A 144,179-nucleotide genomic window follows, 5' to 3' on the forward strand; every position below is an offset into this window, starting at 1 on the left:
GAAAGCTACTTTGAGTCATTCTCTCAGGAAGAGTGGATATTGAAAAGTTCTGACTGCAGAATATGATATGGGTAAGTGGGGAAAAGAAGGCAGTTTAACAGTGACTCAGGTGGGATAGGGGAAAAAAATTATAACTGGATATGTATTTTATGAAAACTCAAATGTTAAAGAAAAGATGGTGCAGTATTTGTAGAGCCAGCAGTTCAAGGGTAACTAGGTACTGCTATGTTAATATTAGAGTGCATTAACCTGTAGTTTGTAGTTTAGCACCATGGTTTTTCCAGTAAAAAGTATTTTTATACTAAGTTTCACAGGCTTGTACACTGAAATGTCATCCATATAGCGGAGCAATCAGAATACTACCAGAAAAGAAAAAAATGAGAAAGAGGAAGACTTGGAATAGAAAAGTTTCCATTTTTCTACAGGTTATGCGGAGCAAGAACCAAATATCTTAGTCTTAGCCCTCCTAGTTTCCCACCTTCCTTTCCTCTCAGAACACAAAAAAATGTCTAAATATCTTCTATTTATGGTTTAGTCTCCAAGTTGATTTCATCTTATCAGGGCTAATTAGAAAGGTATACATAGGGGTATGAGAGGAACTACATATGAAATGAAAACAAATATTAACAGAATGCATTATTTTGATCCACTGCCTAAAAACACAGAACACCTTATTACAGATACCCATCTGTTCCAGTCACACTTCCACAGCACTACTTAAGTGGCAGTAGAGAAGAGAAAAGCTATTTTATCTGCTAACATATTACATAATAACAGTATTAAAAATGAGCATCTTCTTTTGTGACAACTTCCTTGAATCTTCACCAGCTGCCTTGCTTTTTCACCATCTCCAAATTCACAAAATGCTTTGGACCACTTTTGATAAGGTTTCTTATATAACTCTGTACATAGTTTACCTCCACTTGTCTGTAAATTCTTTGAGATCTAGCAAATAACCATATTCTTGAGAAAAAGAGAAAGCATGAGATAGAATCATTCCCAAATGGATACACTTTGCTAAGTATTTAAGAAACATACTATGGTAGTTAATTTCATGTGTCACTTTGGCTAGGTTATGTGGTCCAGTTGTCTGGTCAAGCAAGCACAGGCCTGATTGATACTATGAGGGTATTTTGTAGATGGATATGTACCTATATGATACTATGAGGGTATTTTGTAGATGGATATGTACCTATAGTTGGTTGATAGCATCTATGGCTGATTACACCTACAATGAACAAAGAAGATCACCCTGGGCAATGAGGGCATCTCATCATCCAATTAGTTGGAGGTCTTAAAGTCAGAACTGAGGATTTCAGAAGGCAGAAAGAATTTCTTCCTCACTTCAGCCAAACATCTTCCCCTGGGGAATACAACATCACCTTCATTGGAGTTACCAAATTGTGGCCTGCTCCATGGAATTTGGATTTGTCAATCCCTATTGTGAAATTGTGAAATGAGCCAATTCCTATAACAAATCTCTCTCTCTCCATATATATATATATGGAGAGGGAGAGGGAGAGAGGAAGAGGGAGAGAGGGAGAGAGGGAGGGAGGGAGGGAGGGAGAGAGAGAGAGAGAGTTAGAGTTAGTTCTGTTTCTTTGGAGATCATTGACTAACACAGATTTTACCAGGAATCCACACAAAAATGTCCAAAGGTCAAGCCTCTCAGCCACAGCTGCCAACTTTGAAAGGCAGCAATATCAAACAAACTTTGGCATAATTACTACATCTAGTCATCTCCACCCATCCTGCAAACTGATAGATTAATTCTCCCAAATCACCTTTAATAACACAAATCTTTTTCTGTTCCACCATGTAATGGCTTAAGTTGTCCATTACATATTAAGAGGTAATTAAATGCTTCTAAAGCTTGGCTTCCACTTTTTCCCTTTCTATGATATACATCTCTGTACCCTGAAATTTGGTTATCATTCCTGCACCAGTGCTTTGGAAACCTCCCATTCCTCCCACTAGACTATTCCCTTTACTTTCCCAAATCCTATCCCCTACCTAAGACCTACAGTCAGCCTTCACTTAAGACAAAACCACCTCCCTGTCAGATGTCTTCCAAAGAAAGCACTTTCTGTCTGCGCCATAGAATAAAATATTGGCACATAATTTTAAGCTTGTTGGGCTTTATAAAGACCACGTCATACTCAGAACATATACTGAACATTAGGTAAAACATTTAAAAATTAAAAATACCCGTACTCACTCAATAATACAGAGGTCTAATAAGGGACAGCCTTCGGATATTCCCTTAAACTGGCTTCCCTCCTACACTTTTTCCCCCAAGTTCCCTCGTTTACATCGGAGCATGGAAAGAAACGGAGTTTAGAGGTTTCCCTTTACCGGCCCAAATCCCGCGGTGCAGGACAGAAAGTGCAGAGTACGTGCCACAAAGTGCAAAGAAAATACACAAGGGAATCCACCAGCCAGGATCGCTCGCGATAGAGCGGCGACAGAGGCCTCCCGGCCCTGACAGACGGGTCCTTCCGCAGGGGGCGGTACTTCCGAGGGCAGGGGCGCCCGGGGAATGGAGAGGGCAAGAGGATCCGGGTTGTGGAAAGGGGTCGCGAAGCGGAAGCGGAAGCGGAAAGCGGAAACCTGCTTCGGGAAAGGGAAGGGGAAAGTCGCTGCGCACACTTTCTGGGCTGTGCGGCGGAGGCTACACCTTTAGTGTCTTCCGGGACGGTTTAGAATTCTAGACTGTCTCAACGGAGGGGACTTTAGTGCTGCCTCATACGAATTCCCGACGGCGACTCGCCCCGACTGCCTTCTGCTGGGCTTGGGAAAGCAGGTGCTCAACGCCGCGGATCGTAGTTTTGAGGTGAAAGACTCTTTAACTATTGGCGATATGCAGCGGTGATATAGAACTTAGGTTCAGGCTGTAATAGGGCGATGGGAAAAGATGGATAAAACTTGCTTGAGACCGTGGACAAATAACCGAGTTAAAATTTTCAGGAGAATGGGGGAGATTTGATTTCAGCGCACTAGTAAAACTTCAGAATACTTTCAAGAGACTTTGCTAACTAGGTAAGGTTCCCTAGGACCTCTGTAATTGTCTTTCTCTCTACCTATATGTTAAATTGTTTTAGCTAACTAAAGCTTTTCTTGCATCACTTATGTCATGTTGCCAACTTTTAGACGCAAGAATGACCAACTCAAGTTTGATAAGGATTCTTTCATTTTAGAATTCTTCCGAATAGAGCCGCAATAACCTGTTTAAGGGTTCATGAATGTAAAATCAGTGGTTTAATAAATAAGGTTTTAAGAGATAAGAAGAGGTTGAAACAAGCTGATAAGGACTCCGGGAGAACATCTACCTCACCCTCTCCTCCTGTGTCCTTTTTTCAGTTCCAGATCTGAAAGCCTATTATATATCAGCTACTACTCTAGGTCCTGGAGGTATAGAAATAAACGTGGGCAGGAATAAATGAGGACTCCTTCTTTGAAGGCTTAGGACTCTCTTGGAAGAGGAAGCATGGAGGGAAAGTATAATTGTGACATCTGCTGGGGAAGGGAGGAGCATGGCAACGACATGTTACTGATGATTGAGTGGATAATGTAGTTTGGGGCATGGGCAGTGATCAGCATTTTGGTGTTCAAAACTAGCTTGTGAAGAGACATGGAGTTGGGAAACGGATTAAGTTTAGGGAATAATAAACGGGAATATAATAAAAGGGGTAGATGGAGAGTTGGAAGCCCTTGTGTGGAATTTAGTTTTGAAGAAAATCATTTTGGACAGTTACTCTTTGTCACACACTGTTCTAGGCAAAGTGTATGCCCTCTTGGAGCTAAATCTAGCATGTGTGAGGATTACCAAAACAGTAGAGTTGAGAGCAGATATTAAGGGGACTTTATGTAGTTCCAGGTGTCAGAGGAGGTGACTTGGAATTATTTTGGGGAAGAGAAAAGGTAACAGGTAGAGGGATCACATATACAGATGAATGAAGAGAAAATCTGAAGAACTTGAGAAACTGAAGTTCATTTTGGCTGTGAAGGAGGAAGGTATGGGTAGCACGTAATGAAGCTTGAAAGGTAAGTTCTATAGCAGCTAAAATAAAATATTGATAGTCTAAAATATTTCTGACTTTTCATTGTTTACTGCCTGCACTTAGGCTGATTGTTTTCTTATTAAGTATGTGTTTGCGTTCGTTTTTTGGATTTAGTAATTCCAAAATATGTAAAATAGGTAAAGGCTTTCAAGAGGACGTTTGGCTAATTTCTTGTACACTGAGGGGATCTGCACTTCTAAGAAGATATTTTGAATTTATTTGATCACCTTTTGGGAATCTGAAAAAAATTAGGGATAGTAATAACCTTGATTTCTTGTGATCATGGGAGCTCTCTTCCCTCTTTGCAGTGGCTTGGTAGTAAGCTTGCTCAGCTGACTGTAAGTGCTTGTGGAAGGACAGTAAGGCATCCTGCATTATAAGTTTTTAAACATAAGTTTTGCCCTGAAGAAAGGTAATAAAATTGTAAATGCCTCAGAACCTTCCCATTGCCTTGTAATTCTGGAACTAATCCAATATACTGGTCATTTTCTGGGTTACATTTTAACTGCGTATCATACAGAACCTGAATACTGGTTCACTTGTGCTTTCAGATACAGTGGCTAACTTTTGTCATCTCCTCATCATGAACTCTTGTCTAATTTAGTCTCCGAATTGAGTAAAGGAATCGGGATAAAGTATACATAATGGACTATTGAATTTCGAGAATTGGAATCCTAAACTTGGGCTCTGCCTAAGCAGTGCCTTGAGTTTTTCTGCTGCTACTCTGTGGCACAGATGAGGGAATGTGGGGAGAAGAAAGAAAAAAGAATGAAAAGAGGGAAAGTTAATGGAAGGGGTTAGAAGAATGGGGAGGAGAGAGAGAAAAATGGATTTAGTGGAGAAAAAAGGTACATGAAGTATTTATTATAGGATTTCCTTGGAAAAATCTTCACTTCAAAGCTAGAGCAAAGATGTCTAATGAGGCAAAAACATTACTTTTTCATAAATATTTTGACTTTTAATGACTTAAGAGTAAGGGGATATAGATCTGATGGCATCCATACCAGTTGCCCTTGTGTTGTTGAATGTTGGAGGGAGGATCAATGTATCAAGTCAGAAGAGAAAGGTCCCTTACAGTGAGAGCAGAAATGTTGTTTATTGATTTTGTTATCCCACAATAAAATTAAAAATCTTAATTATTTTATAAGCCTTTATTCCTTGTTATTTTCTATTTTAAGTCTTTATTCTTTTTCCTAAACAGTACTGTGGAAAACATAGGCAAATTTATTTTTAAAAAATAACTGTCTAGGTCCTTATCAGATAGAATTCTTTAGTACCTTTCTTCTATACTGAAGTCATGGTCAGTGTGGAGATTAGGATCTCTTCCCATATTTTTCTCCAGTGAGTTGTCTTTCCTTCACCTGCCTTATGCCTGAGGGCAAAACGCACATAGCACCTATTCCAGGCGAAAGCAAATTCCTGGACATACCATGTTTGCCTCCGAATCTCTGTGTAGGCCTCCCAGCTTTATGAACTGAACTGGGAAGTGTCCTTGAGAGTTGTTTTTTTTTTCCCCCAAGACTGGAAGCAGGCCTAAACAACCCTGGAGCCCTATTTTATTTCACCTTCTTAGAATGGGACACTATCCAAGTTGAAGGCAACCCCAGGTTGTTTGTTTTTCCACACTGGCCTTATGACACAGAGAACAGAACAAAGGGAATTCAAAATGGGCATTTCTGGTGGAAGCAGATTAACTATGTTGCCTCCTACCCCAAGCCATAGTACTTTGACTGAATTACTTGTTTTTGGCTTAAAACCATTATCTTCATCTGAAAACTGCACAAAGGTAAGCTCTAATTAATTGTAAAATGGAAAAGTGGGCCTTATTTTCTAGATTTGTTTGGGGAAAGGTAGTGAGACTGTATAATTTAAAAACTGTAGTAGATTAGCACTAACACAATTTTTTGAAAAAAATGATACCTTGACAACACAAAATGATAGCATTTTAAGGGTGTCTACTTCTACAGTAGCTTGACCATAAGAACTACAAAGAAAAGCTGATCTGAGTTGTGTTTTTCTTTGATTTAATGCCACGACAAAGCTAATGTATTGTTTGATTGTTGTGGTACTTCTGCTTAAAATTTTAAAATTTAGAAGGTAAATTGAGTATCAAATAGAGTATCATTATCTGATGCATTGATATAATGTCTTTGGGTGAACTGCTCGTGCCATAGAGAATCCTTAGATTTTATGCTAAAAATTTTACTGGTGGAAAAACAAAACAAAACAAACAACAAAAAAAGAGCAAAGCAAAAAAGGTATTTTTGGGGAAGTTAGGATTATATTTTAAAGTTAATGCACACCTCGAATAGAGTTTAGTAATAGGAGGATTTGCTCAGTTTTCAATTAGATATTTGAATAATTTTTGCTTTACGTGTGCATATATTGTTTCCCTGATAAAACTGAAAACTTTTTGAGAGTAAAGATACTATGTTTCTCCCCCAAAATAGCAATCAGGAGAACCCTTAGTAGGAACTCAATAAATACCCACTGAATTGCCACCAAATTGCTTGTGTGTCTATATACTAGAATCCCATTCTATGAATTTGCTGACCCTAAAAACCTACACACAAGTATAGTGTCCTTAAAGGCCCATATGCGAGAAACTAATCAACCTTTTTTCTTTTTTTTTAATTTCTCACAATAAGGCTAAAATTAGAGCTATGGGTTACCTTAAATAATCTAGTAAAGAATACCACTCTGTTTAAAAAATATTTATCTTAATTGCTAATCTAGCCATTCGTGTATGTTTCTCAAAATTTGCCCTTAAAAAAGCAAAGAAAGCTTTAGAAGTCATTTTGAATGACATATTTTGGTATTTTTTCCTATTGCCCCACAGAGTTTGACCACTGAACTTGAGTTTAGCGATGGTGATGGGTGGTGAAAAAGAATTAGTGATTGGGAATGGTAGAGTTATAAACATGGCTGGGGCTTATGAACATACTTAAACTTCAGAATAAATGCATTCTTGTTCTGAGAATATAGTTGGGGTTATCTTGTTTCAAGCCTCATTGCTTGTCATTTTGCAGTAACTTCTGAGATTGTTAGTTTCGATTTCTTCCACTAGCTAAGAGATCTTGAGGCAACTTCGTATTGACGTTTGGGTGATAACTTAGGAAGACTCCAAAATTCTTGCATTTGTTTTACAACCACCGCATACTTCTTAATTAGGCTTAATAACATTTTATTTTTGAAGCTTTCCCTCCCCCATCCATTTCTCATAGACCTAAATTTTCTACATTTATCACTTTATTTTCCCTTCAGGTTCGTTCTTCATGTTATTTTTCCCCTTCACGTTCATGTTTAATTCCTGAGAGGCCACCTTTTTTTATTCAAATCTTTTATTTCTTTGGAAGTGTGTATATAGATTTCTACTTTTGGGGGCATACATTTGGGATAAATGGTTAGGAATGTGTAGTATCTAAAAATATATTGAAATATCTTAAAATTGATTGAAATGTTTACCAATACAGTTCTCAGTGCTTGAGAGCAGAAGAGTTCCCAACAAAATGATTTGTTTTTGCCCAGGACAGTTTTGCTTTCATTTAAAGAGCTGTTGACCAGAATAGCTCATTCTCTAACCATGGCAGATAATTAATGACCATAATTTCAGAAATGCCTGTTTTCCATAGATAGAAATTTTACTCCACTTTGGGAAAGCAGGGGACTATGTCTTTGAACCAGCCTGGAGTTTGGGAACTGGGGCTCTGCAAGGGAAAGAGATGAAGTAAATGTAGGGAATAATGTTCAGTGACTAACAATATAATAATGTTTGCAGAAAAATCATTTCAAATGAATCATTAGTTTAAAGTTAAATAATTTATTCAAATATGTGGTAGTAATTCTTGACATTTAGAAGTTGACTTTTCTTTAGTTTCACAGTATCCTCTAATTCCTTCCTATTTGCCTAATAATTTAATGTAATACCAGTAAAGTACCTATTAGTACCCTAACTTGGGGGATGGAAACAACCTGTAATATAAAACTTATTTTCACCTTTTCTGTGTCATTAAAACTTTCCATGTTCTAACTGGGTTCTTTTGTTCATTTTAAAATTTTATTTCAAAAGTCTTGCAATATCTTGAGTTAAGTGAAAACCTCCTGGGATATTGCAAAACCATGTTTGATAATCATTCTTTCTAACTTTGCAATACTAACCCAACTTCTTAAAATATGTCTGTTAGTATAACCTCATTCTACTGTGTACTCTTTTTTAGATACTTATTGTTTTTTTGTCAGTAAGAGACAAAAGTCAAGAGAGGTGAGAGTGAGAACAACTCAGGGGAGAGTGTCCTCCCAAGCAGTTCTCATTTCAGTTTTTATTGAGATTTTTCGGGGTGGGGAGACATGCTGGCACTCAAGGCTGTTTGTGGAGGCAGGAGGGGAGGCAGGACGTTTTGACCTTAATAACACAAAGATCAACAGGCAAGTAGACAACAGGTAAGCCTGGCCTTGGGAGTGGAATGGACTACCTGCAAGAACATAGCATAGCAAAGCAAGTCATTTTAGTTTACAATATTTTATCTACAGAATTCCCACATAGCCCCCTTTTTTATTTAAAAATTTATTGCTATTAGAAGGGTTTGTAGCAGATGCTGTGGCAACAAAGGCGATGAGTCTTTCTTCAGTTTTTCATATTGGGGACATGGTGTTGATTATTGATAGTTCTGTTTTTAAGGAACTTTGATGGCAGAATTCAGATCATTTTCTGACTACAGTTGCTGATAAAGCATGGCAGAGTTATTTTGCTTCTTTTTAAAAGTCTTTTTTTGTTGTAGAAGATGAAGCTCTGACTGTAGCTAACTGCAAGCGCTTTTAGAAAAGCATTAGAACAAAACAGTGTAACTTACAAGGAAATTTGGCTGCTTTTGTGACAGATAACACTTTAAAAATAACTAAAATTATAACTAGTAGTACTATATTGTTTGATATTATGCAGATTAGTAACTAAAAAAAGGTTAGAAGTTTTTAATTTTTATAACATTGTTTAAACTTTTTTTTTGCAATTTATAACATATTACATGAAATTCATTATTTTTAGCATTTCATTTTTTTTTTTTGTAAGGTGAATGAACAAATTCTTTATAACTGTTGGGAATAAAAAGACATCTTTTAGGGCTTGACCTTGAGAAAGCAAAATGTTAAAAGTTATTAGGTTTGAAACAGTATTTTTTGTTGTTGTTGTTATTTAACTATAGTTAAGGAAAAGACTTACCTTTTTTAAAAGTGAGAAGACAATATTTTTAAACTACCAAGGACATGATAAAGTTAACATGAAATTCAAGAAGTTATTTTGATAAAACAGATTTTTTACCTTTTACATTGATTGTTTAGAAAAACATTTTTATAACTTTTTACTAAGAAATTATACTTTAATAATTTAAGGAAACTTTTAATAAAAGCACATTTTTAAAAAACATTTCATATTAAAAATTACTAAAATGATTTTGGAAATTGTTTTTAAGCAAACATTTTACAATATACAATTATGGTGAGGAGTAGGATAGGAGAAGCAGGAAGAGAGTGGCTGGGTTGATAGTAAAACAGCAGAAGTATATTTTGTGAATTATTAGGCACATACATACAACATTGAATATTAATTACTGCTTTAGGTGGTGGTTAGAATATTTAATGCTATTTTGTTTTACAAAACCACTTTTTTTTTCTTTAAGTTGTGAGGTTCTATTGTTAAGCAGTTATTACTAGTTTTTACCATCTTTTAACTTTGTCCATAGAAATAATTGTTTTCACAAATCTTTTACAGCTTTCTGTATTTACTTTTTAACTTTGACTACAGAAATAAATTTCCCACTTCACAAACCTTCTGCAATGTTCTGTATCCATGTTTCCCCAAACTTTTTACAGCTCTTTGTATCTATTTTTTAACTTTAACTACACAAATAAATTTCTTACTTCACAAACCTGCAACTTCCTGTATTCATTCAGGCTTCGTCCCACACTTTTAAACAGTCAATTATTTAGAACAAAGCCACTTTCTCTTTCCCTCTAATTAGAAAAACATTCTTTATACCTTTTATACAGCATGCTGTTACCTTTAAAATCAAACTTGCCAGAACAATGCCAAACATTCAAAACACTTTAGTTAATGCATTCTGAAATAGTAATAAACAATCTTTTGGCAGGGATTAATGGGATGTATAGGTGTTACATTGTTCCATTACATGATGCTGAGAATCGTTAGGAATAGGAATTTGTTTTTTTGTGTTGCTCATCCTGCAAAGGCAGAGGAGGCGGAGATAAAGGAGGAGAGGGCTAGGTTGTTTCCATTACCTCTCCGCCACCTTTATAGGCTGGCGGTAGAGGAGCTGATGATTTGGGAGGTGGAGGACTACTAGTAGAGGCATTGGTAGTGCCTTTCCCAGGCATTTTGGTGTCAACAATATGAAGAGGGGCCAGGGCAGTGCGGACAGGAGCCCATGTAGTAAAGGTTTTAGAGGAGACTTTCTGTGCCTGTTTTAAGTCTTGCTTCAGATTGCACCCAATACACTCCCAAACATTAAGGTCTAACGTGCCTTCATCAGGAAACCAAGGATTGTGCTGCACAACATCATGTAACAAAGAATGCAGGGTGTCTTCAAAGACAGAAGCTCCAGTATCCTGCAGCAGCCCTTGTAGGGTTAATACATACTGGTGCTGGGGAACAGTGAGAGACTGACCCATGATGTTGAGTGGCTGAAACTACTGAACCACCACGAAACAAAATCACTTGTACTTACTGCTCAGCTTCCAAATGTCGTGGTCAGGATTGGAATGCCCCATGTTGGGCGCCAATTATGGTTTTCTGCCGCTCCTCACATGGGGCACCAGTTGTGGTTTTCTGTCCAGCAGTAACTACAGTGACGCAATGAATTACTCGAGACAAAAGTCAAGAGGGGTGAGAGTGAGAACAACTCAAGGGAGAGTGTCCTCCCAAGCAGTTCTCATTTCAGTTTTTATTGAGATTTTTGGGGTAGGGAGACGTGCTAGCACTCAAGGCTGTTTGGGGAGGCAGGAGGGGGAGGCAGGACATTCTGACCTTAATAACACAAAGATCAACAGGCAAGTAGACAACAGATAAGCCTGGCCTTGGGAGTGGAATGGACTGCCTACAAGAACATAGCATAGCAAAGCAAGACATTTTAGTTCACAATATTTTATCTACAGAAATCCCACAACTTATAAAGCACCAAGTGTTCTAAGACACTTTGAAAGAAATGTCATTTGAGGACTAAGCAATTAAAAGTGGAATGAAGAGAGATTGAATGTATTGTGACCTTCTTTATAATGCCATGTTTTCTATCTGTTTCTGATACTATTTTATAACCCACATATTAGAGACATTTAAAGCTATAAAACAAGTTTGTGGTGTTCCATTGGGCTAACTGATGATTTATTTCTTCCCTTCCCCACACTTTTCTTCATTAACCATTTATTAAGTACCATTTATTAAGCACAGTACTAGGTTCTAGTGACACAGGCTGTGTATTTCAGAGAACTACTCTCAGGAAGCTCCCTGCCTAGTGAGAAAGACAAATGAAAAAGTAAAATTAAAATGATGCATGAAATATGTTAAAATGGAATAATAACATATTACAAAATACTGGGCCGAGATAAATAAAGGAGTGATTATCTTTGCTAGGAAATCACTTTTAGGAGGTGTATTAGTCAGGGTTCTCTAGGGAAACAGAACCAACAGGAGATATCTGTAAATATGAGATTTATAAAAGTGTTTCACACAACTGTGATGATGCATGAGTCCAGATTCTGTAGGGCAGGATGCGTGCATCCAAATTCCATAAGGCAAGCCATGAGCTGGCAGCTTTGATGAAGGTGTTCAATGAATTCCCCAGGAGACGCTGGCTGGCTGAAGAAGTGAAAGTTCTGTCTCTTCCTTCTTAAAAGCCTCCAACTGATTAGATTAAATCCAACTGATTTATTCTCATTGTGGAAGATAGTCCATTAGTTGATTGTAGACATAATCAGCCACAGATGCAATCAATTGATGATTTACTAAACCAGCTTTCTGGTTTATTAACCAGCCATGAAATGTCCTTATAGTACCAATTAGGCCAGTGTTTCCTTGACCAGACAATACCTGGCGAAGTTGACACGTGAACCCAACCATCACAGTCTACCCCTTGTCAACATGGCAGCTATACACATCACCTTAAACCATACGTGATCTCTAAACAAGACACAGTAACATGTTTTGCCTAACAATACTCAGCTGTCCTGAGTACAACCAGAAATACACTAAATCTCTCCAGAATAGTGTGCAAGTCCTTGGGTTATATTCACTCTTAAACATGATATCCCATAATTTAAATGCTATGAAAAGAAAAACAAAACTTATGTCATATGATAAAGGATAAGAGTGAGAAGAAAACAAAGATATTTGCTTTATGTACAAATACAAACGTAACAAAACAAGGAGGAAATATTCATACCATCACAGTCCTTGTTTCTGTAACTGGTCACATGGTTGTAGTTCATATTTATCACTACCTTCTTCCACTACCCATTCCATATTCCCTTTACCCCCAGCAAGCACTTCAGCTAACCATGGTTCTTTGCCTGGTGGGGAGCCAAACCTTCATTCCTGAAGTTTCTGGGCCATTGGTAGTCTTCCCTGGATTGGGTTGTTGCAGTTTTCCATTTACTTTAATCACAGGGCATGGTAGTACTAAGAGACACCCTAGGGGATCTCCTGTATTCCAGGAAAACACTTCTTGACCTCCATTGTGTAGTTGGAGTCCTATTTCCCCTTGATAGGATCAGTCACCCCAGCCAGTACTGTAATCCCCTTCTTTGCCTGTTGATTCAAAGGTGTGAGAAGCCCAAGGTGACCAGGTGGCAGTCTTAACTTCCAGTTCATTGGTATCATTGCTGTGTCTCCTGGTGGTAGTACTCATCCTTTTGCAACTAAGACTTTGTAGACCAAACAGAGCTTAAGGCTGCAGGGACAGGAAGCAGAAATTTTCCTAGTGGATCACTAGGAGTAATAGTGAGTAGTGCCAGTCCTATTTCCACCCCATGATTCCTGGACCCATGAATTCTGGCTATGGGAGAAACAGCACCATAGAGTGAACTCTGATTCAGAGCATACACAGCCTCCTGGAGGACACTGCCCCAGCCCTGCAAGGTATTATCACCTTGTTGGGACCATAATTCAGTCCGCAAAAGGCCATTGCGGTGTTGTGGTTCTGCCACCCGTGTGCTGCCTGTGCAGAGCTTGCCTCTACCTCTCCATGTACAAACAAACTCCAGCCTCTCCACGCTGCTGCCCCACACTCTCAGGGACACTCTCCAGAAGCAGCTGTCAGAGATCTCAGCATGAGAAACACGAGCAAGGAGCTGCATGGCACAACCAGCTGTTATGCTCCCTGTGATTGGTATTATCATTTTCCAGCAAAGAGGTCTGAGAAGGTGGTCGAGGCCCCACCAGTGTCCCAGATCCCGGGTCTCAGCGATTTGGGAGAATCACACAATGGGAATACATTTGCAACTCGCAGATACTGAATAAATGAAACAGACTCAGAATATGTCAAGCTGGCAAAACAAGGCGGCAGGCCTGATCTGCTGAAACATTTTGGCCCTGGGACCAGGAAAGGCTCCCTGGTCACGTACTCGATGCCAGATTGGTATATCCACCACAGCAAACCACTGACGGTCGACCAGAGAGAAGTCCCTGCTGTCTCTATGCCAGATTACATGGTTTATGAAGAATTTAGCCCCAGTCAGGCCAATGGTAGCTATGAATCCAGAAGAGGACCTTTCAACTTTGACATGAAAACCATTTGGCAACGAGAGGCTGAGGAACTTGAAGAGAAAAAAAGGTGAAACTGCCAGCATTTAACTCGAAGCAGCCAAGCGAGGTGGGAACCCGTATTGGCTCGAAAGATTCGGCAGGAAGTCGATTGTCCTTCCCTCCTGTGCCTGGTCAAAAAAATAGTTCACCCACAAACTTTTCCAAGCTTATTAGTAGTGGTTATAAGGATGAGTGGTGGTTACAGCAGCGGTCCAATTTGGAAAAGAGGACCCCCATAGGCCCCCAGAACGCCGGCCTCATCTCGGTCCACGGAAGACCCTGAAGGCACCCAGATGCAGAGATGCCTGAGGATGCAGAGGTTCCAGAAGGTTCTGAGAAAGCTCCAGGTGCTGCAGCATCTCCATCTGCATTAACACCAGCAAAGCTCAAATAAACCCCAACATTACATGTATTTAGGATAATCTGTAGTGGGTAAATATGACATGACTATGTTACAGCTATATTTATAAGGCTCTTGTTATATTTTATTAATATAGGTTCTCATGAAATAATTTATCATGCGGTGGATTTGACATTCTTGTGGCAGCGATTGTGCAAGTGTTGAGTTGTGTTTTCTTGCATTTCTCTGGGATGTTCAATACATGGTTGATCAAGAAAACTAAGATCTGTGTTCCCCTATGCCTCACTGGCTTGGCAATGTCCCAATACCTTGGAACCAATCACTTCCTCCCTGATGTGTCATCATCTGGCATCTCTTCCTGCTATGTGAATCACTATTTGGTGTATTTCTATTGAAATCGAAGTTTTAGACTCTTACGTAAAGAAACAACACACGGTTTAAGCCTTTTCCATTATGTGCTCCTGTAATCTTTTTAGAAATAATTTTTCTGTTACAAAAGACATTCATTCTAGAATATTGTGATACAGCTTATATTAAGAAGAGTAAGATTTTAATTTATTATGCCTTGAGGTTTTAAATATTCAAAATAAAGATATTAAAGCATTTGCCATCTTTAAAATTTTGCTAATGCTTGTGGCATAAAATGAAATCGAGAATATTAAACATTTATTGTTTTGTATTCTTTAAGCAAAAAAATATTAATACTTAATTTAGTAGTCTTCACAAAAATTTAATAACAGACTGAATTCTCTTATTTTGTAAGTTTCATTACTGTTTAATTAGCATTAGATATAGTTTTATATTTTGTACATTTAATTCACTAATAAAATAATTTTCTGTGGGAATATTTTCAGAAAGCCAAAAAAGGTTATGGATATTTTAGCCTCTTTCCCAGAATAAACCTATCATGTACTTGCTCACGTAAAATTTTAAAATTTTATATTAGTTCTTTAAATGAGATATTTTACTGAGCACATACATTGTTTGATCAAACTGATATTACCATGGGAGAATGTATGCAATGCGAAAAAATATGAGTGGCTGCATATACTGAATAAGTAGAATACAATATTCAAAAAAAAAAAAAAGGCCATTGCACTGTTCTGTCAACACAGCTGCCTCTGGATGATGGGGAACATAGTAAGACCAGAGAATTCAATGATCATGTGCCCATTCCCACACTTCATTTGCTGTGAAGTGGGTTCCTTGCTCAGAAGCAATGCTGTGTGGAATACCATGATGGTGGATAAGGCATTCTGTAAGTCCACGGATGGTAGTTTTGGCAGAAACCTTGTGTGCAGGAAAGGCAAACCCACATCCAGAGTATGTGTCTATTCCAGTAAGAACAAATCACTGCCCCTTCCATGATGGAAGTGGTCCAGTTTAATCAACTTGCCACCAGGTAGCAGGCTGATTGCCTCAGGGAATGGTGCCATACAGGGGACTGAGTGTGTTTCTTGGCTACTGGCAGATAGGGCACTAAGCAGTGGCTGTGGCCAGGTCAGCCTTGGTGAGTGGAAGTCCATGTTGCTGAGCCCATCCATAACCTCGATCCCTACCGCCATGAACACTTTGTTCATGAGCCCATTGGGAAATAACAGGAGTGGCTGGGGAAAGAGGCTGATTGGTATCCACAGAATGGGTCATCTTATCCACTTGATTATTAAAATCTGCTGAAGTGACCCTCGGTGAGCATTCACATGGGACACAAATATCTTCATGATTTTTGCCCCCTTGGAAAGGTCCATCTGCATACCTCTTCCCCAGACTTCTTTGTCACCAATTTTCCAATCATGCTCCTTCCAAGTCCCTGACCATCCAGCCAAACCGTTAGCAACAGCCCATGAATTTGTATACCTCTGGCCAGTTCTCCTTCCAAGCAAAGTGAACAGCCAGGAGCACTGGGTGCTTAAAGTTCTGTCCAATGGGAAGATTTCCCTTCACCACTGTCCTTCAGGGACATCTCAGAAAGGGGCTGCATTGCTGCAGCTGTCCAACTGTAACCAGACCTGAGTTTTCTCTTCCTCAGTCAACTGACTATTAGGAACTCCCCAAGAGGCCATAGCTTTGGGCTGGGAAAGAGAAGGAAATGTGGTAGGAGTGGGGGCCATTGGCTTTTGAGCCACTTCCTCATGTAACTTACTTGTGCCTTCAGGACCCACTCAGGCCCTGTCTCCATTTTATGATGGAGTGCTGCTGTGCACACCCAGCTTTATGGCTTTGTGGGTCAGACAACACCCAGCTCATGATAGGCAACTCAGGTCTTATGGTAACTTGGTGGCCCATGGTTAAGCAATCTGTCTCTACTAAGACCCAATAGCAGGCCAAAAGCTGTTTCTCAAAAGGAGAGTAGTTATCTGCAGAGGATCGTTAAGGCTTTACTCCAAAATCCTAAGAGCCTATGCTGTGATTCTCTTTCAGGAGCCTGCTGAAGGCTTCAAACAGCATCTCTATTTGCCACTGACACTTGCAGCACCATTGGATCAGGTGGATTCATACGTTCCATGTGACAGAGCAGCTTGCACAGCAGCTTGGGCCTGTCACAGAGCCTCCTCTTATTGCTGTCCCCACTCAAAACTAGAAGCTGGGGGATTCTGCCAGTTGCTGAGTATATCTATTCCAATTATGCATTCTGGAACTGGGGAAATAACCACAGAATGGGCCCAAGGACCTCCTAGATCCACTGTGAGATGGACCTAAGCTAAAACTCCAGTGTTTAATGATCCCCAAACTATCTGATCATTTCCTTTTCCCCAATGCACAGTTACCCTGGTGAAAGGTTGTAGGTCCCCTTGGGGAAGGCTGGGAGGAAGATTAACAGTATAACTTTTTGGCAGCCTAACAGGGCCCTTCCCCAAGGGTGCCTGGCCTTCCCCTCATTCAAGGGACTCAGGGTCTATAAACTGTCTCAAGTCTGGGAATTGATTAAGGGGCCATGACTATGTTTTTGTAATTCAAGTTGTACTTTTGTTCACTTGACCTAGAATTCTGCTTATACAGGTAAAACAAGAATTTAGTAGACTGCCCATCAATTTTACTTCTAGGTAGCCCATGATCTATTAGTGCCATAAGTCTGCAAGTTAGATTAGTCTGACTGCTGTTTTGAGTCTGCTGTCCATTATGGTAGTGACACCCACCTTGTCTTTGGTGATTAACTGCTGCCATGTGGCTTTTGCTACTTCAGGATTGAATTATCCCCATTGTGTATAAGGATACCAGCTCAGTGGCAGCAGTTCCCGCAGTAATATCTGACCTACAGAAAAGGGCTCTTCAGGGATGATGATGCTAGTCTCACAAATTTATTCCTCATAGTCCTGGTAAAAGGGGTGTCCTCTGGACATTCCTGGGGTGTGTGAGCAGGTCTTCCATGGTAAATCCACTCTAACATTTTAATCTGTCTAAGCCTTTGGATCAGCTCCTCTACATTATAGCAGGGCAGTTCTGGCATTTCGACCTCAGGTAACATTGGCTCCTTTGGATCTGTGCGTCAGGCAACCACCCAAACTGTTAACACCCTTTCTTTTCTTTTCTTTTTTAATTTTATTTTGAAATAAATTCAAAGTTATAGGAATAGCTGCAAAAACAATACAGCCCCATAGACAGAACTCCAGCATACCCTGAACCCCCTCCCCCAATACTCCGATCTACCAACTTCAACATGCTGTCACACCGCCATTTCTCTTTCCTTCTCTCCCTCCCTCCCTATCATCCATCATCTATTGCTCTATCTTCTGAACATTTGAGAGCAAGGTACACACATCCTTGAAAAAACACTATAATTCACATATACAATTCCCATGAACAAGAACATTCTTTTATGCAATCCCATTAAGTGCAGCTAAGAAGTTCAAGAAATTCAACATTGATACAAACCTTACATTTTATATTTCCTTTTTTTTTTTTTCCCCTTATGTCTCAACTGTGTCCCTTTGATCCTCTTGTCCTCCATCCCCAGATCCCATCCAGGATCATTCTTGGCATTCAATTGACATCTATTTAGACTTTTTTTTTTTTTTTCAATTGTAGAAACATATATACAGCCTAAATCTTCCCATTCCACCCCCTCCCTAGCATTCCATTAGTGGGATGAATCACATTTAGAATGTTGTAATGCTATCACCTTCCCTCCATCCACTACTAGAAATTTCCCTTCACCTCAAACAGCAATCCTACACTCATTTCTTAACTCCCCATTACCCCTTCCCCCACTTCTCATAACACATACTTGACTTTTCATCTCTATGGTCATATTCTCTTATAATTTTTTTGTCAATGGGACACATAAACTATGTTTCTATACTCCTCCATTCCCCCACCTTTATATATTTCTTGTCAAAAATTACATATTTTACATTGAGTCCAAAACCACTGATTTGTCATTAGAGTTTATGTATTTTATGTCATGTAGGAAGTAAATAGTGGAGTTAAAAATCAAAAATTATTGACTTCTATTTGTATTCCATTGTGGTCAGAGAATGTGCTTTGAATATATTCAATTATTTTTTGTTTTGTTTTGTTTTTAATTTATTGAGGCTTTGTTTTATGTCCCAGCACATGGTCTGTTCTGGAGAAAGATCCGTGATCACTAGAGATAAATATGTGTCCTGGTGATTTGGGATGTAAGGTTGTATATATGCCTGTTAAAATTCTCTGTGTCTCTCTCTCCTTTCTTTGTTTCTCTGTTGGTAGGGTTCCCTTTAGAATCTGAAGTAGGGCAGGTCTTTTATTGGCAAAATCTCTCAGCATTTGTTTGTGAAAAATTTAAGCTCTCCCTGAAATTTGAAGGAGAGTTTTGCTGGAGAAAATATTCTTGGTTGGAAATTTTTCTCTCTCAGAATTTTAAATATGTCATGCCACTGCCTTCTCGCCTCCATGGTGGCCGCTGAGTAGTCCCTACTTAGTCTTATTTTGTTTCCTTTGTATGTGGTGAATTGCTTTTCTCCTGCTGTTTTCAGAACTTGCTCCTTCTCTTCAGTATTTGACAGTCTAATCAGAATATGTCTTGGAGTGGCTTTATTTGGATTTATTCTATTTGGAGTTCGCTGGGCATTTATGCTTTGTGTATTTATATTGTGTAGAAGGTTTGGGAAGTTTTCCCCAACAATTTCTTTGAATACTCTTTCTAGATCTTTACCCTTCTCTTCCCCTTCTGGGACACCAATGAGTCTTAAATTTGGACTTTTTATTTTATCTATCGTATCCCTGAGATCCATTTCAATTTTTTCGATTTTTTTCTCCATTCTTTCTTTTGTTATTTCATTTTCTGTTCTGTGGTCCTCTAGGACACTGAGTCATTGTTCAACTTCTTCTAATCTTGTATTATGATTATCCAGAGTCTTTTTAATTTGGCCAACAGTTTCTTTTATTTCCATAAGATCTTCTATTTATTTACTCTTGCAATTTCTTCTTTATGCTTGTCTAGGATCTTCTTTATGTCCTTTATATCCTGTGCCATGTTCTTCTTCATGTCCTTTATATCCTGTGCGATGCTATCATTCTTTGATTGTAGTCCTTTGATTAATTGCGCCAAGTACTGTGTCTCTTCTGATATTTTGATTTGGGTGTTTGGGATTGGGTTCTCTATATCGTCTGGTTTTATCATATGCTTTAAGATTTTCTGTTGTTTTTGGCCTCTTGGCATTTGTTTTGCTTGATGGGGTTCTTTCAAGTTGTAAAAAATACCAATCTCATTTTTCAGATCTGGCGTACACTTTCTCTAACTAACCAGCAGATGACGTTTGCGAGTCACCTATTCACCTCAAGTCAGTTCTCCTCAGCTTTGTCTTTGTGGTGTTTGGGGAAATGATTCTTGTGGTGTTCAATTGGTGAACTCAGTTTGGGTGTGTTGTTGGTGCTGTCCGCCTTGAATGTGGGGCGTGTGTCTGGGTGGCTAGGGAGGCAGGGCAGCTTTAATAATCAAACCTCCCAGGCATTCCCAGAGATTCAAGGCTGTTGCAAGTGTCTAAGCCTTCATTTCAGTTTTGCCCCAGATTTTCTCTGCCGCTGACCCACAAGTCCCCGGCATTGATGCAGCGTCCCTGGGTTTTCTGAGTGGGCCCCCCTTCTCAGCTGTGATCTTCCAGGACCTCTGCTGAGGGAAGGCTGTGCTACACCACAAGCGTGCGCCGTCCCTCAAGGGAAACACCGGGCCGCCGGGCCGTGCAGGGGCGCTCCCAGCCTGATGCAAAGATGGCTGAATGTGGCATCTTAACCACCACCACCCCCCCCCCCCTTTTGCACAGCTCTGCCTTCCCAGCTCCGGGACAACTAGCTGTGTATGCACCCAAAGCCACTGTCCACAGCTGATATTGGGGCTGATATACTCCTCGTCACTCTGGGCTTCCTGGCGTGGCTCTGGGCTGTGGGTACAGCCCTGGGCTGGAGTGTCTCCAGCCCGCTGGTGAGCTGGCTGCAAGCAGCGCAGTTTCTTTCTCCTTTTGGCTCTCCCCTCTGCCCCTCTGGCCCTGAGGGAATCAGCAGCAGTCTATCCTCCACACCAGACACTGAGAGGTTGGCACAGCCTGCTCCTGCCAGCTTCACTGCATGGTTCTCACCGTCATAATTGCAGCCGCTCCTGGGTTTTTTTTTTTTTTTTTTTTTAAATGAGCTAGTCCATCTCCAAACGCCAACCCCTGGTTTCCCCATACCGCAGCGCAGCCGCAGGACTTTCAGCCGGCTTACTCACTCATTTCAGAATGCAGACTCCCAGTTTCACCAGGTGTATGGTCCCGTGGTTTTAGCAGACCTTGTCCAGCTGGTGCATTGCTGAAACTGGTGTTCTGGGTTACTTTCTGGTGTTTATCTAGTATTTTTCATGGAGGTGTTTTTTTGCCATCTCACCTAGCCACCATCTTAGATTCTCTCCGTTAACACCCTTTCTAACCCCTCAAGCTACAGCATTGAATGCAGAATTTCTGTTTAGTGGGCCCATATCAATAAATTCAGTCTGATCCAACTTTATATTCCTTCTATCATTATCCCACACCCTTAATATCCATTCCCACACATATCCCCTGATTTGTGTCTACGTAAATTGGAAAACTCATGCAGTTCTTTTGGGGTATAGCATACTTCCTCATGGGTACCACTTTGTAATTCACCTTTCAGGGCCTATTGGGACTTGAGTCATAGGTCTTGAAGAAAAGAGCAGTTTTGGGGGTGGGGCATGAAAAGAATTAGAAGTAACCTTCAAGCAAATTACCTCAGGGCATTCCCTTGCAGTTTCATCTGGTGAAACAGGATTAATCTCTCCAGACAGGAGTGAGGGCTGTTTCCCCAGGGGAGGTGGATGCAAGTTTAGCAGGCACTGAAGGGTTAATCTCTTTAGGCAGAGGTTGGATGGCGGGCTCCTCTGGGTAGACTGGAGGTCAGGAAGCTGTTTCTTCAAGGCAGGCTGGAGATTGGTTGGCTTTTACCTCAGGGCAGGCTGGAGGTGGGGGTGGGTGGGAGTAGGGAGTCTTCCCTCAGGGTAGACCATTACAGGTATATCTAGCAAAGAGTCACCAGAATCCAGGGTTCCAGTGCCCCACTGCCATCATTATCAATTGATATGTCCCCATCCCAATTTTCAGGGTCTCATTCTTTTCCAATCAGTGCCTTTACTTTAACAGCAGACACCCTGCTGAGGTTGAGATTTTAGTTTACATTGTAAATCTGTTATTCTTACAGTGAGACTCTGGGTCTGGTTTTCAGAAATCTCAAGTCTGTGGCCACAGGAATAAGATTTTCCTTTAGGGTACACATAGAAACATTTGCTTCTTTTATATGGTGTTTAAGTTGTGAATTTGAAGCCTTCGGTGCATTCCTTTCTCTTATATCTGTGTCCAGCATATCTAAGAATGACCAGTCAACATCATTATGCCTCTTAACTCCACAAATCTACATTAAGGTGTCAAAAACACTGTCACCCAGAGCCTTGCCTTTTACAAGAGTATGATTAGGAGAATCAAATGGTGATATTTTGTGTGTCTGCATTGCCAACTCACACCATGAACTGTCAATGCTATCTTGATTATTGGAAATAGAGTCATTAGTGCCTTTGAATCTAATCAGAGTGGAATACCAATTGCAAAAGCCATTTTAAGATTCTGTTTCTCAAGATCCACTCCTGATACCAAGCTGTATTAGGGTTGTCTAGGGAAACAGAACCAACAAGAAATTTCTGTAGATATGAGATTTATAAAACTGTCTCATGCAGCTGTGGAGATGCATGAGTCCAAATTCTGTAGGGCAGGATGCATGCCTCCAAATTCCATAAGGTAGGCCGTGAACTGGCAACTCCTATGAAGGGGTGTTCCAGTTTGCTAATGCTGCCATTATGCAAAATACCAGAAATGGACTGGCTTTTATAAAGGGGGTTTATTTGGTTACAAAGTTATAGTCTTAAGGCCATAAAATGTCCAAGGTAAGGCATCAACAATAGGATACCTTCACTGAAGGATGGCCAATGGCATCCAGAAAACCTCTGTCATCTGAGAAGGCATGTGGCTGGTGTCTGCTTGCTCCCAGGTTGCATTTCAGAATGGCATTCTCCAAGATATCAGCTTTCAGTGGCTGTCTTCAAAATGCCTCTCAGCTGCAGCAAGTAGTGAGCTTCTTCTGTCTGAACTTTTTATGTGGCTCCAGTGATTTAATTCAGACTCACTCTGAGTGGGTGGGCTAACACCTCCATGGAAATTATCCAATCAAGGTCTTGTCCATAGTAGATTGAGTCACATCTCCATGGAAACAATCAATCAGTAGGTTCCAACCTAATCAGCACTAACATGTCTGCTCCCAGAAGAAAGCATCAAAGAACATGGTATTTTGGGGGATGTAATACATCCAAACCAGCACAAGGGATCTGATGAACTCCCCAGGAGAGGCTGGCTGACTAAAGAAGAAGTGAAAGTTCTCTCTCTCTTAAAAGTCTTCAGCTGATTGGATTCAATCCAACTGATTTATTCTCTTATTGCGGAAGGCACTCCCTTAGTTGATCGTGGATGTAATCAGCCACAGATGCAATCTACTGATGATTTCATAAACTAGCTTTCTGGTTTATTAACCAGCCATGAAATGTCCCTGCAGTACCAGTTAGGTCAGAGTTTGCTTGACCAGACAACTGGGCACCATTACCTGGCCAACATGACACATGAACCCAACCATCACAGAAGGAAATGTAGGAATATGATTTTTAAAGATAATGAGGAAAGAAAGGGCATCATAAGGGGAGGTAACAATATAAAATAGCAACCTAAATTTGTGGAAGTCTGTTTGGTGTCTTGGTGTAGATTGTGTGTAGAGATGATACCGTGAGAAATGAGATTGAAGGCTTAAGTAAGAATCAAATAAAAAAAAAAGCTTTGGATTTGATCCTTTTGTCAGCAGAGAGCTATTAAAAAGCTTTTAATTTGGTATTGGATTACAAAAAAAAAAAAACAAAACCGAACAACACAGGATTATAAAAATTACTCCAACTTTAAGGAGGAGTATGAAACTCATTGGTGACCACATGTACAGATGCATGTAATCTGTTTTGGGCTATGTTAGTAGCAGAAAGAATAGCGGATGGGAACGATAAGACAGAAGAAACAATTTTAGAGGTATGTTGCCTGTGGGAAGTGAGGGAAGGGAAGAAGGTTCGTTTGACCTAGATGTTTTCTGGAGTGGATTAGTGCATTGATGATGCTACAAATAGTTTTAAAAGGTAATAAACAAGGAATAATAGGTTTTGGGAAAAGTTTTAGTTCTGGTTTAGACATGATTTTGAGAAGCATGTGGTACATCTGTAAGTGAGTAATAGAGAAAGAACATTTCTGGTAGGCAGCACTTTTTTTGAATTAGGAGTACAGGCATAAGGTCTGAACTGGAGATGAAAATGTGGGGTTTGGTTTCTTACAGGCTTTAGTAAAAACTGTAGGCAGAAGGATAAAAGACTACAGCCAATCAAAAATAAAAGGGCAAATAAATAGAGAAAATGGGCAAAAAGCTTGAATCACAAAAGAGGATGTCCCAATGACAATAAATGTTTGAAAAGAGGGCTTACTTTTATTAGCCATCATAGAAATGTAAGGTGAAACCACAATGGGATACCACCCACTAGAAAACCTAAAATAGAGGGGGAAAAAAAGAAGGACAATAACAATTAATGATAAGGTTGTGGAGCAATTGGAATTCTAACTACCTATGTGAATATAGATTGGTACAACTACTTTGGAAAACTCCTTGGCAGTATCTTATAAAATTGAACGAATGAGCAAATGCATATGTTATGACTGGTTATGTATTGGCTTACTGGCTCTCAGGGAGAAAAAGAGAGAGTTCGATATTCCATAATGGACAATATCAAACTACCAATGGCTTAAATATATAAGAAAATTCTTGAGTGTTTATCAATCAGTATGAGCCACGTTGTAACACACCAAATTAAGAAATCCATTCCTAAGATATGCCCAACAGAAATGTGTACATATTGAAAAAGGACATGTACTAAAATGTTTAGTGTAACTATTCGTAATGCCAAAAAGTGGAACCAACCCAAATGTCTATTAACATTAGATAAATTGGATAAATGGTGGTATATTCATATAATAGAAAACAGCAGTGAGAATAATGGGCTATTCAGAGTCTAATTTCATATAATTTCATTTCTGGATGTCACAAACATAAAATTGAAACCAGACACAAAAGAATATATATCATAATATAACATACTATTTGATTTACATAAAGTTCAAAAGCAGGCAAGCTGATTTTGAGTTTTACCTTTAGTTGAGTTGTAGTGATTGTAAGTTGGTACCAGGAGCTTCCTGAGGTTCAGGTAAGGTTCTTTATCTTCATCTGTGTGTTCTTTGCCTTGAGGCATTCACCTTGTGGGAATTCATTGAGCTATAACTTATGATTTGTATACTTTTCTAAATGAATGCTTTATGTGAGCAAGAAAGTTTCATGGGGTAAAAAGTCAATGGGCAGAGATTAGATTGCATAGAATGTTTATATAAAGTAAGAAGAGAACAGAAGAGTAAGAGAACCTTTGGGGTGGGGGTGGGGGATGGGGAAAACAAAACTGCACACACATTCCTATATCCTTCTGCATTTTCCTTAGAATCCTTTTTTGCCTTTTCTATGAAAAATTGCAAAAGCTAAGAATAAAAGTTCTATTAGAGATTGGGATTGCTTTTTGTAGCATTTCTGCATAGAGACTGTTTCCAGGGGGACTTTTGGACTAAATTTATTCTTAGATTTTAGAAAAGTTAAAGTGTTACAGGAAAAAGAAGTTCTGTGATGAGAAAGACTACCTGGAGGCAGAAGATGGTGATAAATGCAGAATAGCAGTATTTTCTAAACCTTCTAGTGTGTTGGATCCTAATAAATGCACTGTAATTATTTCATTGTCTCTCAGTGATATACTGTTAATTTATGTGGTTTGAGAAAGTGGGAAAAGGAAAGAAAATACTGTCTCCTGAAAATAATGCTTTTGGAAGTGAGGAGGTACTCCCAATTGAACAGGAATTACCATCTTTACAGCCTACTAACGTGTAATAGTAGAAGATTGAGTGTCAGTTCATCTGGACTAAACCTCTCTTTTCCAGAAATGGCAACAGGTCTTCTGAAGACACCATCTCTGTCTGTAAGGACAAAATTGCTACATCAAACTGGAGTGTCACTTTATAATACATCTCATGGTTTCCATGAGGAAGAAGTGAAAAAAAAACTTCAGCAGTTCACTGGTGGATCCATTGACCTTCAGAAGGAAGACAGTGGCATTGGCATCCTTACTCTGAACAATCCAAGCAAAAGGAATGCTTTTTCAGGTACTAGAGGTCTTTCTTTCACTGGTTATAGAATGACACTAGTTTTACTTTAGCCTGCTATCATATGGTTTTTATCCTTGCTCAGATGACAATTCTTGAAAGTTATGGTACTCTTTGTAGAACAACAACAACTAAAATACAAATATACTAAACTCTTATATGAACTAGATGCATTCTTATGAAATGTAATTTTTTTTTTCTTTTTTTTCTTTTTGTTGAAATGTAAGTATTTTAATTTTAAAAAAAGACATGAATGCAGATGATGATAAAGAGGAAACTGTCAAATTAATCATGTATTTGTTTCCAGCTAATGTCACCAGGAGCTGAGGAGAAAGAGCTTTCAACAATTTTAAGAAAGTAAAGAGAAAAGCCTGTAAATTAAAAAAGTTATTTCTACTGGTATAAATTTTTTTCTGTGAATTGAGATAAGACTGTCATTGTTAGTTTTTAACCATGGGATTCTGGTAATCAGTGAAAACACTGCCCTTGCCTATTTGTTGTCTCTTTCCTAACTCTTAGATACTGGTGCATACCTTCTATTTTCTAGGCTAGACTCTTGGCATATAAGAATTTTATGTGTAAGGGACCTAAAGGCTCAGAACATGTGGTGATTTATAATTTTGCCAAAGCTCAAATTTGAATTTGCCATGATCAGCAAGAGCTATTGAGTAGGCTTGCTGACTACCCAGCACTCATATCAAGGTGACTTTGTTAATCTCTTCTTGTCAGTTGTGTACTTCATGGAGGGTAAATGATATACTTTAGTGGCATTTGATATATTAGCTAAAAAAATTCCAATTAATTGTGTGTCTACTGCATACCTATTGACAACAATTCAGTGGACTGTAAACTTTGTAAATTATGTATGGTGGTTCTTTAAACCCAAGATAACTTTCTTTCCACCCAGAAGAACCTAGGACTATTGCTCTGTACCAGTGCTGACCATTGGAAATAAAATGTAAGGCACAAATGTGAGCCACATATGTAATTTTAAATTTTCTAGTAGCCACATTTAAAAAAGTAAGAAAAAGGTGAAATTAAATTTAATAATATATTTTATTTAACTCAATATACCTAAAATATCATTTCAACATGTAATTAATACTATTAAGATATTGTACATTCTTTTTTTTTCATACTCTTTGAAATCTGATTTGTATTTTACACTTACCATACATTTCAGTTTGGACTAGCCACATTTCAGGTGTTCAGTAGCTACTGATTACTATTTGGACAGTACAGTTCAGGGAATAAAAATAAATTTTAATATTAGCTTACAAAAAGTAAAATTAGGGAGCTAGACAGCTAAATAGCTACAAGTAATAGTTTGCAGTAGCAAAACCTATACAAATGGAAACTATTAATTTGCAATACAAGACTAATAAAAGCAGAATTGCTTTGATTTGGGTAATGGGGATTGGTTTGATTTGTTTGGGTTGAGTTGGGAGATAAAGAGTGAGCCTTCTACCTCCCTGCAGCCCCCAAGGCCCTTGTGTGAAAATCACCTAACCAGATATTCAAGGTCCCCTCTAACTCTTAAGGCTTATTTTACCAAGTAAAAAAGATGAATTTAAGGTTGACTACTGGTAGAGAGTTTCCATTAAGGCAGCATTATTTCTTTGGAAGGTCATATATTATGACTGATTGATGGTCCATATTTACCCATAGACTTATTCTTACCTAAATGTGTGCTTTAGGTGGGGGTGGGGAGGTGAGTCCCCTTACTAGACTTCAAATTCTTTGAGATCAGGAACTATTTCTAAAGCTTCTAGGGCATCCTTGGAAAAGATTACTGTTTTAACTAGGCCATAATTTGCAATTAGAAAGGATGTGAGTGCATTAGTCATTTGTGAGTCAAAAACATTACTTTAACATTTATTATGGAACCATCTCACTATGGATTACTTTAGAAAATGGCAAAGAAAATAATAGTTCTTGACATTGTGGGTTTTATATCCCAACGAATTGTACGTAGTTTAATGGGGTATATGTAGTAAGTTTTGACACCTTGGGGTACAGATTCTCTGCCAGTTTTAACCCTTTGCTATAATCTTTATACTGACTTTTAAAGCATTTTCTTAGGTAGCAAAAAAAGTATAATTATGTGGAGAGCATTATGAAGTTTATTAACTTGGCAGATCATCAAAGATAAGCATATCCAAAAGTTACTCATTAGAAGATCTTAAAACAACAGTCCCTGCTGTTTCCGTTTTAAACTCAACCATTATAAAGAAGCTCCGATAGAATTTTAGAATCATATCAAGGTGACAGTCTAATCTAGAAATCATAGAATTGATGGTTGTTAGTCACCTTATTGGCAGTCCCTGAAGCACTTCCATAGTTCCTCAAAGTTCCTCAGGTTCCTCAAAGCATAATTTATCCACCGTGGAACAATGTGATATTTATTCCACCTTTTCTGATCTAACATCCTATTAAACTAGTTCTGATATGAGTTGAGTAAAATTTCTCCTTTGTTCTCTGTACCATATATCCAGTAATATATCATAAGATTTCATGGTCATGTGTTATATCCATAGCTATTACTGAGCTGTTGACTAACATATTTAAGGTCTTTAAAATGCTGTGAAATCAGGTCTCTATAGTTTATCTTCACCCTGAAGAATAATCTTTCTTTACCCCGAATCCCATATTGTCCATTTCAGTTTTCCTATTCCTAGGATATTTATGATGTATTCTCATTTTTCTATCTGATCATGTATTTCTATGATTTCTTAACTAAGATAGATAGAGATATCACTAACAAATTATAAATTTTTCTAAAGCAGGAACTGCCATTTATACCTATTTTGTATACTCCATGGTGCCAGCACAATAGGCATTTGATAGACATTCAGTAAATATTTGTAAAATATGTGACCTAAGAGTCCTTTTTTGACATTTCTTCTTTCCAGTATTTTATGTGTCTTTATGATTTCCCTCTCTCCTCTGGCAGGTGTTATGATGCTACAACTTTTGGAAAAAGTGATTGAATTGGAAAATTGGACAGAAGGGAAAGGCCTCATTGTCCTTGGGGCAGAGAATACTTTCTCCTCAGGATCCGACCTGAATACTGTGAGAGCTCTAGGAACTCCAGAGGCAAGTATTGTATGAATTATGCATTAGATTTTACATGTCTTTCAGACATCTTTGGTGAACAATTTCATATTTTACTTACAGAGTTATTGTGATGACAGCTAATATCTTTCCAAGGATAAGATTTCTTGCTTTTTCTTTTTTTGTAATTATAGAGAATTATAGGGGGAATAACAGAGATGAAGCAAACGATTCTTAAGATTTTACCAATAGGATGTCTACAATGGGGCACTTCTGTAAAAAGATTTGAAATTACTTTTTCTTGTGGCTTAGTAGAGCACTCTCAGTTATTTGGTTTTGTTTTGTTTTTTGTTGGGTGGAGTTCTTTTTCTTTCTCTTTCTCAGTATTGTGCACATGTGTGTTCTCTCTCTCTCTCTTTCTCTAAATAAAATTTTTATTTTAGAATACATTTAGATTTACAGAATAGTTACGAATATAGTGCAGAGAATTCCCTTATACCCCATACACAGTTTCTCCTGTTGTACATTTGTCACAGTTAATGACCCAACATCAGTACATTATTAACTGACCTCTATACTTTATTTGAATTTCACTAGTTTTTCCACTGGTGTCCTTGATCTGTTCCATGGTCTCATCTAGGATACCATGTTGCATTTAGTCACATCTCCTTAGGCTCCTCTGGGCTGTGACAATAGCTCAGACTTCCCTTATTCTTCATGACCTTGACAATTTTGAGGAGTGCTGGTCTGGTATCTTGTAGAATGCCCCTCAGTTGGAATTAGTCTGATGTTTTTCTCAGAATTAGACTGGGGTTATGGGTTTGAGGGAGGAAGACCACAGAGGTGAAATGCCATTCTCATCACATCATATCAAGGGTACATACTATCAATATGACTTAACATTGTTGATGTTGATCTTGATCACCTAGTCAGTGTAATGTTTGTCAGATTGCTTTACTGTAAAGTTAATTTTTCTCCCCTTTCAGTACTCTTTTCTTTGGAAGCAAGTCACAAAGTTTAGTCCACAGTCAATTCTGCTGGAGGGAGGGAGTCTCTGTGTAAACTATTTGACATTCTTCTGTAAGGAAGATTTGTATCTTCTCTCCCATTCATTTATTTATTCAAACGTTTATATCAATATGCACTCATGGATATTTATTTTATACTTTGGGTTATAATCTAGCACTACATTATTTTGTTGCTCAAATTGCTCCGTCTTTGGCCATTGTGAGCCCTTTCAGATCAGTTCCTGTCTCCCTCTGACCCGACCCTATCTTTTTGGTTATTTTTAGTACTACTTTACTTTTTGGCACTTCAAGAGACTCCAGGCTTATCTCCTTTTATTGGAGAATGGTGTTAGAAACCAAGATCTGGATGCTGAGTACTCTCTCTTTTTAAAGTACAAGGATATAGCACATTCCTGAAAGTTAGTTAGTTGAGTTAGTTGAGCCTGTCCAAATTTACAACAGGATGAATCCAGAATTAGAATTTTTGGATTTAAACACAGATCTGCTACTTACTAAATTGGGAAGTTACTCAACTTTGTTCTGGAAGTCAGGTGAAGTAGGAACTTCTTTTGTTGTTGTTTTGGTTCTTCAAATGATTAGGGTGCAATACTGTGAAGGACTGAAAAGGAATGAAAGGAAGATTAGCAATAACCAAAAACCAATCAACCATCATTAAAATCAGCAAGAATTTGAATTCTTTCAGGTGGAAGCCCCTTAGCAACTCATGATAATAAGTTTTAAATGAGATATGTATATAAAGCACCTAGGATAGTTTTGGCCATAGTAGACCAGAACAGTAGGTAACAATTAAAAGATAGGTTTTTTGTTTTTTATTACCCTGATAGAATAGGAATCCTAATCATCTTCCAATATCAGTCCTCTAAGGAAACTGTTTTTCTTAAATTCAGCCTCTCCTCTTCACCCTCCACGTTCCCTAGGCCAACAAAGAAGGAGGGGAGGATATGAGGAAGAAGAAAATTAAATAGTATTTGTGGCCATGTAATTATTGATGCCGGTTAATTATTATATGTAGGTAATATAATTTTAATGGTATTCCATTCTCATACCAATGTAGTGTATTATTTCTACTTATGTAAATATGTGAAGAAAGACCTTTCATTTGGTAAACCAGAGCAGTGGCTTTGATAGGCCTGAACATGAATGTTAGTTTCAACTTTTTCTAGCTTGATTGGGCAAATCACTTCATCTTTCTGACACTTATTTTCCTTACCTAGAAATAAGGATTGTAATATAAACTTTATAGAGCTTTATGAAGTCGAGATAATGTGTAAAGTATGTACTAGCACAGTGTCTGCAATAGGTGGCTATTATATTTATTTCAAAGCTACTGATATTAATAAATAAATATTATCCATGGGGATGATCCGTAATTTGTAGCACCACCATACTTTTATTTGTAATGTATTCCAATGGTTAGAGTATTAGGCTGAAAATCTGAAGATACAGATTGTTGTCAAAGCTCTGCTAATAATTGTGTGAACTGCAAGTTATTTGATTTATACTTTTTCATCTCTAGAATGATTGTATTGCTAGGCATCTTGCTTCAGGAAAGGAACTGTGGACATAAAATGAGACAGTAGATAATTGTGGGTCTGATGTAAGTCAGGTAGGGAAACTTCTCTAAAAAGATGAATGATTATTCATTCTTATTTTCCTCTAGTTAGAAGGTTGCTTCTGTCTCTAGATCATGCAGCTATGATTCTTTTCCTATGTATGCAAATGTAAGAAAAGGAAACATGCTAATTGTTATATACATGCATACATAGACACACACAAATATATACATACATAGTTTTATAATTATAGATATATTTATAACCATATATATTTACATGTATACAATGTTATATGTATATACATGTATATACAAATTTATGTGACTATGCAACTGTGTATATATGTATAGTTTTTATTAAAACTTCAGATAGGGATCAGTAAGTAAAGTTTATTCTTTCTAGTAAAGACTTTCTCCAAATAATCTGCTCTTTACAGTCCCTGCAGTAAATCTTTTGATCAACAGCTAGGAAGTAGGGTAGTGTGGCCCTAGTGCTTTAACTAGTCCTGCAGGTGTCCTTCCTTCCCTTGTTGCTCTGCACATCTGCCATCTCATGAAGGAAATCTGGAATTGTGATTTTGCCTTACACTGGCGATGCTTAGGACCAGAATGGTATTTGAAACACCTTATTTAAGTTAAAGCATTTTCTGGGGTTAGATGTATCCTTATTGTACTTTTATGAAATCTGCCTATCTATAGTATATAAAATACAGCATAAAAATAAGTCATTTGAGTAAAGTTTTCTTTAAAGTATGGGGCAGTCTATGATTACAATATAATTTTAAAAAAAGCAAGAACTAGAAACACTATATGTGAAGTTCCTTATATCTGATACAATTTTCATATAGACTATAATCTTATATGCCTGAAAAATAACTCTAAATATGTGTAAAATGAAAATTTAAAATGGCCTTGGACTTTTGAGGCTCATGCATGTGTCTGAGTTGCAGCTACAACATATAAATGCATTTGCCTCTGATAGCTGAGATATTTGAGACCCTTAACATGACTTTAAGTTATAAAAGTCTTTCTCTGAATGATACTTTTTAACACACTTACTCTTTGTAATTGTAGATGCATCACTAGCATTTCCTTACTTGGTAAATTTGCTTTTCTTTTCTGAGGATGATCAGATAACTGAAATATATGGATTTTATATATAAGGATTGTAAATATACTTTATAGAGTTTTGTGAATTGGATTACATTCTCTTTTAATTATAATAAATTGCTTGAAGGTGCTTATTGTGTTTTTTTAAGAAAAGTTAATTATGTTGATGTTTTTGTCACTGTATTTTTTCAAACTTGTAAAAAACCTTTTATTAATGAAAATTTCCAAATATAAACAAAAGTAGAGAGACTAATAAAGTTAAATCCCCCATGTACCAATAACAGCATCAACAACCATCAATATTTTTTATATTTCTCACTCCATTTTTTTGTTAAAAAGCGTTGCTGGAAACTGGAGTCTATGGTCAACAGTAACATTGTAGTACACCTCCATTAAATGTAACAAAGGCAATATGCCAATGCTAAATGTATATGAGAGGGGGATATAGGGGAGGAATATGGAATTCTTGGTAGTGGTGTTATTTGCTGTCCTTACTAGTATATTGTATTGTATAACATGTTATTTTTCTTTTTATCATTTTTTTCTTATTGCTAAAAAAAAAAAACAATTTTTCTTGTAGTAATCAATATGTTCAAGTGCTGATTGTGGTGATAAATGTACAACTTTATGATGATACCATGAACAACTGATTGTACACTGTGGATAAATGTAGGGTATGTGAATATAACTCTATAAAAATTGTAGGAAAATATATATATATAGGAGTAAAAAAAAAAAAAAAAGCATTGCTGGTTCCTTAAGAAGTTGGTTTCATTTTGGTATCCTTTGTTTAAAGAGCAGGAAAAGAGCTTAAACTGTCCCTGTTGGTAGTTGATTCTGGATAGAGAAGGTAGAGGCCAAGTGATAGACTAGCAAGGATTAATTTTGAAAAGTTATTGTCCAGAGAAAAGAATAAAACAGGAAATAATCTAACAAAAGTATTAACCCAGTTAGAAGATTCAGTTTTGATGCCGCAAATATCTGTAGACTGTAAGAAGTCTTTTTTCAGAGCAGAGAGGTAATCAAAATCCAATTATAAGCTTCAAGAAATAGGGAAATAAAAACCTGCCTACTCTACCATGAATGGCTATAATTCCTCAAAGAAAAGTCAGGCATTTTGGAAACCTTTATACTGTTAATCTAACTTGAAGATAAAACCTCACTTGTTACTTTTCTGTCAGTCTGTAGCCTCTTAGTTCTCTGTCACGTAAATTTCTAAGGTGACTTTAGTGTTTTTGTCTGACTTTCTTTTTGCTAAACTATTGTACACTTCTATTTTAGCCTTATTAGTTTATAGACTATTTTAATTTTCTCTAAACCCTCCCATGTATTTTGAGGAAACTGATAAATCTGTACAACGAGCACTTATTAAAAAAAAAAAAGGAGGCTCATTTATGGTTCCAGGATAAGATATTTTTACAGGCATGACATTTTTCCACTCAGAATAAATGTGGCTTACAGTAAATATGCTAATAGTTCCTTTTGATACTTTGTGCATTGTGCTTCTCATCTTTGTTATACTGGAAGAGCTGGAGTAGGATTGGGTCTTAGGGTATTATTCAAATAGGGTGAAAATATCACCGCCTGCAGCAGCTCTTCACACCTTTTATAATACCTCCCAGCTTCCAGGTTCCATACATCACAGCACCTCTAGCCTTTCACTGGTCCCTTTCCCTCAACTTACTGAATCACTAATAGGGATTTATCTCTTGATTGGCTTTTTTTTCCCTTTGATTTAGTGAGAGGAATGAGCATTTAACCGTCAATGGCTCAGTTGATTTAGGGGACAAGTTTAATAAATTTAATCTTTCTTCTCCCTGGTTCATGGTGGCCAGTACAATTTTATGTCTACTTTGTGATACATGTAGGGCCAAAACATACTCATTGTCTAATTGCCAATGCTCCTACCAATATTAATAATGATGATAGATAACATTTTGTTTATGTCAGACACTGCTCTAAGCTCTTTACATGCCATAATCTAATTATTACTAAGCCCCCAAATGAAATAGGTTCTATGCTCAGCACTATTCATTTTACCATTGAGGAGACTGAGGCACAGAGGTTAAGGAACTTGACCCAGTTCAAACTAGCTAGTAAATGGTAGAGCTCAGATTCAAACCTAGGCAGTTTAGCTCTCGAGTCTGTGCTCATAGCCATTATTTTATACTGCCTCTGAATATTTTTGTGTGACTTTTATCTTTTGAATGAAAACTATAAAAGTATATGGGTTAATACCTGATTCACTTTCATTTTCACCAATTTTAGATACTTTCATCAGAACTCTGAGTAACCTAAATTTAGTTATGGGAATATAGGGCCTATTAAAATTACTTTACTGAGATAATTTGAATATGATCTATATGACAAGTTTTTGGGTTTTTTTGTTTTTTTGTTTTTTTTAATAGTTTTATTCGCATACCATGCACTCCATCCTAAGTGAACAATCAGTAGCCCCTGGGATAATCACACAGATATGCTTTATGACAAGTTTTTAATAGAATATAAATCAGTCTACTTTTAAAGCCTTTCAGCTCTTTGTACTCTTATTAATTTTCTCATCACTTTGTAACATAGAACTGACCTTCCTTTTAAAGTTTTAAATTAGGAAATTTGTACCATCATGGGTTTTACCTTTCCTTGGCTGTATTTGTTTTATAAATCAACAAAGTTCTCCATTTAAAATTCATTTGATTTGGTTAACTTCAACAAGCAACTAGTACATGCAAAACATTGTATTAGCTTTTGAGAGAGATACAAGGAAAACAAAGGCATACTAGCAACCTCACTGAACTTATTGTCTAGGCCTAGCAAATGCCATCTCCCCTTCTCTTCTATAAGCCTTCCAACTACCCCCACCCCAACTGAAATGAATTGTTTCCTCTTTGACACTCTTCTCAATTTGTTCAGGCATTTTTTTTCTTAATATACTTATTTTACTATACTTTAATACTTGTTGCATTTCTGTATCCCTTGTAGGATTAAGGAGTAGGAATTGGTGTGACCACATTTTGCTTAGTATGTTCTCTAGCCTCCAAGTTGCATCCATAATAAATGTGTCTAATAATGAATCCAAACATATACTTCATTCAAGGTAATCTATAAGTGCTGTAGTTGAGGTACAAAAATAAAAATACCATGGAAATAAATAGGAGAAAATGCTTATTGGGGGATGTCTTAGTTTCCTGGGGTGGCTGTAACAAAGTATCACAAATTAGGTGGTTTAAAACAACAGAAAGTTATTGTTTCACAGTTCTGGAGGCCAGAAATCTGAAACCAAGGTGTCAGCAGGGCCATGCTTTCCCTAATGTCTGTAGGGAAGAATCCTCACCATTCTCTCTTCTTCCTTCTGGTGGTGGCTCTTCTGCAGCTTATGTCATTCTCCATCTCATTCACATGGCATTCTTCCCTTTGCCTGTCTGTGTTCAGATTTCCTTTTCTTATAAGAATATCAGTCAGCTAGATTAAGGGAAGGATAACCTCACTTTTACTTGCCTAATTCCATCTGTAACAACCCTACATCCCAATAAGGTCACATTAGGAGGTATTGGGATTAAGGACTTCAGCATACATTTTTGGGGGATGCAGTTCAGTCCATAATAGGTAATTTAGAAAAGCATCATGGAAAAACATTTGATCTGAGTATTCCTGGAAATAGATGGAGACAAGGAGAGACTATTCCAAATAGTGGGAATGATGTGAGCAAAGGTACAGGGACAAGGATAAGTATTGAGTGTTAGAGGAATGGCAAATACATTTTTGTGGCTGAAGGATGCTTGGATGCAGTGTATGGGAGTTGATAAAGCTCAATAGTTTGGGATCAGGTGGTCCATGGTGCCTTGCCAAGGAATTCAGACTTTATTCTATTAGTGATATGAAGTCATCCTATAGGAAGGTTTATCGGGCAGAACCATGCAAGATAGATTAAAGACGAAAAAGAAAATGAATACAAAGGGAGCAGTTAGGAAGCAAGACTGTTGTAATAATCTGGGCATGAGTACAGGTCTGAACCAGGGTAGTGGCAGTGAAAATAGAAAAAGAAGGGATCAATATTAGAAATATTTCAAGGGAAGAATTGAGGAAATTTATGTGGTAACTTATTCAGTGTGGGAGGACTGTGAAAAAGGAAAGGTCAAAGATTATACCAAAATTTTGAGCCTTTCTGACCAGAAGACTTGTTACACTAACTCAGCTCTTAAATTTATACAGTCTTTTACACAGTGTCTATTTACATGTTCATCCTTCTAACCATCCTTTTAGTCAAAAAGAACAGATATTTTTCCATTTTATCAATGAAGGAGTTGAAGTTCACAGTTAGGACTTGCTCATGTTCATGTTATTATTAAGTGGCAATACTTTTTCAAACCCAGCTCCTTTCACTACTAGTTGGATTTTGCTGTTGAGGTACAGAATGTGGAAATACCTAGGAGGTTCTGGGACTCTACATAAAAACAATAATTGAAACAATGGGAATGGATGAGACTTCCAAGGAAGAAATTGTAGATAAAAAAGAAAAAGAGAACCATGAATTGTATTTTGGGGAATACATGCATTTAGGGGATTAATTGAGTAAATAAAACAGCCTAGGAACAAACTGGAAATGAACAATCAAAGAAATAGGAAGAGAATCAGGAGTGTAAAATGTCACTAGAAACCCAGAAGAGAGAGTAGTAAAATGAAAAAATTAATCAAATTACCATGTTATAGAGAGAGAGAGAGGAAGATAAGGAACAAGAAAAAGCCACTTTATTTGACAAAAAGGAGATTGTTAAAAACCTTTGAGGGGAGTACTTTGGGAGAAAGATAGAAGGCCAGATTACACTGGGTTGAAGAAAGTATGTGAGGTAAAAAAAAAAAGAAGAGGCAGTGACTATATCTCAATAAAATTGCAAGAAAAAAAAAAGAGGAAGTGAGTTTAGAATGCTTTTAAGAAATTTATTTAAGAAATGTACAATTTGTGTATATACCAAGATAAAAGCCTCACAGGTACAAAGAATCAAAATTTAACATAATTTCTCCCATCCTTCTTTTATATATTTGCATTCTTAGGGGATTACCATTTAGAATAGGAAGTGGGTGTGTTTTATGACTCTTTCTCCCTTGAGTAGAACCCTATACTATTATGGGGGTGTGACTTTCATACCTGACTTGCATACCTGTTAAAACTTCATGGAAAGGTGAGTTCATGGAGCCCCAAGAGAGCAAGGAGATCAAATATAACAGCATTTGTGTTTCAGACAGCATCAAAAAGTTTTAAATGGAAACCTCATTTAAAAAGTTAGGTATACCCTACGTGGGATCAGACATCCAGGGGACTGAATCTCCCTGGCAACATGGAATATGACTCCCGGGGAGGAATGTAGACCCAGTATCGTGGGATGAAGAACATCTTGACCAAAAGGGGGAAGTGAAAGGAAATGAAATAAGTTTCATCAGTGGCAGAGAGATTCCAAAATGAGCCAAGAGGTCACTCTGGTGGGCACTCTTACGCACAATATAGACAACCCTTTTAGTTTCTAATGAATTGAGGTAGTTGGCAGTAGATACCTGAAACTATCAAACTACAACCCAGAACCCATGAATCTTGAAGACGATTGTATAAAAATGAAGCTTATGAGGGGTGACAATGTGATTGAGAAAGCCATATGGACCACACTCCCCTTTGTCTACTTTATGGATGGATGAGTAGAAAAATGGGGGAAGGAAAAAAACAAACAAACAAAGGCACCCAGTGCTCTTTTTTACTTTAATTGCTCTCTTTCACTTTAATTATTATTCTTGTTATTTTTGTGTGTGTGGTAATGAAGGCGTCAGGGATTGATTTTGGTGATGAATGCACAACTGTGTAATGGTACTGTGAACAATCAAATGTACGATTTGTTTTGTATGACTGCATGGTATGTGAATATATCTCAATAAAATGAATTAAAAAAAAGTTAGGTATACATATAGCATGACTAAGTCCTGAAAATGTTTTCTTTCTTTTTTTAAAAAAATTCTTATATGATAATGTGCATTATACTTTTTTTTTAAATGTTTTTTCTTAAAGGATGGAATAGCCTTATGTATGTTCATGCAAAACACCTTAACAAGATTGATGAGGTAATGTATCTTTCTTTTTAAAATATGTTTTTTAAAACACCAAAAATAGCTGTTCATTATTTCATTATTTGCACCAATTATAATAGCTGATTTTTAAATAATTACTATTCTAATGATGAACTCTTTCTTTGTGTCATGGAGGGTAGTCATATAATTAAATGTAGGTGAAGTGATACACAACTCTTCAAGAAGTAAGAGAAATGGAGATAGAAAGAATTTAAGACCTAGTCCTTTTTCTCTTATAAGCTTATATTACTAGCTATATTAAGGCACAGACATGGGAAAAGTTAAATACTGATAACACTGATATTAGAGCAGAATAAAGATAGTAATTAAGAGATGACATATAGAGAGTACCCAAGATTAAAAATTAATAGAATGTATAATGAAGCAGTGTACATTCAGAGGATAGAAAGAACTATCTATGAACTGGAGAAGGCTTTTAAGACTTCCTTAGGAAAATGGATTCACTTAGCACCATGGTGAAGAGGAAAAGGGAGAAAGTACTACTATCCTATTGCCATTGCATTGGAAGTTACAAACTCTGATACATATGGGCTGATTAGTTAATTAGCTTCCTACTCTCATATTCTGAATGCAGACAAAAAGTATGGATATTATGGAAATTCATATTTATTAACATACCTATTAATTGGACATTATTGTATTTTTGTTGCTCATGATATCTGAGAATCTAGAAAGTAATAGAATAATAATACTGGTATTCTAAAATACTTTTTTTAAATTGTTTTATCTTGTGTTCATTTCTCCCTCACTATAATTGGCTTTTTCTTAAACTTTAAGATATTTAAAAAAAAAATCTTTTCTATTTGGGGGCAATGTTTATTGAGAAATTCTGAATTACTTCAGACCCATAGCTTTGCATTTTGGTTAGAGCCTCCAAAATTCCTTATTTTCAAAACATTTTATATTTACCTTTTAATTTTCACACACTTCTACAAAGTGGGCCTTTGCAAACAGGAAAGAAAAGAGATTTATTTTTACCATAGAACCATTCCTTTTATATAGTATTAGTCTGTGGATCATTTTAGGGAATAAAAAGATTTTTGATAGGAACCTTCATAATACAGTTTTAGAGCTCAGAATTCTCTACATTTCCTTCCTTTGGATGCAGCCCTAATATTCTTGCTCTTAAGATATCAATAAAAATGGACTAAGACTGTCACATTGAATTATTCCTGATGGCCAGTTGCTGAGAAGTTTTAAGAGCTATAAAAAATATAAAAACATGTAATTATTTGGAAGAAAGTTACAATATGGCTATAGTTTTAAAAAGTATATAATGATTCAGAGAGGTATTTTGATAATCTTGCATGGTAGTTGGTATGAGTTATTACACTTATATCTTCAGTATTATTATATTGTTTTTCTCCTCATGGTGCATAGGCTCAAGTTTCCACTATCCTTTGAAGTTTGTTTTTTATTATAAATACAGTGCAATAATTTCAATTTCCATTGCATCTTAAATTCTTTTACAACATTTGTAAATTAATATTGACATAAAAAAATTAACATAACATTTTTTCTTTTTTCTTCAATACACAGACTTCCTTTAATAAGCGTTGCACTGATTCAAGGTCGGGCATTAGGTGGAGGAGCAGAATTTACAACAGCCTGTGATTTCAGGTAGGATGAAAATCACATTACTGCTTGAAAAACTAGTTAATATATTCTCAAGCTTATCTTATTTTTACCAATATTTTGTATATTTCTAAACCAGATAATCAGTTAGTGAGTATTTTTCTTTTCTTAGTCATTGAAGTAGGTAATTTCCGTCAGTCTAGTATACCATTACTTTTTGAACAAAACAAAATTATTTTGAATAAATCAATTTAGAGTCAAAGGAAGGCATCAGTGGTTGTTGTGAGTAGTGATGGGAATTGAGTAGAAAGGGGGTATATGCAAAGTCTACCAAACAGAAGTGGCAAACTGGGATTAAACCAAAAACGCCACAAAGTTACTACAAATCAGTAGAGTGAGGATATGAAATGGATCTCGGAAAACCTCCTTTTATTGGTAAGAGGACAGAAAGAGCAGTCTCTCTCTTGTTTTGTTTCATTTTTTTTTTTTAAGTTGTTTACTTTTCTTTGTATATTTCTTTTGGATATTAAAGTTTCATACATTTCTTTAGCTTCCCTCCCCAGGGGTTGTACTAATATGGTGAGAATAGACATTCTTGGCTTGTTTCCAGTATTAGAGGAAAGCATTGAAAGTATAATGTTGCTGTAGTTTTTTCATAGATATTTTTTATTAGATTAAGGAAGTTTCTATATGATCTTAATTTCTGAATTCTTTTTAATCATGAATGGATACTGAATTCCATCAAATTCCTTTTCTGCATTTATTGAAATAGTCATTTGATTGTCCTCTTTTATCCTGTCAATCTCGTGAATTACACTGACTGATTTTCAACTGGTAAACCAGCCTTGAATTAGTGTAATAAGCCCCTCGTAGACATGATATTTTTTTCCTTTTTGTATAATGCTGGATTCGATTTGCTAAAATTTTAAGAATTTTTACATCTATGTTTATGAGGGATATTGGTCTATTTTTTCCATCTTTGGAATAACCTTTTGCTTCTGGTGTTATATAATAATGTTGGTCTCATAAAATGACTTGGGAGGTGTTCCTTTCTCTGTTTTTGGAATTAGTTTTTCTAAGATTGACTTTATTTCATCCTTAAGTGTCTGATAGAAGTCACCAGTTAAGCTGTCTGGGTCTGGAGTTTCTTTTGTGGGAATGTTTCTACTTACACATTTAATTTCCTTAATTGATATAGGCTTTTCAAGTTTTCTCTTTCTTCTTTAGTTAATTTTGTTAACTTGTGTCCTTCAAAGAATTTTTACCTTTCTTGTAGGTTGTTAAATTTATTAGTATAACATTATTCATAATATTCCCATACCATTTGACAGTCTTCACGATCTGCAATGATATTCTTTCTTGCTTGCTGGTATTGGTAATTATGTTTACCCTCTTTTTCTGTTCAATTTAAGTGGATCTTTTTAAAGCAGCTGCTTCCTCCTCTGTCACAAAGCATTTTCATTAGTGTGGTACCTTTGTTTACAATTCATGAAACAATATTGTTATGCTGTTAGTTTTATTGCACTGTTTACATTGTGTTGTACAGTTTGATGGGTTTGTGTGTGTGTGTGTGTGTGTGTGTGTGTGTGTGTGTGTGGTAACTTATATATAACCTAAAATATCCCTTATTTTCCCTTTTCAAATATACAGATCAGTGGTTTTAATTACATATGCATAGTTGTGCCTTCACACCCATCATCCATTGCCAACCTTTTCCACTACCCCAAACAGAAACTCCCCATTTAATTAAACATCAACTCCCCATTCCCTTTCCCCAGTTTGGCCACTGATAACCTGAATTCTAGTTTCTGAGTTCATGAATATTTTCTAATTATTTCATATAAGTGAGATCATACAGTATTTGCCCCTTTGTGTCTGTGTGTCTGGCTTATGTCACTCAACATGATGTCTTCAAGGTTTATCCATATTGTAGCATGAATCAGAATTTCATTCCTTTTTATGACCAAATAATATTCCATTGTATATATGTATATATGTAGATGTATATGTGTGTGTATATCACAGTTGGTTTTATCCATTCATCTGTTGATGGACACTTAGATTGTTTCCACCTTTTAGCAATTGTGAAAAATGCAGCTATGTACATTGGTGTGCAAAATATTTGTTCAAGTCCCTTGTTTCAGTTCTTTGGAGAAAGTAACTAGAAGTGGGATTGCTGGGTCATATGGTGTTCTGGTTGGGATGTATTGTGTCCCCAAAATGCCGTTATCTTTGATGGCAGTCTTGTTGATGGGAGACTTTTGATTGGATGTTTCTGTGGAGATGTGATCACTTAATTGAGGGCAAGATCTTTCATTGGATAATTTCCATGGAGGTGTGGCCCCGCCCATTCATCATGGGCCTTAATTAGTTTACTGGAGTACTATATAAGCTCAGACAGAAGGAGCGAGCTTGCTACAGCCAAGAGGGACACTTTGAAGAACTCACGGGAGCTGAGAGAGGAGCTTCAGCTTACAGAGACATTTTGGAGACTGCCTTTGAAAGCAGACTTTTGCTCTGGAGAAACTAAGAGAGGACAAACGCCTCAAGAGCAACTAAGAGTGACATTTTTGAGGAGCTGAAGCCTAGAGAGGAGCGTCCTGGGAGAAGGCCATTTTGAAACCAGAACTCTGAAGCAGACGCCAGCCACGTGCCTTCTCAGATAACAGAAGTTTTCTGGACGCCATTGGCCGTCCTCCAGTGAAAGTATCCGATTGTTGATGTGTTACCTTGGACACTTTATGTCCTTAAGACTATAACTGTGTAACAAATAAACCCCCTTTTATAAAAGCCAATCCATTTCTGGTGTTTTGCATTCTAGCAGCCATTAGCAAGCTAGAACATATGGTAATTCTGTACTTTCTGAGGAATTCCCATACTGTTTTCCACAGTGGCTGGACCATTTTACATTCCTACCAGCAATATATGAGGGCTCCTATTTCTCTACTTCCTCTGCAGCACTTGTTATTTCCGTTTTTATTTTTCTTTAGTAATAGACATTCTAGTGTGTATGAGATGGTATCCCATTGTGGTTTTGATTTGCATTTCCCAAATGACTTTGAGCATCTTTTCATGTGTTTATTAGCTATTTGTATATCATCTTTGGAGAAATGTCTATTCAAGTCCTTTTCACATTTTTTAAGCTGGTCATGGGTCTTTTGTTTTTGAGTTGTAGAAGTTCTTTACAAATTCTGGATATTAAACCTTTATCAGATGTACGTTTTCCAAATATTTTCTCCCATTCTGTAGATGGTCCTTTTTACTTTCTTGTCAAAGTCCTTAATGCACAAATTTTAAATTTGTGCATAAATTTTAAATTTTGATGTAGTCCCATTTAATTTTCATTTTGTTGCTCATGCTTTTGTTGTAAAGTCTAAGAAACAGCCACCTGACACAAAGTTCTGAAGATGTTTGCTAAGTTTTCTTCCAGGAGTTTTGTAGTTTTAGTTCTTACATTTAGGTCTGTGATCCATTTTGAGTTAATTTTCGTATATAGTGTGAGGTGTAGGGGTTCGCATTCAGTCTTTTGCAAATGGCTATCCAGTTCTCTCAGCACCATTTGTTGAAGAGACATTATTCTTTCCCCACTACTTGGACCTGGTACCTTTGTCAAAGATCTGTTGGCCAAATGTGTGAGAGGTTATTTCTGAACTCTCAGTTCATTTCCATTGCTCTATATGTCTGCCCTTGTGCCAGTATCATGCTGTTTTGATTACCGTTGTTTTGTAATAAGTTTTAAAATGGGTAAGTGTGAATCCTCCAAATTTCTTCTCCTTTTTGAAGATGGTTTTGGAAATCAGAGCCGCTTACCCTTCCATATGAATTTGATGATTGGTTCTATTTCTGCAAAGAAGTAAAGAACTTGTTTTGATTTCATTGACTTATCTCAATATTTATCCATTTTCTATGTCATTGATTTCTGTTATTTTTATCTTCCTTCTAATTGCTTTGGGTTCAGTTTGCTCTTTTTCTTACCTTCTTTAGATAGATACGTAAATCATTGATTTTAGCCTTCTCTTCTTTCTAATATAAGTAGTTAATAGGATAAATTTCTCTCTGAGCAGTGCTTTAGCTGAATCTCACATGTTTTTATGTGTTTTCATTATCATTCCATTCAAACTAGTTTCAAATTTCCCTCGTAATTTTATTTTTCTTTAACCCATGGGTTAGTTAGAACCATGCAGTTTAATTTCCATATATTTGGGGGGGGGGGCGGTTCCCAAATATCTTTTTTTTTCCTATTTTAATTCTAATATAGTCAGAGACAATTCTCCGTATGATGCCAGTCCCAGCATATCTGTTATCTTGGTGAATGTTTTATGTAGTCCTGAAAAAAAAAATTTGTTCTGCAGTTGCTGGGTGAAGTGTTCTGTGAGTATCAATTAGGTCAAGTTGTTGACAGTGTTACTTAAATATACTATATGTCTATTTATTTGTTGCCTGCTTCTTTTATCAATACTGAAAGAGTTGGAGTCTTCAACTGTGTTTATTCCACTTTGAATTGTTTGTTTTTGTTTCATACATTTTGAGGATCTGTTATTAGTTGGATACATATTTAAAATTGCTAGACTTCTGGATATGTTAAAGCCTGCTTCATTTTAAGATATCCCTCTTTATCCCTAGTAATATTTCTTGTCTTGGTGTCTACTTTGATTTATCCATGTAGCCATTCCAGCTTTCTTATGGTTAATGTTTTTGTGGTTTATCTTTTCCAGCCTTTCATTTTAACCTATCTCTTTATTTTTCAAAGGAGATTCTTGTAGACAGCAATTATTTGCATCTTGCTTTTTATCCAATCTGACAATTTCTGCCTTTTTAATTAGAGTGTTACACCATTTATATTCAATGTTATGATATGATCTGGTTTAAATCTAGAATCTTTGTATTTGTTTTTAAATGTCCCATTTATTATGTGTTCCTTCTTACTTTTTTCCTGCCACATTTTGGATTGAGTACTTTTTATGATTCTATTTTATCTCTGCCATTGACAGTGCCTTTTAGAGAGAGAGACAGAGACAGTGTGTGTGTTTTTCTGCATGTGTGTATATATGTGTTATTTTTTTACTAGTTGGTCTAGGGTTAACAATGTGTATTTTAAACTTATTACAGTCCACCTTCAGATACTATTGTACTACTTCACATATAATGTAAGAACCTTACAGTACACTTCTATTTCCCTTTTCGTATTCTTTGTGCTATTGTAGTCATATATTTTGTTGCTATATAAAGGTCCACAAATTACTGTTATTATTTTTGCTTTGAATAGTTTATCATCTTTTAAAGAAGTAAATGTAAGAATAAAATGACTTTTTATTTATTTACATTTTTACCAGAAAGAATGTTTAAGTCTAAGCATATCTGAATTTTTAACTTCATGAATGAAGATGATTTCACCTAACCAGAAGCTCTGGTTTCAGATATATGTTATCCCGTGTTGGTTGAATAGATTTAGAACTTAAACTCAATTACTTTTAAAATAGCCAGACCAACATTAATTCTTGGATGATATTTTCACATTGAACTTCTAGTTTTTTGAGAATATAATGAAAGCTAGGAACCCTATCTTAGGAAACATCACATAAAATCTCATCCATGTACACATTCTTCTCTAGTGCTCATGGAACTTTCTCCAGAATAGACCATAGGCTGGGACAGAAAACAAGCCTCAATAAATTTAAAAAAATTGAAATTATTCAAAGCACATTCTCTGACCACAGTGGAATACAATTAGAAGTCAACAACCATCTGAGACTTAGAAAATTCACAAATACCTGGAGGTTAAACCACACACTCCTAAACAATCAGTGGTTTAAAGAAGAAATAGCAAGAGAAATTGCTAAATATATAGAAACAAATGAAAATGAGAACACAACATATCAAAACCTATGGGAAGCAGCAAAAGCAGTACGGAGGAGGAAGTTTATAGCACTAAATGCATACATCAAAAAGGAAGAAAGAACTAAAATCACAGAACTAATGGAACAACTGAAGAAGCTAGAAAATGAACAGCAAACTAATCCTAAAGCAAGTAGAAGAAAAGAAATAACAAGGATTAAAGCAGAAATAAATGACAGAGAACAAAACAACAATAGAGAGAATAAAGAACACCAAGAGTTGGTTCTTTGAGAAGATCAACAAGATTGACAAGCCCCTAGCTAGACTGACAAAATCAAAAAGAGGGAAGACCCATATAAACAAAATAATGAATGAGAAAGGTGACATTACTGCAGATCCTGAAGAAATTTAAAAAATTATAAGAGGATACTATGAACAGATGTGTGCCAACAAACTGGATAATGCAGAGGAAATGGACAATTTCCTGGAAGCATATGAATAACCTAGACTGATCAGAGAAGAAATAGAAGACCTCAACCAACCAATCACAAGCAAAGAGATCCAATCAGTCATCAATAACTTCCCACAAATAAATGCCCAGGGCCAGATGGCTTCACAGGGGAGTTCTACGAAATTTTCCAAAAAGAATTGACACCAATCTTACTTAAGCTCTTTCAAAACACTGAAGAAAATGAAACACTACCTAACACATTTTATGAAGCTAACATCAATCTAATACCAAAACCAGGCAAAGATGCCATAAAAAAGGAAAACTACAGGCCAGTCTCCCTAATGAATATAGATGCAAAAATTCCCAACAAAATACTTGCAAATCGAATCCAAAGACACATTAAAAAAATCATACACCATGACCAAGTGGGGTTCATTCCAGGCATGCAAGGATGGTTCAACATCGGAAAATCAATCAGTATAATACAACACGTTAATAAATCAAAAGGTAAAAATCAAATGATCATCTCAACAGATGCTGAAAAAGCATTTGACAAAATCCAACATCTCTTTTTGATAAAAACACTTCAAAAGGTAGGAATTGAAGGCAACTTCCTCAATATGATAAAGAGCATATATGAAAAACCCACAGCCAATATAGTACTCAATGTTGAGAGACTGAAAGCCTTCCCTCTAAGATCAGGAATGAGACAAGGATGCCCACTGTCACCACTGTTATTCAACATTGTGCTAGAAGTTCTAGTCAGGGCAATCCAGCAAGACAAAAAATAAAAGGCATCTAAATTGGAAAGGAAGAAGTACAACTGTCATTATTTGCAGAGGATATGATCTTATATCTGGAAATCCCTGAGAAAGTGACGTTACAGCTAATGGAGCTAATAAACAAATTTAGCAAAGTAGCGGGATACAAGATTAATGCACATAAGTCAGTAATGTTTCTATACGCTAGAAATGAAAGAAGTGAAGAGACACTCAAGAAAAAGATAACATTTTCAATAGCAACTAAAAAAATCAAGTACCTAGGAATAAACTTAACCAAAGATGTAAAAGACTTATACAAAGAAAACTACATAACTCTACTAAAAAAAATAGAAAGGGACCTTGAAAGATGGAAAAATATTCCATGTTCATGGATAGGAAGGCTAAATGTCATTAAGATGTCAATTCTACCCAAACTCATCTACAGATTCAATGCAATCCCAATCAAAATTCCAACAACCTACTTTGCAGACTTGGAAAAGCTAGTTACCAAATTTATTTGGAAAGGGAAGATGCCTCGAATTGCTAAAAACACTCTAAAAAAGAAAAACGAAGTGGGAGGACTTGCACTCCCTGACTTTGAAGCTTATTATAATGTCACAGTAGTGAAAACAGCATGGTACTGGCACAAGGATAGACATACTGATCAATGGAATTGAATTGAGAATTCAGAGATAGACCCCCAGATCTATGGCTGACTGATCTTTGATAAGGCCCCCAAAGCCACTGAACTGGGACATAATCTTTTCAATAAATGGGGCTGGGAGTGTTGGATATTCATATCCAAAAGAATGAAAGAGGACCCCTGCCTCACACCGTACACAAAAATTAACTCAAAGTGGATCAAAGTTCTCAATATAAAAGACAGTACCATATAACTCCTAGAAGATAATGTAGGGAAACATCTTCAAGACCTTGTATTAGGCGGCTACTTCCTAGACCCTACACCCAAAGCACAAGCAGCAAAAGAAAAAAATAGATAAATGGGAATTCCTCAAGCTTAGAAGTTTCTGTACCTCAGAGGAATTTGTCAAAAAGGTGAAGAGGCAGCCAACTCAATGGGAAAAAATTTTTGGAAACCATGTATTTGACAAAAGACGGATATCTTGCATATATAAAGAAATCCTACAACTCAATGACAGTAGTACAGACAGCCCAATTATAAAATGGGCAAAAGGTATGAAAAGACAGTTCTCTGAAGAGGAAATACAAATGGCCAAGAAATACATGAAAAAATGTTCAGCTTCACTAGCTATTGGAGAGATGCAAATTAAGACCACAGTGAGATACCAACAATTAGAATGACTGCCATTAAACAAACAGGAAACTATGAATGCTGGAGAGGATGTGGAGAAACTGGAACTCTTATTCATTGTTGGTGGGACTGTATAATGGTTCAGCCACTCTGGAAGACAGTCTGGCAGTTCCTTAGAAAACTAGATACAGAGTTACCTTTCAATCCAGCAATTGCACTTCTCGGTATATACCTGGAAGATCTGAAAGCAGTGACACGAACAGATATTTGCATGCCAATGTTCATAGCAGCATTGTTCACAATTGCCAAGAGATGGAAACAACCCAAATGTCCTTCAACAGATGAACGGATAAATAAAATGTGGTATATACACACAATGGAATACTATGCAGCAGTAAGAAGGAATGATGTTGTGAAACATATGACAACTTAGATGAACCTTGGAGTCATATTGAGCTCAATATGGAGGCATATTGAGCGAAATATGCCAGGCACAAAAAGAAATGTTATATGCTACCACTAATGTGAACATTGCTGGGGGAGAATGTAGGGGTGTTGGCCTTCCCCACCTCAATGGTTGCTGATGTGCTCCCAGACATTGGGGACTGGTGGTTTGATGGGCTGAGCCCTCAATCACAGGATTTGCCCTTGGGAAGACTGTTACTACAAAGGAGAGGCTAGACCTGCTTATAGTTGTGCCTAAGTGTCTCCTCCTGAATGTGTCTTTGTTGCTCAGATGTGGTCCTCTCTCTCTAGCTAAGCCAGCTTGGCAGATGAAATCACTGCCCTCCCCCCTACATGAGTTCTGACACCCAGGGGTGTAAATACCCCTGGCAACATGGAGTATGACTCCCAGGGAGGAATCTGGACCTGGCATCCTGGGATGGAGAACAGCTTCTTGACCAAAAGAGGGATGTGAAATGAAATGAAATGAAATAAGTTTCAGTGGCTGAGAGATTCCAAAAGGAGCTGAGAGGTCACTCTCGTGGACACTCTTATACACGATATAGATAATCCTTTTTAGGTTCTAATGAATTGGAATAGCTAGCGGTAAATACCTGAAACTATCCGACTGCAACCCAGAACCCTTGAATCTTGAAGACGATTGCATAAATATGTAGCTTATGAGGGGTAACAATGTGATTGGGAAAGCCATTTGGATCACACTCACCTTTGTCCATTGTATGGATAGATGAGTAGAAAAATGGGGGCAAAAACAAAAACACCCAGTGTTCTTTTTTACTTTAATTGTTCTTTTTCTCTTTAATTTTTATTCTTATTACTTTTGTATGTGTGGTAATGAAAATGTTCAAAAATTAATTTTGGTGATGGATGCACAACTATACGGTGGTAATGTGAACAATTGATTGTACACTTTGTATGACTGCATGGTATGTGAATAAATCTCAATAAAATTTTGAATTATTAAAAAAAAAACTCATCCATGGAACCTTGGTTAGGAAACCTTGTTTTGAAATGTTTCTAAATACATAATATTTATTTTTTCATTATCGTTTGTCTTAAGATATTTCTTCTCACTATGTGTACATGCAGTTCTGAGGCCTTCTAATATTTTGATTTTATGTGTATAAAATATAAATATTCAGTTTAATGACTTGTTATAAAATGGGAACCTATGTAATCATGGCCCAAGTCATGGACTGGGAAATTGCCAGCACTCCTGAAGCCCCCTGTTTTGCCCCTTCTCAGTTGCAACCTCCTCACTTCCACCTAGGAATAATTATTACCCTGAATTTTATGGTAATTACTTTCTTGCATCCTTTATAGTTTCATATGCCCAATAGAGTCTATTTTTGAACTTTATATAAATGTCATATAGTATGTATTCTTTTGATGTACCAATCCTAATATATCTCATTAAAAATTTAACTTATAGAATAACTGGGTTCATGTGAATGATGTTACATCTAGACTCTTACACCACTTTAAGAATATAATTCAGTTGATGTATTGCAGTGTTTTGAATTAGTTAATTGAATTTTAAATTTGGGTCTGGTTGGATGTCAGGTAGGACATATTAGGAGACTGAGACCATATGAATGAGGAAAGACAGTTTGTTACTCCCAGGTCCCAGGGAAAGAGAAGAGGCCATGATGGATTGAGGGGAACCGCAGTAGGCTTGTGTGGTTCACCCAGCAGGTAAGCACACAAGCAGAGTGAGAAGGACCAGGTGTTTGTGTCTTTATTGTGGTTCAGGGGTGGAGGTTAGTAGATTTCCTGCCGAAGTCAAAGATTGGTTAGTTTAAAGCAAATGTGTTTGAAAAGGGAAAAGGACTGGGGGCCCAAGGGCAGTGGGGATGGTTAGCTTGTCATTTGGGGCCAACTGTGGGTTCTGGATGAGGTGCATGGGTGGTGTGGGTGGTGGCCGCAGATGTGGGTTTTGTCTCTAGGGAATCTAGGCCCACGGGGTAGAAAACTGTTTATTAAACTAGGCCTAATGTCAGTGTTGAGGCAGGTGGCTTAGGTAGAGTAAGATGAATGCTGAGGCAGCACACAAAAATTTATGTAGTTATGACCTGCAGAGATAAAAATGCTGATCTTTTACCAGAAATCGTCTGTTGATTTTAATGTAATTCTCATGGTTGGCATATGTCCATACTTTTGATGATAAAGAAATGGAAGGTTCATTCAAATGCATTTTGATGATAAGCAGAGGTAATAGAAATAGTATGAGGAAAGATGCAATAAGCTAATTCATGTAGTGGTAAAATGTTAAATTAAATTTTTCTTTTTTACAATTTATGAATCAGGTTTCAAGTTATCAGTTAAAATATATCACTTGGTATTCATATTAACTGGAAATTAAAACACTGTTTTGGTGTATATGACAATTTACAAAGATCCTAGCCTCTTTAAAAACAAGTACTTTATTGGAGAGAATTCTCATTGTACATAATGAAAAACTATGATTTCATATGACAGCACCTTCTGCTGTCATCAGTGCAGATTACATTAGGATGCTATATTATGCTCTGAGGAGGAAGCACAGTCATTGGTAAGTATTCTATGTGTGAAAGGATCAGAAGCTTTTCTACTTTTCCCTGAAATGCAGGTACTTGTGAAATATAGAATTTAAATATATAATTTATATTATATAATATATATAAAGAGTTTAAGACATTTTTATATATATATGTGTATATATATATATAATATATTTAAACCACTCTAAGCTATATGCAAGTGTGCATTATTACAGTTAAGAAACGTCTACATAAAAGTAAACTCAAGATGTTATAGATGTCCTTTGGAGAAAGTGGAACCCTGTATCATAGTCTGATGTTCATCTTTAAGCATTTATTAGGCTGCTGCATTTTCTTTCATAGTCATTTCTGATCTTCATTGGGGGTAGTTAGAGAGGGTTTAGGACAAAAGGCAAAATCAGGAAAAATAATAAGAGACCATTTAATCATCTAATACTGCTAATTTGCCTTGCTTTGTTGTTCTCTAAACGAAGGAAGGGTCATGGTTCCTAGAGCCTCAGTAAATATTTAATTTTAATGGTTATGAGAGATCTCTGAGGTAACCACCCTGTCAGATATATCTTGTAATATGCCAGGTGCATTTGCAGAGCAGCTTTCCAATGAAGACATGCTAATTTGTGGGCCAGCTTTTCTGGACGTATTGTCTTCATTCTTAAGCATATTTTTAGCACCCGTGTATGACATGCACTGCCATAGGAAACTTGTATATCTTGGTTTTTAGGTTCATTTGACTAGTAATTTATTTTTGCTGTATTTTACAAGATTATTGGTTCATAACCAATTAAAAATTTTAAAAAGAAACTAACTCTTCACCATGGAAGCTTGAAAAGCTCTGTTCAAGACTGTTCAGCCCTTTTACCCACATATCAAAAGCAACTGTAGTACTTCAAATTTAGAGGTCAGAGAGGACTACATACTGAATAGACTAACCCCAGTTACAGGATGATGATAAATCAATATACATTAGTAGAGCTAATTTTTGCCCAAATTAATTAGTACCTTTTCAATTATCTTTTATGACAAATTGCTGTAATTACATTCTAAAAATATTCTGTTTGTTGCAATATAGCAAATGCTAAAGAGATAAGTTCCTTTTTTAGTCAGATGTGTTGGCCCCCTTTTAGCATTTTAAACTTCCTTACCTTGGATAATTGCCTGGAATTTACTCAACTGACATTTCCATCCATACTGCTCTTTTATTACCAATGGAAAGTACTTCAACTGATGGGAGATACACTTAATATGAAGTTCCAAAGGCATGCCCCACTTCTGTCCCTAAACTGTAAGCAACAGCTAATAATAAATGTAATGAAAAAATATGTCAGAAACACTCAGGCCTACTTAGCATAAACAGATCCTCATATTCAGTTACATTCAGTTACATTCAGTTGAATCATACTTTTCATGTAAAATGTTTTGAGAGAAAATGGCTTTATAAAAACAAGTGAGACAAGGATACTATATCCCAAATGTTTAAGGTCCTATTCCCCAGGATCCAATTGAAAGCAAAAAATTCTGTGTTGTTACACATGGATAACTGAAGGTCTGCTTGTAAAGTTCACATGCTGAACCTGGACAAACTGTAGAACAGAGTTGATAGGGCTGTGATCCAGTCTATTCCTTTCGGGGTGTATGAAATGAATGGTACTACCTGGACCTAAGATGAGGGTTCTGCCCTGCTGAGCTGGGTCTCCTTGGAAACCAAAAGAAGTCCAGTCCAAATACTTCCTGAGAATATATTTGACTTTACACGAGGGCCCTGTTCTGAGGAGGCAATTTCTTCTCCTCTTTTCATTCCCAATCTTTTATAAATTTCTCTCTCAGGATCAACATAGATTTCATGAGAATACCCAGTCAGTTTACAGAAAAGCCCAATATGATGGTAGGACAACTGTCCAGTCACTATAAGGGTGATATTTACTTCTTGTAAAAATTCTTGGAGATTTTGGCCAGATCTTCTACATATTCCTTGCGGATATAACACAGGAAGTGCCGCAGGGCACCCGCTTCCTGGAGGCGTCCAGCACACACAGCTTGGCCACTGCAGCTTCCCGGGGTGCCCACAGTCGGGGCCAATCCCACGGCCCCAGGTCCATGCTGGCTACAGCCGGGAGAGGCACACCGGGAAGAGCGGGATTCCGGTGGACTGGAGGGCAGAGCACCGGTGGGTGGAGAGGCGCGAGGCAGGGGAGTACTTGGATTTTAACTTGGCAATCAAAAACACATGTAAACATTTTAACTGCATGTCTAATATTAATTTTTGCTATTGAATTTAGTGCGAGAGAAATGAATTATATTCTTTTATTTTAATTTTGAAATAACTACAAAATTTCAGAAAAAGTGCAAGAATAATGCAAAGAATTTCCCTGTAGCATTCACTCAGATTCACATTTTTAACATTTTGCTATATGTCTCATTCTGCCTTTCTTATATATATGTATTTTACTACTTATTTTTTTTTCTGAGCAATTTGAGAGTGGGTTGCATACTTGCCATTTTACCCCTTAATACTTCATTTTATGTATTTATAAACAACAAGAATAGGATATCCTCTTACATAACCACAGTGCAGTTGTCATATTCAGGAAATTTAATATTGACGCAATACTTCTATCTAATATGACATCCATTTCCAATATTTTCAATTTTCCAATGATATCTTATATAGCATTGTTTCTCTCCAGTTCGGGATCATATATTGCATTTACTTATCAGTCTCTTTTCTTTCTTTTCATCTGAAAAAGCTCTTCAGCCTGCCCTCATCTTTCCTGACATTGACATTTTTTGAAGAAAACAAGCCAGGTTTTTTTATTTGTTGTTTGTTTTTAATTCTTTACTGTTCTTGATTATTTTGATATTAAATTGCCCTGGATTTGGCCATTGGGAAGCCTCTCAGGCTGGCTCTTGTGTACTTTTGATATGTCCCCGTCATTTATGTATTTATGTATGTATTTGAGCATTTCCCTTACTTTCTAAATACAACAAGCTATTCCAGGTTCATCTTGTGTATTTCCTTCCCCAGCCCTGGAATCAGCCATTTCTCAAAGGAGCCCTAGTTCCTTTAATTGAGCTGTTGTATTTAAAACCCAAGATCTGGTTAGCTGGTATTCTCATTGCTAATGGTATCTTTGTTTCTAGACCCTTTTAGCAGACAAAACCAGGGAATTGATTAGTTATTTAGAGATCATCAGTTTATACATCTCTCCAAATCTGGTCCATTCCTGCAAGTTCCATTCTTGTCTTCTCTCATTCCATATTGAATCTCCTACAACAGTGAATCCCCTGGCTCCCAGTAACATTACCACATTTATTCATTTGTTTAATCTTACAATGCATGTAAAATAATTTTAAAATTGTGATACCTCTAACACTAGGAAGAACAAAACTTACTAAAAAGAAATCAAGATTTATTTGCATTTTCCCCCCCTTCAGACTGAGGGTAAATAGTCAAAATACTGTGTTCAAAAGTTACTTCAGTTAGTTCACTATTGTTATTTTTTCCTCCTTCCATTGTTATGTTATTCATATGAAATGATTTGCTTCATTTAGTTTTTGCATTCAGTTTGATATTTTTCTTCCCATTGTTCTTAATTTAATTTTCCTTTAAATATGTAGCAGAGTGCAACAAAGAATTTATTCTAAGAATCTGTTTATATTATTCCTAAAAGTAGGAATGCTGTTTCGTAAGTTACATACATTTAGTTTTCTTAGATATTGCCAAATTCCTTTCTAGAGGGAATAGGCGATTCTTGCATTCCATCTAGTTGTTTCACCATGACCTTGCCAACAGAGCTTACTGTGAAGAATTTGAATTTTTGTCAAACCCATAGGTGAAAAATAGAATTTCAGTTTAGTTTTAATATGCATTTCTCTAATGTAAGTGAAGTTTGTCATATTTTCATGTGATTGAAGACCAGTTTTGTATATTTTGTGAATTATTTTTCATGTGTTTGCTTCTTTCACTATAAGATAGTTGGGTTTTTTTTTCCCCCTCAATTTTTATAAAATCTTTATATTTTAGGGATATTTGTCCTTATCTGTGATATATTTTGCTTGTGTTGTCCTGGTTTGTCTTGTGTCTTTTAGCTTTGCTTATGATTTCTTATTGTTTGTTTATTTTTGCCAAGCAGGCCTCTTTTTAATGAAGTCACATTTGTCAGCATTTTTCTTTTACTGCATCTGGATTTTGTGTGAAAGTTAAAAAGCCTTTCCATATACCCAGATTATGGAGAAATTCACTTATGTTTTCTTGTAGCACTTGAATAGTTCTGTATTTTACATTTATATATCTAATCCATTTTGAGTTCATTTTTATGTATGAAATGATAATGCATTAATTTCATCTTTTTTTTTCAATGGCTATCCATTTGTCCTAACACATTTTTAATAAAGGCCTCCTGTGTTCCATTGATTCAAAATACCACCTTATATACAATACTAGTACATGTTGTTGGCTCTATTGATGGACTTTCTATTCTGTTCCATTGGTCTGTTTGCCTCTTCCTGTACCAGTTCAACACTTTTAATTATTGTGTATTTTTAATATGTTTAATATCTGGTAGGGCTAGTTCCCTGTCATAGGTTTTCTCAGTATTTATAGCTCTTTTTGCATATTTATTTTTCCCATAGGCGCTTTCATATCAATTTGTCTAACTCCAGTTAAAAAAGGAATGGTGTTGATATTTTTTATTTGGATAGCATTATATTTATAAATTATTTCAGGAAAACTGACATCTTGATGATGTTGAAACATAATAATCAAGAATAAGAGATGTTTTAACATTTGTCTAAGTCTACTTTTAGTTTTTTGGGGGAAGTTTTATAGTTTTTTACATAGATTTTTAAAAACGTTTCTTGGTAAGTTTATTCATAAGTATGTTGTCTTTATTTGTTGCTATTGTAAACCGAGTTTTTCCTTCATTTCTGTGGTCTAATTGCTTATTTGTGCATAGGATAAAGGCTGTTTTTTATGTTAATTCATATCCTGTTACCCTCCTGAATTTTTTGAGTTGGTTTTATAATTGATTCTCTAGGAGTTTTCTAAGTATATTATGGAGATAGTTTCATTTTTTTCCCAATTATTATGCTCCAACAGTTTTTTATTCTTAATTGTATCAGTTAATACCTATAGTACAATATTAAACAGTACTGGAAAAAGTTAGCATCTTTGCTTCATGCTTGATCTTTTCCCATTAAGTAAATTGGTGGCTCGAGACTGAGGGAAAAAAAAAATATACACACACACACACACACATACGCACACACACTAAGTAGGAAGTACCTATCCATTCCTGTTTTTTTTCAAGAGTTTTGGTGTGCTTAATCTCATCTAAATCAATTGTGGTATATTCACACAATGAAATATTTTACGGTAATAAAAGAATGAATGAACTATAACTACATGTAACAATATGGATGACTCTCACAAGCATAGTGTTCAGCAAAAGCCAAACATGCAAGAATATAGAACATATGATTCCACTTGTATAAACTATAAAAACAGGAAAAATTTGTATACTTCAATAATACTTTTAAAACTGCCCCTCCTATTTTTAGTAATATAACATTATATATTTCATTTCTGAGATCAATAATTCGGGAGCTATTCTAGTAGATATTTTTAATTCAAAAAGAGTAGGAGTGTTTTCTAACATTTGGAAGAAGAAATACCTAGAGCAAATAAAGCACGTATTTATAATATAGAAATACATACATTACTATGGTATCAAATGTGTAAGGTTTTCAGCTCTCACTGTATTGGGATTATATAATCAAAATGTTTAATGCTTAGAATGGTTTAGGAACATATTCATGTTCTCCAAATCAAAGAGTGTGGTTAAATTAAGGAGTCAATTCAGAAATGAATATCATAAAGGTTTTAAAAATAAGCTTTCAGTGAATATTGAGTGACATGGAAATAGCTCACAATTTTTTTTTTAAGTTGATGTATATATAGGAAGTGTATATGTTTAGGAAAAAATTCTTTATGTATGGAAAGGAAATATAGTAAAATGTTAATAGTAGTCATCTCTTTTTATGAAAGAATTACTGGGAATTTTATTTTCTTTATGCTTGTCTATATTTTCTAAACTTTCAACAGTAATTGGGTTTTTAAGAATTATGTCTGCAGGAACTGCTGTACTTGGATAATACTTTAAAAATACATACAGGAGGAAAACATTACTGTGACTTTGCAGAACCATTTGGTGTTGTGATTAATGATGAAATTGAAAAAAAAAGAAAAAAAATTATATTCCATCTCACATATATAGTAAGTAACTAGGCAGAATTAAATCATGACTACTTTATTGAACACTGCCCTTGATTTCAATTTAATTGTATTCCGTCTTATGATACCAAACTGGAAAGAGAATTAGAAAAAACAAATCTGATAACTCAACCTAGGGAAAATTTTTACTGTTGTTTCTGGTTTTGTTTTGCTTTGTTTTACATTAAGCTTTAGTCAAAGTCTACAAGGTATTTATGGTGTAGAGCTTTATGATAAGACTTAGAGAGTAATGTCAAAAGAGCGGCCTCACGGTGTGGTATATTACTTGAGTAGAATTCCCAAAACCTAGTCCTTCCTTAACTTTGTAGGTCCAAGAATTTAAATTTTGTCAGTGAATTCAAATTTGATTAGGTGTGGAGGAATGGCTCAAATTATCCCTACTCATGAAAACAGTGTCAATTAGAATGCCAGGATTTTTATTAACAATGAGAAATATAACTATCAATCAGAACAGGCTTCCAAAATAAGTCCAATTTTAATGATAAGATTACTTAGCAACAGGGAATCACAGTAAAGTTCATTGAATTATCTTAATGGCTAATGTAATCAAGCAATGATAGTCTGATGAATTCATTTCCAATGTAGTAGATACCTGCCAAAGTAATATTAACCAATGTTGATTGGTGTTTCGGTTTGCTAAGGCTGCCAGAATGCAATATACCAGAAATGGGTTGGCTTTTAACAATGGGGATTTATTAACTTATAATTCTAAGGCCATGAAAATGTCAAAATTAAGGCATCAACAAAACGATACCTTCTTGGAGGAAAGGCTGCTGGCATCCGGGTTTCCTGTCACATGGGAAGGCACATGGTGATGTCTGCTGGCACTTCTCTTCTGGGTTCTGGTTTCAGAATGGCTCTCTCCAAAATTTCTGGGCATTTCTCTCTTAGCTTCACTGAGTCTCTCCAAAATGACTCTGCCTTTTATTCTTTCATAGAGGACTGGAGCAAGGGAATTAAGACACACCTTGAATGGGCTGAGTCAATTCTCCATGGAAACAACATAATCATAAGGTCCCACCCACAGTAGATCTGCCTCCACAAGATTGGATTAAAAGAACATAGGCTTTTCTGGGGCACATAATAGATTCAAATCATCATAATTGGTATAGGTACACTGCCTTTGCTGATACTGGACATATCACTGAAATACTATTACTCATTTATCTCTTTTCTAAAATCTCGGCAAAGCTTTACTATTTAATAGATATATAGGATGTTGAGCAAACATTAAAGCATGCATGGAGATGATTCTAACCAACCTCAGGATATTAGTGCCAATAGGGAGGGAAGGAGGAAGGGGAGAGAAGGAAGAGATGAGGAAAGTTCAGAAATAAATAATAGCAAAATGTTAAACATCTGTTACATGTAGGTGGTGGGTACATGAATATATTATTTTCTGTACTTTTGAAATATTTCATAATTAGAAAAAGTTCTTAATTCCACTGACTAGGATATACACCTTTTTCTTTTCTTCCTTTTCACATACAGTCATGCCCTAACTAAATTTCTCAACCCTGCAGTTCTTTAGCTTGGTAGCAGGGATCAATTGTGTCTTTATATTTTGATTTTACTAGTTTAATTTTGGAGGAAAAAAACTTCTTTGGGGTTCTGGAACTCTACAAGTATAATGTCTTCCCTTAGCAAATTAGGACTCCTGAACAATTACCTGAAATAATTGTTACAGGTCCAGCAAATCCTCGTTTTTTTTGGTTATCAGAGTTTCCTCTCTGGGTCTTTACTTGCTAACAACTGAAACAGTGTAACAAAAAGATTCATTGAATAGTTGGCCAAAAGTTTTCCAGGAGGTGAAAGAAAGAAGGGAAGGGGCGGTGGTGGTGGTGGTGGTGGGAGCTAGCTGTAGCTGTAGGAAGAATGTGTATGGGGCAGGAAGACAAATTAATAGCATGGACAGAATGAAAGGGAAATCATACTCAGTGCATGTGTTCATCCATTGAGCTTTAGGTGGTGTGATAGACAGAATAATGGCCCCCAAAGATGCCCACGCCCTATTCCCTTGGACCTTTTAATATGTTACATTAACTTATGGCAAAAGAACCTTGCCAATGTAATTAAGATTCTGAACCTTAAAATAAGGAGATCATCCTGGATTATCCAAGTAAGCCCAATCTAAATCACATGAGCCTTTACATGTAAAACTATGAGACAGAAGAGGTAGTCAGAGCGATCTGAAGCATGAGGACTTGCCCCACTGTTGTTGGCTTTGAAGGTGGAAAAATGGAACCATGAGTGAACCATGAGTGGATGCCTCTAGATCAGGACAACCCCTGGCTGAAAGCAGCAAGGAAATGGAGACCTCAATCCTAGAAACACATGGAACTGAATTCTGCCAAGAACTTGAATGAGCTCAGAAGTAGAATAATCCCCAGACACTCCACAAAAGAAGGCAGTGCTGCTGCCACCTTGATTGTGGCTTAGTAACACTCTAAGCAGAAGACTGTTAGCCATGCTGTACCAGGCTTCTGACTAAAGAACTATGAGATAATAAATGTGTGTTATTTTAAGCCATTAAGTTTGTGGTAATTTTTTACAGCAGCAATAGAAAACAAATACAGGTGGTAATATTTTAAAAATAATGTTTATTGTGTTCTATGATGATAAAAAGATAATGTATACTCATGCTAGTGAATATGAATCACCTGGCGGTTTTTTTAAATTGCAGATTCTGATTTAATAGGTCTGGGGTGGGGCCTGACATGATGCTGATGTTGCTGGACCACAAACCACACACTGAATAGCAAAGTTGTATTTTTTAAAATACATACAAGTATAGATTAAACAATTGCTACTGTTTTAGTTTGCTGAGCTGCTCAAAACAGATACCATGAAATGTGTTGGCTGTAACAATGGGAATGAATTAGCTTACAAGCTCACAGTTTTGAAGCTGAGAGAAATGTCCAAATCAAGGCATCGTCAGGCAATGCTTTCTTCCCAAAGACTGGCTTCCAGTGATCCTTGGCTCCTCTGGCACATGGCAAGGCACATGGCAGCAGTGCTGGTCTCTCCCTTCTCTTCCTATTCCTTGATTTCAGCTTCTTGCTTCCCTGGCTTTTTCTCTCTTTGTCTGAATTACATTCGGTTATAAAGGAATCCAGTAAAAGGATTAAGACCCACACTGGGCCACACCTTAACTGAAGTAACCTCATCAAAAAGTCCTACTTAACGATAGGTTGACACCCACAGGAATGGTTTAGCTTTAAGAACATGATATCCTGGGATACATACAGCTGCAAACCACCACAGCCACCATCCAAAGATAACTAGCATTAACATTTGTTGTGCTTTCTTCATGTCTTTTTTAATAGGCAGATAATTTTCCTTTTTTTTTTAACAAAACTAGGGTCATATGGTATATAGTATATGTTTAGGGACAGTTTTCTCGTATCATATTTGAAAACATGAATTTAAATAGAAAATATTCCATCAATATGGATGTACTATAATTTATCCTTCTTTGGTTTCTAATTTTTCTCTGTTATGATGAATGCTGACAACCTTATACATAAGGCTTTGTCCACATTCCAAATTATTTCCTTAAAATAAATCCTATAAGTATTATAAACCTTAATCGAAAGATATGAAAACATTCAAAGTTTTTGATACATATTACCAAGTTGTCCTCCAGAAAAGATTCTACCAATTTTATATTCCAACCAGTGGTATGTGAGTGTCTATTCAACATCATCCTTTCTACAATCAGCATAATGTTTTTTGTCTTAGTTTTCTAGGTCTTCTGTAACAAAGTACCACAAGCTAGGAGGCTTAAAACAAAAGACATTTATTGTTGCACAATTCTGGAGTCGAGAAGTTTGAAATCAGAGTGTGGGCACAGTCATGTTCCCTCTGAATTCTATAGGGAAGAGTCTGCTCCATGCCGCTCTCCTGGCTTCCAGTGGTGACCAGCAGTCCTTGACATTCATTGGCTTGTGGCATAACTCAGTCTCTACCTCTGTTGTCATATGGCTGTCTTCTCTTTCTGTATCTATCTCCCTCACCACTTATATTGGATTAAGGGTCCTCCCTATTCCAATATGACCTTATTTGAATTTGCCTAATTCCCTCTGTAAAGACTCTATTTCCAAATCAGATCACATTCTAAGGTCCTGGGGATTAGGACTTCAGTGTAGCTTTTTGAGGAATGTTATTCAATCCATACTATCTTTTAAAATTTCTTTCCTAATTTTGATACTTAAAAATTGTATTTCATTTTAATTTGTATTTTTAAAGATTTGCAATGTGGCACAAATTTTCGTAGGTTCATTGATTGTATGTGTGAATTGTATGAATTTCCTTTGCCTTTTTTTCTTTTTGGTATCAAAGATTTAGCTGTTTATATACCAGATGAAAAACATTTTTATTCCTCCACCTTCTGGTGAAATAGAATTCTAAACTCCAGTATTTAGTCTGCCTATCTAATTTGTTTCCAGTTTCTGACATCGTTTTCATGAATATAAATAACTCTCCGCCAAATACCCATTAGTTTCAAGTATATTACAAAGAAAGGGAGCTGTAAACATGCTTGTATTGAGGGAGCTAACTATAGGTAGCCCTTTTCTTAAGATACTGACTTAATAAAATACACAGAAAGATATATACATAGTACACATACTTGTGCATGCGCACGCACACAAACACATCCCACATGCCAAAGAGTCATTAGAAAACGGATTTCACTTTTGACTTGGGAGTACTTTACTCTGAACGTGAGATTTCCACCTCAGGAAGCAGTACATTGCCCGTGTTGCTTTGTTTTGTAGTTACTGCCACAGTGCTGGGAATCAGTTTCATCTAAGAGCCTGTGATATAAAGAAAGTCTGCCTGTGATCATGCTAGGATTACTATTAAAAGCAGACTTGAAAATCATGAAACATTTTCCTGTCTGCTCCTCACCCACTCTATCACCACCACATACACACGAATAAAACTTTTCCCTCATTTAGTCATTTACCTTCTTACTCAAACTATCTCTGAATAAAATGAGTGGAGCATATTTATGCTTTTACATACATTGCACTTAAATTGTACTAATATATTACGTAATTCTCCTTAAGATAACCTTATGGAGGATGTTTCTATCTGAACACAGTATTCTTTTAGAAATATGAAAGTTGTATATATTTTATAGTCTTCATTTATATAACATCATTTGCTGGGCTTCTATGTGAATATAGCTCTTTTATTTTGAATAGTTTAGGTGCTGAACTATATTACCTCTCTAGCAGAAACACTATTGTTAGTTGTGTTGACCTACCTATCAAGAGAGGAAACCAACAATGCAGCCAATTTAATCATAAAAGCTAACATATATAGAGTTCAATATGTCAGTCAACAAAATATATGTATAACTTTTATATTTCCAATTAAAGGAACAAATAATACTTGTTCTACTATAGATATGGTTGGGGTGGAAGACACTACTTTTTTTTTAAACATACATAGACACAATCCCTCTAAGATAATCTTAAGGAAAATTGTGCATTATATTTATGTTCTTAGCACCTTTCACATTTTAACTCTTTTTATACTCGTAATTGTTTAATACTTACAATAATAAGTGTTGTTATTAAATCTTTTGTATAGAACACCAAATTGGGGTCCTGAGAAGTTAAGGAACTTCCCTGAGATGTAGAGAGGGATCTTCCTCATCCTCTTTACACCATGGTTCTTTTTCCTTTGCTGTATTTCACAGAATTTAGAATGTAGCCAGTCCAGGGCTGTGCCAGCTTTTCAGCCCAGGCAGTCTGACTTCAGAGTCTCTCAACTCAGGTATTTTTTTCATCCTTTATCACATAGTTCATTAATAACCATTTTTAAAAATTTTATCTTATATAATTTTTGCTAGAACTAACTTACTATTTTAGTAAAAATTGATAGATTTTCATATTTAAAAAAATTTTTTTTAATTATTGAGATTGTTCTCATGCCATACAATTATCCAAAGATCCAAAGTGCACAGTTGCCCATGTTGCCATCATACAGCTGTGCATCCATCACCACAATTAATTTTATTTCAATTTTTAGAACATTTTCATTACTCCAGAAAAGAAATAAAGACATAAAAGGAAACTCAAATCCTCCCATACCCCTAACTACACCCCCCTCCATTATTGACTCACAGTATTGGTATAGTACATTTGTTACTATTGATGCAAGAATGTTAAAATACTACTAACTGTAGTATATAGTTTGCAATGGGTATATATATTTTTTCCTATATGCCCCTCTATTACTAACTTCTAGTTATAGTGTAATACATTTGTTCTAGTTCATGAAAGGGATTTCTAATATTTGTACAGTTAATTGTGGACGTTGCCCACCACAAGACTCACTGTTTTATACATTCCCATCTTTTAGCCTGCAACTTCCCTTCTGGTGACATACGTGACTCTGAGCTTCCCCTTTCTACCACATTCACTCACCATTCAGCACTGTTAGTTATTACAACGTGCTACCATCACCTCTGTCCATTTCCAAACATTTAAGTTCAACCTACTTGAACATTCTGCTCATAATAAGCAACTGCTCCCCATTCGGTAGCCTCGTTCTATATCCTGGTAACTTATATTTCATGTCTATGAGTTTACATATTGTAATTAGTTCATATCAGTGAGACCCTGCGATATTTTTCCTTATTTGTCTGATTTCACTCAATATAGTGCCCTCCAGGTTTCTTCATCAACTCATTTTTTTTAATATGGTTTTATTCACACACCATACATTCTGTTCTAAGTAAACAATCGATGGTTCCCTGTATAGTCCCGTATTTATGTACTTACTACCATCACCACTGTCTATATAAGGACATCTCCATTTCTTCCACAAAGCAGGAGGAAGAGTCCAAGAAGGCAGAGACAAAAGAAAAAGAAAAAAGAAAGAGAAAAAAGAGAGAGAGGGAGAGAGAGAGGGAGGGAGAGAGGGAGAAAACTGACAGCTAGGAAGCAACAAAAGGAAAGATAGCATTAAACTAAAGTACAATAAAGAGTCAAACATCACCAGTGCCAAGAGTCCCATATCCCTCCCTTATGTCCCTCTCTTATATGCATTTAGCTTTGGTATATTGCCTTTGTTACAGTAAGGGAAGCATAATACAATGTTTCTGTGAATTATGGTCTCTAGTTTGCATTGATTTTAACCCCAATACCACCCTATTTTGAACACCTTGCAAGGTTGACATTCATTTGTTCTCCCTCATGTAAAAACATATTTGTACATTTTGTCACAATTGTTGAGCACTTTAGGTCTCACTGAGTTATACAATCTCAATCTTTCTCTCTCCTCTTTCCTTCTGGTGTCCCACATGCTCCTAACCTTCCTCTTTCAACCATACTGACAGTCATCTTTGTTCAGTGTACTTACACTGCTGTGCTACTACTGCCCAAAATTGTGTTCCAGACCTCTCACTCCTGTCTTTTCCTTTCTGTCTGCAGTGCTCCCTGTAGTATTTCCTGTAGAGCAGGTATCTTGTTCACACTCTGTCATTGTCTGTTTGTCAGAGAATATTTTAAGCTCTCCCTCATATTTGAAGGACAGTTTTGCTGGATATAGGATTCTTGGTTGGTGGTTTTCCTCTTTCGCTATCTTAAATATGTCACCCCACTTCCTTCTTGCCTCCATTGTTTCTATTGAGAAATCCGCACATAGTCTTATCAAGCTTCCTTTGTATGTCATGGATCGCTTTTCTCTTGCTGCTTTCAGGATTCTCTCTGTCTTTGATATTTGATAATCTGATTATTAAGTGTCCTGGCATAGGCCTATTCAGATCTATTCTTCTTGGGGTATACTGCATAAGAGATGGGAAATTTTCATTGATTATTTCCTCTATTATTGCTTCTGCCCCTTTTCCCTTCTCTTCTCCTTCTGGGACACCCATGGCATGTATATTCATGTGCTTCATGTTGTCTTTCAAGTCCCTGAGATGTTGCTCATATTTTTCCACTCTTTTCCCTATCTTTTCTTTTGTGTGTAGGATTTCAGGTGTCTTGTTCTCCAGTTCCTGAGTGTTTTCTTCTGCCTCTTGAAATCTGCTGTTTTTTTTGTCTCCATTGTGTCTTTTATCTCTTCTGTTGTGCCTTTCATTTCCATAGATTCTGCCAGTTGTTTTTTTTTTTGAACTTTGGATTTCTACCTATGCACACCCAGTGTTTTCATTATATGCTTCATCTCTTTTGCCATATCTTCCCTAAACTTTTTGAATTGATTTAGCATTAGTTTTTTCAATTCCTGTACCTCAGTTGAAGTGCTAAGTTTGTTCCTTTGACTGGGCCATAACTGCATTTTTCTTAGTGTAGGTTGTAGTTTTCTGTTGTCTAGGCATCTGGTTTCCTTGGTTACCCTAATCAGATTTTCCCAGACCAGAATGGGCTCAGGTCTCAGAAGAGGGCAATGTTGAGTATCAGGTTTCCCTGAGGGTGTGTCTTAGAAGATTGACACACCCTGTGAGGCCTCAAGCCACTGTGCTTTTCCTAACCTGCCCAACAGGTGGTGCCTGTCAGCCTGTCACTCCTGGCTGGTATAAGGAAGTGTGGCCTGCTTAGTTTCTGTTTTAGCTGTTTTCCCCCAGACTCTGGGGTTTGGTTCTGAATGGAAGGCAAGTAGTAGAGCTGGGCACTACCACCTCCTTCCTCTTAGGGAAGATACACCCCCTAGGGAGTTATCATCTGCATTTAATAGGTTCTTTGTCTCTCTGACTGCTATCTCCACCCATGTCTGGGTCAGAGTGCTGCAAACTGGAAATGGCTGAGGCTTTCTCCACTGAGCAGCTCAGGTTGAGAGAGAGAGAGAAAAGGGACAGAAAGCCCCCTTTCACGGCCAATCCACAGCCTCCCTCAGTTTCACCCATCAGCCAGAGATAGCACCTGGTCCTCTGGGCACCCCCTTCTGGGACAGAGAAGTCTTCCAGCTCTTTGACGTCAGTTGTCACTAAAAGCCTCTCTCTGCTTGTTTGGATCTGTGGCTTGTATTGAGCAGTCCACATTTGTTAATTAAAACCCTAGTTGGAGCTGGACTGAAGTATATTTGCTTGTTCAGAGAGTGCTGCTTTCTACTACAGCAAGGTTTTGCAGTTTGGGCTGCCGTGGGAGGAGGGGGCTTCTGGCTCAGGTCCGCAGTTTTTACTTACAGATTTTATGCTGCTATCTCGGGCATTCCTCCCAATCCAGGTTGGTGTATGATGTGTGGACAGCCTCGGTTGTCCCCCAGCTGTTATTCCAGATTATTTACTAGTTGTTCCTGGTTGTTTCTTCACATAATTTTACTTGAATACACTTGTCAAAGACCTGCAATTCATAGCTAACTCATTAGAAAATAGTATCCTCATACCTGACTTAGCAACACCTGACAAACATAATACTCTTTGCCCAGTTAGGGTTAGTTTTTTCTATAACTCTTCTATCCATATAGTAGCATGCAATAATATCGACATTAATTTCCCCATCTTCTCTCCTCCAAGATGTCCCAGGAAATTTTTAAATCACCAATATTGATAATCCTAAACAGTCAGAAGATACTTGTATTTCTTTCACTTGCCCAAATAAGGGAGTTTAATATGATTAAATAAACCATATCTGTCATAAGACTTAAAAATTTTAAGAGCTAGGTCTTTCCATTACTCTCTAGACTATCCCTTGCAGTATGTCAGGATTCAACATTTCTATCTAGACTATCCCTTGCAGTATGTCAGGATTCAACATTTCTATATTTATTAATGCATATTAAATTTGTATCAGTGCACAAGCAAACCCACATATGATTTATAAAGCTTGGATGTCAGAGTTTGATCACAGTGGGTATGTTTACAAAGATTACCCCAGGATTTGTTAGAGTTCTGAAATATGATTTTAAAAGGCCTTACCTTTTTTTTATTCAATTTTATTGAGATATATTCACATATCTTGCAGTCATACAAAGCGTACATTCCGTTGTTCACAGTACCATTGTATAACTGTGTGTTCATCACCAAAATTAATTTTTGAGCATTTTCATTACCACACACACAAAAATAATAAGAATAAAATCAAAGTGAAAAAGAACAATTAAAGTAAAAAGGAACACTGTGTGCCCCCCCCCCCCGGCCCTTTTTCTACTCATCTATCCATACACTGGACAAAGGGGAGTGTGGTCATACAGCTTTCCCAATCACATTGTCACCCCTCATAAGCTACATCTTTATACAATCATCTTCAAGATTCAAGGGTTCTGGGTTGTAGTTTGATAGTTTCAGGTATTTACTGCTAGCTATTCCAATTCATTAGAACCTAAAAAGGGTTGTCTATATTGTGCATAAGAGTGCCCGCCAGAGTGACCTCTCAATTCCTTTTGGACTCTCTCTGCCACTGAAGCTTATTTCATTTCTTTTCACATCCCCCTTTTGGTCAGGAAGATGTTCTCCATCCCACGATGCTGAGTCTGGATTTCTCCCAGGAGTCATATTCCACATTGCCAGGGAGATTTACTCCCGTGTGTCAGATCCCACATAGTGGGGACAAGGCCTCACCTTTTAAATACCTCCCCTTGTAAAATATAACAAACGAAAAAAGAAAAAATATATATGCTATAAAGAGGATGAGAAAGATTCTTTTTTAGAAACAGTTCTAGATATAAATATGTTCACATAGATGATAACTTATGTTTTCATAATCTCTTCTACATTATCCCAGCATCTAGGACTTTCACCAGTTTTTATGTTTGACTTTTTCTAAATTAATTTATTCCTGACATATTCATTTTCTCTATTGTAGACTTGGCTCTGATCCAACATCAGTGTCAATTCCAGAATGTAATTTTGAACAATGACATATTTACTTTGCTTTATGTAAAGCTTTTTAGGATTGTGGGTTCACTATTCACAATATTCACATCTCCAATGATATTTGACATCATTTTTGTAATTTCTATTTCACTTTCTTAACTTTTGACATTGTCTTCTGTTTACTGTAACAGAGCAGTACTCCCTTCATAATTTTGGCCCAGATGCAGATTTTTATGACACTTTCAGTATTTTTTGAAAACCATTTTCAATGACTGCCTCCAGAAGCAGTTAGTTATTCATAATTGAGGCAGAGTTTCCCTTATATGATTTCACAGGTGTAAAGGGAAAGTTATTTTTCCCAGTGGGTTGATAAATAAGCTTTTGTGAGAATTTCTACTGATTAAAGGATCAAAGACTTACAACGAAGTCTGTTGTTGTTCTTGGTGCTAATCAGGCCATCTGCAGTTGTACAATGAAAACTTTGGAAAGCCAAACTAATAACTAAAGTCTTTTTTTTGTAATGAGTAGTTCTAAAGCATTAGCCATTTTTAAGAAAAAAAAAAAATAGACATGGCTTTTGGTCCAAATTAGTGAAAACTTCTCCTTGAAGTATGGAGTCATAATGAAACTGACAATGCAGCATTCCCTAAACATTTAGTATAGCTTTGCTCAGTCTGTTGATAGTATACCAATACTTAACTAGCAAATGTGATGCATGTTGCCATGCCCTCTGATTTCTCTGCATTAACTCCCCTTTCCTGTTCCACTTAGTATTTAATCATTCTATCTATAAAAATCCCAGAATTTGGGAGAAATAGGTCTTTGATATAGGAAATCACTGCTATCAACCCAACCCAAGCCACTGTTAACTTTTTTACTGGTATCCCTGCTTCCACTCTATTTTATGGACCATATAGGGGTGGTATACAGTAGAGACACATACTGAGTATGCTACCTCAATTTCTGCATTTAAAAATGTGGATCATAATAGTCTTATACCTACCTCATAGTGTTCTGAGGATTAGTTAACATTTCTAAAATTCCTTAAACTGTATAAATGTTTTTAAATGGCTAAAAAAAGTTCACACAACCAGAGCAACCTGTATAAAACAAGTCAGATGCTACACCCTTACTCAGTCTTCTCCTGAATAGCTTCACACTTAAAGTCTAAACCCCTTACTAAGGCCTACAAGCTTGATTTCATCTCCCTGTACTCTCACTTTGCTTACTGTTCCAGCTATGTTTGCCTGTTCCTGAGAGACTAGTAGTTTACTTTAAGGCCCTGTATTTGCATTTGCCTCTTCCTAGGACACTTTCCCCCTACATTTCTCTCAGATAGCTGCTCAGCTATTCAGAAGACTTCCTCACCTAAAATAGTACAACCCCAACACACACATACTTATTCTCTAGTCCCTTGCCCCATTTTTTTTTTTCTTTATAACACTTATCACCACTAATGTTATATGTTTATAGTGCCTTTCTCTCTCAACTGAAATCAAGGATATCATTTTGATCCTTTCTGCAGTCTCAGCACCTTTCCTGGTAGGCTGAACGATGCTAGGCTAAAAACTTTTTTTTTTCTGAGTACTATGAAGGACCTTAATTTGCTATGCATTCTTTTTTGGTGACATATATCTAACATTTCCAAATGTCCATATTTCACTTAGTCCAGGTTTTCTCATTAAGCTACCATATGCTTGGGCTTTTAGACACAAAGCTATAATAAAGGCTAGATTCCTATTTATAAAGAATAAACAAGCACAAAAATGCTGATATTGTTTTCAAGATGTTAAATTCAGTGTAGATTAAATTCTAGAATTAGCCAGTTTTTCAAACATTGTTTTTAATATATCTACACAAAAAGATCTAAATATCTACGTAAATTCCAGATCAAATCATGAATGGCTAAGTAGCTTTATGACTACTGTGTGTGTATACGTATACATATACACACACACACACATACGTGCACACATAATTGGCATTTATGTCTTGTTTTTCTCTCTTCTGCAGGTTAATGACGCCTGACAGTGAGATCCGATTTGTCCACAAGGAGATGGGTATAGTACCAAGCTGGGGTGGCACTTCCCGGCTGGTTGAAATAATTGGCAGGAGACAAGCTCTCAAAGTGTTAAGTGGGGCCCTGAAACTGGATTCAGGAAAAGCTTTAAAAATTGGAATGGTCGAAGAAATCTTGCAGTCTTCAGATGAAACTGAATCTCTAAGAGAGGCACAAGAGTGGCTAAAGCAGTTTATCAACGGGCCACCAGATGTAATTAGAGCTTTGAAAAAATCTGTTTCTTCAAGCAAAGGGCTGTGTTTCATGGAGTCATTACAAACTGAAAGAGATATTGTAGGAACTGTTTGGGGTGGACCTGCAAATTTAGACGCTCTTGCTAGGAAAGGGAAATTTAATAAATAACAAGTTTTTAAAAATGTTATTTTAAAATAACAAGTAAAGTGCCAGTGATTAATATGCATAAATGTTAAGTGGTATTAAATATAAGCATCAGAATTACCTTGAAAGCTAATATTCAAATTTGTTTCTAATATTTTCAATACCTGAACTCAGTGACCTAGTTTTCATTGTATTTGAGTATTCACCAAGTAATCTGGAATGACTAGCTAAAATAAACAATACTTTTGGCTTAAAATTATTGCTATAAATTCCCAAATCCTATAATGGCTCTTAGCCTGTTAACGAAAATCAGTTTTTAAAAGGAAAAACTTCTACACAAAATCTATTACTGGCGTTATTTTTCAGTCTTTGTCTTTTCTCTCTCTCTCTCTCTCTCTCCCTCACACCCCTGCAATAAATGTGGAGACTTATTTGATCTTTTTTAATAATTTTTTTTTCCTTTTAAATTATCCACAAAACAATGATTGCTACCATGTGGAAAGTCTGCTCCCTACAAACTTGGTCATTCATCTGTGTGCCCTGGAGTTTCCAAAGCAGCACTACTGTTTCTGTAGTTCTAAAATTTAATCGTATATCAAAATCAAAACACCGCATAAGACCTCAAAAGGGAAACATCATGTAACAAATTTAACATTTTATGTCTGATTTCATTTTTTTTCCTGAAAACTGGCTCTTTTCAACTTTCAAAAGTAAACATATCTCAATCTCAGTAATAGGCATATATATATATAGATATAGATATAGATATAGACTTCTTAAAAAAACATGTTAAGTTAAAGAATTAAGTCCCAATTCTCACCAATCACAACAAGAGATAAAGATTATTTCAAAGTAGGGACAGTCTTTATTTGCTATTATAACATTCACTTCACATTTGAAAATTAAATTGAAAAGAACTTGCATAAGAACTTGAAAAGAATGCAATCAACATGATCCTACTGTTTTTAGTTAGGAAAATAAGACAAACGTTATTTTTTTGAGAGTCCATATTCTACATTACCAGGCTAACCCAACACTTCTTCTTACTTTCCCACAGATTATAAAAACTACCAAATAAAAGTGGATTTTGTAATCTGTAACATTTTATGTAAAGTGAATTTGTGTCCTTTAATGGTTTTTATAAATAAGTCTACCATTTAATCCAGGTTAGTGTTAAACCACCAACAAAGACTAATAATGAAAATGTAAGACATTTCTTGCCTCTACTACCAGCTATGAAATTTACGTCCTTAAGGTTTTTAAGGCTTTAGTTTATTTCCATACATATTTACTCTGCAAATACTGCCTGTAGATTATAGTAAATATTCTCTATGAAGAAATAATACTTTTCCGAGCAGCTGACTATTTAAGTAGAACACCACCAATTCAAATCAGCACACTATTTTTAGTGAGCCTGGTCTACAACATCCAAATGTTTCCATTCCCTTTTCAGACTCAAATAAGAGACAAATTATTTTTGATAAACTTGTATTTATTAAATTATAAATTCTGTAATCAAAAAGAAAATGCAGATCAAGAGAAACCTCAAAACTACAAAAGGACTAGACAGCAAAGCCTATGAAAACTCCATGAAGTGTTACTGACAAAATTCTGAAACGTAAGTTATTAGCTGTTTTCTTTACATTTCCATTTCAGTAACTTTAGTATAAAATGGGTATTATTCATCTACTTTTAAATTCCCAAATTCACATCTATTCTCCCATTAAATTAAGCTTCCTGCTCATAACTTACCAAGTATCTCATAGATGCCAAATTTTAGTAATGATTTTATGTCAATCCATGCAGAAAAATAAGACACAATGCAAGTCAGATGAGGACCATTAACGCACGGATAATACACACACTGGCCAAAAGAACCGAAGAAAATTTTTAAAAAATCTTATAAAATAAACAGACTGCAAGAAAACTGGGTTATTACTAAACAGCTCTCAACTATTAACACCCAAGAGCCATACATTAAATAAATTTCTTAACAGAGATATGTTAGACATTTTAATTACAGGTCTATCTTGTCCACACCCCTTCCCACCCCCTCTCCCAAAATGCACTACTAGGGATGAGTATAATGTTATGTGGGCAGAAATTTACAAATAATCATTTCAACCTTGTGCATGGGGCCAAAGACTATTTAAACTTCAGTTACTGTGCACTGTCCATCAGGCCTTCTGGATCTGACACTGACACTCACTGTTGTACCCCCTGCTGCCGATCGATCGGTTCCTGAATGATCTGATCGATCAGCTACTGTCTGGTTTGCATTAGAAACCAAAAGTCTCTGTTGGGTCAAGGAGTGCTGTGCAACAAGCGCAGATACATCCTCACTATCACTACTGGCATCTGATTCGGTTTCTTCAGTGGAGATGGCTGGTGCTGGTACCCTGCCTGAAGATGGTGAGTCATGATCTTCTCCTTCTCCCCTATGGCTCCTTTCAGCAATGTTGTCTCCACTGAGTTGTAAATGAGCAAGAGAGTCTTCCAAAGAAGTACTTCCATCAGGGGATGGTGTTGCAGGGCTTGTTAACTGACCATCTACTGAAGTTAGGGGCCTTACGGAAGAAGACATGAGAGGCTGAACCGAAGCTCCACTCTGTGCTGATACACTGTCCGCTCCATCAGCAGAGCTCTCTCTTGCTAGGTTTACAGTATTAGAGTCACAGTCCAGCCTAAGTCCAGCTACTCCTTTCTTTGGTATATCTATGATATCCCGTTTAATCTTCCTGCGACGTCCATGTTCATTTCTCCTATACTGAACCATATTTTCAAGATCAGCAACATAGAGAAACCCAGCAATTAGCATTTCAGTGCTCTTTTTACCTTTGGAAAAAGCATCTTCCAGCTCTCTACTAGTGCGCTCATCATACTGCCACCATCCATTTCTTCCTTCATAATACCACGCATATTCACCATTTCCTCTACTTGCAGCCTTGAGTTCTTCTGGTGACAACAAGGTTGGCTTCTCAAGGAAATCCTCAGGAATTTCTTGTCGACAGAGGGCACACCGCTTTCCAAGCCATGAAGCTCCCTTTACACACAGATAGCAGAAAACATGCTTACAAGGCAGACTGACTGGGTGAACACATGTTTGCAAACAAATGGCACATTCAGGGACAGCTAGAGAAGGTGCAGTATTAGAACAGGACTCAGCTTTCCTGTTGGTAGGAAGCATGTTTACTGAGTGATCAATTTCACCACAGCCAGCCATCCTAAGAAAATTAAAATAAAATATATTAAAATTATATTTTAACACTTCAACATCATAATTCAACAATCAGAAAACATTTATTAAGCACCTATTATATGCATACCACCATACTAGACAACTGGAATACAAAGATAAAAGAAGAAAAAACTTGTGAAGAAATCTTTCAGATTTGTTTGTCTCTCACTGATTTTTACTTGTGGGGAGCCCTGGGGCACACAAATGTTAAGTAAATACTACACCAAGGTATAGATTTTAAATGTATAATCCATTCTAGATGATGCTATGATCAGTCTAGAAAGTTGGAGAAACTGAAAATGGCTGAAAGTGATTCAGATTACATTTAAAGAAAGTAACATTTTGTAGTCTTTTAGAATGTTACTGTGTAGAAATTTTGCACATATTCCCAAATTTATTTTATTACCCTTTTGGTACTTTTGAAAGTAGACCATACGAAATTAAGACAAGATGAATTAGAAGGTCCCCACCCATGCTATATATATATATCTAAAAACACTGGTTAAACTGGTCATTTCTGACACATTCAACCATTCCCTTGTCATGAAATACTCCCTTCTAGTGGCCTTTTTCTAAATCATATGCTCTTCTTGCTCTACTCTTTCTGTATGACCTCAACTGTACTCATGGCTTCAACTATTAACTATCCAAATGACTCACATATTGATATCACCAGCCCGGACCTCTCTGTTCAGTCCTAGCTCTCTAATTCTACATTTATCTATAAAAATATAAATTATAATTTATAACACACCTGAAATATTTTAAAAATTATATAATTCTAATATTTAGATCTCTTCTTGGATGTCTTGAAGGCACCTAAACTGAATTCATGACTTGCTTCCTCTTTACCCCCTGAATGTCCTGCTGGTACACCTCCATCCATCTACTTAGCTGGGCCAGAAACCTACAAGTCATCCTTGAAAGCTCCCTTCTCCTATCACAAATGTAAAATATAAGCAAATCTTACCAATTTTATCTCCTAAATATCCCTGAATCCATCTATTTTCCATCTCTACGCCCTCTGTGGCCACTGAACAAACATTATTAAATGCCTACATACGACTTTTAACTGGTCCAATCTTACCAGTTTTAAGCAACTTTTTTGCTTAAAAAGTTGACTTTAAGATAAAGACCAAAACCTGTCGCAGGATCTATAACCCCTGCATGATCTGGCCCCCATCCCACCAGCCTTATCTCACATTCAACTTGATCAGGCTTCCAGCTACCTAGGCTGGATGGTCAGTTGATTTTTGACAAGGCTTCAAAGCCCACTCAACTGGGACAGAACAGTATCTTCAACAAATGGTGTTCAGAGAACTGGATATCCATAACAAAAGAATGAAAGAAGACCCCTATCTCATACCTTATAAAAAATTAAAAATGGGTCGAAGAACTAAATATGGGTCAAAGACCAATACCATAAAACTCCTAGAAGAAAATGCAGGGAAACATCTTCAAGATCTAGTGATAGGTGGTAGTTTCTTGCACTTTACACCCAAAACACAAGCAATGAAGGAAAAAAAGATTAATGGAACTCTTCAAAATCGAATACTTCAGTGCTTCAAAAGACTTTGTCAAAAGGATGAAAAGGCAATCAACTCAATGGGAGAAAATATTTGGAAACCACATATCTGATAAGGGTTTAATATTCAGTATATATAAAGAAATCCTACAACTCAACAATAAAAACACTAACAACCCAATTAAATAATGGGCAAAGGACATGAATACACATTTCTCCAAAGAGGAAATACAGATGGCTAAGAGACACATGAAAAGATGCTCAGCTTCCCCTAGGTATTAAGATAATGCAAATCAAAACCATACTGAGCTATCATCTCACATCTACTAGAATAGTCACTAATAAACAAACAGGCAACTACAAGTGCTGGAGAGGCTATGGAGAAACTGAAACACTTATTCACTGCTGGTGGGAATGCAAAATGGTACAGCTGCTGTGGAGGATGGTTTGGCGGTTCCTCAGGAAGCTATGTATACAGTTGCCTTATGACCTGGCAATCCCACTACTTGAGATATACCCAGAAGATCTGAAAGCAGGGATGCAGACAGACATTTGCACACCAATGTTCATAGCAGCATTATTCAACAATTGCCAAAAGATGGAAATGACCCAAGTGTCCATCAACAGATGAATGGATAAACAAAATATGGTATATACATATGATGGGATATTATTCAGTAATAAGGAGGAATGAAGTCCTGAAGCATGTGACAAAATAGATGAACTCTAAGGACATTATGTTAAGTGAAGTCAGACACAAAAAGACAAATATTTTATGATCTCACTGATATGAACTAATTATAATATGTAAACTCATGGACATAAAATAAAAAAAGTATAGGTTACCAGGATATAGAATGAGGCTTAAGAACAGGGAGTGGTTGCTTAATATGTGCAGAACGTTTGACTAGGGTGAACTTAAACATTTAGAAATGGACAGAGGTGAGAGTAGTATGTTATTGTGAGAACCATTAACAGGACTAAGTGGTGTGTGTGTGTGTTGAGAGTCATGTATGTCACCAGCAGTAAAGTTGGAGGTTAAAACACAGGAATGTATAACAGTGAACCGTGTGGTGGACAATGTCCACAATTAACTACAAATATAAAAAAGTTCTTTCATGAACTAGATCAGATGTACAGCACTATTATAAGGAGTTACTAATAGAGGGGTACATGGGAAAAAAATGTACCTATTGCAAACTATGGATTATAGTTAACAGTAATATTTTAATACTCTTTCATCAACAGTAAAAAATATACCACACCAATACTATGGGTCAACAATATGGGGGAATAAGGAGTATGGGAGGATTAGAGCTTCCTTTTTTATTTTTCTGGAGTAATGAAAATGTTCTAAACTTGATCCTGGGGCTACATGCACAACCATGTGATGACACTGTGAACCAATGATTGTATACTTTACATGGTTTCTATGCTGTGTGACATATTTCCATAAAATTGCATTAAAAAACAAAACAAAACAAAACAAAGTTGCAGCCAGCCAAGGGAGAGAGAACTTGAAATAAGGCAGGTGGTGTGAAATCAATGCCAGACAAGAAATCTAAAATCCTGAATCTTAAGTCTCCCTTATTAATTGTATGATGACCTTAGGCACTATAAACTCTAAATTTTCTTGCCTGAAAATCAGAGTTTACAAGCTTAGTTGAGAAAGATAAAAGCAAAAAAGTAAAACAAAAACAAAAACAAAAAACACTCTTTAATCCTAAAGCTCCATAAAAGTTACAATAATATAGGGCCATTACAGCAAGGAAGAAAAGGAAATAAAGGTAAAGAGGATGGAGGGAGAGAAAAAAAGATTTTTCAAACTGGTCATATTGAGCTGAAACACTGATTTAAAACTTTGGAACTTTTTCGGCCTTATCAATTTCATAAGCATTTACTAATCATCTAGAATGGTCCACATATAATGGTAAGTATTGATCTAAAGATGAATAAGACACATATCCACTTTTTAAGCACAGATTTGCAGTATGGCCTGATCCCTGCAATAACATATATGTTAAAGATATTTACTAAAAGTAATCAAGACAAAGAGAGATGAGAGGATGGAGTTAGGTTAAAAAGTGTGGAGGTGGGTGACTGGAGAGCTGAGATTCTAGGCAAAGACATGTACAGGCAGTGAGTCATATAAGCAATGGAATAGCAAGAGAAGAAGATTAAAGACAAGCCAAATAATGAAAGCCTTACTGTACCCTAGTAAAAAAAATATGATTTGAGTTTATCCTACAGGAATAGGAAATCAGACATTAAAGGGGAGAAAACAGTGGAGAGAGTAGACCAATAATAGTTAAAAGTGAGAAACAGAGGTGAAGATCTCAGAGATTTGAAACCATGAGTTAAGTGCTATTTAAAATAAGTGACAACTTTGCTAAACCAATTTGTTGTATTTGAAATGTAAGACATTCAGAATTTAGAATTTAATCACTATAAGGACCTTTGTTATTTTCCATGAGCAAGCCCTCAAAAATGAATCCAGTGGTTATAAAAGGGATAGTTAATAAAAATGTTTATTAACAACCACACCTTAAAATACAATACTCTCAGCACATGACAGGCCCAGCATGGCCCTGCCAGCAGACCCACGCCTGTCTGCTGCTCCAGAAGGCCGTGTCCACACAGGAACTGAGGCTGTGCTTTGAAGACCCCATGAGAGGAAAGTTTAGTGGTCAGATCCTAGCTAAAGTCACTGAGGATCTGTCCTCCATAGAGCCGCCTACTGCACTACTCAGGACTGTACATCACCAGAATCCGGCCTCTGACCTGACCTTGGTCCTGGGTGTACTGCAGGGCCTCCAGCTAAGCCTGCAGCAGAGCCTGCAGTAGGAGGAGCACTCAACCAGCTCCAGTTGCATCTACCACCTCAACTGGCAGGCCCTAAAGTTCCTCGGAGTCCTGTGCCCCAAGAAAGAGAACAAAGATGCCAAGGAAGTCACTGGTGCCCCTTAGAACCCCACTGGCATGAAGTGGGAGGAAAAAAAGGGATTCCTACAGAAGACCAAGAAGCATAAGAAACATGAGCCAGAAGAAACCACAGAGCAAGGCAAGAGGCCAAGCATGCAGCCCTTGGTGGGGAGCAACCCCCCAGCTCAGGCAAGAAGAGGAGAAAGAAAAGGATGAAGGTCAAGGTCCTGGCCCAGTCCCTGGTGAACAGGAGGCCTGCTGCCAAGAGCCCTGCCACTAACACCCCTGCCATGAGCCCCAGCACCCCTGCCAAGACCCCAAAGCATCAGAAGAAACAACAGAAGCAGTCCGAGATGAATGGAGCCACTCCTGTGGTTACCAAAGAGCTGCTGGTAAAAAGCAATGTCAGAAAGATCTTTCAAAAAGGGGGGGCCAGCTAAGGCACCCCAAGCTACCCCACCACACAACAGGTCATGGCTGTCTTTGGCCAATGGGAGTCCCAGCCTCTTCCAGAGTGGGACCAACAAAAGAGAGAGCTGAAGAAGACGTGAAAACCCTGAATACAGGCCTCGCACCTCAGCCCCCACCTCTGTCAGCCTCTCTAGGACTCCCATTTTTTCACCACAATTTTAATAAACAAGCCACAGTCTAAAACAAACAAACAAAAAACGCCAATAGTCTTAGGCTTTTAGCACATCTAATCAAACAAGCCCTATTCTCTTACTGCTTTTTCTGTCTCCTTGATTCCTCAACAGCAATGTTGAAAAATGATAAAAATTTTTTAAGAGCTTGCACTTATTTAAAAAAGGAAGCAACACACAGTATCACTGGAAAGAGGTGATCAATTAGTATAGTGGCTTGGAATTATGTACCCCCAAAACTGTGTTCTAATCAATCTATTCTTGTGGGTATGAGCTCACTGTAAATAGGACCTTTTGAAGAGGTGACTTTAGTTAAGGTGTGGCCCAAATGAATTAGGATGGGTCTTAATCCTATTACTGGAGGCTTTGTGGAGAAGGCCACAGAGAGAGAACAGGGTGCACCCAGAAGCTGGATGTCAGTGGAACCTAGCAGAGAAAGAAGACATTGCCAGGTGTATTGCCATATGACAGAAAAGCCAAGGACCCATGGATGAGTGCTAGCCAGGCCTAGAACTCCAGTCTTCTGAGAGAAGGCACTGCATTACTGATGCCTCAATTTTGGACTTCTAGCCTTAAAACCATGGGCCAATAAATTCCCATTGTTAAGCTAACCTGCTGTATAGTATTTTGTTTTAGCAGATAGAAAACACTTAGATACTGCAGAGGAGGCTTTAAAATAAGTTTTATGCTTCATTTACATAATTTACTGTGGCGTCACAGTGATTTCAGGTCAAAAGCATATATTTCCACCATTTTAATGCCATTTTTCTAAACTCTTTTTCAACCTTTAATTATTTTTCAGTCAATGTTTACCAGAAACTAGTTTATAGAAACTAGAAAAGAACATCAACTTTTTCCTAACCTGTAGAAAGTTATAAATCAACCAAATGTAATCTCTTATTATGTGTTAGGCATTACAGGAGCTATGAAATAGTAGAGCTAAGACCTTACTCTCAAAGAGCCTGTAACTTAAAACAATATAAGTTACATGTGAAAGCACATGCTTCTTGACCAAATTAACATCCCCCAGCTATTCTTACGAAAAGAACTAGCTGTACATACCACGTTAGTCTCAAAAACACAAATGCATTTGTTAAAATACACAAATCTTAGTATTTCCCCAAATGGCACGAGAAAGAGTACCATATATTTCAGTTGCTATCTGGCAAAAAATTAAGAATAGTTTTGTCAGCCTTAGGTAATCTTATCACAGGCTATGTACTTGACATTCAAGTCTGTTAAATGCTAAAAACAATGCCCAGTGATCCATTAAGAGGTTACAAGGAAAATCTCACTCACTCATTCACAGACATACTGTACCTCTGGGAACTCCAGTTTTCTCATCAGTAAAATGGCAGCAATGCTCGCTTCTGACTCATTACTGGGAAGCCACAACAAATTACGTAAATAAAAGCATAAAACTGTATTTTAAAGCCTCCTCTACAATGCCTAATACTTACTGATCATACAGTATACCTATTTCTTTTTACTGGTAAAACTACATACAGGTCAATCTCAGGAATAGAAAACAGCATAGCTTTAAGGGATAACGTTAAACATTTTGGTAATAAAAAGAAAAATTGGTGTAGTATGGGAGAACAATCAATATGTCTATTCTTCCATGACTTCAACTTAGGTCAAAGAAATTAGATGTCAATGAAATTCTTGAAAATCTTTTTTAAAATCCTCATATTTATTTAAAGCCCCACTTAACGAAAGGAAAACATGAAAGCCATCCATCAACAAGTAACTGAGTAAGAAAGATATTCGATTCTATTCATATGACAAAATGGAGAAACAGGCAAATGCTCACCATTACTCTGAATAAATAAAAGCGACATCTTAGATAAAAGAAGTCCACATTCTAAAATGTCCATGTACTTCCCAGGCAAAGGACAGGGTAGCAAATTTAAAATTTTTAAAAAGAAAAATAAAAGTCTGGTAAAATGTAAACAAGACAGCCAACACGTAATTTGAACTAATGCTATACTTTTAAACATGCAATCCCAAACCCCACCATGTTTAAGAAAAACTGACCCAAAAACAGTTCTCCATCAGATGCAGTTGACTTATCTACAAAAAATAAAGTTTTCAGTCTAAAACCATTACTCACCACTCTGCTCAATATGACCAGCATCCTATATAACACTCTTGTATATATGAATGAATCTAAATATAAAACTTCAAAACTATCTATCATCCTAGGGGATGAAACACCATACTTGGAAAGTCAAAATAATTCTTTCTGGGCAGGTGTTCTGGTTCCCTCATTAGGATGAAGTAAAGTTGGATAAATTTCAAAGGAAAGCTGCTAACAGACACCAGACAACTAAATGTACATCATTAGAAAATTCATTACTTCATTTGAAGTAGGCCAAACTATCAATTGGCCATAGAAAAGTTTAAATTCTGATTTTGCTTAGCCTACCAAGTATACTGTTAGTCTATCACCCACTAAAAAACAGGAGAAAAACTTAGGTAATAATTCCAGATGAGGCACATAAAATAGACAAGATGTACTATAACATATACTTCAGTGCTATTTTCATTACAATTTTAACATACCATACAAATTATCTAGTTTGCATAGTTTCAATGATCTTCAAATAGCTTAAAGGCTAAATCTGCGCATGTGCGAGAATCATACCATTACATCAGTGCATCACTAAGAAATGCCCCCCACCCCTTTTTAGAACAAGGAAGAGTTAATGCTACTTAAAGAGTAGTCTTCTCTTTCTAATCAATGTCTTGGAAAATTGTGGAGATCACTGTGAAAATGGAATTTATTTCCTGTTAGAAAATTAAGAATAATTTCATCCATGGAAATTTGGATGGATATTAATCCAACTCTGCTAATGAACATAGTAAATGTATCACTCAATTTCAAAGACTTTTACCTGTGATATTATAACTTTTAAGCATAAATCTCACTCTTCTCCCCATATATAAAACATGTAACTTGAAGACCAAAATGTAGAGGGATATGGGCAGTCTGAGAGGAAATCTCAAAGTACTCAGATTTTGTTTAACCTTCTTGAAGACGTCTAGTCAAAAGTAAGGCAAAGTTACTATAAATAAAAAAGGTCTTTAGTAGATCTAATACTGAAGAAAAAGAAATTCAAAAGATTAAAAATCAGTTTTTTTTAACTGTAACATTGTAATATACCTCCATGAAATGTAACAAAGGCAATATGCCAATGCTAAATGTATATGAGAGGGGGTTATAGGGGAGTAATATGGGATTCTTGGTAGTGGTGTTATTTGCTGTCCTTAGTAGTATATTGTATTGTATGACATGTTATTTTTCTTTTTATCATTTCTTCTTATTGCTAAAAAAAAAAAAAAACAATTTTTCTTGTAGTACTCAGTATGTTCAAGTGCTGACTGTAGTGATAAATGTACAACTTTATGATGATACCATGAACAACTGATTGTACACTGTGGATAAATGTATGGTATGTGAATATAACTCTATAAAATCGTAGGAAAAAATATATATAGGAGTAAAAGCGTTGGAGAAAATATGGTGAGAGGGATGATGCCTCACCAATATGGACTAACTACAATGTGTAAACTCAGAATTGAATCTTAGAACATAGCCTAACGTGGACACAATAATTGTAATAGTCCCTAGATTGTAAGCTCTTACAGCAGTTAACTCTATCCCTGAATTGTAAGGCCTATCTCTAAACTTTGAGATGCTGATCTCCTAGCGTATACCTGATTGGTCTCTGGAACAATGCATATCTCTGAGACACCTGAAACTCAGAGCTAGAGCTCGGCAGATATGAATGTCAGTATTAGTGCATACAGCCACTGTCAAGAAAAAAAAAAAAAAAAAAAAAAGCTGAAAAAGAGCCCAGACTTCAATTAGTGATATGAATGAAGCAGGTCTGGTTAAGACCAGGGCAAGCCAGGCCAAAGGGTAAAGGTTGAAACTGATTGTGTTTTAAAACTTCAACTTTCATATGAGACCAAGGGAATAGATATCTATTTGGTGCAGGATCTAAATTTTCTAAACGGTACAACTCTACAGTCGATTTGTTCAAACACCACAACTGCACGGAACTTTGAATAGGAAGTGAGATACGGTAGGTTAGTATAGGCTGGAGTGAAATAGTGACACATCCCAGAGTAATTTGGACAGATAATAAAAAATATATTTACAGCCTCCCCCTCCCCAGCCCCGAGGATCTGGAGAAAGGTGCGGATGTGTTGGACATCCTCACCTGGACTGGTGTTGATGTTGTCACAAACACTGGGACTGGCGGTTTGATGTGCTGAGCCCTCAAGCATGGGACTTGCCCTTATGAAGCTCATTACCACAAAGGAGAGTCTAAACTTGTATGTAATGGTGCCTAAGAGTCTCCCCCTGAGTACCTCTTTGTTGCTCAGATGTGGCCCTCTCTCTCTCTAACTGAGCCATCTGGACAGGTGAACTCGCTGCCCTCCCCCCTACGTGGGACCCGACTCCCAGGGGTGTAAATCTCCCTGGCAACGCAGAGTATGACTCCCGGGGATGATTGTGGACCCGGCATCGTGGGACTGAGAGTATCTTCTTGACCAAAAGGGGGATGCAAAATGAGACGAAATAGTTTCAGTGGCTGAGAGATTCCAAATGGAGTCGAGAGGTCACTCTGGTGGACATTCTTATGCACTATATAGATAACATCTCTTAGGCTTTAATGTATTGTAATAGCTAGAAGTAAATACCTGAAACTACCAAACTCCAACCCAGCAGTCTGGACTCCTGAAGACAATTATATAATAATGTAGATTACAAGGGGTGACAGTGTGATTGTGAAGACCTTGTGGATCACACCCCCTTTAGCTAGTGTATGGATGAGTGGAGGAATGGGGATAAAAACTAAAGGACAAATGGGATGGGATGGGGAGATGATTTGGGTGTTCTTTTTTCATTTTATTTTTTATTCTTGTTCTGGTTCTTTCTGATGTAAGGAAAATGTTCAGAGATAGACTGTGGTGATGAACGCATAACTATGTTATCATACTGTGGACAGTGGATTGTATATCATGGATGATTGTATGGTGTGTGAATGTATTTCAATAAAACTGAATTTAATAAAAAAAATAAAAAAGAAAAAAATAAAAGAAAAAAAATCAGTTTTTTTTAACTATAGGCTCAAAATCCAATTACAAACATGAAAACGCCAACAAAGAATAAGTTAACCTATCGCTTTAAAATTGATCTTGAAGTTTAATACAAGTTATAAATAAAACTTTAAGATTTAAATTATAACCACCACCAATTCATAAGACCTTATGACAGAATTTCTTACTTTTCACCTTGCACAGTGTCTTAGAAATGGTAGGTGTTTAGTACCTGTTGAGTGTTTGTTGATGAACATTTTTATATTAAAATATAAACATAATAAATAGCATTTATTGATTATAATAATGTGCCAGGTACTGTTTGAACCACTTTACATTTAATCCTCACACTGCCCTATAAAATCAATCATTTTCCTTATTTTACAGATGAGGAAACTAAGGTACTGAAAGTTTACAAGATATGCCGAAAGCCACAAACTCATAGCTAATAAATGACTGAACCAGCTTCATTCAAATCTAGGCACTATGACTCCAGCATCTGCATGCGTTAACCACTACAAATTGCCTCCAAAATAATTTTGGCTATCCAAGGATTAAGATCTACAATAAATAATTTTAGGAAAAATTAACAAGTTGTAAGAAATTTCACAGACTGATAAAGGAAGAATCGGAATTTATAGCAAGAGCTCTCTGTCACTTTCAGTATTTTTCTTTGCTCAGCTTCAATTCTGGACAATGGGAGAAACTATTTGTGTATTTACTAAGCCCATGGCACTAAAGGAAGGAGATGCACAATAACAATACTTGCTATCAAAGTGTAGGGACGAGTTACATTAATGAATACATGCATTACTTACTTGTCTTATGACTGGCATAATAGATACCAGGGAACACAAAGCAGGAAAGGTTTACTTGCAAAGAGGGAATAGAAGCTTTTAGGAGAGATGCTGCAAAGCTCCTGAACAGTGTGTTATATTAATAAGGTTAGATTTTCATTTCAAAGGCCAATGGTTCTTAAACATTTTTAGAGTACACATTAACTATGAATTTGATGAAATTTTACATTTAATTTCACAGGATTAAAGAATCTCCATGAGGATGGCGGATTAGGAAAGACAGAGCAAAATTCTCCTCCGTGAAAAACATTAGCTAAAGGACAGAAAGTGCCCCAGAACAGCAGCTCCAGGGTTCCACTGGCTGGGCAGGTACTTCTACACCCATAATGACTGTATACTTGGAGAAAGAAATTGAGAGGCAGCGTTTGGAGACAGGTGAGTGTTTGGCCCAGAAAGCCGCCAGGGAGCAGACAGCCAGAACCACAGTCGAGTGTGGTAGGGAGTACCCTTCCATGCCCCTGGCGCCCTCTTCAATACCTGGCATGAGTGATAACCCTTTGCAGACCCACACCCAAGAGCCCCTGTGCCAGGAACTGGCCTTTGGAGCAGGCAGATGATTGTGGAACGGGGTACTTTCATGCCCCAAGAAGCCATATTTGCAGCTGGCCGGGAGACAACCCTTCACAGTGCCATGGCTGAGAGCTTCCTTGAGGGAATTCAGGATTTGTTAGGCTTGTGACGGCACCCATTCTTCCTCCATGGAAGCCCGCAGTGTGTGCCACACGGAGTGCTACATAGAAGTGCCAAGAGCCCTCCCCCAATCCCAGGGACTTGTGGGCCCAAAGCAGAGACAGACTGTGGGAAATCTGAGCCAAAGGGTGAAGATATGCAGATCTGCAGCCCCAGGGTACTCCACCTGCAGCCCCAGAATGGCCAGGACCACTGTGCCAAACTGCACAGGGAATGCTTCCTACCCAAGGGCTGGCGGTCCCCACTGCACGTGGAAAACTGGTGCACTGACTGGACCTCCACATGGTTTGGGCCCCCACTCAGTACACGAATGAAGTTGGGGAGAACTGGCTTGAGGCTAAGAGGTGCCATATCCTAAAAGAACCCTATCAAGATAAGCAAATGCCAAGAGGCCAAAAACAACAGAAAATTATAAAGCAGATAAAGAAACCAGAAAATACGGATAACCCAAAAGCCCAATTAAAAAACCAGGAGACACAGAACTCGGAACAATTAATCAAAGAAGTACTCACAAACATCAGTATCATGGCTCAGGATATAAAGGACATGAAGAAGACCTAGAAGAGCATAAAGAAGAATCTGCAAGAGTAAATTAAAAAAACAGCTGATCTTATGGCAATAAAAGATACTATTTATCAAATTAAAAAGATTCTTGAGACACATAACACCAGATTTGAAGAAGCAGAAGAACGAATTAGGTAACTTGAAGACAGTGTGATGGAAACTGAAAGCACAAAAGAACGAATGGTGAAAAAAATTGAAAAATTTGAAATGGAGCTCAGGAAAATGATGGACAACATGGAACGCACAAATGTAAGAATCACTGGTGTTCCAGAAGGGGAAGAGAAGGGTAAAGGACTAGGAAGACTATTAAAAGAAATTGTTGGGGAAAACTTCCCAACCTTGCTAAATGACATAGATACGCAAATCAAAGATGCCCAAGGAACTCCAAAGGGAACAAATCAAGATAAACCCACTCTGAGAAATAATCTGATGAAATACAAAAGAGATGGAGAAAGTTCTGAAAGCAGCACGAGAGAAGCTATTCACCACATACAAGGGAAACACCACAAGACTAAGTAGTGACTACTCAGAGGGTACCATGGAGGTGAGAAGGCAGTAGTATGACATATTAAAAATTCTGAAAGAGAATAACTGCCAGCCAAGAATTTTTTATCCAGCAAGGCTCTCCTTCAAAACTGAGGGAAAACTTAAGATTTTCACAGACAAACAAATGCTGAGAGAATTTACTGACAAGAGACCTGCCCTACAAGAAAACTAAAGGGAGCTCTACTGGCTGAGAAAAAAAGAAAGGAGAGAGAAGTCTGGAGAAGGGCAAAAAACTGAAGAGTTTTCATAAGGGTACCTTAAAGGAAATAACGAGAGAGAAGGCAAAAAATACATCTTATAAATAAAAACCGAAGGATAAGATGGCTGATTCAAGAACTGCCTTCACAGTAATGACACTGAATGCGACGGATTAAACTCCCCAATTAAAAGATACAGAATGGCAGAATGGATAAAAAATATGAATCATCAATAGGTTCCTTACAAGAGACTCATCTTATACCCAGCAATGCAAAGAAATTGAAAGTGAAAGCATAGAAAAAAATATTCCATGCACCCTACAGCCAAAAGAAAGCAGGGGCAGCAATACGAATTTCAGACAAAATAGACTTTAAATGCAAGAATGTCATAAGAGACAAAGAAGGACTTTAAATAGTAATAAAAGGGACAACTCACCAAGAAGAAATAACAATCATAAATGTTTATGCACCCAATCAAGGTGCTCCAAAAGTACATGAGACAACACTGGCAAAACTGAAGGAAGCCATAGATGTTTCCAGAATAATTGTGGGAGACTTCAATACAGCACTCTCCCCTATAGACAGATCAACCACACAGAAGACCAATAAGGAAACTGAGAACCTAAACAATGTGATAAATGAATTAGACTTAACAGACATATACAGAACATTACATTCCGAATCACCAGGATATACAATCTTCTCTAGTGCTCACAGAGCTTTCTCCAGGATAGATTATATGCTGGGGCATAAAACAAGCTTCAATAAATTTAAAAACATTGAAGTTATTCAAAGCACATCCTCTGATCACAGTGGAATACAACTAGAAGTCAATACCATCAAAGATCTAGAACATTCACAAATATCTGGAGGTTAAACAACACACTTCTAAACAACCAGTGGGTCAAAGAAAAAATTGCAAGAGAAATTGCAAAGTATCAAGAGACGAATGAAAATGATGAGTATAACATATAAAAACTTAAGGGATGCAGCAAAGGCAGTACTGAGGGAGAAATTTATAGCTCTAAAGGCATACATTAAAAAGGAAGAAAGTTAAAATCAAAGAACTAATGGAACAACAGAAGAAGCTAGAAAATGAACAGCAAACTAATCCTAAAGCAAGTAGAAGAAAATAACTAGGATTAAAGCAGAAATGACATAGAGAACAAAAAACAATAGAATAAATAACACCAAAAGTTAGTTCTTTGAGAAGATCAACAAGATCAGCAAGCCCTTAGCTAGACTAACAAAGTCAAAACGAGAGATGACTCAAATAAACAAAACAATAAATGAGAGAGGAGACATTAATGTGGATCCCAAAGAAATTTTAAAAATCGTAAAAGGATACTATGAACAACTGTATGCCAACAAACCAGATAATTCAGAGGAAATGGGTAATTTCCTGGAAACACACGAACAACTTAGACTGACCAAAGAAGAAATAGAAGACCTTAACAAAGCAATCACAAGTAAAGACATCCAGTAAGTCATCAAAAAGCTTCCTACAAATAAAAGCCCAGGGCCAGATGGCCTCACAGGGGAGTTCTACCAAACTTCCCAAAAAGAACTGACACCGAACCTACGTAAACTCTTTAAAAAATTGAAGAAAATGGAACACTACCTAACTCATTTTATGAAGCCAACATCAGTCTAATACTGAAACCAGATAAAGATGCTACGAGAAAGGAAAACTACAGGCCAACTTCCCTAATGAATATAGATGCAAAAATTCTCAACAAAATACTTGCAAATCGAATCCAAAGACACATTAAAAAATCATACACCATGACCAAGTGGGGTTCAGTCCAGGCATGCAAGGCTGGTTCGGCATAAGAAATCAATCAATGTAATACAACACATTAACAAATCAAATTGTAAAAATCAAATAAATGATCATCTCAATAGATGCTGAAAAAGCATTCAACAAAATTCAGCATCCTTATTTGATAAAAACTCTTTAAAAGGTAGGAATTGAAGGAAACTTCCTCAATATGATAAAGGGCATATAAGAAAAACCCACAGCCAGCATAGTACTCAACACTGAGAGACTGAAAGCCTTCCAAGATCAGGAACGAGACAAGGATGCCTGCTGTCACCACTGTTATTCAACACTGTGCTAGAAGTTCTAGCCAGAGCAATCTGGGAAGACAAAGAAATAAAGGCATCCAAATTGGAAAGGAAAAAGTAAAACTGTCATTATTTGCAGATGATATGATCTTGTATTTGAAAACCCTGAGAAATCAACAACATAGCTACCTGAACTAAGAAACTAATTTAGCAAAGTGGCAGGATACAAGATTAATGCACAAGTTAGTAATACTCCTAAACAATAGAAATGACCTAAGTGACAAGTCCCTCAAGAAAAAGATTCCATTCTCAATAGCAACTAAAAAAAATCAAGTACCTAAAATAAACTTGACCAAGGATGTAAAAGACCTCTATACAGAAAAATACATAACTTTACTAAAAGAAATAGAAGGGGACCTAAAGAGATGAAAAAATATTCCATGTTAATGAATAAGAGGGCTAATCATCGTTAAGATGTCAATCTTACCCAAACTGATCTACAGATTAAATGCAATTCCAATCAAAATTCCAACAACCTACTTTGCAGAATTGGAAAAGCTAGTTATCAAATTTATTTAGAAAGGAAAGATGCCTCAAACTGCTAAAAAAAAAAAAAAAATTCTAAAAAAGAAAAACAAAGCGGGAGGACTTACACTTCCTAGGAGACTTTGAAGCCAAAAAGCCACAGTAGGCTAAACGGCATGGTATTGGCACAAGACAGACACATTGATCAATGGAATCAAACTGAGAATTCAGAAACAGACCCCCAGATCTATGGTCAACTGATTTTGATAAGGCCCCCAAATCCACTGAACTGGGACATAAGAGTCTCTTCAACAAATGAGGCTGGGAGAACTGGATATCCATATCCAAAAGAATGAAAGAGGACCCTACAAAAAAATTAACTCAAAGTGGATCAAAGACCTCAATATAAGAGACAGTACCATGAAACTCCTAGAAGATAATGTACAGAAAGATCGTCAAGACCTAGTATCACGAGGTCTCTTCTTAGACCTTACACTCAAAGAACAAGCAACAAAAGAAAAAACAGATAAACGGGGACTCCTCAAACTTAAAAGTTTCTGTACCTCAAAGGAATTTGTCAAGAAAGTAAAGAGGCAGCCAACTCAATGGGAAAAAATATATGGAAACCATGTATCTGATAAGAGACTGATATCTGGCATATATAAACAATAGTACAAACCATCCAATTATAAAATGCACAAAAGATATGAAAAGACATTTCTCTGAAGAGGAAATACAAATGGCTAAGAAACACTTGAAAAAATGTTCATTATCCCTAGCTATTAGGGAGATGCAACTCAAGACCACAATGAGATATCATCTCACACCAATCAGAATGGCTGCCATAAAACAAACCAGAAACTACAAATGCTAGAGAGGATATGGAAAAATTGAATTCTCATTCATTGTTGGTGGGACTGTATAAAGGTACAGCCACTCCGGAGGACAGTTTGGCAGTTCATCAGAAAACTAGATATTCAAGTTACCCTACGATCCAGCAATTTCACTTCTCGGTATATATCCAGAAGATCTTAAAGCAGTGACACAAACAGATATTTGCACACCGATGTTCATAGCGGCACTGTTCACCATTGCCAAGAGAAGGAAACAATCCAAATGTCCTTCAACAAATGAATGTATAAACAAAATGTGGTGCTTACATATGATGGAATACTACGTGGCAGTAAGAAGGAACGAGGTGGTGAAATGTATGACAACATGGATGAAACTTGAAGGCATAATGCTGAGTGAAATAAGCCAGACACAAAAGGAGAGATATTGTATGTTACCACTAATGTGAACTCTGTGAAAAATGTAAAATAAGTGTCTTAAAATGTAGAATACAGGGGACCTAGAGATAGTCAGAACCTAGTGAAGGGGGAACAATACGTACAAATGTGATAACGAGAGTGATCTTAATGGTACGTGAATGGTCAGGGGTTCATTAATGGAATTACACGTATTAGTGATGCACTGAAGGTGAACATGTTTGTAAATGGTTGTTTAAAGGCAAATAACCCAGACAGTAGCACCACAAACCTAAATAAGTGTTAGCATGATATATTTACAAGGTATGATACTGCTGCAGGGGGTTAACAACAGAGTGATATGGAAAAACTACCCATTACATATTAATGACTACATTTAATAGGAATATCTTACCAACCCTACACTAATACTAAAGATGAATAATTAGCAGCTGGTAAGAGCTTTGGGATGTATTACGTTATGATAACTGTTTAAAGTTGAGAGTGATGATGATTGTACAACTAAGTGAAGATAATGTAAGAAACTGATGGTTTATCTTGGGATAGGATACATATTAAGCCAAGTTAGAAACCCACTAATTAATAAATCAAGCCCTTGACTGGAGACTTGCTCTTCTGAAATTTAGGATTGTAAATAGGAGGCTGAACCCTCCTATAATTATGCTAAAGGGGTACCTCCAGCAACTTCTTTCTGCTCAGATGTGGCCTTTCTTTCTCTAAGCCCAACTGGGCAAACAAATTCATTTACCTCCCCCTGCCCCGAAGAGGGACATGACTCCCAGGGTAATGAATCTCCTTGGTGATGTGGGACATGATTCCCAGGGCCTTGGCAGTGAGGGACTGAAAATGCCTACTTGACAAAAAGGGGGAAAAAAAGAAAGGTAACAAGCTGAGGTCACAGTGGCTGAGAGATCCCAAATACAGTTGAGAGGCTATCCTGGAGGTTTCTTTTATGCAAGCTCAAGCTAGATATCCCAAATGGCCACAGCATACCATGCCCTTACCAAAAGTAGTCCCCAAATGCCTAGGTCTCTACCTGAGATTCTATGAAAGATGCACTCACTAAGTTTTATCTTTCAGAAACTTAAATCCACTAAAGTATTCCTATACCAGACAGGTCCTAAAACCCAGAGACAACAGCCTCTTTAAGATCAACTATCAGGTGCAGCCCCCTTCCCCATACTGTCGACACCCCCTTTTAACATGAAAAAGTTAGGGTCCTCACTGCCTAGACACCCCTGAAGATGGAGAAAGAGATTGAGAGGAAGGAGTAGCAACAAACAAGATTGAACAAAGGTCAATGAATACTGAAACTTTATATAGTTATATGTATATATTTTTGGATGCTGGGGTGTTGGAATGGCTGGAAGGAGGTAAATGACATGGTGGATCTGTAGCCTACAGCATCCCTTGGGATTTGCTCTACAGCTGCTTGTGGAATTGTGCCTTGATGGCATTCACCCTTCTGCTTATACCTTGTATTGCTTAATAAGGAAAGAACTGAAATTGTGGAACTATAACCCATAACAATTTTTGAAATTACCTATATGTCTGCTTGTTGAGCTATACATCGAGAGATGACTCCCTTCTGTATGTGTGTTATATTTTACAATAATGGCAATGGCTGAAGTTGTGGAACTGTGGCCCATGACATTCTTTGAGATTTGAGATTAGGTAAGCTAACGACTTGTGAAATCATACATCGAAAGCTACCACTGTTATGTATACATATTAAACTTCACAATAAAAAGAAAACATGGGAAAAAAAAAAGAATCTCCATGAAACATAGGTATCCCTAAGAAGGCAACAAGAATTGACTGAGAGGCTTCAGAAAGTGACAGTTTAGTAAGTTCTCAAGATCATTCAGATAGCAGTGTAGAGAAAGGCTTAGTTAGGTGGAAAGAAGTGAGGCCAAACAAACCAACAAAAAACAAACCTGGAGGACAGGGAGTGCTGATGTAAGGTTCCAAAAGTGGGCTATAAGAAATACTAAGGAAACAAATTAAAGCATTTGGTCACTGATGGATGGTGACACCAAGATTTCAAATCTGAGAAGAGTTCTGTCTCAGACATAATGGCTTTCAGATATTTATAGAAACTCCAGATAGTGACAGCTAGTTGGCAGTTGAATTTACCAGATTGATACTTTGAAGAAATCTAAGCTGAAAAAAGTCTGATAAGTGACCAACACATACATGGTCCTTAGAGTTACGAAAGTGAATGAATGGCCAAGTTAAACCTGTAGAGAGCAGACAAAAGGGCCAACCACAGAACCCTGGATTACTCCAACATTCAAAATGAGGCACAAGAGCCTGCAAAGGACATAAGGAATTGTCACAGAGGGATGCAGATCAGGAGAAAATACCACTACAAAAGTCAAGAGGGCGGACAGTTGCAAGAAAGGAGGGTCAAACAAGGAGAAGACCTAAAAAAGTTACTCTTCAACTCATGAAAATTTCTACTTTAGCAGGGAATTGTATTATGCAAAAGTTGTGAGGACCATACACTAATTAGCTATTTTGGTTTCCTATCTTGCCTGGACCTTCAAGTCTATTGGCAATACTTTTTTACTCAGCCAACACAACTTTCTTTCTCTAGTCTCCCAGGGTCAATGAAAAAACTTTTAACTTCCTGGTGAACAGATATCACTGAGAAATTAGGTATGCTAAAATCGAATTCTGAATACCTTTATCTTCATGTACTTATCATCATGCCCCCTGGCTCAGGATGGAGTACCACTAGTTGTTTTCAAAGCCAACCCTTCAATTATCCCCAATGGCTCCAAGACTTTGATCAATATTCTCTTCCTAAATATCAAAATTAGCTAGCATGCTAAATCTAATGGCCTTTTTCAATCTCAATCTATTTGATCTCATTGCATCAAATACTACTAGCTACCTGCTGTTTTTCTAAACTTTATATTCTTCATTTCCATAATAGAACTCTCTCCCATGTCTTGTTTCTCTTTCATTTCTTTCAGTCTTCTCTAGCTCCCTTAAATGTAAGTATTCCTCACAAGGCTCTGTGGGTAGCCCAATGGTCACACCCCACTCTATACCTAGAAAATCTACTGAATATTTCAAATTTACATATATATAGCTACATGACTCCCATAATATCCAGAACTGCTTCACCCAAGACCCATATTTCCAACTTTGTATTTAAAATATCCTCCAATCGCCTGAAATTAAACATAATTTTAAACAAATTATCTGCTCCCCTAAAGATGGGTCCTCTTCCTCTGTTCTCTAACTTGGATAAAACCTAGAGTCATCTCAGGGATCCCCTATCCCTTGCCTATTTCTCTATTCTATGACAGAAACTTCTTTAGAATATGTGTGCCCCCTTCATTCCCAAAGCCTCTGACCCTGATTCAGTCCTCCTGAACACACTGTCTAGTACAAAATACTGACCTCTATCTGACCTCTCTGACTTCAGTTTTCTCTCCCGTCAGTCTTTCCTTAGTTCAATTATGTCTAATTAGTCCTCCATCTTCAATAGCTTCCTACTCTCTACATAATCTAATCCAAATTCCTAAGCACTGGCTTTTAAGAACACTGATGCAGTCTTTAGAGTAAAACAGACTAGTTAACATCCTGGCTCCATCATTCATTCTATAATGTTAGGACAGCATTTCCTAAACTTCCTTGAAGGTGAGAATTAACTGGTGTGCTCTCTCCTGGAAATTTGTACTCAGGGTCTGGATTAGGGTCTAGGAATCTGTGTTTTTAACAAGTGCCCAAGGGGATTATTCTCAGAGAAACTAGGTAAACACTGGCCTAGGCCAAGTGACTTAATCGCTCTAATTCTGTTTCTTCATCAGTAGACGAGGCCACTACTGTATTTCATAGTTATTTCAGTAATACAAGTAAAACACCCAGTCAGCACCTGGCAACAGAGTAGGTACTCAGAAGACACACTTTCCCTCTACTTACTCTGAAGTCTCTTTCCCACAACTCTACTTTTCCAGCTAGGATTACTCCCTGACTTCCCTAAAATGCTGTGACATTTAGGTATCTGTGCCCCTCCTCATTCCTGTGGTTTGAAAAGTATTTCCTAATTTTCTCAGTCTATTAAAATTCCATTTCTTCTTAAAGATAAGCTAAAAAGTTCTTCTGGTCACTGAAGTACACTCTGAATCCTTCAGATGGAATTAATCTCCTCCTCTGGGTTCCAACAGCACTTTGTTACCTCTATATGGTATTTGTCCCACTTTGCTTAATTGCTTATTCTATGTGTCTCTCTTGCTTACTAGACCATATTAAGTTTCATGATGGCAGGCACCTTACACTCTCCGCACCCAGACTACTTGACATATAGAATTGAAAAAACAAAACTACATATAGACAGACAGATCTATATACTATATAGTTATATGTATAAATTATAAAACTATATATATGGATATGAACTTAAATAACATATACATTTGCCCTGATTTTAAAGAAAAATGATTACTGGTATCAATTTTCTTTTATCAAATTCTCAACATTGACTAGGAAAGACAAGGTCATGCTTTTAAGGAGAGTATATAGCCAAAATATTATACTAAAAGAACAGATAACAGTAGTTACATGTCAATCTGGAAGAACATGTGAAATGGTAATTACAAGGTACAGTCTTTGGTCCAGTATTTTAAACGTTACAATCACCAAACAGAATGGGAAAAGTGTTCACTGCATTTTTCATTGATGACATCAAGTTGGATAGTGTTCATATTACTTTGGAAGACAGAAATATGATGTTCACCATGAAAATCTTTTCATCAATAATAAAATGAAATTAAATACAGGCAACTTCAAAGTAGTTTAGGACTTTAAAGCACATTCCACAAAGACCAAATGATAGGAACACAAGGAGTAAAACCTGGGATAATAATAATGGTAAATATGAATGGAAAGCAATAATGTAATTAAATTTTTTAAAAAAATCAATTACTATATGAAGAAAATTCCTTTAATTCATTCAAACAACTTTTAGTAACCAGTGTTTTGTAACCCAAAAGTCCCTTTCTCAATCTTGTTCATGTGTGTACTTACAGCCATAAGAATATATAAAAGCTGTGTACTGGCTGCCTTTGTTGGTTAAGTACATTCCTACGTAAAGAGAAGAGATAGAACCTAGAGAACGTGAAGATCATTCCAGTTTTTTAGCCCTCCACGAGCAAATTGTTTTCAGTTCCGCCTTTTACAGTTATTTCCTAAGGAGATTCTTGGAACTCTCTTATTAATAATTGAATACATATAAAATTAACTCAATAAAGCATCAAAACTCAATACAAATGCTCATTTTGAATAAATTAGTACGTGACAGATACTTAATTTACTGCATTTTATACCAGTATACCTGATTAACTGCAGCTGTGAAAAGACCATGATGCTATACTTACATTTCTGTTATAGATCCCACAGATGCCTGCCACAAAAATAAAACATCTTCACCAGCAATCAACCAGCCTGTAGTATTTTCTCTTCCACTGCTGGTTCATTCTTTGTCTGTGTTGCAAAAAGAAAACATCCCCACATCAAGTTCTCTACAGACTAAAATGAACAAAACCAGTCAATTATGTGTGATCCTTTCTTTTAACAAAATTCAGTGGTAAATTTCATCTTAAAAGTGAAATAATTTCTATAATTTCTGGTAAGTAACAACAAAAAAATAAAACAGCCCATCTTTAACACTGAAGATATCCAGCAGCCACAGCCTTGGTACAAGAAGGTAATGTGTGCAAAGACAAAGTTATCATGTCCAATGGGACTTACTACTAGCTACAGCATCAAACAACTGTATACCTAAGTTTACAACCATTAAGCCAAGCTTCTTTCAAGATGTGTCTTACCCAGGGAATTCAGAGGCACCAACCAAAACCACCATCTCATCCATTAATCCTTTCCTCTCAACTGGCATTTCCTCCCTCCACTTCACCATGTCCACTGCAGGAGGAACACCATATTACAAAGAATTTACTTGGATTGCATACATGATGACTAAAGTGATGACAGATCTTATGGTACCATGAGATAAGAGATTTGAATTTTCTTTTAGCTCCATATGCCCCTCACAGTATAAATATCCCTAAGATATTTGAGATTCTAGCATTTAAAGATACATATTTTTAATACCATATATGGCTCCTAAATAAAGCCAACTTACTCCACAAATGTTTAACAGAACAAACAACAATCTGTTTCAAAACTGGAGAAATGTCAAAACTAACTGACAAAACAGTTTCTCAATAACCTCGATTTTTCTTTTACTCTCTGACTTCCCAACATAGCCTTTATGTGACATGGACTCCACTGTGCTGACTTTCTTCCCAATCCTTTTATTTTACCCACTAGGGGCCTACAATTTCAATGGCCTCACAGAAGACTCCACTCACTTCCCCCCAGCCCCTGCAGCCTACTCAAAACAGAAGCTGTCCATTTCACACACACCAATTCACTTCCTATCTACAGGACAGAAGGAGACATTCTACTAGTCCAACATCATTACTCTTCACAAAAACATATATTCTTTGAAGTCTCTACCATCAGCTATATGGTACACTCCACAATACCCTACCTACAGCTACTCTCAATGTTAAAGGCACTCACATCTTCTCACTATTGGTCATCCTCTACACCCTAAGTTTTGACATCACTATAGGCCTATTTAAATATCCTTGAGAATGAGAAATCCAACACCTAACTTTGAGGTTTGTAAACTCACCTAAACTTCTATTGATCAGAATTACTAAGGCTGCTTGTTAAAAATACACTCTCACTGCAACCCAGTTGCCTTGACTCTTGAAGATGACTGAATAACAATGTAGCTTACAAGGGGTAACAGTGTGATTGTGAAAGCCTTGTGGATCACACTCCCTTTATCCAGTGTATACATGGATGAGTAGAAAAACGGGGATAAAAACTAAATGAAAAACGGGAGGGGAGGGAGACTTGGGTTTTCTTTTTTACTTTTTATTTTTTATTCTTATTTTTTACTTTTTCTGGTATAAGGTAAATGTTCAAAAAAAAAGATTGGAGTGATGAATGCACAAGTATATGATAGTACTGTGAACAGTTGACTGTACACCATGGATGATTGTACGATATGTGAATGTATCTCAAAAAAACTGAATAAAAAAAAAAAAAAATACACACTCTCTAGAGATTCCAGGCCAGTAGGTGTGGGCTGAAGCCCAGGAATCCCATCCTAAATACTACTGATACAAGCAGTCCATCAAATGCAATTTGAGAAACACTGTCTTTGCTTTTCAATTCCTAAAATCCCCAATTCAGTCAACTTCACCTCCGTCCAGCAACAAAATATCATAACCTTATATGAAACTTGCCATCTAAGACTGCCGCCTCCCTGAAATCTTAATCCCACTTCCAAATCACAAGCTCTGATCCTCCCAGTTCACTTGTTCACTCTCCCACACCTGCCCTTTAATCTCACTGGGGCTTCCTTGGTCCACCTCCTTTCCTTTATTCAGTTCCTGATTTCATTTCCTTCCCTGTACAACCTAGAACCCAATCATTTTACCTTCTTTTCTAACAGAACCACTGAGCCCCTCATACCTTGGTCTCTTACCTACACATAGTCCATAAATCCCCAACTCTGCATGAATCTCACAATGTGATTTCTTAGCTTCCATGTTCTGGCCACTGAACCATCCTGGTGAAAAAGACAAAACCCTTTTTCTCACTCCCTTCTCCCAACCAACTACATCAAATTTTGTCAACTTTTAATCCCTAAACACTGCTGATTCCAGTATCCTCTACTGTTTCCCCATTTCTACAGTCCAAGTTTGGACCTCCATTATTTCTCTCCTGGACTAATGTTCAGTCTAACCAATTATCTTGCTTCAGTATCACTTTCAAATTCATACATCTAGTCTCTGTGGGATATATTTAGAAGGCAATATGGATCATATTCCTTTCCCAGGCTATACCGTAAAGGCAGAGGTCCTCAGGAAATATTCAAGGGCCTTAATGATCTGGACCCTAAATAACACTCTAGTCCAATTTTTCTCCCACAATCAGTCCCAGAGGTTAATATTCTACTTTTACCAAATTACTCATAATTCTCCAAAACTCCCTTGATAGTTCTGTATTCTCCCTGCCTGTATGTCCCATCTTCTTTTAAACCTTGTGAACTATTTGCTCTTCAATATGTTGCACACCCACTACCAATTCTCTGACTACCTCCAGAAAGTTAACTGCTCCTTCCCCCATATTTTGTACAACTATTATTGAATTTATCACATGCACTGAAATTATCTGTTTGCAAGTCTGACTTCTTTATTAAACATGAGCCCCTTGAAGATAATGACCATTTTTATATCTCAAGTGGTTAATAAATTGTCAGTCAATTTTTTGTTGACTTTGATGTTTGTTGAACGAATGAAAAACTAACATCTTAAAATAACTGTTGAGAGAAATATGGGAGAACTGAATTTATTTATTCACATAACACAGTATTTCAGTTCTAAGTGTAAATAAGGCTCCCTGGCTGGGAGCTACAGGAGATATGAATATACCCAAGTTCTGATCCTTTCTTTCAAAGAACTTAAAATCTAAGAGGAGGTTGTTAACTATATTTACAAAAGATTCAAGCTATCTTGATCTCTTTTGGCAGGAACATTCTTTATACTCAGCTATGTTCACTGGCAATGAATACTCCAAAATACAGGTAGAAATTCAAGAATGAAAATGGGTTTCTAGGCAGTCAAAACAGTTTCACCAAGTTCTTTCCCCCATAAACATAAAATCTTCACTAGGATGACCACGTATCTCAGGTTGTCCAGGATGGACCTTGCATGTGTCTAGTTTTTTCCTGACAGAAGTTTGGAAAACAAATTTTACAGACATCCTATTCTTTACCCATCACAAAGGCCTTCGGGCCATCACTCAAGTCACTTTACTCTCACTTTACACAATCTGTAGATGTGAATTTTCTGGTTCACAGCTCCTGTTGGTAATTACTATCAGTCATTACCCTCATCTACCCTTTCCTACTCCACAAGTCTTTTAAACTATGCCAATCCATCATTTTAATCTTATTCCCAGAACATATCTGACTGAACTATTAAAGCTTCTAATCTGAAAGATGTAAACACTTTTTAAAAATCTTATTTGATCATTGTTCATATTCCTATGAAATAATTTTACAGCTAAACTTGTTCCTATTTCTAATCTCTTTTGCATGTATTTACACATCCTTTTTCTCTAACAAATCTCATCTATTCCCTTCTACCTCCCTGTTTTCTTATCCAGTTAATAAACATGTTATTCCCGAAAGGAAGTATTGATTTGATGACTAAAGGACTCTAAATTAACAGAAGCAAAGTAGCTTCAAGATAATGCACAGAAAATCCTCTAAAAAGCCCATATTTGGACACCTAAATAGGTTGTGATCCCTTTTTAGAACTATTTCACATAGTTGAAATAAAGCTATTGCCACAAATACCAAAGTAAAACCTTTGCTACATATACACTAGGAGAATAATCACAGTAATTTAAAAATTCTAGTTAACCCAAGGGTACACAGTTCTTTTTGCTTCACTGGCTTGAAGATCTAGTAATTGAATTTGAGTGATTTATCCGAAAAATGCCATAATTCTTTGAATGCCCTTTAAAGATAAAAACAAAAAACCCCAAGAACAGAGATGTATTTATTCAATAAATAACAGCAAATTATCTACTATAAACAAAGATACTTTCCTTCAATATGATCTTTCTCTTTCAATAGAATACTCTCGTCACAACCCACTATGATGGTTAAGTTTCAGTAGTAAAAGGAATATATCAAAATCGTATTCCATATTCTCGTATAACCCTTCCTTACATTGACTGATGCTCCCTTTTAGGAAACACAAATTAAGAACATTTATTTATCCTGATTTTTCCCAATGCTGGCCTAATTTCTAGGGCTATCTTAGAAATGCCTTCCTTCAATTTCCAAAATCCTGATGATTTTTATTTCTTCCTTCAAAGTATTTAATAAACTAATCTCAAATACTACCCTATTGTCTTAATGCATTTTTAAAATTATTTTACCTCTATTCATTATCTTTCAAAGATACATTTGTAGACTCTTATAAACTGAGATTTAGCAATACTACTCCAACAACAAAAGTGAATCCAACAAAAAGCATACAAAACACTTTACACATATAAGGAATCCTACAGTATCCCTAAGAGTGCACAATACAAACATTTTTAATAATTCTTACAAGCTACGGTAATTTTTCCATTTTATCTATGCCCCATGAATAATTTTCAAAGGAGAGACTAAATGATACTAATGGTCAGGGTCAGGAAAAAGAACAAAAAAACTTATGTAGTACGCTAGTCCCTAGGTATGCAAACTGTTGTCCCCAACCAGCAGTATCAGCATTACCTGAGAGTTCCTTAGAAATTAATGAAAAAAAAAAAAAGAAAGAAAAAAGAAAGAAATGAATAAGGTCTCTAGATTACTCATATGCACATTAAGCTTAAAGAAGCAGTAGACCCATTATATCTTGAATCTTTAGAACAACCAGATGAAATATGACTATAGTCATTTTACAGATGAGGTTCAGAATGTTAAGCTTACCCAAAGTGACAAACCTACGGGCAGACGGAATTCAAAATTAAGCACATCTAACATCCCAAATATGGGCAGAGAATAAAAACGTATTGGCAGAGTCCCCTTGAGGGACTGGGGAAAAACGTGGAAACATTAAACTTCCCCACCTGATATCCTCACAAGCTTTAGGGAGTACCAATTTAGAAGGCCGAGCCCTCGATCTTGAGGCTTGCTGTTATGAAACATGTTACTACAAAGGAGAGGCTAAGCCTACTTATAATTGTGCTTAAGTGTCACCCCCAAAGAACTTCTTTTGTGGCTCAGATGTGGCCTTTCTCTCTAAGCCAACTCTGCAGGTAAACTCACTGCCCTCCGCCCTACATGGAACATGACTCCCAGTGACGAGCCTAGACCCTGCATCATGGGATTGAGAAAGCTTTCTTGACCAAAAGGGGGAAGAGAAGTGAAACAAAATAAAGTTTCATTGGCTGAGAGATTTCAAATGGAGTTGAAAGGTCATTCTGGAGGTTATTCTTAAGCTTATATAAGATATCCCTTTTTAGTTTTTAGTATTGTAATAGCTAGAAGGAAATACCTGAAACTGTTGAATTGCAACCCAGTAGCCTTGATTTTTTTAAGACAATTGTATAACTATGTAGCTTACACAGTGTGACTGTGCGACTGTGAAAACCTTGTGGCTCACACTCCCTTTATCCAGTATACGGACAGATAAATAGAAAAAAGGGACAGAAATAAAATGAATAATAGGGGGTGATGGGATGTTTCGGATGTTCTTTTTTATTTGGAGTTTTATTCTTATTTTTATTATTTTTTGGAGTAACTGACTATGGTGATGAATGCACAACTATATGATGGTTCAGTGAAAAACTGACTGTATACTGTGGATGACTGTATGGTATGTGAATGTATCTCAATAAAACTGAATTTAAAAAATTAAGTGTATCTAAAAAAAAATCATTTGTAGTATACATTGTCTCTTAGGAAAAAGGTCTCAAGTGGTACTAATACTCATATGATGCAAGCCACATATGTAATTTAAAAGTTTCTAGAAGCCACATTAAAAACAGTAAAAAGAAACAGGTAAAATAAATTTTAATGATATTAATTTATTTAACCCAATATACCCAAATACCATTTCAACATGTATTCAATAGAAAGAAATTATTGATGTGATATTTTACTTTTTTTTTTGTACTAAGTCTTTGAAATCTAGTGTATAGTTTACACTTACAGCACAACTCAATTCAGACTAGCCACATATTCCCAATAGCAACATGTGGCTACTGGGTATCATACTGGGTAGTGAGACAATGCACATCTAGAATGTCTTTATAGTACCCCAAACTGTCAATTTACCACAGGAATTAGTGAATAGAGAAAATGAACTCCATATTACTTTACTTTTACTGGGCACTGATAAAAAAGAAAATGCATATTCTGTTGGGATCAAAGTTGACAGGTTTAACTGGGTCAGATTCGGCCAAAATGACCGGTGAACCATTAACACCTGAGAACTATAATGACAATAGGGCATCACAGGTCATATTTGGAACAGTCATGGAAAAAAACCCTCAGAAAATTCCTACATTATTTGAAACCAAAAATAAAATAAGAATTAGGGGGTGGGGGAACTCTAACTTTCAGTCAAAGGGGGGATATAAGATAGAATAGTGTAATTCTAACTTCAGGCCAGAATTAATTTGGCAAACACAAATAATTCAAATATACATAAATCCTGCTTCAGCAAATGATATGTAAATCATATGCCAAACTCAAAAGAACTTACGCGTTACTACAGTAAAAGTTACCACAATGTTTTAACATGTAAATACCAATTAAGCTGATGAGTTAAGGCCCCTTCCTTAGGTGCAAATTTTTATGATCTACTAAGAAGGTAACTGAAAAAGAGAAAAGATTTGAAACTAAATTAGGAAATCTACCCCTTAACAATTCTGGAAAAAAACTGGCAGACTAAATTTAAAATTGCATAGTCTTTGAAATTATCAATGAATTTAAATCATTTACCCACCCAACCAATGAAATAAGTATAACTGAAAATGAAGTAATATTGTACTGAATATTGTAGTATTTGTAATTGACAACCATCTAACAAACTCACACTCCTATTATTTGCATATATTGTTATGTTCTCTGAAAATATCTAGGATTAATTACAATTCCATTTTTCAAGTCAGTCACAAGCTCAAAAAATCTCCAGGTAACAGTAATTTAATTTATAAAATTTGATAAAATAAATGATTACCTTTTTAAAACTAACCAGAAGGAAAAGATGAGTATGTAACAGTTAAAATACAGAATTTTAAGTATTGGAAGAACTCCTGAATTTCTCCATTTGCTAACAGGTATTGTTTACTAATATAGTTTCTACCTTTTATTTATACGAAATATACAAAACAGGGAATGTTCTATTTAAAAGCTCTAAAAGATAGAAAAATACTTCCAACTTCCCAATCTTGGGTATACTAACTCAAAAAATAAACAAATAAATAAATGTAAAAAGACCAGAAAAAAGGAGTAGAGAAATCAGGTGTTATTTAGCAGAGAAAAATCTTAATTTTGAGGAGTCCTAAATTGATACATGTAACTAAACGCCCTAATGTTTCCGTTTTTAGCTTTCCCTACTTAATTCCCTGCTTTTGCCTCTTAAAATTATCAGCTTACAGAAAGCATAAACCATACTTGGAAACAGAAGTCTTCAATCAAAACTCATTTCAGCTAAATGGGGCCCAGTACTTCACACTACTCTATCTTAAAGAAATAGTTTATCATTTATCACTTTCCTTAAAAAAAAAAAAAAAAAAAAAAAAAAATTATTGTATGACAATCTACTACTACCTTTAACAACCTTCACAATCAAGCAAAGTTTTAAAAACTTCCCAAAAAAACATGTAGGCCTCTAATTTTACTTTTTAAATATGAATAAATACTATTTTAAAGGTATGTGAAACATAGAAGTGACACAGCCTGCACCATTTTGCAGAAAGCCTAGGCTCTGCCACCAATTTTCTGTGTGACCTTGCCTTGGTCAAGCTGTAACTCCGAATGTCTTAGTTCTTACACTCTATAATTCTGTAATTCTAATTAACAGACTTAAATTTAACAACAGGTTTTGTTTTAATTAACCTAAAAGGCAATAAGCCATGAACACTAAATATAGTCCATAAACAAGCACAGGTGATTGTAGCCCCAGTGCTAACAAGATGGCTTCAATACCCACAAAGATTGTTCCTAATCCAAATCACAAATTCATTTCACAAATTCAAGTTCCTTAGTCAGAAACAGAAACCAGAAAATGGAAAAGGTTCAGCACAAACACTGTCCCAGCTCACAGTGCATCAGGAGTTTCATGCTAGTATATGGCTGTACATAACACTCATATTCCTTAAACAGATGAATGTTAAACAGAATGAGTAAAACAAAGATTTAATTCTATCCTTTATTTCTACTAAGTCAAGACATCGCTTTCTGGACCCTTTAAAAAAAAAAAGTTCGCCTCTTTCTTCTGACAATTTAAGCTGGTGGAAACTGAAACAAAACACTTTAGCAGTTAACACATCTGGTTTAAGAGAAAATGCCATTTCTTTCTTCCTCTTGTCTAATAACCAGCTATTTGCCGAAACAGTTTTCCTGATGACTATAATTCTACCAAGTTCCTAACAACCATAAAATAACAAAAACCTTCAAAATTTTCCATTTGCCCACAACTGACATTGGCCGATTTGAGACATAAATTCTACATTCAACTGGGGCTTGACAAAATGCTCTAATTCAAGAAATACAATGCCAAAAGAAACACAACCAACTTCTATTTTCAGTGCGGCAGTCACTCTTCTGGTTTTCTCTCCAAAGTGAGATTTACCTGATCTATTTTCATGTGTGTTTAGAGTACATGTGTTTACTCAATTTTTGCTGTTCATAAAAAATCAAAAAACTTGTGCCATGTGGGTCATTTTCTTCATTGGTTCTATATGCCACGTTTTAAGTCTAAATATAGATTAATTTATTAAAAAGTCAAAAACAGCCCTAAGTCTTCAAATTTATGTAAGTATATACTGCTTTCAATGCCAAAATTATACTTTCACATCCCATTTAAACAATGCATACGTGGTGGCGGGGTGGAGAGGTCAAATACTTGAAATGTCAATCATACAAAGACAAAGCATTTTCTATCAATTCTTAGCTTTCTTCTCTCTTCCGTTCCACAATACTTCAATATTCCAACATTACAAAAATGTCAGTTAAAATACACGTACTTTCAAAACTTGACTAGTAAGTGCTCACTAAAATGACACTTAGGTAAGAGAAATAAAAACATATCCGAAAACGAATAATCGGGGGGGGGGGGGGATTAATCTAGTTTTCAGAATGTGTAAGTAAACTTACAGTCCCGTAGCTCTGTCGAGAGGACTGTTTCATCTCCACTCTCAAAATCATTTTGAAACCTTTCTCTAGAAGCCTTCAGAAAATAAAATCGCAACCACAACGGAAGACCCGTACTCTTTTGGACAGGATGGGGGGGGGTGGGAGGGAGGGAGAGAATTCCGCACCCAGCAACCAGAAGAACAAAGCAACAGCCTGGCTTTTAAGATGCACTTAGGTTTGGAGGCTCAATGGGTATTCTGGGCGATCTCTTAATTGTTCCGATGCTTTAATTACCGTCAAAAAAAAAAAAAAAAAGATGTAGGAATATGCAGCGCTGGGTTAAACTAGGACATGTTGGCTGGATCCCTGTCTTCGTATTAGGCAAGACCCAGAGACTGAACAGGAAGAGAAGGAACAGAAAGAGGCAGCCAAAGACACTCCGGAAAAAGACAAAAATCCATCCAAGGCAGGGACTGTACACCCGGGCCTCGGTCTGACCCTAGGACCAAAGTGTTTCACTCACAAGGTTAACAGGGCGCAGGTTACCCCCCCAAACCACCGCCACCCCTAAACCCTGAAGCCAGGAGGTCCCCCAGTTACAGGCCCAACACCACTGCCGAGGGGGGAGAGAAGGACCCACTGCGAACCAAGGCCGCGACGCGGACCGGGAGAAAGAGGTTGCGCAGTAATGGCCGCGGCTCCACCTCTTGCACCCCGGCAGAGGCCGGCTCCGGGCCGTCGCCCCGGGCAGGGGCTGTGGCCACCGCGGGCCACGCAGCGGCCGTCACAATCTTCTTGCCTGCGACAACAGCATAGGCCAGGGCGGCGGCAAGGGCCGAGCCGTCCCGTGCCGCCTCCGCGCGCCCAGTGGGGCCGCGCCGGCCAAGGGCGTCCGTCTACGTACTAGCCCCTGACCCCGCCGCCGCCGCCCCTCTCAGGCCCCGAGCGCAGGGCCCAGGCTGCGAGTAGCGGCTGGGTGTGAGACCACGAGCTAGCCTGCTCTCCCCGGGTTAGAATACCGGAGTGGCTGATTTCCACCCTGCCCCCGCAAGGGCTTCGCCCCGACTCCCACCTTTCCCGCCACCGCTGCGACCACTTCGCAGTCTTCTCTCCTCGGCCTCGGAACCCGCAGCGGCCGGAGACGCGCGCGGACGTCACGTGATCGCCCGGCGCGCCGTGGGGGCGGGGCCTCGACCGCGCTGGGGGCGGAGCCACGCGTGGGGCGGAAGCGACGCTGCGCACTGGGAGCCTTCCCGGCTCACTTTTCTACGCTAGGATTTCTTTTTTTGGGGACCTGTAGTTTCGCTGCTTGAATGCTTCTCACCGCTTTCCATTTTGTTTTACTTGTAATTAGGGTCCAGGGGCTTCTGAAAAAATATGCACTCACTAGAGAGAGATTTTGAGTAAAGGAAATGAAACGGGTAGGATCAGCGCATGGAGTTGCTCAGAAACCCAAATTAGGGTCCAGAAGCCCTTGGGCACCTAACTGGGTTTCCTGGTAAAGAGCTTTGGCAAAGTTCTGCGTGTTCTCTCTCCAAAGAAATGGGTTTCGTCGGATGTTCCAATTTGTACACCCTACGAATGACTGAACAGTTTAATTGAGAAAAAAATGGATCTTACTTTCCTTTTGAATTCATTTTTCTCAATAGAAGAAGGCAGGCATAGAAAGCTAGAGGAAGCGATTAATCAACACAAGAATCTAACATTAAATGGCAACATTTTCGTTGCATGCGTGGGGATTTAAATATCAAACCTCTTGCCGTAACCTCCATTTCATTTTAGCATATGCATTGCCTTTTTCGGAACTAAATAAATTTTCTTAATTTGTAGTAAAATAAAGAGGGTGGGAGGGAACACTTTTTAATCCGTAAAGGAGTATATATTTAAATATTCCAGAGCAGTGTCTCCTTACTTGCAATGATACTACAGTTGAGATTTCATTAACTTTTATTCCGTTTGGAAATGTTCAATGTTCTTGTAGATATAGAAATGTGTACAGTTTCTTTTGTTTCTCTGGAATCAATTTATTTCAGGCTCCTTATTCACAGCATTAATATGCAACCAGTATCTTACAGGGTTCCATCTTATTTAATGATGTTTACTCATGTAAGAAATACTATTTTTCTTTTAACTTCTATAATTGTAGAAATATTGAAGTGTATGTATTCCCCCACCTTGAAGCTTAATTCCCTATCCTTATCCTTTCTTTAGCCATCTAGTTTTACCCTCTGTCCTACACAGCCCATGAATAGATAATAGTAAAAAATTAATGTATATTCATAAATTCAAGCCTGAAGAGATAGTATTAATTCTAATTTATAATGTGCCAGACATTGTTCTCAGTGCTTTACACATATAAATTTATTTAATCTCACCATAAGCTCTGAAGTAGGTACTGTCGTTATTCCTGTTTTATAGAACAGGCACGGAGGAAAGCAGCCAGAAAGTGGTAGAGCTGGGATTTGAATCTAGGCAGGGACTGAAAGAGTTCACCTGGTCTAATTTTTAATTTTACCAACTAGAGAAACTGATATAGCAGGTTAAATGACTTGCTCAAATATGTTGTTAGAGAAAGAGATGGGATCAGAGCACAGGAGTTTCCTGGTCCATAAAAACTTTTAATTTAAGAGTTATTCTCAGTTCTTCAATTGCTCTAGGCACATATTTAGAACATATTTTTTAAATGAATGTTATGAGCCATATTCTTTCTGTATATCTGTCTTTTCATCCATTCACACGCAAGGCAATAATCAACAGGGATCTGGATACAGCCCTTCAAGCTTCAAACCCATCTCTCATTTACAGTCATACAGTCTTTGCCACTTCAGTGAATGGCTTTATCCTTTCTTATCCAAATACAGCTTTCATTCCTCTCTTTCTCTTATGCTCCATATACATTTTGAAAACAATCTTTTGGCCCTTGCTTCAAAATACATCCAGAATCCCACCATTTACTGCCTCTACTACAACCTACATCATCTGTTGTTTGTATTTTTAAAAAGTCCAGGAAATGGTGTTCTTGCTTCCGTCCTTGCTTTCCTTTGAGTCTATTTTCAACAAAGAAGCCAAAGTAAAGCTATTAACAAGAGTCAGATCACATCTTTCCTCTGACCTTGCAAACCGTTCACTTAGCTTTTTGTTTTAAACACAAATTCTCAACCTCAAAGTCCTTGCAGTTGCTATTTCCTCTGCTGAGAAAACTCTTGCCCAAAATAGATTGCTCAAATGTCACCTTTTCAGTCAGTCCTCCACTAGCCACCCTATTTTAAATCATAACATTCCCCATTTTCAATATCTCCTATTCACCTTCATTTTTTTTCTCTAATACTTCTCACCATGTAAAGAATGAGTTTTTCCTTATTCATCTTTATTGTGTATCACTCCACTCTGAAATGTAAGTCTCAAGAAAGCAGAAATGTGTGTTTTATTTTGTATCCCAGGTGCTGAGAACAGTGCCTGACACATTTAGGAGAGGCCCTCTTTAAATATATGTTGAATGAGTGAATATTGCATGCACTTGTGTATGTACGTATATATACACATATTCATATCTATATATTGAACAATATATAAATTAATAAAAATTGAACTCTTTGGTATTTGTCATCAACCACATATAAAGAGAATAATTAAATGTATGGAATAGTACACACCCTATCTCCATCAGCCACCTGCAAGGAAGATAGTAATTAGTTTCTATTTCTGCTTAATCCATGACAGAAACTCTCCATATTGTTAGGAGTGTTTCCAAATAATTGGTTTCCAGGAATTGTTAAAATGCCCAAACTCAAATTATTTACCTAAAGAAATAAATAAGAGCCTAACAGGTTTAAGATGTCTCTGCAATATTATTGTCACTGGCATTCTATTTTGCTTTATTGAATCAAAGATAAAGATGATATAGCAGACTGCTAAGATTTCCCCATTTTTATAATCCATGTCTATTTCCTTATAAAATGTTTGCATGAAATCACACATCTGCTCTAAGTACCCTCTCTTGTCCATACCTGAAAATGTCTGATGTTATTTGTTTTGCTTAATGATCACACTATTATTTTTCTTTAGTTAGTATCTGAAGACTTCTATGAAAACATGCATGAGAAAACTGTCATACATGTTACAGTGGGAAATATGTCGAAACCATTGGTCTAGGCTAGGGCAGTGGTTTTCAAGGTTTTGTCTAGGAACACATGGGAGTTCTTGAGACCCTTTCCAAAGATCTGAGAAGTGAATATTGTTATAATAATGCTAAAACTCTACTTTTTTTGTTCTCTCTCATTCTCGAGTGTACAGTGGAGATTTCCAGAGGCTAAATGATGTGTGATATAACAGCAGTTTGCAGAAACAGTTATGAGAATCCTGCTCTATCTATTAAGTCAGGCATTAAAGAGATTGGCAAAATGTAAAATAATGCCACTCTTCTCAATAAATTATTTTTGTTTTGGAATATATATTATTTTTCAAAAAATATATTATTTAATTGTGTTAATACTTAATGGCTTTAATATTATTTTTAAATGAATTAATATTTTAAATACTTCTGAGTTTTGTTTCAAATTTTGTAAATATTGATAGATTAACCTATATAAATAGAAGTTCTTTGGAGTCCTCTATAAATTTTTAAATTTTATCATTTCAAGCTGATTCTACCATGCCAACAATCATCTGATAGCCATGGACACAACTTTCTCATATGTCTGGAATCAGAACAAACCAGATCAGGAATGCAACAGTCATTATAGCCAGCAGATGGATAGAAATAAAGCCAAGGGGCAGTTTTGGAAAGCAGTTTTTTCCATTTCAGTTGAAGGATTTGCTCCAGGAGCTGATGCATAGCTTGCTGTCTGTCCTACCATTTGTTCTTGTTCTACTCCCAGTAATCAAATAATATATACTTTTCTAGTAGAACTCCCTTGTAAATAATAGTATATTAGCCAGTTTTGCTAGTGATTTTCTTTTACCTAATGTGAAAATGAATAGTCTCTTTGACTAGTCTCTTTGACTAGTTCTTGGTGTTGACTAGTTCTTGGTGCCCCAGAAGTGTACAACTGAATTATGACTAATCTATGCTTGGGAAATAGCCTGACACAAAATAGTCACGGAGTCCAATTTATACTTTGACTATTAAGTCAAGCATGCTTCTCCTAGTGCTATTTGTATGAATACGTGATATATGTATTGATTTGTGGATGTCTTACGTTGAAGATATTACCTATTATATATCTCCAAAATTCATGCATGTTTCATTAAACCACGTTATCTTTCTTCAAACATGGGATTGAGAGGAAGGAATAAACACTCATTTTTAGTTTTTGACAGAACAGTTTATTTTGAACTAGATTATTATTTTAATAAAATAGAGACCAAAAAATGCAACCTACTGAATAAAGGAAACAGCTTACAATCGTAAAATCAGCAGTACGTTTTGCGATGCCACATTCTCTTCAAAATGGTTAGGATTTAGGATATCGAAGTTAATTGGTTTTATAATCATACACTGTTGGTATTTATTTATTCATGGGATTGTATACATTTCAAATATCAGTTTAGTACAATTGTAACCTAAAAACTTGAAATATTTTCTCAGAAGTGTATCAATCAGTATCTGGTTTGGAAAGCAGAAACCATCTTCAGAATTTAAAACAAAGGGAATTTAATACTGTGAATTGGTTGCAAAAATATTAGAAAACTTGGAGAAGCAAAAAGGGGAAGAGGAGGAAACCCAGGATTCAGTAAACTGCAGAAAGTCACTAGCTCTCCTAAAACTGAGGACAAATGGGTTTGATGGTATTCCCAGGAGCCCTGGTACATTTCCTACTGAGTCTGCTGGAGCTCTTCTACTGTTTGAACTGCTGCAATAGGTAACCAGGGGCCTGTATGCTCACTGAAGCTGCAGGGAGCCCAGGAGCTCATGGCCACCAGCAGTCTCTCCACAGCCAGTGCCAGAAACAGGAAAGAATTGTCTTTTCCCTCCCACTTCCAATTGCATGTGAGTACCTCCCATTGGCAGAACCAAACAGGAAACCAACTGTCAATGGATTCTGGAAAATGACCTTTTCCAGCTCCCTTGGCTACAAAGAAGATAGAAGTGCCAAATGCAGGGCTGAGAATCAACAGACAAGGATCTCACTGAAGAAGTTCCAGGAGTGATTTATTACATTACAAGCTCAAGATAAGAAATATTCTGAACTGTGGAAAAACTAGACTATTTGATTGCCTATTATTTTCTAAGCACTTAGCAAACTTCATTTATTCATGGTAAGGATCACAGGTCCATGGATATCATTAGCACAATTTTCTGTGAGACAACTGAAGCTCAGAGAGGTTAAGAATACTCATGGGACTCACAGGTACCCTAGGGTAGAATCAGGGTGGACTGAGGAGCACTATGGGGTCAGTGAAGGCATGATGGGTCCTGGGATCCACAAACTCACTTGAGCATGCTGTTGAACATCTCTAAACTTCAGTTTTCTTATCTGTAGTCATAAAACAGGGAGAAATTATCACCTCTATTCATAGATTTGAAATGAAGTTTAAGATACAGTGCTTAGCCAGGCTTGAAAAATCTTAATTATTGTATTATCTGACCTAAATTCTATGCTAGTTTCACTTGAGCCTCTCATTCAGTCTACCAGAAAGCAAAAAAAACAAGCATTCATAACTTCATAACTTTTTTGATGGTATTGCCTTTTGGTGCATGGTAGATTGAATGATGTACACCAACAAACACATGTTCTTAATCTTAATCCACACTGTTGTGGGTGTGAGCCATGAATAAATAGGACATTTTGAAGATGTTGTTTTTCAGTTGAGCTGTGGCCCAGCTGCATCAGAATAAGCCTTAATTGAGATAACTGGAGTCCTTTATAAGTGGAAGTAATTTGGACACCATCAGTCAGAGAAGGCCATGCCAGAAGAAGCAGGAAGCCAGTGGAAACCAGAAGGACAGACCCAAGGAGAGAGGATCACCATGGGGCGAGAGGCAGAGATACAAGCCAAGGAACCCCAAGGATTGTGGCAACCCTGTGCAAGGATGCTACTGACTTTGGGCACAAAGCATAGCCAGGCTGATGCTTTGATTTTGGACTTCTAGCCTCAAAAACCTTGAGCTAATAAATACTTGTTTAAACTAACCCATTGCATGATAATTATCATAGCAGTATGGCAAACTAAGCTAGCTAGAAATTGATAACTTGTTTTCTAAACTCAAATATTATCATTTCTGAACAAATTGCAAATTTAAAATCCATGTCTGATTTTTTGGCATTTCCAGTTCTCTAGATTACAAATTTTAGTTGTGTAACTTTCATAAATAAAAATCAATCAATAGCAGTTACATTGTTTAGGATTCATTGCCAATATTATGCACTTTTATTTTATCTCTATTAATTCTGGTTTTGGGAAGGTTCTTTAAGGACACTGAGGTCTCTCCATAGAATTTATTTTACAGGTGAGCTTTATTTCATATAATATGTAATACTTTTTACTTGTTAATTCACTCTCAAACTTTGTCATTACTCTTCTCTACCTAGAGAACATTAATGTGACAGATTAAGGTAACAATCACCTTTAATTTTATTGTAATCTTGACTCTCTTTATATGTATTTGGATTCTATGGTCTGCTATAGCTATTCTGGGGTGATATTTCCTTCCTCCACCCCTGGGAAATTATGTCCTTTTAGGAAGGCATGGCCCAAATAAATGTAGGACCCACTGCAACTACAAGACTGTGCACAACCCATATATGGCAGGGGCAGGAATGATGTGCAGAATAAGTGACAAGAAAATTACTTGCCCTTACTGGGCTCTTTATTCTGTGCAATAAAGAGATCATTTGCTGAAACTCCTGTTGTGCCCTCATTTTAGTTTCCTAGACTGCTTAAACCGAATACCATGAAATGGTTTGAACTGAACAATGGGAATTTATGAATTTACAGTTTTGAGGCTGAGGAAATGTCCAAAGTAAGGCATTGTTCCGGGTTGCTAATGCTGACATTATGCAAAATACCAGAAATGGATTGGCTTTTATAAAAGGGGGTTTATTTGGTTACAAAGTTACTTACAGTCCTAAGGCCAAAAAAATGCTCAAACTAAGGCAGCAACAAGAGGAGGATACCTTCACTGAAGAATGGCTGATGGCATCCAGAGCACCTCTGTTAGCTGGGAAGGCACATGGCTGGCATCTGCTGGTCCTTTGCTCCCAGATTGCATTGCTTTCAGCTTCTGATCCCAATGGCTTTGTCTCTAAGTGTCTGAGAGTCCTCTCTTAGCTTCTCAGGGGCAAACTCTGGGCTTCATCTCTTAGCTTAGCATCCCAAACGTCCCTCTGTCTGCATCTCCAACCATCTGTAAGCATCAGCAAGTGTCAGTGTCAGCTCTTGAGTTCCAGAGCTCTCCTGAGTAGTTCAGTGAACTAATCAAGACCCATCCTGAATGGGCAGGATCCACACCTCCATGGAAATAATTCAATCAGAGGTTCCACCCTAATCAACAGACTAATCAGTCTGCCCCCACAAGATTGCATTAAAGAATATGGCTTTTCTGGGGGTCGTAATATATCCAAACTGGCACATTTCACCACCAGAACCCAAAAAGACATGTTCTTTCCAAATGCAAATATACATTCATTCCATCACAATATAGATAAGTACAAAGTCTTAATGTTCACCTGTGGCTGTGGACCTGTGAAACTCAGAACAAGTTATCTGCTTCCAATATACAAAGGAGGAACAGTCATAGGATAAATGTTCCCATTGCCATAGGGAAAAATTGGAAGGAAAACAGGGGTCACAGGAACAAAACAATTCCTAAAACCTGCAGGGCAAACTTCATTAGATTTAAAAGTTTGAGAGTCATTTATAGAGCAATGTTTTTCCCTCAGGGATTGAGAAAGCAGGAGTCCAAACCTATCCAAGGGCCTTCAAGGCAGCCCTTTTCTCTCCAAACGCTGGGGTGAGTGCTCCAACATGTCCATGCATTGGGGAGACCACCTTCTTCTCGGCTCCACCCTCCTCAAACATTGGGGCAGCACCTGGACTCTCTTCCATCTCTGGGACACACTCTTAACCCCTTCAGAACAGTGGGGTGGTGGCCAGGCACTCCGCAATCTCCAGGGAATGTGCTCCACTCTCTCTGAGGCCTGGGGTGGCAGCACTCTTCCTGAGCATCAAGGCGGAAGGCCCACCCTCTGCCTCTAGGCAAACTCACCCTTTCCACGTGCATGGGTTGTTCTGCTCTCCTTGCCCCAGAATTCTTGGCTTCAGACCTTGGCTTCCATGGTTCTGCCTTCTCTGAAGAAACTTTTCCTTCAATCTGTCCCTTATCTATCCCTTTTAGTCCAGACTGGCAGTGGTTCCATTTATACAGATCTCACAAAAAATTTGTTGTCTTGGCATGCGGCATACAGCGGTCAAAACTGTCAGCCAATAGGACTTTCCACAAATCCTTTCTGGGTAATTCCATGTCCAATCCTGGCTTGTACTGAAATGGCTGGCTGTTTCCAGGTTTTGTTAAATCCTCACATGAGGCTGTAGCCTCTGGAATTTCACTTTCTGAAAGCCCAGAGATTTCCAGGCCATCAATTTCTGGTTTCTTTAAACCCATGGGTTCAGTTCTCAGCTTATCTCTTTCCTCTCACATTTTATTGTAAACTGCAAGGATAAGCCAGGCTGCATTTTCCACACTTCGTTTGGCAATCTCGTTAGCTAAGTATCCCAGCTCATCACTTTCAAATTCTGCCTTCCATCCAACACTAGGACCCAATTTTGCCAAATACTCTGCCACTTTAAATCAAGGATCACCTTTTTTCCAGTTGGCAATGACATATCCATCATTTCTGTTTAAAGCTTCATCAGAAGTATCTTTAGAGTCCATGTTTCTACCAACAGTCTTTTCAAAGCAATCTAGGCCTTCTCTATCAAGCTCCTCACAATTCCTCTAGAATTTTCCCTTTATCCATTAAAAAAGCCATTCCCCATTTCTCTGGTACCAAAATCTGTTCTGGTTTGCTAATGCTGCCCTTTTGCAAAACACCAGAAATGGATTGACTTTTATAAAAGGGTGTTTATTTGGTTACATAGTTACAGTCTTAAGGCCATAAGGTGTCCAAGGTAACGCATCAACAATTGGGTACCTCTACTGGTGAATGGCCAATGGTGTCCAGAAAACCTCTGTTAGCTGGGAAGGCACATGGCTGGCATCTGCTCCAAAGTTCTGGTTTCAAAATGGCTTTCTCCCAGGATGTTCCTCTCTAGGATGCAGTTCCTCAGAAATATCACTCTCAGTTGCTTTTGGGGTGTTTGTCTTCTCTTAGCTTCTCTGGAGCAAAAGTCTGCTTTCAACAGCCATCTTCAAACTATCTCTCATCTGCAGCTAATCTCTCAGCTTCTGTGCATTCTTCAAAGCGTCCCTCTTGGCTATAGCAAGCTTGCTCCCTCTGTCTGAGCTTATATAGTGCTCTAGTAAACTAATCAAAGCCCATGCTGAATGGGCGGGGCCACTCATCCATGGAAATTATCCAGAGTTATCACCTACATTTGGGTGGGTCACATCTCCATGGAAATGCTCAATCAAAGAATTACAGTCTAATCAACACTAAATACCTCTGCCCACACAAGATTACATCACAGATAATGTCGTTTTGGGGGACATAATACATTCAAACTGGCTCAGGGGGTTTATTCGGTTACAAATGTAAAGTTCTAAGGCCATAAATGTGTCCAAACTAAGGCATCAATGAAGGAAGGCCGATGGCATCTGGAACACCTCTATTAGCTGAGAAGGCACATGGCTGGCATCTGCTGGTCTTTTGCTCCCTGATTGCACTACTTCCAGCTTCTAATTCCAGTGGCTTTCTCTCCAAGTGTCTGGGTGTCCTCTCTTGGCTTCTCAGGGGCAAACTCTGGGCTTCATCTCTTAGCTTAGTATTGTCAAACATCCCTCTGTCTGCATCTCCAACCATCTGTAAACATCAGCAAGTGTCAGTGTCAGCTCTTGAGTTCCAGAGCTCTCTTAAGTAGTTCAGTGAACTAATCAAGACCCATCCTGAATGGGCAGGGTCCACACCTCCATGGAAATAATTCAATCAGAGATTCCACCCTAATCAGCAGACTAATCAGTCTGCCCCCACAAGATTGCATTAAAGAATATGGCTTTTCTGGGGGACATAAAATATCAAAACCAACACAGGCATCACTAAGGTGATGCTTTCTTCCTGAACACTGGCTGCTGGCAATCCTTGTCTCCTTTGCCACATAGCAAGGCATGCTGGTCTTTCCCTTCTCTACAAGGTTCCATTAATTTGGGCTTCTTGCTTTTGTAGTTTTCTCTCTCATGTCTGAATTCATTCCATTCATAAAGGACTCCAGTAATAGCATTAAGATCCACCCTAAATGAGGGTAGCCTCATCAAAAGATCACACCCACAGGAATGGATTAACTTAAAGAACATGTTTCTCTGGGGCACATACAGCTGATACCACCTGTTCTAGTTTGCTAATGCTGCTGGAATACAAAACACCAGAAATGGACTGGCCCTCACAAAGGGGGTTCACTTGGCCACAAAGTCACAGTCTCAAGGCCACAAAGCATCCAAGGTAAGTCATCAACAATCGGGCATCCTCACCAGAGGATGGCCAATGGTGTCCGGAAAACCTACGTCAGCTGGGAAGGCACATGGCTGGCGTCTGCTCCAGAGTTCTGGTTTCAGAACAGCTTTCTCCCAGGATGTTCCTCTCTAGGCTTCAGCTTCTCTCCAAAATGTCACTCTCAGCTGCTCTTAGAGCATTTGTCCTCTCTTAGCTTCACTGGAGCAAATGTCTGCTTTCAAAGGCCATCTCCAAAACGTCTCTCTAAGCTGAAGCTCCTCCCTCGGTACCAGTGCATTCTTCAAATTGTCCCACTTGGCTGTAGCAAGCTTGCTCCTTCTGTCTGAGCTTATATAGTGCTCCATTAAACTCATCAAGGCCCATGCTGAATGGGTGGGGCCACACCTCCATGGAAATTATCCAATTAGAGTCATCATCCCACAATTGGGTTGGTCACATCTCCATGGAAACACTCAAAGAATTACAATCTAATTAACACTGATAGGTCTGCTCACACAAGATCAAAGGTAATGGCATTTTGGGGGACATAATACATTCAAACCGGCACACCACCACAGCCCTGAACCTGCCTCATTTATAGTGCCTCACTGAGGAAACCAGCCTGACACATGGAGAAGAGTTGGGCTGAGAACAACACAGAGAAATGGAGATGGAGGCCTCATTGAAGCACACATAAAGGTTGCCTTTTCTCTGTACTTCACAATTATATGAGCTCACCCACTCGCTGAATTGTTTAAGACAGTTTACATTGGCTTTTCTAATATTCACACCGAGAAGCATCCTGATACATGCTATAATTCCCAGCTCTGGCTACAAATAATCCCAAACTCTTTAGCTACAAACTTTTGTATTTTTGGCTCTCCCCTTTCTTACTCTGGCCAAACAGTTGTAAATATAAGGCACAATGTGAAAAGAAAACTGTTTTAGGTAAGACAGATAATTTTGATAGAGTAAGTAGAAACAGGAAAGTAATGACAAGGAGAAATTGAATGGTATTTGAAGGTTGAATCAAATAGACATATAATAAATTTAATATCTACAAGAGAGAATTCACCTTATTTTCAGGGTCCATTTCGTAATTATCAAAAAGAAGAAACATAAGCTCATGTACTTAGACTACAAAGAATATTTTAATAAATTTCTGAAATCATAAGTTGGTCAGGGCCGTATTTTCTGATCAAAATGTGATTAAGCAGGAAATTAATAATAAAGTATTAAACAGGATTAAATACCCTTTCAAAAGGACAAATTCTCTATGTAAATCCTGGGCAGACAATGAAATAAAAATTATAATTAGACACTATTTTAAAGCAAGGATAGAAAGAATACAACATGGTATTTTTTGAGCATGGGCAAACTTACTGCAGAGACATCATTTTAAAATATTTTATTATTAAAAGATAAAGAATGAAAATGAGAATCAAAAAAGGAATAACAATACAGGAATGAGGTCTTAAATATAATTATCAAAGAAGAATTGATAATCCAAAAGTGTAGATTTGATTGTTTAAAAATACACACTCAAATAGATAAATCTCAGGAAATATTTATTAAGAAAAAGGGGTAAAACACAGGTAATCATATTAAGAATGAGAACAAAAAAAACAATGATAGGTATGGAGAAACTTAACAAGATAACATTACACTAGTCAATTTGAAAATTCCAATGACTCAGGTAATGCAAAACATGTCAGTCTACTTTGTATACATGGTATTTCCCCTACACTTTGAACTAACTGTGCTTTCTACCTAGAATCTCTTTCCCTTGTTCTTTGATGGATCCTTGTCAATAATGTCTCGGCTTAAATGTCACTTCCTGAAAGAGGATTTTTTTCTGACTACTCCAAATTCCATAACTTCTCTCAGTCTGTCACTCCCTATCATACCTGCTTTTTTAATTTTACCAGAGCATTTAAATCCTAGCTTATATTTTCTTTTTTCTCACTTGGTTTATTATCTCTCTCCTCTTCTGAAAATGTAAATTCCATGAGAATAGGGGCTTTGTGTTCTTTATTGCCCAATATATGCACACAGAAGCATACAGTTTATATCAACAAACCTTAAATAAATAATAAATACTTCTTAAGAAAATAAAAATGACTGTACTTTGAAATTAAAATTTCAAATTAAAATTTCACAGGGAAGTGGTTGGAGATGGACAAGGTTATTCTTAAGTTCACCTAAATATGCAGGAAATAATGATTAAGAAAACTTTGGAAAACAACAACGAGGGGATACTGGGTTCTAAATAGATGAGAATAATTTTTCATATATATTAAAATGCTTTTAAAAAATATAGGTAAAAACATCACATGGAATTTATCATTATGAAAAGATTATAGAATTGATAGAAAGTATATACAGATCAATGGGACAGCTCCTAGTATAGAGTGTATGTTTGAAAAGGAAGGATGAGATCTTAGCAAGAAAGGGCATATTTTCAACAAACAGTTCTAAGTCAAAAATTGGTCTCCTTGAGATAAACTATATTAGATCCACCTCTTATGTCATAAATCAAAGCTTGCAAACTGCTCACCCTAGTATCATATCTGGACAACAAATATCTATTGTTGGTTGCATTTTATTACAAAAATCAGAAAATTTTCCATAAAAATTGCAATGTTAAAAAAAATGAGAGAAAATGTAAATCAGAATACATAGCAACACTGGAGTCACATTCCCAGATGGTAGCAATTGGCAGGAACAGAGTATTTGGCACACTTCTTCCCATCTCCTGTTGCCTTACAGCAGGCTTGCCTTACGAATAGTTCAGCTCCTGTAGCCATTTGAGATTTGGTATCCAGATGGATCAAGAGTTTGCCAGATGATAAAGTCATGAAACAAATCAGAAGAAAACACAGGTGAATAACTAACTGATTCTGGTGAACAGCCCTAAGCCATTTTTATTTTGTACAACTCTTAGGTTATTTTCTAATTAACAGTAGCACTCAAGGATTAAAGGTGGGTGAGGATTAACTACCTGTCCACTACCTCTCTATCAAGTTAGAAGGAAAACAATTCTCAGACCAAATCCTACCACACATGAAGACATTTATTATTCAAGACTTTATTGTAAAGCAGGCAAGATATCTTATCAGAAATCAAATTTTGATACCATCTCTAGGTGAACAAGATATTGAGTTCTCTAGATTCTTGCCTACTATTCACGCACATGTGAAGTGTCTCTGAAAATTTTAATTTAATGTGTATATCTCAAACACTATTAATTTCAGCAATAAGAACTCTTTTCAGCAACAAAAACCTTTCTAACATTCATATACTGATTAACAAAATTCTGGTATTCAACAGAGATAAACTAGCTAAATCACCTATAGTCTTTGGAATGTGACCTTTATGATTAAATGCTACCCTTTGGATGCAAATTCCTGATTAGAGCAAATGACCACACATAAAATGTAGCTTAACCGAAGTAGCATGTACATAATAGCACACTGTCTATGTTAAAGTCATTTAAAGTGAATTATAGTCCCCATAACACTGGTCTTTTGCAGGAAAGTACTCTCCGAGTGTGCCAGTTTCAAGGTATTAAGTCCCCCAAAACGCTGTTGTTTTTGATGTAATCATGTGTGGGCAGATGTATCAGTGTTAATTAGATTGTAATTCTTTGAGTGTTCCCATGGAGATGTGACCCACCCAATAGTGGGTGATGACTCTGACTGGATAGTTTCCATGGAGGTGTGGCCCCACCTATTCAGCATGAGCCTTGATTAGTTTACGTGAGCACAATATAAGCTCAGACAGAAGGAGCAAGCTTGCTACAGCCAAGAGGGACACTTTGAAGAATGCACAGAAGCTGAGAGAGTAGCTGCAGATAAGAGAGTTTGAAGACGGCCGTTGAAAGCAGATTCTTGCTCCAGAGAAGCTAAGAGAGGACAAACACCCCAAGAACAATTGAGAGTGACATTTTGAAGAGGAGCTGCAGCCTAGAGAGTAACATCCCGGGAGAAAGCCATTTTGAAACCAGAACTTGGAGCAGACGCCAGTCACGTGCCACTCCAGCTAACAGAGGTTTTTTGGACACCATTGGCCATCCTCCAGTGAAGGTACCCAATTGTTGATGCATTACCTTGGACACTTATGGACTTAAGACTGTAATTGTGTAACCAAATAAACCCCCTTTTATAAAAGCCAATCCATTTCTGGTGTTTTGCATTCTGGCATCATTAGCAAACTAGAATACCAAGCATAGAGGAAATGGAAGAAATTATAAAGGAAAGGGGCAATGTGTTTGATACCATAAAAATGGCAAGTTTCTGTACTTCAAAAATACCTTAAACAAACTAAAAGGTGAATGAAAAACTGTTGGAAATCTTAGTTGCAAATATGTATATTCTGTTTGCCTTTTTGCTCTTTTGTCTGTTATTTCCCTATGCAAGAATGGTTAAATGGATTTTCACTAAATGTGTAGAATCCGGTTGCTTGCTCTGGAATAAAAAGAGTCTCCACTCGAGCATTCTCATCTTGGTTTATACTATGCTGCTGCTGATCCTGTTGAGGGTTCCTCCACTGGCCACAGGTCCTCTGCTGGCCACCACTGATAAAGCTCCATCCTGATTGTGGGCAAGAAAGCACCCTCTCCTGCAGTCGAAATTTGTTTTCATAGGGGTGTGTGTGTGTGTGTGTGTGTGTGTGTGTGTGTTGGAGAGGTGGTGGTTTTTCTGCCTTGCACCACTTATCCATCACTCATTCAAAGGTACCTTCCTTGACATGGGAGTCTATTGTCATGGATTCTGAGAGCTCCAGAAAATAGCTTATCTGTTTTAATTGTTGCTGTTACTTTGCACACAGTAAGCAGAGGTTTCCAGCAGTCACCACAAGCAGGGGCAGATCTAGAATAACATCTTGGCAAATACAGAAACCAACTCTAGCCCTAAAGAGTGGAGAAAGAAACTTCCTGCCCTAGACTGAGGCCTGCCTCATTTCCCGCTCTAGTATTAACCACTTCCCAAATACGTATATTCTGTTTGCCATTTTGCTCTTTTGTCTGTTATTTGGGAGGCATCATCGCCTCCCAAAGTTCAACTGGTATATTTCCCAAATTCTGTATTTTTCAGTCAAGTGGTGGACATCTGTTGTTTTTGCTTGTTAAAAATCCATTGCCCCTTCTTTTGAAACAGTGCCCTGAGCTTATATTGGAAAGCTACTTCTTCACTATTGGAAATAGCCATAGGGCTGACAATCAAGATATCCTGTTTCCCCTGGCCGGGGGATGGAGATGTGCCTTAAACTCTACCTATCAGGTGTTTTCACCCTCCTCAGATTTTGAGTCTCCTGTAGAATGCAAAAAAGTGGAAAAAGCAGTTGGAGCTGATCCATCCCATCTGGCTGAGGTGGTCCACTCTCCCCAGAGATAACTTGGCTCCTGACTTTTTTAAAGATTGGCTCAACAATTGTGTGAAGGTGTTTCATATTCTTTGATCCTCCAGTACATACCTCTATGCTTGTTAATCTGGGTTGATTTCTGTTTCTTGCAGCTAATGAATCCTAACAGAAACAAGTTCTACCCATGTTGCATTTTTTCCTAGCTATTCCCTTTCCCCAGATATCTGGGTTCCATCTATCTACCAGGACAGAGCCCTAAAATGATCTTTAGATCTCTAACACTGTCTGTCTCATGAGATGATGGATCTATCCACAGGGTGTGGCTTAGATCAGATCATACCCAGGATGATGTTATTACTGTCATGATTCATTTTCAAATTACAGTGGTTTCATTCTTGCATTTTATTGCCTCAACTTGAAAGCACTCTTCCAGTCCTTAGAGGGAAGAGAAGAAGAGAATGTAGATTAAAGAAGTGACCAGTGATGTGGGTGTCCTCCTTTTCTCTCTTTTTGCTACCTGGCAAGAATCAATAGGCCAATGCAAGTGTAATCAGACTGATGTTTCTGAGTTCTGGGGTGAAAATTTGAATTTCTCTTTGGGAACAACCCTCCCTTTGTTTTTAGGTCAGACTTCTTAGAAATGTCTCTTTAATCATACAGGTCTAAGGCAAAAGCCTAACCATTTTTCTTGGAAAAGCGATTTTCACATTTACAGTATATATTACATGCTTTACTCTTCATTAATGATTTTTAGGAACAATTTCAAGTTCCATAAAAAATCTTTTTGGAATTGTAATGGATTGTATTGAACTGATAGATTAATTTGGTATAAAGGTACCAGATAAAATATAAATTGGTAAATTTTGAATTTCAGATACACAAATTATATATATATATATATATATATATATATATATATATATATACACATACAGATATATAAATATCTATATGTAAATACAACTATACATACATACATATAAATAAATAAATATATATATATATATTTATGTCCCATGAAAACAGTTTTTTGGTATAAGTATGTCCCATGCAGTATTTTTGACATTCTTATATTAAAAAAGTTATTCATTGTTTATTTAAAATTCAAATTTTACTGAAATTAAAAGTTTTGAAATATATATATAGCTTTACATCCTACATATTTGTTCTTACTTGACACACTTATTAGACATATAGACTAACAGTATTGTGTTTAAATGTCATTGTTGTGCTGACTTCCACAAAACATAACTAACTGTAAGGGACTCTTCAAAAATACCTTCTTGACAGAAGTAAAAATGTAAGTAGAAATGACTGCCAAGGCAGTGCCATTTCAGACATGATTCTACTGCAATACTTGCAAGAAAATGGAGTTTACCGTTATTTACAATTATACCACCATTCACAGAAACTGAATATCACAGGCATAAGGTCACACTATGACCACAAGAAGTCTTTTCATGTTTCCTAAATAGTTTTATATTTTAGCTATGAAGGGTGGCCACCAGAGCCAAACGTGTTCTTAACAAGTAGTATTTTTATGTCCATTCAATTAAAGAGTCTCTTAAATCTTGGCCAATTCACTTGCAGAAGGGAGCTGAAACTACAACCAGGTTCATCTCTCACATCCACATGTGATGCGGCAACTTCACATGCTGTCCAATTTCTTTAACTTAAAAGGAGTGACTTGCAGCCAGGCCAAAAAGATGAGGAAGTTCCATATGGAGGAGGGCCCATCTTTGTGCATCTCTGTTTCATTTCTTCTGGGTTGAGCTTCAGCTGGAGGCCCTCAATCTGAAGCATGGCATCTCCTGCCTTCCACTCTCTTCTCTACATCCTATATTTTTCCTTGCTAAATCTGGTAATCCAAATTTGGGAAGAAATGACATCTTTAGAATAGTCATCCTTTCACAAACATGTTATACTCTCCATTTCTTTAGGGTTCACATCTCTAAATAAATAGGACTGTGTATCTTGCTTATTTTGTCAGATTTATTCCTAAGTGACTTAAGAATTTTGAAGTTATTGTGAATGAGAGCCATTGCAGAACTCTATTAATTTTTGTATATTGATCTTATATCCAGCAACCTTGTTGAACTTCATTAATTTATCTATAAAGTATCTTGAGTTTTTTGTATCCAGAATAATATAATCTAAAAATAACTAGCTCATGTTTATTCCTTTACAATCTATATACTTTTTATTTCTTTTCATTATTTTAGTGCACAAACGAAGATCTCCAGTACACTGCAGAATCGAAATGGTAGTAGCAGGTGGCATTCCTTTGTTCTTAATTTGAAAGGAATATATTCATCATTTTATCAAAAATATGTTTACTGAAGGCTTTTGGCAGATAGCTTTGTGCAGGTTAAGACATTTCTACTTCTAGTTTTCTGAGAGTTTATTATCATTATCGTTATCATCATCATCATCATGAATGGTGCTGAAACATATCAAAAGTGTTTTCTGTACCTATACGGATTATCGTATAATTTTCTCCTTTAATTTGTTCCTGTGATAAATTACAATGACAGATTTTCCAGTATATTGACATTCTTTGGTCCCTCAGATATATACAGCTTCATCACAGCACACAGAAATGTACACAAATACACACAGTAGAATTGCCAGCTTCCATTTTCAAAAAACTGGCCTGTGCAGGAGGGGGCAAGATGGTAGCACAGAGAGGAGTGGAATTTAGTTAGTCCCCTGGAACAATTAATGAACAACCAGGAAAAACTGGTAAATAATCTGGAATAACTGCTGGGGGACAACTGTGACTGTCCACACATCGCACACCAACCTGATTGGGAGGAATGCCTGTGATTGCAGCATAAAATCTGTAAGTAAAAACTGCAGATCCAAGCTGGGAGCCCCTTCCCCCTGATGGCAGGCTGAATGGCAAAATCTTGCTGTGGTAGAGAGCAGCACTCTCCCAGCAAGTGAATATAGCTCAACCAAGCTCCAACTGGGGTTTTAATTAACAAAAGTGGGCTGCTGAATACAAGCTACAACCCCCCAAGAAGAAGACAGAGGCTTTTAGTGATGACTGACCTTAAAGAACCAGAAGACTTAATTGTCCTGGGAGGGGGAGCCCAGAAGACCAGATGTTACCTCTGGCCAATGAGTGAAACTGGTGGGCCATGTACTGGCTCTAAAAAGTTGGCTTTCTCTCCCCTTTTCTCTCTCTCAACCTGAGGGGCTCAGAGGAGAGAGCTACAGCCATTTTCACTTCACAGTGCTCTGACCCAGATGGGTGGAGATAACAGAGTCTGAGAGACAATTTAAATGCAGAGTCCCTAGGAGGTGAATCTTCCCAAAGAGTAAGGAGGTGGGGGCCCAGCTCTCCCTTCAGAACCAGACCCCAGAGCCTGGGGGGAAACAGCCAAAACAGAAGCTGAAGGGGCCACATCTCCTTACACCAGTCAGGAGCAACAGGCTGACAGGCAGCACATGCTGGGTAAGTTAGGAAAAGCACAGCAACTGGAAACCTCTCAAGCAAGTCTGTCATTCCTCTAAGGTATGCCATGAATATAACCCCATTCTGAGACCTGAACCTATTTTGGTCTGGGAAAATCTGACTGGGGTAACCAAGGAAACCAGATGCCTAGACAACAGAAAACTAAAATCTATACTAGGAAAAATGAAGATAAGGTCCCAGTCAAAGGAACAAACTTACTCCTCAGTCAAGATACAGTTGAGATATTGTTTCACTTTAATGAAACAATCTATTAAAGATTTTCAAAGAAATATGCTAAATGAAATAAAAAACCAAATGAATGTGTTCAGGGAAGATACAACAAAAGAGACAAAGGCTATAAAGAAAACACTGGGTGAACATAAGGTAGAAATCTAAAGTTTGAAAAAACAACTGGCAGAATCTATGGAAATGAAAGGCACAACAGAAGAGATGAAAAACACAATGGAGACATAAACAGAAGATCTCAAGAGGCAGAAGAAAACACTCAGGAACTGGAAAACAAGACACCTGAAAGCCTAACACAAAAGAACAGATAAGGAAAAGAATGGAAAAATATGAGCAATGTCTCAGGGAATTGAATGACAACATGAAGTGCATGAATGCATGTGTCATGGGTGTCCCAGAAGGAGAAGAGAAGGGAAAAGGGGCAGAAGCAATAATAGAGGAAATAATCAATGAAAATTTCCCATCTCTTATGAAAGACATAAAATTACAGATCCAAGCAGTGCAGCATACCCCAAACAGAATAGATCTGAATAGACTTACACCAAGACACTCAATAATCAGATTATGAAACATCAAAGACAAAGAGAGAATCCTGAAAACAGCAAGAGGAAAGTAATCCATCACATACAAAGGAAGCTTGACAAGACTGTGTGTGGATTTCTCAGTAAAAACCATGGAGGCAAGAAGGAAGTGGTGTGATATAGTTAAGATACTGAAAGAGAAGAACCACCAACCAAGAATTCTATATCCAGCAAAACTGTCTTTCAAATATGAGGGAGAGTTTAAAATATTCTCTGAGAAACACAATGAGAGAGTTTGTGAACAAGATACCTGTGCTACAGGAAATCCTAAAGGAAGCACTACAGACCAATAGAAAAAGGCAGGAGTGAGAGGTTTGGAACACAATTTTGGGTGACGGCAGCACAGCAATGTAAGTACACTGAACAAAGATGACTGTGAGTCTGGTTGAAAGAGGAAGATTAGGAGCAGTTGGGACATCAGAAGGAAAGAGGAAAGATAAAGATTGAGACTGTATAACTCAGTGAAACCTGGAGTGCTCAACAATTGTGATAAAATGTACAAATATGTTTTTACATGAGGGAGAACAAATGAATGACAAGATGTATAAGTAGGTGTTAAAAATAGGGTGGTATTGGGGAAAAATACAGTCAAAGCAAACTAAAGACAATAGTTGACAGAAACATTGTATTATGCTTCCTTTAATGTTACGAAGCCAATATAACAAAGCTAAATGTCTTCAGGAGGGGGACATAAGGGAGGGGTATGGGACTCTGGGCATTTGTGATGTTGTCTGACTCTTATTCTATTTTAGGTTAACTATTTTTCCTTTTGTTGCTTTTTAGCTGTCATTTTTTTTTTCTCTCTTTTTTTCTTTTGTCTCTCTACCTTCTTTGACTCTTCCTCCTTCTTTGTGGAAGAAATGGAGATGTCCTCATATAGATAGTGGTGATGGTGGTGAATTCATAAATACAGGACCATATAGGGAACCATCAATTATTTACCTAGGATGGAAAGTATGGTGGGTGAACAAAGCTGTCTTAAAAAAAAAAAAAAGATTGATGAAGAAACCTTGAGGGCACTCTATTGAGTGAAATAAGTCAGACACATAAGAACAAATATTGCATGGTCTCACTGATATGAAATATTATAATATGTAAACTCATAGACATGAAACATAAGTTATCAGGATGTAGAACAAGGCTAAAAAATGAGGAGCAGTTGCTTATTTTGAGCAGAATGTTCAACTAGGTTGAACTTAAGTGCTTGGAAATGGACAGAGGTTACAGTAGCATATTATTGTGAGAATAACTTACAGTGCTGAATGTTATGTGAATGTGGTGGAAGGAGGAAGCTTAGAATCACTACAGTTAGTAGGATTTTTACATTCTTTCATAAATAGTAACAAATGTACTACATCAATACTACAAGTCAATAATGGAGGGGGGATGGTTAGGGGTATGGGAGGATTTGAGTTTTATTTTTTTGTCTTTTATTTTTTTCTGGAGTAATGGAAATGTTCTAAAGATTGAAAAAAAAATAATTGTGGTGATCAATGCACAGCTGTATGATGGTACCGTGGGCAATGGATTGTGCACTTTGGATCTTTGGATAATTGTATGGTATGTGAAAAATCTCAATAAAATTAAATTAAAAAAAAACTGGATAAAAAATTTATTGCAGAGTAATTATGGAATGTGGTATATACTTTACCAATTTTTGATCATTTGCTGTTACCACTTTGTGGCCCAGAACTTGGTAAGTTTTTGAAAATGCCCTATTTGGGCTTGAATTGTTCTCTAAATTGTTTATTTTGTTGTTCAAATCTTTTCATCTTTCAAAAATATATCTGAGAGAAGTGTGTTAAAATTTTCCACTATGTCAATATTTGTCACCCTTCAGTTCTCTTGTTTATATTAGAACTCCCACCCTGCTCATTTAACTGTGTTTCTAGTTATAAAAATATGGCCTCTGACCACAATAGAATTACATTAGAAATCACTAACACAAAGATCTCTGGAAAATATTTATAAGCTAAGTAGCATACTTCAAAACACAGGGATCAACGAAAAAATCAATATTGACATTAGAAAGAATTTTGACCTGAAAGAAAATGAGAATAAAACATTGAATTTGTGGGACACCACTAAAGTAACACCAAGAGGAAATTTTAGAGCACAAAAAGGCCTATATTAGAAAAGAAAAAAGGTCTCAAATCAATGACCGCTGCTTCTACCTTAGGAAACTAGAGAAAGAAGAACAAACGAAACCCCACAAAAAAAAACAGAAAAGAAAAAAGATAGATATCAAAGTGGAAATCAATAAAATAGAAAACATAAAAACAATAGAGAAAATCTATGGAACTGAAAACTGAGTCTTTGTGATGAATGAAATTGAAAAGTTTCTAGCTAGACTGATTAAGAAAACAGAGATAGGACAGAACGTACCCACTGTTAAGTAAAATAATTGGCTCCCTGCCTTGGCAATACTGAGAATGATGCCCTTTCTGAGAAGTGACAAGAACTTTTGTCAAAGTTAACAACAAAAGTGGGGCTTCCTGAAAAAAAAATGGAAAATGCCCCCCAAAAATTACAGTTTAAACAATCAGTAGGAAAGAATTTAGTTTCAGTCCAGCAGAGATAACCTATCAGAACTAGACAAGTACACTATAATTACCAATCTATGATCATTTCCCACTTTACAAAACCCTCCTTTGTAATAGGAACTTAAATGTTGACCAATTACTGTAACTTCCCCTTTGGGAATCCCTTCATTACCTCTGTAAGCCAATGTAACTTGCTATTTTGACACTCTTACTTTGGTTTGAGATATCCCTGTTTGAATAATTTCCCTTTCAATAAACCCTTTATTTGATTATTATTGGTGATTTGGTTCTTTTGACAGTTTCTGGTGTCAGAAACAGGATCTGGAGCATGAACAAGTATTGAAACCCATGGAAACCTTTGCATCCATTGCACTCTCGTAGCCTGTGGAGCACCAGGGGTAAGTTCCTTTCAGATTTGAGCTCTGCATTTTCTGTGCTGAACTCTCTGGGTTTATTGTTAGATTTGGTTTGGGTTCGGTTTGGGGGCTACCACTTTGTTCAAGAACTCAGAGCAAGATAAAAAAATAGTTATTCTTTGACACCCTGTTGTTCTGACCCCAATATATTGCTAGTCTGGTTCCTACAAATACCAAGTGGTATACTGTTACTGATCTTTGTTCAGCCTTTTTTTAGTGCATATGTTCATTCAGATAGTCAGTACTTGTTTGCCTTCACCTGGAAGGGCAAATAGTATACCTGGACAGTCAAGCCTCAAGGTTTTACTGGGGCTCCTTTCTACGTCTCATAGATATTTCAGCAAGATTTAAGAGACTTAGAATCCCCTTATGGGTCTACAATCCTCTAATATGTTGATGACTGATTGCTTTCTTGAATGCCTGCCAATAGGATTCCTTATATTTACTTACTAACTTGCATTGAAAGACACAAAGCATCCAAAGACAAATTATAATCTGCTAAACAAGGTCCTTTATTTAGGTCATGACAGGTTATCATTATTCACTGACTGACTTAAAACAATATAGAATTTCCCCAGACCTGTAACTAAAAGACAGCTTAGAGGATCTAGGGGCTTGCCAGCTATTGCTGCCAGTGGGTCCCAAATTTCTCTCAGTTAGCTGCTCTTCACAAACTAAAACTTTGGCTCCTGAACCATTGGGAAAAATGACAAGAATTGGCTCTTACTCGATAAAAGAAGCCTTAATGCAACCCTCAACCTTACCTAATTATAATCAACCCTTCTCGCTGTTTGTACATGAAAACCAAAATCAAGCATTGGGAGTTCTCACTCAAAGACATGGAGCTCAGCAGAGAGAGGCACATAGACTGTTATAGTCTTCAATTAGATTTGGTAGCAAGAGCAATCATGTCTTGTCTTACGGCAGTAGCTGCTACAGCCAAATTGGTTGAGGCATGCGCTGATTTAGTCCAAGGGCATACCTTACAATTAGAAATGTCACATGCTATCAATCAGCTTTTAATTTCAGGGAAAACTTAGCATATGTAAGCTAGCCGATTGGTTTCTTATGAAATATTATTGCTTTCCGCATCCACGTGTGAAATATCCACATCACCTGAAGAAGGAGAAACCCATGATTGTGAAGGGTAGTTTCTCATTTTCCCTGCAAGCAGATTTCCCAGAAACCCTTTTGACTAACACAAAACTTAATGTTTTTTGTAAATGGATCATATTTTGGGACAGGAACAGGAAAGGACCAGGTAGGTTATGCAGTAACCACTAGTACAGAATTGAAAGTCAGTCAACCCCTGACCTCCTTTAACAACAGCTTGCCATCCGGCAAGAGGAAAAACTGTCAATATGCATTTGGAGTAGTTCATGATTTTGGAATGTTAAGGAAACAACGGGATTTCCTGACCTTATCAGGAACCCCAATGAAGAATGTAAACAAGTACCTGAGCTATTAGAAGCAATATTATTACCCTGAAAAAATAGCCATAATAAAAATAGAGGCTCAAACTCACAAAACCAAGCTGGAATATAAAATAAATTAATTAGCTGATCATTATGCAAAGCAAGCAGCTCAACGAATTAAGCCAACAGCAAAACAAAGTTCCCCATGAGACCCGTCAAAAAGAAATGGCAGAAAAGGAGAGGCTAAACTTGCATATAATTGTGCCTAAGAGTCTCCCCATGAGTACCTCTTTGTTGCTCAGATGTGGCCCTCTCTCTCTCTCTAACTGAGCCACCTTGGCAGGTGAACTCACTGCCCTCCCCACTATGTGGGACCTAATTACCAGGGGTGTAAATCTCCCTGACAATGCAGGATATGGCTTCCGGGGATGAACCTGGACCCAGCATCGTGGGATTGAGAACATCTTCTTGACCAAAAGGCGGATGCGAGATGAAACAAAATAACGTTTCAGTGGCTGAGAGATTTCAAATGGAGTCAAGAGGCCACTCTGGTGGACATACTTATGCACTATATAGATAACACCTTTTTGGTTTTAATGTATTAGAATAGCTAGAAGTGAATACCTGAAACTATCAAACTCCAACCCAGTAGTCTGGACTCTTGAAGATGATTGTATAACAATGTAATTTACAAAGGGTAACAGTGTGATTGTGAATACCTTGTGGATTGTACTCCCTTTATCTAGTGTATGGATGGATGAATAGAAAAATGCAGGCAAGAACTAAATGAAAAATAGGGTGGGATGGGGGGATGCTTTGGGTGTTCTTTTTTACTTTTATTTTTTATTCTTATTCTGATTCTTTCTGATGTAAGGAAAATGTTAAAAAATAGATTGGGATGATACATGCATAATTATGGTTCTGTGAACAGTTGATTGTACACCATGGATGATTGTATGGTATATGAATATATTTCAACAAAAGTGAATTTAATTTAAAAAAGAGAGAGAGAGAGAGAAAAGAATTGGCAGAAAACAAAACCACCGTAGAAGAATTGGCTAAATATCAATTGTCAGTGTGCCGGTTTGAGTCTATTACATACCCCACAAAAGCCACATTCTTTTGGTCCAATCTTGTTGGGGTAGGCTTATTTTGGATGGGTGGGATCTTTTGATTGGGTTGTTTCCATTAAGATGTGACACAACTGTGTGGGACCTTTTCATTAGATTCTTTCCAGGGAGAAGTGACTCTGTCCATTCAAGGTGGATGTTGCTTAGTTTGCTGGAGTCCTTAAGAGAGACAGAAACACTCCAGGGGGAAATAAGCAGAGCACTGATACAGACCAAGAAGTTTAGAGAAAAAAATGCCCAGAGACATTTGGAGAAAACCATTTTGAAACTGGAGCCTGGGAAAGAAGGACTAGCAGATGTGGCCATGTGCCTTCCCATGTGACAGAGGAACCCCAGATGCCATCGGCCTTTCTTCAGGGTAGATATCCTCTTGTTGATGCCTTAGTTTTGACACTTTTATGGCCTATGAACTGTAAATTTGGAAACCAGTAACTCCCTTTATAAAAGCCAATCTGTTTCTGGTATTTTTGCATTCTGGCAGCTTTAGCAAACTGGGAGAATCAGCTTCTGAATTTGAAAAATCTGATAACAGGGATATAAAATAAATCCTAACAATGAATTTTGGGAAAGTCTAGAGGGCCACCTAGTCACTTCAGACTCAATAAAAGAATCTCTAATCAGAAATCTCCATGAAATATCCTATCATGAAGTCCAAAAAATTAAAAGTTATGGCCAAATGTTGGTGGGGAAATTTTGATAAAGTTGTCAGAAAAACATATAAGACATACTATACCTGCCTTGCCCATAATCCAGAGAAAACTATTGAAGTGGCACCTGGAATGTCAAATCCCCCTATGGGGCCATTTGAACACTGACAAACAGCCTTTATTCAACTACCCTGATATCTGAGGTATAGCTATGTTTTGGTAATGGTTTTCATGTTCTCTGGATGACTTGAAGCATTTCCTTGCTGGAAGGCAGGTGCAACTACAGTATCCAAGTAACTGTTAGAAAATATATTTCCCATTTGGGGAGTTCCCTTTAAGATCTACTGTGATTTGTGGCATGCATTTCACTGGTCAAATAATTAAAAAACTTTGTTAAGTCATCCCTATTCATAAACACATTATCCTTACCATCCTCAACTGCCCGGTAAGGTTGAAAGAATAAATGGTATACTAAAATTAAAACTGGCAAAACTATCAGAGAACTTATACTTTCTTTGGCATAGAGTCCTGCCCCTGGTATTAATGGCTATAAGAGCTACACCTTCTGGGAAACATAGTTTGCCCCCATATGAGACTGTCATTGGACATCCTATGCTCTTGGGTGGTAGAATTTCCCTGAAAGACCCAAACATAGACAAACAGGACATTCTCCAATATTGCAAGGGATTTATGGAATACTCTCAAGATCATATTCAACAGATCCAGGCTTTTAGTGGTCCTCTACCACCACAAAACTCGCTTGACTCACTATCCGCGACCTGGTGACTCCATATTTTGGAAGAGGCATCAAAGAAAAATCTGCCTTGAGTCCCTGTAAAGAAATTTCTCAGGTTTTGCTAACTTTGCACACTGCTGTTAAATTACAAAGAATAGAGCCTTAGATCTATTCCATTCCCAGCTAACGCAGGCACCACTCCCAGAGTGGTTATATGAGATTCTGAATGACACAAAATTTAAATGAACTAAAAGGAATCAGAGGTAGACAACTTCTGAGGTAGTCACTTTTCCAGAGATCATGATACAAGTAGATGACATCACAAGTTAGACAGCTTCTACCCAACATCATGGAAGAAGAACTCACTGGGCCTTACCTTCCTTACTTAGTTCTTATAGACCTAATAGTAATTATTGTCATAGGACTTATACTTCCTTTTCAAAGTCCTATCTGTAAAACTTTTCCTCATTGCTAGAATGAGTCTATTGTTCCTTAGTGTAAGCTTAAGCACAGGTTTGGTTATTCATCCTTACACACAACCCATACAACCTTAAGCTCAGCAGCAAAACTTTCTGATTGTCAGATTTGTCATCATGACCCTGAAACCAAACAATTAGAACTTTTGCTTTTTCTATAACTTACTCTGTTTGGGATGAACCTTTTGGTGCATGGATCACAGACTTGGGGGCTCTCTTAGTTAAAATTATGATGTCTTATTTCCCCTTTCCTTTCAAAGAACCTCAAAATAAATATCTCTTATGCATTTTAGGTAACCAAACTAGTGGAACCTGTTTGGGACAACTAAACAAAACCAAAACATATGAACTCACTACTTGGCTTCAAATAAATCTCACCACAAACAGTATTATAGCAAATTAAATCCATGTCTGATTTTGCAACCTAACAGCCTTTGCCCTTCATTCTGGGAAACCATGTGCCCTCTTTACAAATCCTTCATGAACTTTTAATTTCGGTGCCACCATTAATGCAGCCAGTTGTGCTCTGACTTTGCGGATCTTAAACAACCATTCTTCAAACCATCCAAACTTAAATTCCAACGGAAAACTATCTTTATCCCTCAGAGTAACTGTATTGTTTTTCCACTGGACAAAGACTTTATCAAATTTACCCCCTAATTGGCAAAGCCTTTATGGATTGAGTATTTAGTTCCCAATCTCCAGCTTCTAAAGACTCAAAATGGCTAGCCATGTTTTCAATTTTGGGTCTTCTATGTATCAACTCAAAAGATGTTATAATCTTCTAAATAATTGAGCCATAAACGTTCTCTCCTTTGTTGAGACAATTTTTCCTGATTTAAATACTTATGAATTAGAAAAAGACATTAGAAATATACCTGGATCTACCAAACTGTGTCTTAACCATACCTTTGCTGTGTAACAAAAACTTCAAGCAAACATGGACAGTTTAACTAAATTGCTAATACAAAACAGAGAAACATTCAATCTATTGACAGCAGTCTAGAATGGCACCTGTGCCTTAATACATGACAATTCCCACTTTAAAAAAAACTCTTTCAGCATCATAGAAACTGACATAAATGTAAAACACTTTTCACTTCTGGGAAAAAGCACATATACTTACTGGACTGATTTCTTTCCAGAAATGGGATGCTGGTTTCGTAGATCCCTAGAAGACCTTTTAAGAATTATATTGGGAGAACTTGTTTGACTAGTTACCTGCCTTACTTTTTATATTTCTTGTTGTTCCAGTGTTATAGTCCAATTGAACAAAGTGCCTCCAGCCTTACAACATTAGCTAATTTTAGTAAAGAGGCTAGCACAAGGAGACCCTGCATACCTAAATAATACAGGAACCAGAAAATCCAGATTTTGTGATTTTGCAGCATATTGAGACTGACTATGAAGTCTTAGGCCATACTAATATATAAACGTTACTTATACTTTATTCAATAATAAGTAACCTTTTAGTTTGACAGGATAAAAAGACAATGCGCTAAGAATTTTATGCCTATCAATATTATAGAGATAAAATAAAGGTTGTTTCTAGTGGTCTGAGAGGAAAAATAAAAATGAGATAAATAAAAAACTTCCTGACTAGAAACAGTTGCAGTTGAAACAATAATTGGAAATAAGCTGAAATTTTTGGTCCAGTAGAGATAACCTATCAGAAATAGGCAGGTATGCTATAGTAACCAATCTATGATCATTTCCTACTTTGTAAAACCTTCCTTTGCAATAAGGAACTTAAATGTTGACCAATTATTGTAACTTCCCCTTTAGGAAACCCCTCATTGCCTCTATAAGCCAATGCAACTTGCTAACTATTTTGAGATTTACTATTTTTGAGACTTACTTCGGTTTGAGATCTCCCTGTTTGAACAGTTTCTCTTTCAAAAAACCTTTTATATTGATTATATTTGGTTATTCAGTTTATTTTGGAACCAATAATAGGCATGCTACAATTTCTACAGATATTAAAAGGATAACAAGGGAATATTATGGATAGCTTTACGACAAATTCACAATTTGGAGAAAATCGACAAGTTCCTTAAAAGACACTGATTACCAACGCTCACTCCAAAAGAAATAAATGACCTGAATACCCCTAAATCTGTTAAAAAAAAAAAAAAGTTGAAACCGTGGTTGTAAAACTTCCTACAAAGAAAACTTCACATACAAATGCTTGCCTGGTAAGCTCTACCAAATTTATAAGGAAAAAATGATACCAAGTCTACACAAACAGTTCCAAAATTAAGAGGAAGGAATACTTCCCAACTCATTCTATGAGACCTGCTTTACCCTGATCCCCAAAGCAGTCAAAGACATTCCAAGAAAGAAATAGAAAAGAACAAACTACTGATCAATCTCTCTCATCTAAGTATAGATATAAAAATTCCAAACAAAATTTCAGCTAATGAAACCCAAAATATATTAAAAGTATAATACATGAAAATGTAGGACTGGTTTAAAAGAAAATAAATCAAAGACATTCACTATATTACCAGCTAAAAAAGGAAAGTCACATTGAAAAATTATCTCCTCAAACACCAAAAAAGCACGTGATAAAAATCCTACATCTTTTCCTGATTAAAAAAAAAAAAAACCTCAGCAAACAACCAACACCAGAATACATCCTCAAACTGGTAAAGGGCATCAATGGAAAACCTCCAGCTAACATAATACTTAATGATAAAAGATGGGATGTTCTCTCCCCAAATCAGGAACAGACATGGATGTTTGCTCTTTCCAAACCCATCATTTGCAGGAAGGGCTTGATCATAAGGTGGTTGTACACCTGGAGTGAAGTTTCCCCTGTATATCATGGTGTGGTAATGGGTGCATATGTAAGTGCCTGTGTGTTTACTGCTTAGTGATGGCAGTAATGGGATGCACCATTCCAGGCCAGGATCCAAACTAATATAAACTTTTCATGCTTCTCTTTACTTAATAACTTGTGGTTAACTTGACAGTTTGCAAAAAGTTATGGCCAAATTTTGGATCCCGAATTTCACCCAGTATTAATTCAAATCCCACCTAGTTTTAGTTCAAAGCCATTTTGGTTTTTTTTTTAAGACAAAAGATTTTTTTAAAAGGATTATTAAAAGGAAAGGAATACTGGCCTGGGAATCAAAGGTTTGGCGGTCATCTTGGTTCTGCCACTTAAGCTAGTACCTTACCTCTCCTTGGCCTCAGTTTCTCATTCAATAAATAAAGGGCTACACTAAATGATCCCCAAGTTCTCTTCCAGCTTGGAGATTTTATCACGATATAGATTAATCAAACTTTAGCATGCATCAAAATCACCTGAAGAGTTCATTAAAGCACAGATTCCTGATTCAGTAGATAGATGTGGCATGAGCCATTTGCATTTCTAGCAAGCTCCCAGGTCCTCAGGCTGCAGCTGGTTCTCAGACTACACTTGAAGTAGCACTGCTCTAGAATCTAGATTGTAGTAGTCGCAATTATCTTTTAAGACACTAGGTGATGTATTTTCAGATTAAAACTAGTCAAAAATATTCCCTTAAAACTAAATGTTTTAAATAGCCCAGTATAGAAAATATTTCTGTTGTCATAAAAAGCAGTGTTAATCTTTTTATACTATCACCTATATTTGGTTGTTTAACAAAGTACATGATTTGCTTTTGTGATATTTTGGGGACATAAGTACAGGGTATCATGGCTTTCATAAATTCACAATCAAGTGGGTGAGACAGACAGAAACACAAACAACTCTTAAAGAGAACATGAAAGAAAAATGCTAGAATAATGCTTAAAAACACACAACAGACATCCTTTAAAAATAAGGAGAGTAAAAGGGAAAGATTAATTCTAATAGGGGGTACAGAGAAGAGGAAACAAACATGTAAATGCTAGACTAAGGAATCTATAAAACAGATGTGGGGGAAATATTTTAGACAGTCTTCTATTTTAGAAGACAGGTGACCTATTGAACTTTGTTTTGATGTACTGTTCTAGTTTGCCGAAATGCAAAACACCAGAAACGGATTGGCTTTTATAAAAGGGGGTTTATTTGGTTACACGGCTACAGTCTTAAGGCCATAAAGTGTCCAAGGTAACACATCAGCAATCGGATACCTTCACTGGAGGATGCCCAATGGTGTCCGGAAAACCTCTGTTAGCTGGGAAGGAACGGGGCTGGCATCTGCTTGCTCCCAGGTTGCGTTTCAAAATGGTGTTCTCCAAAGTGTTGCTCTTGGGTCGTTTTGTCCTCTTTCAACTGCAGCTGCTCTTCAAAATGTCACTTTTGGTTGCTCTTGGGATGTTTGTCCTCTCTTAGCTTCCCCGGAGCAAAAGTCTGCTTTCAAAGGCCATCTCCAAAATGTCTCTATAAGCTGAAGCTCCTCTCCCAGCTCCCATGCATTCTTCAAAGTGTCCCTCTTGGCTGCAGCAAGCTGGCTCCTTCTGTCTGAGCTTATATACTGCTCCAGTAATCAAGGCCCATGCTGAATGGGCGTGGCCACGCCTCCATGGAAATGATCTAATCAGAGTTATCACCTACAGTTGGGTGGGTTGCATCTCCATGGAAACACTCAATCAAAGAATTACAATCTAATCAACAGTAATATGTCTGCCACACAACATTGATTGCATCAAGGAATATGGCTTTTTCTGGGGGACATAATATATACAAGCTGGTACAGGTACTATCTGCATTTTCAAGTGTATTGCTTTTTTTAAGTCAATCAAGAATACTTAAGAAAAAAGTATTTTCTAAAGAATTTGTTTAGATACAAAAACAATCATTACAGCAAAAATATTTCACTGTTAAATCTATTGCCTTTTATTAGCAATAATATCTTCCAAATTCTCACTACATGAACAATGGATAAGCAGACAATTAATCAAATCAGACACTGGTCAAATCAAATCCATAATGGAAAAAACAATTTTTCTAAAAATAATTTTGAGTAAAAAAACACAATGTAACATGGTTTCAGATTTAATGACAATGCATAATCATATGAGTTACATATGAATACTATTTCATATATTTCAGAAATTAAGGTTCTAGAGGCACAGAGATATAACAGGATTCATCTACTACATCTATGGGCTTTATTCTTTCATTCTTGTACCCTATATGCATTATAATATCATGGTTGATACACTATTCATAATATTACTATAATTTTTAAATGAATATGATGTGCTAGCAACATATGATTTCCTTGAATAACCACAACAATCCTAAAAAATAGGTAGTACTCTCTTTGTGTTAAGTATATCTTAGACAGATCACCCGTCTTGCAAATAGTTTGGCAGAGCTCTGCTTCACTCCACCTATTTCAATAAAATCTTTGCTTTGAACTATTCTATTTTGACTGAGTATTTTAGTTTCCTAGGCTGCTCAAAGCAAATACCATGAAATGGGTCAGGTTAAGTGTTCTAGTTTGCTAATGCTGCCAGAATGCAAAATACTAGAGATGGATTGGCTTTTATAAAAGGGGGTTTATTTGGTTACATAGTTACAGTCTTAAGGCCATAAAGTGTCCAAGGTAACGCATCAGCAATTGGGTACCTTCACTGGAGGATGGCCAATGGTGTCCGGAAAACCTCTGTTAGCTGGGAAGGCACGTGGCTGGCGTCTGCTCCAAAGTTCTGGTTTCAAAATGGCTTTCTCCCAAGATGCTCCTCTCTAGGCTGCAGTTCCTCAAAAATGTCACTCTTAGTTGCACTTGGGGTATTTGTCCTCTCTCAGCTTCTCCAGAGCAAGAGTCCACTTTCAGCGGCCGTCTTCAAGCTCTCTCTTGTCTGTGGTTCCTGTGCTTTCTTCAAAGCATCCCTCTTGACTGTAGCTCCTCTGCAAAATGTCACTCACAGCTGCACTGAGTTCCCTCTGCCCGTCAGCTCATTTATATGGCTCCACTGATCAAGGCCCACCCTGAATATGTGGGGCCACGCCTCCACGGAAATATCTCACCAGAGTTATCACCCACAGTTGGGTGGGGCACATTCTCATGCAAACAACCTAATCCAAATGTTCCAACTTAATCTCCACTAATATGTCTGCTCCACAAGATTGCATCAAAGAATATGGCTTTTTCTTGGGGACATAATACATCCAAACCAGCACATTAAGCAGTGGGAATTTATTTGCTTATGGCTTTAAGGCTGGGAAATTGTTCAAATCAAGGCATCAGTGAGACAATGATTTCTTCCCAAAGACTGGCTGCCAGGGATCCTTGGGTCCTTTGTTATGTGGTAAGGCACACGGTCTCTTCCTTCTCCTGTGTTCCTTCATTTCAGCTTCTTGCCTCTGTGGCTTTCTTTCTCTCATGTCTGAATTCATTCTGTTTATAAAGGATGCCAGTATTGGGATTAAGACCCATCCTGATTGAGGTGGGACACTGCTTAACTGAAGTACCTCATTAAAAGGTCCTACTTACAATGTGCTCACACCCACGGAAATGGATTAAATTTAGTAACATGTTTTTCTAGAGTATATACAGCTTCAAACCATCACTTAAAGGTCTGTCCCTTTACCAGGCAGGCATCCACCCCTTTGTGTACGCCTTTTGATTTGCATACAGAACAGAGAGTTATCCTGACTGGGACTGAACCATCAATGTACCTAGATACATTTATGGACTGACGATACTTCATAAACATAACGGACAATGAAAAGTAGCTGTAAAGTCTGCACAAGAAAGCCATATAGGCTGTCAAGTACACCCAATTCAAGGCAAGTAGACCCAAGTCAATATCCACAAAGCACACAAGTAATCCAAGGAATACAGCATGTTGAGTTGGCTCCAAATAAAGATTTGTGACTACAACCACAAAATCTGTTACCTCATTTCTTTCCTTTTCCATAATTATCCAACCCTCAGTTTCACTACTTGCCTCAGAGACATTTCCTGCTCTTAAACTCTAGCTTCTCAGGATACTTCTCTCTGAAACGTGTCCAAGGATTGGCCCTTGCATATCACCCATTTCTCAGACATCTGTGCATTACTACCCCTATTTCTGCCTTAATGGGGTGGTAAACTAAAGACAGCCACAAATTCTTTGACACTCCTTCCATTTGGAGGTGGGTTCTATTTGCCCTTCTCTTGTATTTGGACTTCCCCAAGCCTCTTCTGACTAATGGCATATAGTTAAGCAGACTCTATGGCTGTTCTACGGTTTTATAAGATTGTCAGCCTCTTCTTTGGTCTTCCAAAGCCCTGGGCCATAGAGTAAAAAGTCAGACCATGCTGCTGGAGAGAACACATGGAGAGGACTGAGAATTCATGGAGAAGGAGCGGGTTCGGGCCGAGCTCAGCCTTCCAGCTGACTGTGAAAATGTGTCATGCATGCGAGTGAAGCTACCTTGGATCCTCCAGCCCAGCCCAGCTGTCCAGAGAAAATTAGTGGGTCAACACTGTGTGGAGCAAAACAATCGTCCTGCAGAGTGTGCCCAACTTCCTGACCAACAAATTGATGAGATGTAATAAAATTGCTGTTGTTTTAAACCTTTATGTTTTGGGGTAGTTATTACACAGTTGTAGGTAATGGAAAACAACTGGGTATTCTGCATCTTGGACTTAACTTTCCCTTACAGTGTGGCTCATGTCAATTCTCCTCTCTCTATCCCTGAAGATAGATGGATACCTTCAGACTATACTACCAAATCCCTTCCTTCAATATTTAAAGGATTGTTTACCTGAATTCCAGTTCCCAGCCTTACTTAAGTGACCCATCCCATTCTTCTTGAGCCCTGCTGGTTTATATGGACATCCTTCCCTGCCTGGCCTTTCTAAAGTGTGGGTGCCTGCTTTTGTGTATGTATCATTCTCTGTGGTTGTGTTACTGCATGCCTTTCTTCATGTCACTTTTCCACTGCCTCTGTGGTATGTGTATGTGTTTCTCTCTGTAGATTCTGTTTTTGCAGAATCCTTTATTTTTAACTGTGGATCAATTTTTGTCTCTGCCTCTTTGTATGTGTTTCTCTCATTCTCTCCCAGGACTACCAGTATAGCACAGAGGTTGAGAGTACAGACACTAGAGCCAGATTACCTGGAGCCAGACCTCAAGTCTGCCATTCACTGGTGACAACCTTGGGTGAATCCCTTAACATCTCAGTGTCGCAGTTTTCTCATATGAAATATGAAGGTGATAATGACCCCAACTTGGAGAGCTGTTGTGTGGGTATACAAATGTTCTCGGAGCATTAGGCTTGATTATAAATTTTGATGCTCATTGTGCTTCCTTGCCTCTGTTCTTAGGCTCTTGCTCTTTTCCTCCTCTACTTATCACCTTTCTAGTCATCATAAATCACTGAAATGTAGTTTTCATTATTTTCAGAGTAAATCACTAGACTTTAACATTCTCATTATTAATTTGAAAAGGTGAGCAGATTGGGATTCTTTTCCCTCTCTAAGAAAATATCCCCAATTGATGTAAGCTTTAAACTTCTATGGCTGTTGACTTTTTTTTCTTTTTTTCCTTCTGAGGCACAATGAAGGAATATATAAAGATTCCCCATCTGGGCTTAGCTTAGGGAGTGATTTCAGCTTGTTTTTGGAGTGTCACATCCGACAGGTAACATTCTTACGAGGGACAACTCTGTGGGTGGACTCAGAGACCTACACAGTTTCTGACTGAGTATCTCTGAGTTCATCATTTTCCCTTCTATTCAAGACAGCATATAGCCTGACAGCTTATAGCTTCTCAGAAGCATATCAACCCCAAGACAAGGATTTGTGTGCAAGTGATTTGTAGAGGATGGATGTACTGGCAGGAGAAGCTAGTTGAGGAATGCAATGAGCAGGACGGGGAAGCAGAAGAAACCATGTAAGGGCCTTGGCCTGATTTTGCAGTAAATTCTCTAGAACGTAAATTCATTTCAGCATTTGTCCTGATTGGCGGGGAAAGGGGCTGACCTTTCATTTTCTGCATTAGTAAGTAAGTGGCCGAGGGCTAAGGGCATGGGAGACACAGAAGCTCCCAGGCACTTCCTGCTCCTTTGTACTAAGATTGAAGACAAAGCCATCGGCCTTGGGCATTTTCATAAGAAAATCTCAGGTACAGGCCAGAAGTTGGCAGAGGTGGCTCAGGAATGGTAAAGAGGACCCAAAGAGATCCAGGCAGGGCATTGAGTATGTCCCTGATTCTATACATAACACAATGCAAGGAATGTGAGTGACAATATTTTAGGGATAAAATTGAATCTGTTCAAATGTACTTTCAAAAATAAGTCACTCACAA

General features: G+C 37.2%; 2 protein-coding genes and 2 pseudogenes across 5 annotated transcripts; 2 read left to right on the plus strand and 2 right to left on the minus strand.

Annotated features, from left to right (window-relative positions):
* Positions 1–2,591: 2,591 nt before the first annotated feature.
* ECHDC1 (ethylmalonyl-CoA decarboxylase 1) lies at positions 2,592–71,684 on the plus strand. 4 transcript variants are annotated; one of them, XM_037842115.1, is made up of 6 exons: positions 2,592–2,833; positions 25,801–26,022; positions 28,976–29,118; positions 38,819–38,871; positions 40,438–40,518; positions 70,869–71,277. In XM_037842115.1, exons 2-6 carry the CDS (start codon positions 25,803–25,805, stop codon positions 71,275–71,277), a joined length of 906 nt encoding a protein of 301 aa, XP_037698043.1. In that variant the 5' UTR covers positions 2,592–2,833; positions 25,801–25,802. The 4 variants fall into 4 exon arrangements, with proteins under 4 accessions (XP_037698043.1, XP_037698045.1, XP_037698044.1 ...); XM_037842117.1 differs by lacking the exon at positions 2,592–2,833 and adding an exon at positions 2,885–3,039; XM_037842116.1 differs by lacking the exon at positions 2,592–2,833 and adding an exon at positions 3,136–4,044.
* On the plus strand, positions 13,007–14,263 carry LOC119539026 (annotated as a pseudogene).
* Positions 71,685–72,091: 407 nt separating the features above from the next.
* RNF146 (ring finger protein 146) lies at positions 72,092–107,549 on the minus strand. Its single transcript, XM_037842114.1, has 3 exons — positions 107,437–107,549; positions 96,796–96,901; positions 72,092–74,477 (listed from the first exon to the last, which is right to left on the minus strand). Coding segments are annotated over exons 2-3 (1,077 nt in total). The 5' UTR covers positions 96,798–96,901; positions 107,437–107,549; the 3' UTR covers positions 72,092–73,402.
* A 17,412-nt stretch (positions 107,550–124,961) lies between these two features.
* Positions 124,962–125,116, minus strand: LOC119539247 (annotated as a pseudogene).
* Between the last annotated feature and the right edge of the window lie 19,063 nt (positions 125,117–144,179).

Source organism: Choloepus didactylus, chromosome 7 (assembly GCF_015220235.1).
Source record: "Choloepus didactylus isolate mChoDid1 chromosome 7, mChoDid1.pri, whole genome shotgun sequence".
Lineage (NCBI taxonomy): Eukaryota > Metazoa > Chordata > Mammalia > Pilosa > Megalonychidae > Choloepus > Choloepus didactylus.

Bases quoted from the DNA above. Each gene is read 5' to 3' on its own strand.
- ECHDC1 (XM_037842115.1), top strand. From the start codon at position 25,803: ATGGCAACAGGTCTTCTGAAGACACCATCTCTGTCTGTAAGGACAAAA. The intron at 26,023-28,975 runs GTACTAGAGGTC...CTCCTCTGGCAG, and splicing joins CAAAAGGAATGCTTTTTCAG to GTGTTATGATGCTACAACTT. The intron at 29,119-38,818 runs GCAAGTATTGTA...TTTTTCTTAAAG, and splicing joins GAGCTCTAGGAACTCCAGAG to GATGGAATAGCCTTATGTAT.